The sequence below is a fragment of the Castor canadensis genome, chromosome 9 (assembly GCF_047511655.1).
Source record: "Castor canadensis chromosome 9, mCasCan1.hap1v2, whole genome shotgun sequence".
Lineage (NCBI taxonomy): Eukaryota > Metazoa > Chordata > Mammalia > Rodentia > Castoridae > Castor > Castor canadensis.
Genome location: NC_133394.1, coordinates 35387510 through 35495472, shown reverse-complemented (window position 1 = coordinate 35495472; position 107963 = coordinate 35387510). Strand labels below are relative to the sequence as shown.

The 107963-nt window shown below is 37.6% G+C and overlaps 2 protein-coding genes across 3 annotated transcripts; both read left to right on the top strand.

Annotated features, from left to right (window-relative positions):
• The first annotated feature begins 13259 nt into the window (after positions 1-13259).
• On the top strand, positions 13260-14612 carry LOC141410496 (immediate early response 3-interacting protein 1). Its single transcript, XM_074041443.1, has one exon. The coding sequence runs from the start codon at positions 13343-13345 to the stop codon at positions 13589-13591; it is 249 nt and encodes an 82-aa protein (XP_073897544.1). The 5' UTR covers positions 13260-13342; the 3' UTR covers positions 13592-14612.
• Positions 14613-23346: 8734 nt separating this feature from the next.
• Slc39a8 (solute carrier family 39 member 8) lies at positions 23347-102703 on the top strand. Of its 2 annotated transcripts, none has more exons than XM_074041441.1 (8): positions 23347-23569; positions 53869-54031; positions 62631-62800; positions 65078-65200; positions 65689-65853; positions 98480-98687; positions 98855-99039; positions 101028-102703. In XM_074041441.1, the coding sequence occupies exons 1-8, from the start codon at positions 23351-23353 to the stop codon at positions 101175-101177; spliced, it is 1383 nt and encodes a 460-aa protein (XP_073897542.1). In that variant the 5' UTR covers positions 23347-23350; the 3' UTR covers positions 101178-102703. The 2 variants fall into 2 exon arrangements, with proteins under 2 accessions (XP_073897542.1, XP_073897543.1); XM_074041442.1 differs by lacking the exon at positions 23347-23569 and adding an exon at positions 49550-49662.
• Positions 102704-107963: the final 5260 nt, after the last annotated feature.

Genomic DNA, 107963 nt, shown 5'->3' with positions numbered 1-107963 from the left:
AGGGGGTGGGGGCAGGGGGGGTGAAATGACCCAAGCTTTGTATGCACATATGAATAATAAAAGAAAAAAAAAAAGAAAACTTGGGTATCATAATACATATATCTTAGTTTCCTCCCTCATTTAACATTGTATGCATATTTTCAAATATTTGAATTTTTCTTTTGAAAATGTGATATTTAATAACTACATAGTGACTCATTGTATAAGTACTTTGAGAATGAGTTAGGCTTGTTACTCTATTCTACAGTTATTAAAATATGTATTCTAGAAAGGCAAGAATTTTAGGTTTTTTTGCACATTGACAATCCCTCAATGTGTGGAAGACACTCTGGCAAGTACTCCAAAAACAATTTTTAAGTAAATGAAAGAATCTTATTTGTGAAATTTGTATGACTTCATTAGCTTCTCTTTGGAATCAAACCAGACTTATTTATAATAAAAGTTATTGCCTTCTAACTGTGCATTCTTTGTATAAGGATTTGATTGCTATGTTGGCTTTCTCATATACTAAGTGATGACAATATCTTTTTCAGCTCATTATAGCAGGGTGTGTGCTGTGGTTTGGATATAGTTTTAGTGTGTCACCCAGTGGTTCATGTGTTGGAAGGTTGGTCATCAGTGTGGTGATATGAGAGATGGTGGAACCTTCAAGAAATGGGGCCTAGTAAGAAGTAATTAGGTCATTGGAGGCACTGCTTTCAGAAGGTTGATGTACTTCTTTGGAGACCCTGAGTAGTTCTTGCAAGAAGGTTATTATAAAAGAGTGAACTTGATAACTTCCTTACATTTTGGCTTCCTGTCTCACCATGTGATCTCTGTCTTTTATCTGTGTTCCCTTCATTGATGCCATCTGCCATGATGTGACATCACTAAGGAGAGCTCTTACCAGAGCCAGTGAAATTCTGCTTGAACATTTACCCTCCAAAACTATGAGCTAAATAAATCTCTTTTCTTTATGAAGTACTTGGTCTCAGGTGTTTCATTGTAGTAAGTAACAGAAAATGGACTGAGTGTGCAATTTGAGGATTTTTCAGTTATGGGATGGTTTGGTTCCTGCCCTGCCTTTTCTCTTGAGAACAATGGTACCCTGTTGCTAAGACACTGGTGAGGATTTAAGCATGCGCTTGAGCGAAGCACCACTAGTTAGCTTATGCCAGAAACAACTTTGACTTGGTGGCAGCAGTGTCCTGCTGACAGGGTCCTGCTAGAATGTGCTTTCCTGGAAACTCTTGAGGCTTCATGGATGAGAACCATTTTCTGAGAGCAGTTGGTGAGGTTCTTCAAAGCTATGTCTTTCCCTCCACATGTTGTCTTATGTAGAGGAGACAAACCTCTTCATGTTAGTTGACCTGAAATATCCACAAATCACTCAAGTGCTGGGTGACAGTTGGGAAAGGCAGTTCACTAAGAAATCCTAGTGAACACCTTAGGTTTAGCAAGGAGCAGGGCAACAGGAAGTCTCAAGAGCCCTCAACTTTTACAGCAAGGACCTGGAGTGGATGGAGGATGAGAAGAAAGGGTCCAGTTGGTGTGAGAATTCATTAAGTCAAAGCCTGGAATAGAACAGACCTTACTTAACTTCTCAGCCTTCTTGAAGGGCTAGCCCTAATTGGCTCTCTGTTGTTTCATTGACTAAAGTCACAAATTCAAGCAATCTTATTAAAAAGTCATCTAAGATGTTCATTAATTTATGGGATTGACTTAATTTTTCCATTTGAAAATGCCTGCTTTGCACTATAAACTTTTAAAGTTGCTTTCTAAGTAACAAATTTTTAAAGATCTGAATAGGCATATATCCATGGCTATGGTGATAAATGGTAGCAAAGATTTCTGAATATGGAATTTTTGTCCTATATTTTTATAGAATTTCTATTTATTAACTTTTCTTCTGTGTTTTTTTTTTTTCCCTAAGATAGGATTCTTTTCTGTGTAACCCAGGTTGGCCTCAAACTGGTGATCCTCCTGCATCAGCCCCTAGTGCTAGGAGTAGGGGAAGTACCACTACCATCTAGATTGTGTTTCTATTTTGTTTCATCTCTTCCCACATGATTTAAAATTTTGCTTGTCTGTTTTTTGTTGTTAAAAATATTTACTAACATTATTTAATAATATTTCTCTTACTTGTTATTTGACCAGAATTCATTGAATACCAAAAATAAGAAGTACTTTAGATACAACAAGAAAGAAAAGTCTTAAAAATTATAATCAACAAATATAGAAATAATTAAAATATAGCATGATCATCACTTATTGTATTTATTTACATAATATCTCTGATTCCATATTCCTCATTTTTAAATTGCTTTAATATATAAGAGGATGTTATTTTTCTCATTTAATGCAATTAAGATAATAATCTTAAATGTCAATGAAATTATAAGGTGGGGCTGGTGAGGAGGGATTTTAGTGGAAAGTAAGCTGATTGGACAGTCAGAGGGTTTTTCTCCCAGTTTGTATTTTATCTTTTATTCATTTATATGCCACAGGAGGGCCCTTTGGCTCTTATGCCCCCTAATTTCCAAAGCTGTAAGATAAAAGTTAAACACCTCCTTTCTCTACTACGTAGGAGGAATATGAAGATTAATATCTGGTAATAGGTATGGAAGGTATAATATAAAGTTTAAAGACATCATGGTGTATCTTCGGATAAAATGTTACTGATAATGCAAGCTTGTAAAACACAGAAACTTTTATGTTAGTAACCTTCAAATTCTTGAAAAGTTTTATCAAAATCCTTGTAAGCTTTTGGTATTCATAGAGTCCTTAAATCCCAATAGAAATTCTTATGTGCTATATATAATTAAAAATCTAAAATCAAATTCATGTAATCAATTTATATGGAGGACCTAGTAAGTGCCAGTCTAGAGTGAGATTTAAACCATATAATTTTCCTACTGTTTTGGAAATTATGCTTCTAGTAAGGGAGAAAGGCAATGACTACATTAAGAACGAAACATGTTATATTATTTGATGGAAAGAAAAATCAAGGATATTAAGTTTACCTTGATAAAAGAAGCTTCTGGGAATCTTGACCAAAGTGAGAGCATTAGAGAATGGGAAGGGAGCAAGCCATGATAGCAATTATGCTAATTTTCAGGACATTTGCTCTCAAAAGGAAGCAAAGGAATAGGGTGGTAGTTTCAGAGAGCAGAGAGATGTCAGGCAAAAGGAACATTTAAGGCATAAAAGAATCTATTTTCTGCTCATGCAAATAACTTGGTATGGAGTGGAAAACTGATAATATAGAAGTTTATTAGGGTTGCTACAACAAAGTGCCATAAGCTGAGTGGCTTAGAATAGAGTCACAGACACAATTTTCAGGCTAGGAGCCCATTCTCCCTCTGAAAACTGTCAGGGAATCCTTCCTTGTGTTTTCCTGGTGTCTCATGGGTTGCTGGCAATCTTTGGCCTTCCTTGGCTTGCAGTTGCCTCACTCTAGTTCTGTCCTCATCGTCACATGGTGCTCTCTTTGTGTGTCTCAGGGCTTTCAACTGGCTTTCTTCTTATGACAGCAGTCAACTTGTACTGACATCATTTTGACTAATTCCCTCTGCAATGTGTTATTTCCTAACAAGGTCACATTCTGAGTTATTAAGTGTTAGAACTTCAGCTTATCTTCATCTTCTTATTCTTTAGACCACACTTTAACCTGTAATAGAGTTGATAGCTTGAGAGGGATAAAGGGTGAAAAGAATTTTTGAGAGATAAGAGATAATGCTGTCTGCTCTTGGAAATGATCTACTATGAAGGGGAAAACTGATGACACAGTAAGAGAGGAAGGGATTGATCATTGTGGAAATGAAGACCTTGAGTAGACAAGAGAGGAAAGGGCTCCATTGTCCCAATGAAAGGCTAGTATTGGGGGAAAAAAAAGCATTAGAAAATTCATTTGCCATAACAGGATAGAAAAAAGAGTTTAAGAATTCAGGTAAGAATAAGCTGTAGATTTTATCATAGAAGGAGAAATTTCTTTTCTGAGTATTTCACATTGATGTGCTGTAGAACTATGTTGGACTGCATAGATGATAATGGTGCCATAAGAGTATATCACCTGGAGACTTGTAGCAATTTTAGTTTCAGCATGTACAATGTATAATATTCACAGAACGAAAAACCATCTAATGATGTATGTCTCAGACCATATCCCTGTTGTTAAGTAACACATGACTGTATTTTCTCTGTGAAAAAGGAACAAATGCTCTCGCTTGAAATTCAGATCAATGTCATGATCTTCATGAGTATTGTTTTAGGGCCTTGTGACATGTGTTAGAAAAAGAAGTTCCTGAAAATATATCCCAGAGCTTGGGATGTATGTGCATGCACGAACACACATATGTACACACTTTTGTGCATTTTACATTTACTGAGTATCTACTATGTGCCTTTATGCTAGGTATTTTACATATAATCTATTTTAATTCTCACAGCAGTTGTCAGTGGTATTTCTTGGCAAAGAAACTCTTTTTCTATATACTTATATAAGTATTAAATATGTTCACGTACCAGTCCAGAGTCTAAAAGGCTCTTGTGAACAGGTTCTTTGAAAGTTTTTATGTAGCCATTGCAAAGTTGAGAAGAATAGAGTAAAAATTTTAGTGGAGGGGTTGGAGTGAACAAGTGCTTTTTCATGCATGAGACTCTGGGTTTAATTCCCAGATTTTTTTGAGATATTTGGATATAGATTAAAAATGAATTAAAAACAAAAAGCACAATTATTTTAATGGTTTTAAAGCAACCAAAGGTTAAAAAAAAAAGCAAACAAACATTGTGAACAAGCACACTGAGGCTCATCATACAGACTTCACGGGCTAATACTGCAGTTCTTTATACTTTAACCTAAGCTTGGCAGGAAGCCCAGGAATCAGGTATTTTTTAAAATTGTTGTTTGTTTCTCAAATGTAGATCAATTTATTAATAGGTCACAGTCTTTACTCTGTCAATCAAGGTTTGTACTAAAATAAAATAACACATTTGAAATATGTATTGCTTATGTTTTTTAATTTTGGCCTTTTTTTTGGTATGTGTGGTGCTGGGGATTGAACCTAGGCCTTATGCATGCCAGACAACAATCTAACACTGAGCTACACCCCCAGTTTTTGATCTTTGTTTTATAAAAAAAAAAAAACAATAATTTTCTTTTCCAAATTGTGCTTATCTTTGATTTAAATTCACTCCTAATATTTAAGAATACAGACTAGATGCAAACTATTCTTCTCTGATTAAGGCAATAAATTAATTTCCCAAATGTTCACATACAGAATTGAAATGTCAATAATACTTCAAGCAAAGGTTATTTGAGGAAAATAACATCTGTTGGAAAATGATGGCAATTGGCCAACTATGCACTAATCTGAAAGATATAGTGAGAATACTGTTCACTGTAAGTTTTGACCAGACCTGCCCCTCAGATCAAATTGCTCCAGAGTGATTGTGTCATCATCCTAACTGTGGATTAAAGAGAGTAATTACAGATATCATTTTTGTAGATGGCTTTGGGTTTATAGTCATAAACACTGAATTTTAAAGTGTCAGCAGAGGCATAAAACAGTAAAAAAACAAAAACAAAAACCAGTGATATAAATATTCTTTAATTATCTTAAAACCCAGATCTGATCTGTGGTGGCACCCAATCTCATTCTTTGCTTTTATAGCTGCCTCAGAGGTGAGGCACAGTGTGTGCAGATTGTAACCCTATATACTCCTCTTTCTTTCCTAATCCTTGTCATTCTTATGATCTTTCTTTCCAGCCTTGGCCAAGATGGAGGCCTTACAAACCTTTCTCAATATAAAAAAGCAGAAAGGACATGACAATTATTATCTTCTAGTCTCTGTCCTGAAGTTTCTGGGTGACAAATTTATTTTGACTACCATTTTGTTCTAATATTTTTCTGAGTCTTCTTTAAAAATTCAAATCCTCCAATCACAAAATCATGACGAAAATAGATATAAATTTACATTCTCAATGAAGAAACAACTTGGAAAATTATACTTCCTTTTTTAGATATTGCAGATTAAAGAGTTTTTGAAGATTTTATTTTTGATTAAATACTTAGATTCTATTTAGCTATTTTAGCATTAAGATAGTGATATCTTAGGTCAAAACTCTCCAAAATAATTACTATTCCTGTGTAATATTTGAATGAGATCTCTGCAAAGTGGTAGTTATCCAGCATTTATTGAGTTATTTATTATCTCTTACTCCTTTGGATTTTAAGGTTTTAGTCTAAATTTTCCTTTAACATGTAGGAGGATGCAACTGCAGCTGAAAAGTTTTATGGAGCATAGAAGTTCTGGCCTTGGGGAAAGTTTTTCCCCTGGCAAATATAGGGTTTGCAAATTTAGTTCTTGTTCTTAGAGTGGTGAGGGGAAAGTTCAGATATGTAATAAACTCTCAAGGTGGTTTAAAAATAAAGGTTTAGAACTTACTATTTGACATATGATTGTATTTTTAGAAACTGGGATATGTCAAGGAAATAGAAACTTAATTCAATAAATGAAGCATATTATCAAACTCATACTACCCTCCTTGCTTCTGTTTTCCTCCTTCCCACAAATTCACAAATGATAGATAATAAAACATTGAAAAAGATCCCATTTCAACTCCATATTTTTCATGGAATTAACTTGATTACAACAAGTCATTTTTCTTTTAGATGAGAGAAATCTAGGTAATAAGCAAATGGGACTTTGGAACAAAGCACCTACTTGTTCCTACTTATTATTAAACTTAAAAACAATTACGACGCTTTTAGGTTTTGTTTCTGGTCATACTGGGTTTTGACTCAGAGCCTTGCACTTGCCAGGCAGATGCTCTACCACTTGAATCATCCTCCTCAACACTTTTACCTTTAGTCATTTTTGGAATAGGGTCTCACATTTATGCCAGGACCAAGCCTAGATCTCTATCCTCATGTTTACATATCCCTTGTAGTTGGGATGACAGGTGGGTGCTACCATGCTAAGCTTTTATTGGTTGAGAGGGGGTCATGCAAACTTTTTGCCTGGGCTGGTCTCAAACCACAATTCTCATGATCTCTGTCTCCCAAGTAGGTAGAATTACAGATATGAGCTACCATGCCTGGCCTGGACTTTTTGTTAATATCAAAAATCTTTTTCCTATTTAATTTAGTTCCCAAACTGCAGTGGAAATTGTATTTTTCACTTTGAGAAAGAGAATAAATATATTTGGGTAACAAAATAAGAATTGTACTGTGGGTTTGTAGAAGACACCCAAGGACATCAGTTGTCCACAGACTTTATGAAATATTCATCCACCAGAGCAGGACTTTCTGGAGATGGTGCTTAGAGCATAAAAATCACTGGATGTTAGTAAGTAAGTCCATCATTTCTCCCTGGCATCTGAATTTATGACTGAAGCATGTTCTCTCTGTCTCAAAATCAAGTTGGTTACTTCCTCATAGTTCTTAGGTTTTTAGAATATGTTATTTTTGAACTGTAAGTTTCATCTATATTTAAACCATTATCTTTCCCTATAATATCTATTTTGCATTTAGTTTACTTTTGTGTAAGTCACATAACCCCAATACATTTATCTATATTAAGACTTTCGTACAAGAATGGTTCATTTTTAAATGTAAAATTCGTGTGTGCAAAAATAATTTTCTTCTCCTAACGCCAGCTGAACAAAGACCTCAGAAAAGAATCAGTACTAGAAAACATGAAAGTGTCTATGACAAAAATGACAGATTCCACCCAAGCATTAAAAAAAAAGCAGTATTTTCTACAGTAAGCTTTCTGGGCCTGCAAAGAAGGCTTCTGTATCATTTTTGCTGTAAGTCGTAACCTAGCTATGGGCAAGGTAGAGACAGATTGAGAATTTTTCTCTCCCCAGTTTTGGTTAAAACTATAGACAAATTCATTTTTCTATTTTCCTATATATTATGTCATTTTCTGTTAATGTGGGCAAGCATTGGAACTCAGAGGCAGGCTTATCATCAGAGTTCCAGTAACACTTCTGAACACTCTTGTCTCAACTTTGAAGCAACGAAAACTTTCATTCAGTCCCCAGGTGCGGTCTACTAGGTTGCATTCTCTTAAACCGGGCCACTTTCAGCTATGGGCCCATGGGAAGGAGATGATTTTCTTTCAGAATGTTGCCTGGCCCTACTATTCTTTGGAATCAGGAGAAAAAAGTGGCCTGAAAATGGGTCCTGGAGACAACATTGGGCAGAATTTAATTTAAATCCATCAAAGAAAACTGTCTCTGGAACTCCTAGGAATAACTTTGCCATTCTGTTTTTGTTTGGCAGGGATTTATACTACATTCTTTTTTGGAGGTATATTACTGGAGTCTGAACTCAGGGCCCCCACTTGGTAGGCAGAAGCTCTACTACTTGAATCATGTCCTCAGACTTTTTTTGCTTTAGTTATATTTCTGATAAGGTCTTGCATTTTTGTCTCAGCTGGCCTTGAACCCCAGTCCTCCTTGACCTCTGCCTACTGTATAGCTGGGATTATAGAAATGCATCACCACACTTAGCCTTATCCTGTACTCTCTAATATAACTGAGTTCGTGGTGTCATCTTTTGGCCTTTTTTTGGTGAATTCATTTATGGTTCTGCATACCTCATTTAATATTTCATTGCTCACCATGCCTAATTAAAATCTTTGTAAATAATTTCAGGATAAGTTATTTCTTTTTCTTTTAACAGTACTGGGGTTTGAACTCACGACCTCATGCTTGGTAGGCAGGCACTCTACTACTGAGCCACTCCAGTAGCCCATTTTTGTGATGGGTATTTTTAAGACAGGGTCTCAGGCTGGCTTTGAACTGCAATCCTCTTGATCCGTGCCTGCTGAGTAGCTAGGATTACAGGCCTGAGTCACCAGAATCTGGCTTTTAGGATAATTCTTAAACTTGAATTATAAGATTAGTGTGTAAAGGCTTTTTAGTTCTCTTTTTTTTTCTTTTCTTCTGATGACTCATCAGGCTTTTTGCTCATCTTAAGGTAATTTTGTTATTCCACATTACTTGGAAGTTTGTTATTGCCAGCGAGTCCTAGTTAAAATGTAAATGTCTAAGAATTAACTCCTACACTCACTTGAGACATAAAAGAGAGAGTGAGAAAAAGGGAAAAGGGTGAAAAAGTCTTTAAAAATAAAAACAAAACCAAATAAACAACAAAGAACCCCAACCTGCTATGGAACTTAAGATTTGCTAGTGAAAAATCTTAAAGTTTATCCATATGAACAGGTGACTTTAACATGTTCATTTTGTAATAATATAATTTGGATTCAGCTATCTTTTTATAAACTGGTAAATTTATATTACCATGTTGCACTCTCTCATAGTTTCTTGGTAAAATAAAAATAGGGATTTCTTTAAAAATAGTACCATACTCCCCCTGAAGCTTCCTGGTTGTCAGGTAGCTATGATTTGATGTTCTCATTTCCACAGACTAGTTTCAGTTTCTGGTCAGAAAATCATGACAATTTTTGGTGACCCACATGGAAAGCTGCAACTTCTCCTTATACTTTGCAGGTGATCTTTTATTTTTTTCCCTTCCTAACACCTTATTTTTTTATTGTTTGGTAGCACTTGGGGTTTGAACTTAGGGCCTTACACTTGCTAGGCAGGCTGTCTTACTGCTTGAGCCACTCCACCAGCCCTTCTTAACTTCTTTGGTAAATGGAGAACAAACGCTGGTGTTAGTAGACACTGGCTGTGTAACAGGTTCTTAAAAGCTGCTTTGGTGAAAAACACTGACTCCTTATTTGGGCCCATGAATTAACCAAAAGCAGGAGAAAAGCTTGGCATCCTGCCTCCATTTTGTATTTGTCTTTGTCTCTTCTGCAGAAAGGAGTTCCAGAAAGGACAGGACTGATTGATAACATCTTTATGACAAAGTACTGAAGCTACCACCAAGCAACATTGAGCCAAAGGACCGATCACCCTGAAATGAGGACAGTCACTTGGAGCTGGAGTACCTGCCAGCACTCTGGAGCAGTTCCCTTGGGAACTAGTTTGGTCTTCTCAAGTGATGACAGTGATAACAACTTCTCCAGAATCTAGAGGACCAGAACTGAGATAATGATGAACCAGGCCCCACTCAATCAGTCTGCTCACGTGAACAAATCTATGACATGTGAACAAATCTGTGACTGGGACTATTTAAATATGCACATCTCTCTCCCTCTGCCTATAGTTCTTTGTGTGTTTAAACCTATAGGTCATGTCTGTACCCAAAGATGGCTGCAGATAGATTTGAAGTGCTTACTTTGCCTCTTCCCACAGTGCATCCTAGGCCTCATAAACCTCCTTCTCTGCCCTTGATCATGTCTCTATATTTGTTTTGTAGGGTCTAGTGGCCAAATCTAACATGTAGCTCGAGCCACTCTTTCTATGCTCAACCTTGTTTATCCCTTCATTGGAGTATGTAAGCCATTCTAATGGTGAGGGTTTCTAATTTTCCTAACCCATAAGATTCCAAGTGGGGCCCTGCTACTCTTCTCCTTTCTGTTTGTGCCATTTACACTGATATGTCTTTGCTGTAGGGATATGGTAGAAACTCTATGGACACATTTCCTTCTCTCAACATGGGGAAATGTTTTGAGACCTAGAGCAAGCCTGTAATAAATAAAGCAGGAAGAGAGAGCTTTAGAAGCTCAAGGGGGAATTCATTATCAGGTACTCTGTCAGGCTGGATGTGTATAGGAAATGCTCTTTGCTGTTTGTTGAAGGACTATGTCTTATTAGAAAACTAGTTAAGTTTGAAGGACTTACCAACTAGGTCCAAATCCTGACCTTTTTGATACTTTAGTTTACCATTTTAAAACTCTCTATAAAAGAAATCCCCCCCTGCCAAATTCCCCAGTGCTGGGGATCAAACCCAAGGCCTTGTACATGCCAGGCAAGCGCTCTTCTCTTGAATTAAACCCCTAGCCCAAGAAGTTTCTATTTGTAAAGCTGTCTCCTTCTCTGGTAACTTTCAAAGTAGGGACAGATACTAATTTAAAACTGCATAACAAGTCCTCGTCTTTTGACCTTTTTGTCTTCACTGGCCTTTTACTATGCCTTCTTTTAATGGTGTTTAGATCTAAGTTCTGTATCTTTTAGGAGTAAGTTTTCTACGTAGTTTGACTTGAGTCATACTTTTGGAAATGCAAAGGGAGTTAAGAATTGCTGAGGGTGATGAAAGAGGTGGGCAGAAGATCCATATTCTTTTGGAAGCTGGCAAATGATAACTCTAAATGGAAACTAGAAAAATCTTTGTTTTCAGTCTATATTTTTATGCATGCTCGTGTGCGTGGGTGTATTTTATGTTATGTCTATAAGTGTGCGTGTGTTTGTATATTGTCTACATGGTTGCAGGTTGACTGAGAAATAAATGAGTGCTGATAAATTAAATAACAACAGGAAAACAAATGCTCTTCAAAGTTCACATGACTGGAGAAACTCTTAAGTAGATATTACTTGTTTAATATTGGTGTAATACAAAGAAGTTGTGTGTCTTCTGATATTTGTTGAAAGTACCCATGTATTTAACTTTATAGAGTGCTTGCTTAGGTGAAACTGCCTAACATCCACATGGTATAAAAATGGCTAATGAGCTTTGTATAATGCTTCGAAATTTCCATGAGCAATTCTAACAATTTTTAAGAATGTGTAAATTAGGTAAATGTAACTGGGATAAACATAAGTGACTTCCTTATGGTTTCAAAAATCTTTTCCAATAACCTAAAATCTTAAGGTTATGGTATACTAAATTAAATAATATTTATTAGATGTCTAGGTTATTCTAAATAAGTTAAAATGCAAAAACATTAATTATAAGCTTAAAGTTTATTGACTTTGGTATTTTTGCCTTTATATGTTATAAAGGGAAAAAAAGGCAAAATATATTTGGGTCCATTTCCACATTTAAAAATTGTTCTGAGCTAGAGCTGGGCACTAGTGGCTCACGCCTGTAATCTTAGGCATTTGGGAGGCTGAGATTGGAAAGATTATAGCTTGAGGCCAGCCTAGGCAAACAGTTTATGAGACCTAAATCTCCAAAATAACCAGAACAAAAATGGACTGAAGGTGTGGCTCATGCATTAGATAGAGCACCTGTTTTGCAAGTTTTTTTTTTCTTTTATTATTCATATGTGCATACAAGGCTTGGGTCATTTCTCCCCCCTGCCCCCACCCCCTCCCTTACCACCCACTCCGCGCCCTCCCTCTCCACCCCACCCCCTCAATACCCAGCAGAAACTATTTTGCCTTATTTCTAATTTTGTTGTAGAGAGAGTATAAGCTATAATAGGAAGGAACAAGGGTTTTTGCTGGTTGAGATAAGGATAGCTATACAGGGCATTGACTCACATTGATTTCCTGTGCGTGTGTGTGTTGCCTTCTAGGTTAATTCTTTTTGATCTCACCTTTTCTTTAGTTCCTGGTCCCCTTTTCCTATTGGCCTCAGTTGCTTTTAAGGTATCTGCTTTAGTTTCTCTGCGTTAAGGGCAACAAATGCTAGCTAAGTTTTTAGGTGTCTTACCTATCCTCACCCCTCCCTTGTGTGCTAAAGCTTTTATCATGTGCTCAAAGTCCAATCCCCTTGTTGTGTTTGCCCTTGATCTAATGTCCACATACGAGGGAGAACATACAAATTTTGGTCTTTTGGGCCAGGCTAACCTCACTCAGAATGATGTTCTCCAATTCCATCCATTTAGCAGCGAATGATAACATTTCGTTCTTCTTCATGGCTGCATAAAATTCCATTGTGTATAGATACCACATTTTCTTAATCCATTCGTCAGTGGTGGGGCATCTTGGTTGTTTCCATAACTTGGCTATTGTGAATAGTGCCGCAATAAACATGGGTGTGCAGGTGCCTCTGGAGTAACCTGTGTCACAGTCTTTTGGGTATATCCCCAAGAGTGGTATTGGTGGATCAAATGGTAGATCAATGTCAACTTTTTAAGTAGCCTCTAAATTTTTTTCCAGAATGGTTGTACTAGTTTATATTCCCACCAACAATGTATGAGGGTTCCTTTTTTCCCACATCCTTGCCAACACCTGTTGTTGGTGGTGTTGCTGATGATGGCTATTCTAACAGGGGTGAGGTGGAATCTTAGCGTGGTTTTAATTTGAAGACCCAAATTCAAACCCTAGTTTTACAAAAAAAAAAAAAAAAAAAGAAAGCGCTGGGGTGGTGCATACCTGTAGTATCAATAAGGCAGAAGGGATCTCTTGAGGCCAAAATATGAAGACAAGCTTAGGTAACACAGTGAGACTCTATCTAAAAGAAATTGTGGGGGTGAGCGCCGGCTGTGGCCGCGCCACGTCCGCTGTGGCGGCGGGAGAGGAGCGGCTGGGCCTCCGGGCGGCGTTTGGACAACCATGGCCTTTACACTGTACTCGCTGCTGCAAGCGGCCCTGCTCTGCGTCAACGCTATCGCCGTGCTGCACGAGGAGCGCTTCCTCAAGAACATTGGCTGGGGAACGGACCAGGGAATCGGCGGATTCGGAGAAGAGCCAGGAATTAAATCGCAGCTAATGAACCTTATTCGATCTGTAAGAACCGTGATGAGAGTGCCATTGATAATAGTAAACTCAGTTGCTATTGTATTGCTTTTATTATTTGGCTGAACATCAGTGGAAGAAACAGGAAATCAGAAGATGAGATGCCAGCAGAAGTTATTACTTTGGTCATTGCTAGAACATTCATTTCTTAACAAGCTGATCTTGGACTTGGAAAAAATGTAAAGTTGACAATAAAACCAGAGTTTCTATTCATCTGATTTTTTTTTAATGTTGCACTTGTAGTTTCATTACAAAAAGATCAGATCTTCAGAGGTAGTAGTGCTCCAGGATTGAAATAGTTTGATTGCTGACTGTTAATAGTTCATGCTAGTAAAGATTGTCAGAAAGATACAGGATTTTCACTTTTGTTTTATTAGATATTTTTCTATCTCTCACTGCTCAGGGATGATTTTTTTTTTCAAAGTTTTGAAATTCCTTGTGACTTAGTTACAATGTGAGAGTGCTTATCCCTCCAAATAAAATTTAAAGAATTTTAAAATAATTACTACATGTAAAAGATAAATAGGTAATTTGGATAATTTTGAATTCCTTGGTTAAATATTTAGTCTGGATAATGTCTCTGCTGTGAATAATTCAAACGTATAGATACCATAAGTGGCAATACTCTGATTTCAGGTAGAATTTGATTCTGTAAGTCAGTCACATGATGATTTTGTTTTTGTTGTAAGTTCTTTTATGAATTTATTAATTGGATGATTAGCCCATACTAGTATCTACGTCTTTATTGGTAGAAAAAATCTATGTAGAAATAATCTGTGCCCTTTTTACAATGGTGACTTGTTTTATAAAATCAGCATAAATATTAGCCCACAAGAACAAACTTGAACAGTCACAATTAAACTATACTATATAAGAAGACTCTATTGTGAAGCATTTACCTCTCCCCCAAATTATCACACTTCCATTTCTTGGAGCAGGACACTAAAGGATGTGAGTCTTAATTCTTCATTCTGTCAATAGAACATTCATGTTAGATAAATTGTTTTATGTCTTAGACCACCTTGTAAGGTTGTTTGTTCATTCCATAATACAGTTTTATGTAAAACATTAAAACTTATGTAAATGATTTTTTGTGAAAACTTATGAGTTATAATATTTTAAAGGGGTAGAATAGCATCTTTGTTTATAGGAGAACTTTTGTAAATAAAGTTGGATTTTGAAGTCAAAAAAAAAAAATAAAAATAAAAGAAATTGTGCTATGAGAAAGGACATATTTTAAAAATTATTAGTCTACATGATTATTAAAGATGGAAAAAAGTAAAAATAAGAAGTGAGACAACTTTTTATGTGAGGAAAATGAGATATGTTTTCTAAAGGAAGTTGTAGAATATGAAAATGTCTTGAGGGAAAAAGAAGATAAAATTTTGCTGGGCATGTTGTGTACATCTGTAATCCCAGTACTTAGGAGACTAAGGCTGGAGGATGGTGAGTTTGAGGACAGCCTACATAGTAAGACCTTTTTTTGTCTAAAAAAATGTAAACTTTTGTCCTAATTATGACTGTGATTTCAAATAGGAAAGATAAGTATATTACAGAATCAAGAGTTTGGATGAGTTGTGAAAGGTTTGAGAAAGTTATAAAAGTTTTGGGAAGGAATGGATTAAAAATACCGGGCAAACTATTCACAACTATGGCTGTATAGTGGGAATTGCCTACACCTTAACCCAACAAAGATTATTGGCAGTATTAATGCACATGGAATCTGAAGTAGCCATGGGACAATGGTCAAAACTTCTTATTGCAGAAGCTAGGGTCAATGATCTGTTGAAGCTTTATGTAAAGGATCAATTATGGCAAATAATAGATGAGACTTGTAACCTAAGACACTGAACCTAAAAAGCCCATGTTTCCTAATTAAATAAGTCATTACATTCCATAGTATAGTTAGCCAGCATTGGGAAAATACTAAACCTTATCTGTTTTCTGCCAGTGGAAACTAGATGAGTGATGCTTATAAAACAACATTTATTGGAGTCTCGTTTCCCTTTCTGATTACAAACTAAGAAGTAAAATTTAATTATTCCCCAAAAATCTGTGAAATCCTGATTTCATCTAAGTCTGGTCTTTGATTTCTACCTCTATTACTCACAATATTTGGTACAATTTTGTTGAGAAGGAATTTGGAGAAGTGCTGTGTTATTGTCTGACTTCTATACTGTGACTAACCATTTAATTTTCCAAACTGGAAGCTGGTGTAATACCAAAATAATAGGACAAATCAAATTATTAGTAATGAATAAGAGTTAAAAGAATTTGGACATGGAAGACCAATCTTTCTTACAGTCACTCCACGCATGCAATAGCCATGAAGTCAAATTGGCCAGAATAAAAATTAGAATCAAAGACAATTATTTCAAACATCAAATGAAATATTTCATAAGGTGCAAATGACTGTAGATACAGAGGGAAGACATATTGTCAATCTGATTAAAGAGTGCAAAGGTGCATGTACAGATTTTTTGTTTGGTGAGGAAGTCTATTTTCCTCATCTTCTAGTTTTTCTTCTTTAGGCCACACTGTGTTCTTGATTGACAACTTTAGGTATAATTACTTGCCATATGCTGCAAGTAATTGCATGTTGCAAATGTTACATCAGATGCAAAGGATGGAAAAAGAGGAAACTCAGAACTAGATAATGAGAATTTAAAAATATTAATATACGGTCCAGGTACTTCTTCTGTAATGTTTTTAACAACTATTCCCTTGTTGGGAAGACTACTTTCTGCTACTCAACCTCATCTTTATCAGATTCTAGGATTGAGCCTTCCTAGTTCAGTGGAACTCCAAACATTTGGCCTCTGTATGCACATCCTATGGTACTTGGCCAACAGGGGGAACTATGGAGCTGAAGTTCCCTGAAGAGACTGCATCTGTATTAAAAATCCTGCAGAGTGTTTGACTAGCTAAATACATCATGATTATGGAGAAATGGGATGCTGCTGGTCAAGCAAAATTATTTTGGGCACTCTTAGTCCCCTTAGTACTCATCTAATTTCAATCTAGCATCCTTGTAACTTGGAGGTAAAACTTTCAGAATGTATCTGGAAGCTTAGCAGACCTCTAGAGAGGTCAACCCTAAAGCTAAGCATGATATCAGATAAAACCTGAAACCTGCAGGGTGTGGTGGCTCATGCTTGTAAATGTAGCTAACTCAGGAAGTGGAGATTTGGAGGATCACAGTTCATGGCCAGCCCAGTATAAAATTTGCAAGACTCCATCTCAACCAATAAAACCTGGGCAAGGTGGCACATGCCTGTCATCCCAGCATCATGGGAAGCATTAATAGGAGGATGGTGATCCAAGCAGACCAGGGCATAAATGTGAGACCCTACTTGAAAAATACTTAAAATTCAAACAAAAAGGGCTGAGGGCATGGCCCAAGAGGTAGAGCACTTGCCTAGGAAGGGTGAGGCCTTAAGTTCAAACTCTAGTACCACAGACACACAGAAAATCCTATAGAATCTATGCTTGAGTCTCACCCCCAAGATACCTCACTACCTATATGCAAAATTCCAAAGTCTGAAAAAAAAATCCCATATCTGAAACACTGCTGGTCCTAAGCATTTCAGATAAGGAATACTCAACTTACATTATCCTTGAAACACTGGCTGGTGTTTATGGTGGTAAGATGGAAAAGACAGTTTAGGGCTATGTTCCAGCCTAAACGTGTTTCTTTACCATGTCTCCTAAGCCTTCTTTTCCTTTCTTATGAAATGACTGTATTGGCCACAATGTTATCTGTGGTTCTATCTGTCTCTGATTAGTGCTTTAATTTCCTAGAAAAGAAAAAAAAAAGCCCTCAAGAATTTTGTTAGATATAAAGCAGTCTTTGTTCTAAGATATTATTCTTGCTCTTTTCTCATTGGCAGTTTGCTAGGCTTCTTACACAGGTTGTATTAACCTACCATTTCAGCTTAGGAGAATTCCTATGTTCCGTTGTATAGTTGGTAGAGGGTTCTTTTATGTATCTTATCACATCTGATTTTCACAGTTATTCAATGACATAAATTGAGCAGATATTACTTTAATCCCCATTTTATAGATTAAAAATTACATTCAGAGAGGCCTTGCAGAAATCTGATTCTTACTTACATTGTCTCTGGCAGTGGTGGCTGAACAGACATGTATGATCTAGCTAAAGTCATTATCTTGCTTTCATTTGAGCATTTTAGGTTGCTATATTTTTGGTAATAAAATGACTATTACTTGATATTGATAATACAGGAACTAGGAAGCTTTAAACTCACTGAGGGGGTCCAAAGACGAGCCTAAGGAATCTTTTGGGTGTATCACTAGACATTCGTGATCCAGTGGACCACTGAGGCTTTTGCGATTCTATGGAACCCTGCCTTTTTATGCTTCAGGATCTCTAGATCTAAGAAGTCTCTCATAGTTTTTTGCTCTCGACAGTCTCTCAGGGCTTATTATTTACCATTTCCTTTTGGAATGTGCCTCCACTTCTTGCCTTTCTGTCAAATTTTTACTTATCCTTCAAGCTTAAGCTCAAGGGTTACCTGCTCTGTGAATTAACTGTACAATCTGCAGACATAAGTATTCCCATATCTCTTCACTGCAATTGTGTGTGTATGTGTGTGTGTGTGTGTGTGTGTGTGTGTGTGTGTGTGTTGCTGAGGTTGAGCTCAGGGCACATGTTAAACTCCACTGCAACCTTTAAAATGTCCACTAGTGCAACCATCTCACTTCTCTCTAATGTGTAATCCACGCTTCTTAAAGTTAAAATAGTATCAGTTTTTCGTTTGTTTGGTTTTTTTTTGGTGGTGCTGGGGATTGAACCAAGGTCCTGGTGCACATTAGGCAAGATCTCAACTGCTGAACTTCATCCTCAGCCAAAGATACGTCTTTTCACTCTGCATTCCCAGACAGTATGCATCATGATGTAAACGCTAAATGTACTTATTAATGAGGAAAGTAATTTCACTGAAGTTTATGAAGTTGACACTGTAGGAAAATTTTAGTTTTACTTCCAATGTATTTTGTTTCAAGAACTTTTTCTTTTTCTTACTAGTATTCAATGTTTTATTTTTCACATTCTGAAGCAATTATAACCTTAAAGAAAAATTGGAAGCACAACAAAAATACTTTTTTTCCCCTTTTGGAATCATGTAAGTATAAGCTGATCTGATGCTGGAATAATTATATATGTATTTCTTACATTCTTGGACCTTATCTACTTCCTCGCTTTCAAGCACAAGATAGTCTAGGGTCATTTTGTCTTTGCGTGCGTGGTCCTGCAGTCAGCCTTTCTGTAAGGAGTTCTGATTCCCTTTAGTGGAGAGTGGTATTTACAAGGCAACTTCAGGGCCCTGGTAGGCTCCTTGCTGTGGGCGTGGTTTCCAGGCCTTCTCTGTGGACATAGCTAGGAATTATTCACAACTCTATGTACCTGCTTCTTTGTAGTAGACACTGTTAATTGACACTGATATCTCCAATTTCAACCCAAGATCACCAGGTTCGTTCTAGTTTTCTCCTCCTCCACATTTGCAATTCCCTTCTCTGGCAGTGAGAAAATTGACTACTCTAATCTGTAATGTAGTTACTTGTTTAACAAATTCCCTTATGTATACTTAATCTACTTCTGCTGCATCCCCTTACCCTTGATTCCTTCCTTACCTCCTTGGGTTCTGACGTCCCATAGCAGGCTGCTCCCCTCACGTTCAGAGCCTAATACTTCATGCTACTGTTCTTTAGGGTTGTCTTTCCCCCCTTGTCCAGCTCTGTCATTCTGTGCATGGCCACTGTCAAAAATGGCTGTCTGCATTACATACTCAAGCTCTGAATTTCCATACCGGTTGCCTCTTTTTCTCTTCTGGACCCATGGATGCCTTTCTTTCTGGCTAGGTTCTGGCAGCCCAGACCAGGCCACTGCTTTGCCTGGTGTGCTCTGATCAGCCATACTGAGAAACATGCTCCCCTCATCCACCTTGAGCTTGTAGAGACTATGCTGGGGTACTGTGCATACCTTTTTGACTAGGGATACTTTCTTGGATTTCCCATGTCCTATCCCCAATCTGGACACCTTCATGACCTTGCTTGGGCTGTAATTGCCCACACCTTTTCCCTCCCGCTTGGATGCCCTTCTCCTCTTACCCAAGTTCCAGCTTGGGCCACGGGTGCTCTCTTCCATATAGATACTATTGTGCTATGTTCTACCTAATGATTCTAGGACTAGAAAGCAAAGGAAGAGAAGGGGCAAAAAAAACGAAGGGATATGCCTTCTTTTAGATTTCTTTATTAGTCTTTCCACAATGACATACATGCAGAAAAGTCTTTAAAAAGTGAAATTGCTCCTTGTTTGCCATAGTACCAAAAGGATTTAAACTGAGAAAAATGTGAAGTTATAAAGAAAAAGTAAGATTTGAAGTTTTAACTAACCATCCTTTTAGCTGGAGAATTAAACTTTGATTTCTAAGTGTTTCATATTTTGTTCTGATAGATGAATTCTAAATTAGACATTTAGAAATTAAAAGACAGGAATGGATTCTTGATGCTATGTCCTAATTATCATGTAATAGATGAGGGAACTGAATCCTGGGTAAGTTAAATGATTTTTCCAGGTTTCCCAGGTGGCTGAGTCAGAGAGAGAGAGAGAGAAAGAACATCTTACAAAACTTCTGGACAATGTTCTTGACAAGCTAATCTAATCATTATCATTTAAAAGTGTTTGACTTTTCAGGCAGATTTCTAAGAAAAATATATTTAATGCATTATACCTCTTTTTTTGTTTGTTTGTGTTTTTGTTTTTGGTTGGACTGGGGTTTGAATTCAGGGCTTCACACTTGCAAAGCAGGAGCTCTGCTGCTTGAGCCACACCTTCGGTCCATTTGCTCTGGTTATTTTGGAGATGAGGAGATGGGATCCCCAGAACTATTTGCCTGGGCTGGCCTCAAACTACCATCGTCCCAATCTGAGTCTTCCAAGTAAGTAAGATTACAGGCATGAACCACTAGCATTATTATACTTTTTTTCCAGTATTGGGGTTTGAACTCTGGGCCTTGTGCTTGTTAGGCCAGAACTGTACCACTTGAACCATACTTTCAGATCTTTTTACTTTAGTTTATTTTTTGGATAGGTCTTACAAATTTCTAGGGTCAGCTTTGGAGGGAGATTCTCCTATCTTCATCCCCATGCAGCTGGAATTAAAGACGTGTACCACTATGCCTGCTTTTTCTTCTAGATAGGGTCTGTAAAACTTTTAGCTAGACTAGCCTTTAACAGAGACCCTCCCATATCTCATGCTTCCTAAATTGCTGGGTTTACAGCAACTGCAATCACTGACAGAATGCCATTTTTTGGTCCCCAAGACATACCCTAGTAGTACTTTGGTGTTCATAGTTTATTAAGGTAAGAAATCTAGAAATCAGCCTTACTTATTTGCTAGTTAGTAACTTGTAATTTTCTGAATACTTTCTCTTAATTTCATGCTAACTCTATTTGATAAAGTTGGTAAAAGGTTATTATTTATTTTACTGTTTATTGTTTTATAGGGTTGAAACTTTGCCAAAATGAATGTGTGTAGACATGAATGATTCATAAATAAGTTATATTTTAAAGAAAATACACAATGCAACATTTGTATTATTAGTTACATTTACTGAGCATTCCAATACATAACTTAATCAACAGCTTGTGGAGAAGCTAGAATTGAGTCACTCATTGGGTGTAGATTAACCATTTGAAGCACTCATTAGTTTCCCAACGTCACCTTGAATCAAGGAGGTCAAAAGGAAAAAGAGACAACAAACACTATATTTAAAAAATCCAATAAAGGGCTTCAAGAGTCTCCCAGCCCAGTGAGTAAAGAGCTCACCGGTGACATTAAGTCACTTTTGGCACTTAAGTGAAATATTTGCCTTTTGAGTGTCAATGTATTTTTATAAATTAATGTTACTGAATGTGCAGATTTTAGAAATGAAAGGAACACATTCTCAAGGTGATTTAACCAATCTCCTTTCAAGGCAGGAGTCTTTGTACTAGGTAGTTGTAGGTGGTCCAGGTTGATTTGAAATCATTTTCAGCCACAGAGAAACCATTACCTCTGTATTATGGCTGTGACTATGGTTCTGCAGAAACCTTCCTCATAGTGACTTTGTCTTGATCCCACTGACTTCTGCCCTTTGGACAGAATATAAGTCCTCTTCCACATGACAGCCCTTCAGTTGTGTCCACCTACATCCTCATCCTCCTGGAATATTCTCTCCCTCTCTCTTTCTTCTACAGTTATGTCCCTAAATTCCTCAAGAAGCTCTGATTCTCTTTGTCCTTGTCAGACTTACTGTGTCTTTTTAAACTTGCTATTTTAGGATGCTGTACATTCCCTTGATGAAAACACTTTGATTTTTTCCTTTGGCCATCTAACAGCAAAGCAGGGTTTCACTTTATTTATGACGGTCACATCTACCAGACACAACCTTTGTCCCCAAACACTACATTCATTTTACACAGACTAGTTGACCTCACACCTAAATCAGCTTTCCTTAAACCTTCATCTGAACAAATAAACATTCCTTGTGATCGGCGGATATCCCGAGCGGCGTCAGGAAGGGCCGGTTTGGGTAGTGCTGGCTCAGCTAGCCCGCCATCATGCTACTGATTTGGTTTCCTCTTTCTCCTCTGATTTTAAGAAGTGACACAAAAAAAGCAATTCCTGTTACTCTCTCAGACAATGCAGGGGGCTTTAGACTCCATTCCAGGAAGTGGATCACTGATATCAGAAAACGGGCTAAGGACCCCAATGTGGAGGTGGCTGCCGCCAGGTAACGCTCAGGAGAGAGTCGGGAGTGGGCACCACTGAGCTGAGAAAAGCAGACCATGAGGAAAAGCAGCGGCTCTGCGCCCCGACGTGGACGGGCGCGGGAGTTCATCCTGGGGGACTGTCACCACGTGCTACGGAGGCGGGGACAGGGCCCGCTCCCTCTTATCAGTAAAGGGCTCAGGGCCAGATCCCAGAGGTTCCCAGCGAACCAGAGATAAAGGAGAGACTGAGAGAGATCGAGATAAAGGAAAGGGAGAGAGAGAGAGAGAGAGAGAGAGAGAGAGAGAGAGAGAGAGAGAGAGAGAGAGAGAGAGAGAGAGACTGACTCAGTGACAGGAACAGATAGGAGAGGTGAGAGGCTAGCGAATCCTTCCTATTTATTTGCCAAGCCTAGAAAGCGATCCTAGGAGAGGGAGGGTCCTCTTTAGACGCCCCAACCCCGGACTCCAAAGAGGCCTTTTTCTGCAGCCCGTTGGGGACTCCGCGTCTTAATCCTTCTAAGTTTGCTGCGGAAGGAATAAAGCAGAAAGACAGGAAGAGGAGGTAGGGTTGTACAGTCAGCGTGGTTTTAGTTCTTCCTAAAGAGTGGCGCGGTTTGGGGCTGTATATCCGGGAGGAGCATGTGTCACCACACTGTACGCAAATCCTGGGACCTTTGCAAACCCCGGCTCCCTGGCAGCTGGCCTCATGCCCGGGCCGGGCATTCGAGGTTCTGGCCACGCAGCGCTCCTGGAACTGGCCGGCTGGTGGCCGACTGGCCTTTATCTCTGTCCTCTTTTGTCCCCTTTATCTCAGGCTTTGCAGGAGGCCCGGAGGGGCCACTCTGACTATCCGTTTCGCGGGGCTGCGCTACCACTTCAATGTCCCGAAGGTCTCGGGCTGCCACGCTTCTTAAGGCTGCAGAGGACCAGGGGCGCCCGGCGCCGCGCTAACTCGGACGCGCGCACCTTGGACTCCGACGCCAGTGTCCCCGCGTGGGTCGCTGCGGGCGCCAGCCGGTCGCTCGCCCTTGAGGGGCAGCCGGGGCCACGATGGCTCCCGGCCGGGCGGTGGCGGGGCTCCTGCTGCTGGCGGCCACCGGTCTGGGCGCGGCGGCGGAGGGGCCAGGGCTCGCCTTCAGCGAGGATGTGCTGAGCGTGTTCGGCGAGAATCGGAGCCTGTCGGCCACGCAGCTCGGGGTCCTGCTGGAGCAGCTGGGAGACGCGCCCCACAAGGGCGCCCCGGAGCTCAGCCAGCTGCACTTCAACCAGGTACCACCGCCCGCCTGCCCTGGGCCGCCCTTTCCTACTGGGGGTGGTGACGTGCGTTTTCATTTGGATATGAACTGGGCTTATGCCGAACAAGTGCAGAAGGATTTCCTTACTCTTTTCAAGGATGAGTTGGTAACTGATTGGTGGCACTTGATTTTCCCTAAACCGGGCTAGTTAACCAGGGTTAAAGGACTACTGGGAAGGGATTTGGTAGCCAGGAGTCTCCCTTTTATGACGGCTGAGCTGAGCCGTCAGAGGCTGTGGCTCTACGGTTTTATAGAAAAGTTGATGAAGTAGTCGAGAGCATGCGTTTTAGATAGGAGCGGTGTGGATTTAAAACTTGCCAGAGAGATAGCGGCTTACTTAACTCACTACTAAGATAGCAGAAAGAACATGTCACATGCCACCCTCATTCACAGTTGTCGGGTGGGTAACCACTCCCACTTAAAAAACGAGATATAATGTAGTTTCTAGCTGAGGCATTTAGAACGGAGGGTGCATATTGTACAGATGGGGATACTGAGGACACCTAGAGACCCAGATCACAGTTGGTGGTAGACTGGGTTTGCAGTGTTAGGATCTTGTCATCTGTCAGGTCGAGTGTTTGATTCTAAAATTCATTCAACAGAATAAAAAATTCATACTCAGTATATGTGCACTGTATTACCTAGTCATTTAGTAATACCCTGGGCTTAAGGACAGCCTAAAACTACCTAAAAGGCAACTAAAAATCATACCTGTCCCAGGGCTGGGGATATGATACCGTGACAGAGGGCTTGCCTGGAATGCTGGAGGGCCTGGGTGTCATCTCCCAGCACTGCAGGAGTCCTGGAGCTGGGGAGACTCATCAAACCAATGCTTTGATTTTTCCCCCCTTTCTATACCTGTCTGATTGATGATTGATATTAAATAGCAGAAAGAGGTACTTTCCATATTACTTATCACTTTTGAGCAATGATCGTTTGCTAGGAAAAGTTTTTGTGGCTCAACATATTTGGGAAATTCTGTATTACTATACTCCACTCTTTGAAATGCAGCATTTCTCAATGAATCTGACCTTAAATTACAATTGGGAACTTTAATCAGATACATTCCTCTCTAAGGGCTTTATAGGTAGGTTGGGTTTTTTTTTTTTTGTTATTGTTGTTACTAATAGCTCAATTAAAATGTATAAAACTCAAGAAGTAGAATTTCTGATGGCATGGAGTGTCAGAAGCCATCTTTCTTTGACTTAGAAGAGTTTTGCAGTCATTTTCTGCAGATTTTTTGGTAAACTTGTTGCAGTTCTGGTACCTTGGTTGTTGTTATATTTGGTTTAACGTCTGAGAAATGATATGTTAGAAAGACTGAAATGCCCATATGTTATATTTATATTTTAGAAAGTAAGGTTTATAAATGCCTAAATATTTTGTGGGCTACTCCTATTGTCTTCTTTTCAAGTGTGTGTGTGGGGTGGAGATCTGAGCCAGCTCCACTATTTCTTGGTAGGTGTGGTCATATGCTTGGAAAGGTTAGGGACTTGACTTGAAGCTGCCTATCTATAGCTGACACACGGTTTCGGCTTAAATAGTATCCTTATCTTGCAGTGTCTGGAAGTGCATTTAAAGGGACCAAAGACCCCCAAGCTACCTTTGCAAAGACAGTGGAAAGTGTGTATAAGTTATTTAAGAAAACTGGTTACATTACTAGCAATATGATTCTTAGTTTATTAGCAGGTAGAATAGGATGTCACAAGAGGTAAATTATTTGTAAGTTAACATCTTATTTCTCATTCCCAAGTTTGCATATTAACTACTCTCATTTGACCACTGTGGGCATCAAAAAGAGGCAGGAAGAAGCCCATAATTAGGTTGGAAACAATGGGAGTCCAATGAAAACTCACTACTTAATCAGGCCTGAAAAACAGCCACTTGAAGTTCTAAGAAGTTTTAGTGACCACTGTGGGCATCAAAAAGAGGCAGGAAGAAGCCCATAATTAGGTTGGAAACAATGGGAGTCCAAGGAAAACTCACTACTTAATCAGGCCTGACAAACAGCCACTTGAAGTTCTAAGAAGTTTTAGTGAAAATAATAATCATTGGTTAAATGATGACAACTGACAATGCTAATCTTGAAGAATCCATTAATTTGCTGGTGACTGATACACTTGAGCCAAGGTATTCATGTATGCGCCAGCATAAAACCATCAAATTTGAAATAAAATTTGGGGCCTTTAATGTGTTTGTACTTGAAAGAATGCAACTTCAGTTTCCTTACCTGCCATAGAGTGGAATAAACGATGCATGGTTTGTTGTGAGCAGCTTAATTTTCTGACTTTGAAAAAGACAGAGAATGTTTAATTTATTTCTATGAGCCAGAATTTATTGAATCTTCTTCAAGATTTTCCTACAAAGGGCGTTGTTCTTTTGAAGGAGTGCTCTGGTATATATTTGGTCAGTTTCTCTCAGGTAAATTTTGGAAAAATTTCTTCTTCTTTTTTTTTTTCTTTCAGAATTCCTAGGCAGTCGCTCTACCAGTTGGGCCATAAGTGGTTGGAAAATCAAAGCAACCTGAATCCAAAGTGGAAACAATTAAATAGAATATTTCACTTTATTATTTTGCTTCTTATAGCTACTGAGGGTACTGAAAGTTAGATAGAAGAGGTAACCCTAAAGACAAAGAAAAAGGGAGCCCTTTTTAGCTAAATGGATTTCGGGGGCCGCATGACTGGCCTAGGGATCTGATCTATCTAGGGAAGTGCCTAGAATACAGAAGGGAGCCCCAGATGTCAGATTACCCATGGATGACAAACCCAGGAGAGTTAAGGTACTGTCTTTTGTTTCCTCATCTGTTCCTTGCTCATTCTTTCCTTTTATTTCCTCTCTCAAGCACCTTATCTCTGGGTTCTTTTCTGTGGACACTGGTTAAATAGCCTGATAATAAGGAAAAGATCCTCACTCTCCAAATTACCACACTGAGCTCTGGGAATGCCTCCATTCAAACATTCTGGCTCCCAACAAGATTAGTGAGCTGCTGGAGCAGGTGGTAGGTTGGATTGTGAGGCGACCTTTGTTTTCCATTCTTCTCTCCACCTTACCCTTCATCTTCTCTTTACTAACTTCTTTTGCTATATCTTCAGCCGTCTCCTACATCTTAGTTTTTTCCTTTACATTCCTTTCCTACTCTTACCCTGTTGCCTGCACCCTATTTTTTGACGTTTTTGAATTCATATTCAGTTGTCCTGAAAGTAGTACAGTATTCTTTCTTTCAAAAACCCTCCAAAAACTGTCTTTTCTCTACTGAAATCAAATCTTTAGCTTGGCATTCCAGGCCCTGCTCACCTTGTATTAACCTACCTTTCCAGACGTGGCATCCACTAAGCTAAACTATTCACTCTTCTGTGAATTTCCCATATGCTTTTGCTCAAGCACTTCTTAGTTCATTATCTTCCTTGGACCTGTCCTGCCTCCAGCTAGAACATCCTGCTTTTCCTTGGATCTCTCCTTCAACATCTACATTCAAAAAAAGGCTAGGTTTTGTAAAATCCTAGTTAAATTCTGTCACAAAAACTTTCTAGCCATCATAATCAATACTGATTGACAGAGTTCTCCATTTCCTGAATTTTTGAATTTTGTTTTCTTCGTTTTTTTCAATCCTGTTTGAAACTAACTGACATGCTCTATGCCAGACTGCAGTGCTGTGAGGCTTTAGTATCACTTTCCCTCTTTGTATGACCACAAAGACCAGCATTCAGATCCCATGTCCTGAAATATTTTTATTATGTTACTGTCAATTAACTATTCACCTGTTTGACAAACATTTTGACTGATTACTACACTTTAATTTGACTGCTCTTTTTAAATTACAAAGCTGATTACATCACTCATCTAATTAAAACAATCTAATCCCTTCAAGATAAACTTCAAACACTTCATTTATTTATTTATTTATTGCAGTGTTGGGGATCAAGCCCAGGGCCTCTCACGTGGTGGGCAAGTTCCCTACCACTGAGCTGTATGGTAGTCCCTAAACTTCAAGTGCCTTACAATGGCTGAAGAGCCTTTTAATGAAATAGTTTCTGTATATTTCTTGAGTGTTATTCTTTGCCACCATATGCACCTGCTCAGGTATTAGTTTAAGCATTACTTCTTCTGAGAAGACTTTTTTGTTTTGCCCAGGAGTTCAGTTGGAGTCCCTTCTATGTGATCCTATATTAATTGATGCCTGCATAAACATAATATAATATATGTATCAATTTTATTACTATATATATATAGTTTTATATGTATTACAATTTTCTGTTCATGTGGCTGTGCACCCTACCACTTTCCTCTCCGCCCCAGTAGATTTTAAACAAATAGAAGGGAATGACCTGAATCCTCTATGTAGGGGTTGATATAGAGCCTAGTTCGTAACATGCATTCATTAGGCATTTTTGTTGTTTGATTTTTTTTTTTTCTGACAGGATCTGGTCATGTAGCCCAGACTCTCAGTCCTTCAGCCTCAAACTCTCAATTCTCTAGCCTTATCCTCCCAAGTGATAGAATTAGAGATGTGCTCTACCATGACCAGCTTTCCTTAGAAATTTTTTTATTTAAGAGTAAAGATTGTTTAAGATGAGTAAGATGATTTGGGTACTCACATTTAGAATTTATTAGAAGAGATAGGCCATATACACATGTGACTATAATGTATGATCGAAAGATTTATGTTTGATTAAAGAACTACTAACAAAAGTGGGACACAATCAGACTTGTTTTCAAAAATGAATCTGACAGTGGGGTGTGGATGTATGGAGTGGGTTAAGATGGAAACTAAGCACATGCAGCTGCAGTGAATTGCATGAGATATCATGACCACTTCAATCTGGAGATAGTCAGAAGGTAACATAAAAGCTTTGCCTCTAGAGCCTTTTGGAGGAGCAAGCATGGATGAAGAGTACACAAAAGTCTCAAAGGCCAGCATTGTCTATTCATTCATCCATCTATCCATCTAGTGCTGGGCTTCACGCATAATAGGCAAGCACTTTAGTGCTCTACCACTGAGCTACACCCCCAGCCCTCTACTACAGTTTTGTTTTTTTTTTTTTTTTTTGGTAGTACTGGAGTTTGAACTCAGGACTTCTCATGTGCTAGGCAGATTATCTACCACATTAGCCAACATCTCCAGCCCCTTTTTGCTCTGGTTATTTTTGAGATAGAGTCTTGCTTTTGCTTAGGTTCACCTGGACTGAGGTCCTTGTATTTTTCTGTTTCCTGCCATAGCTGGGATGATCTGTTGAGATACTGTCTAATGAACTGTTTTCCCTTGGGCTGGCCTAGAACCATGATCCTCCTGATCTCAGCTTCCTGTATATCTGGGATGACAGGTGCATGTGTCACTGCACCCAGCTATTGGTTGAGATGAAATCTCATGGACTGGTTTTTTTTTTTTTTCTTTTTTGGTAGGGGGGGGTCTGGGTTGGCTTCAAACCATGATCCTCCAGGATCTCAGCTTCCCAAGTAGGCTTGCTGTTGTGGTGAGCCACTTGTGCTTGGTTTGTAATCTTTTAAATATTGTTAAATGTTTTCTTTCATTATCCTCTAGCCCTGTGATGCTAGAGCTAAAGGCAGTAAGATGACTCCTGTCTCATATCAATGGATGGCCAGGCTAGCAGTATGTAGTAAACAGAGGTGTGTGTGTGTGTGTGTGTGTGTGTGTGTGTGTGTGAGGATTTGGGGGTCGCGACATGTACACTGTGTACATTGCTTGTTGTCATCTGTTACATTTTTTTCCTTAGGTGAGGGCAATGGTAGGCATATGAGGATAAACGTTCTAGGTCACACTGACTGTGGATGGAGGAGATAAAGAACATCTGTTTTTTCTTTTCTTTTTCGGCCTTTCTGTGTTGAGACATGGTAGGAGTAAACCTGCCAGGAATGTCTTCCAACCTGCTTGTTCAGATGAGAAACTGGAATGGTGACACAGGAGAAGGGTGTCAAGTATTGTCCAGGACAAGCCCTCATCTTATCTATTGTATCACTCACACATTAGTTGACTGTGTAGAGTGTGTTGATTGTATCTCAAGTCTTTTTCATTTGACTGTGATGTCAAGATTCACTTTGCTTTGATAGTGTGTGTGACTAGAACCTGTATAGGAAAATGCTTCTTATTATTTCTATATCTAACCCCCAAGTGTGCTTTTTTATTCACTATCTAGGAGTCATGTGGACCCTTTTGTATTTATCATAAGTAATTATAGCTAGGATTTACTAACCTTTTACTATGTGAAACAACTCTTTTCGTCATCTTACCTGTTATATGGACAGTCCTATGATAAAGGTACCATTATTGTCTTCATTTTACAGAAGGAAATGTGGCACAAAGAGGTTAAGTAATTGGACCAATGTCATTGAGTAAGTAGTGAAATCCTGTGCAATCTTAAATACTCGGTTGTAGTATGTATATATTTTTTGGGTTATAGTCTAAAAAAATATACTTTCTCTAGCCAGGTCAACCATTACCTCTTGTTTTGAACTATGGACAGAAGTAACTAATCATCAATCAGTTATATGACTGTTTTGCTTAGTCACATAAAGGGAACAATACTGGTTCTCTAAGGACCATAGTGATGATGACTGGCCTTTGCCCTCAGACTCCTCAGAGATCTTTTTTCTTTTTTTAGTGTAAATAATTTTTTTTATTGTGGTGCTGGGTGGGGGTACATTGTAGCATTTACAGAAGCTCTTACAATGTATCAAATATGTCACACTTGGATTCACAGCCTTCACTGCTCTCCTTTATCTCTTCCCCCTCCATTCCTGAAATGGTTTCAACAGGTGTCAATTTTGCATTTACATACATGTGTACCTACCCCCTTTCCCAGCCATCTTCCCCCTCCCGCTGGTACCAACACACCCTCCTAGGGAGGCAGAACCTGTTCCACCTTCAGAGACCTTTATGTACAATTAGGAAATAAAAAAGCAAGTTTGTGAAAAGTAATGTGATGTAAAGTTATAGTAGTTAAGTAATCAACAAAGCAAGCATATAAGACATATCACAAGGCCATGTATAGCTGTCAAAGAATACTAGGTAAGTCAGGCATGGTGGTGCATGCCTGTAATTCCAGCACCTATAATCCTCAAACCTGTGAGTCTGAGACAGGAGAATCATGTATTTGAGGTCAGCCTGAACTACATAGTAAGATCCCCTCCCCACCAAAAAACCCACCCACCCAACCAAACACAAGAAATACCAGATAGCATGTACTCCTAGTTTAGAAGGGTGAAGTATCCTCTTGGGTTGAGAATGCTTCATGGAAGATTTGCAATTCAGTCAATTCTCCTTATCTAGTTTTGTTTTTAAAATATATATTAACTGAACATCTACTGTACCAAATGTGTCTGCACTTTTAGTCACAGTCTGCATTTCCCATGAGTTTCATGAATTCTCTGTTATAGGATAAAAATTCTTTTATTCTCTTTCATAGGATGCATTTTTCTCAGAGACAACACATTGAGCATAATTCTTTCTTCTCTGGATGGACTTTAAGTATGAGAGAAACCTCCATGTTTCTCTCCCATTCTCCCCCTCCCCTTGCTTCCAGGCAGAACCTGTTCTGCCCTTATCTCTAATTTTGTTGAAGAGCAGACATAAGCAATAATAAGAAAGACAAAGGGTTTTTTGCTAGTTGAGATAAAGATAGTTATATAGGGAGATTCCTCGCATTGCTTTCATGTACATATGTGTTACATTCTAAGTTGATTCTGCTCGAACTGACCTTTTCTCTGGTTCCTGGTCCCCTTCTCCTATTGGCTTCTGTTGCTTTGAAGTTTCTGCATTAGTTACTTTGCATTGAGGACATCAAATACTATCATGTTTTTCTGGGTTTCTTACCTATCCTCATACCTCCCTTGTGTCCTCTCCCCTTGTCATGTGACCAAAGTCCAATCCCTTTGCTGTATTTGCCCTTGATCTAATGTCCGCATATGAGGGAGAACATACAATTTTTGGTCTTCAGAGCCTGGCTAACCTTGCTCAGAATGATTTTCTCCAGTTCCATCCATTTACTTGTGAATGGTAAGATTTCATTCTTCTTCATGGCTGAGTAAAATTCCACTGTGTATAAATACCACATTTTCTTAATCCATTCATCAGTAGTGGGGCATCTTGGCTGTTTCCATAACTTGGTTATTGTGAATAGTGCTGCAATAAACATGGGTGTGCAAGTGCCTCTGGAGTAACCTGAGTCACATTCTTTTGGGTATATCCCCAAGAGTGGGATTGCTGGATCGTATGGCAGATCTATGTTTAGATTTTTAAGAAGTTTCCAAATTTTTTTCCAGAGTGGTTGTACTAGTTTGCATTCCCACCAGCAGTGTACAAGGGTTCCTTTTCCCCCACATCCTCGCCAATACCTGTTGTTGTTGGTGTTTCTAATGATGGCTGTTCTAACAGGGGTGAGGTGGAATCTTAGTGTAGTTTTGACTTGCATTTCCTTTATGGCTAGAGATGGTGAGCATTTTTCATGTGTTTTTTGACCATTTGAATTTCTTCTTTTGAGAAAGTTCTGTTTAGTTCACTTGCCCATTTCTTTATTGGTTCATTAATTTTGGGAGAATTTAGTTTTTTAAGTTCCCTGTATATTCTGGTTATCAGTCCTTAGTCTGATGTGTAGCTGGCAAATATTTTCTCCCACTCTGTGGGTGGTCTCTTCAGTTTAGAGTCCATTTCTTTTGCTGAGCAGAAGCTTTTTAGTTTTATGAAGTCCCATTTGTCTATACTTTCTCTTAGTTGCTGAGCTGCTGGGATTCTATTGAGGAAGTCCTTGCCTATACTTATTAGTTTTAGAGTGTGTCCTGCTCTTTCCTTTACCAACTTTAGAGTTTGGGGTCTGATACTAAGATCCTTGATCCATTTTGAGTTAATACTAGTACAGGGTGATGAACATGGATCTAGTTTTAGTTTTTTGCAGACTGCTAACCAGTTTTCCTAACAGCTTTAGTTGAAGAGGCTGATTTTTCTCCATCGCATATTTTTAGCACCTTTTTCAAAAATAAGTAGGGTATAATTATATGGATTCATATCTGGGTCATCTATTCTATTCCACTGGTCTTCATGTCTGTTTTTGGCCAGTACCATGCTGTTTTTATTGCTGTTGCCTTGTAATATAGTTTGAAATCGGGTATTGTGATACCTCCAGAGTTGTTCTTTTTTGCTGAGTATTGCCTTGGCTATTCTCAGTCTCTTGTGTTTCCAAATGATTTTAAGGTAGATTTTTCAATCTCTGTGATGAATGTCATTGGGGTTTTGATGGGAATTGCATTAAACATGTAGATTGCTTTTGGTAGTATAGCCATTTTTACTATGTTGATTCTACCAATCCATGAGCATGGGAGATCTCTCCATTTTCTATAGTCTTCCTCAATCTCTTTCTTCAGGGGTTTATAGTTTTCCTTATAGAGGTCATTTACATTCTTTGTTAAATTTACTGCTAGGTATTTGATTTTTTTTAAGGCTATTGTAAATGGAGTTGTTTTCATATATTCTTTCTCTGGTTGTTCATTAATAGTGTATAGAAAAGCTAATGATTTTTGTTTGTTGATAGCTGTTGATGGTGTCTAGGAGTTTTTGGGTAGAGTTTTCTGGGTCTTTAAGGTATAGGATCATATCATCTGCAAATAGGGATATTTTGGCAGTTTCTTTACCTATTTGTATTTCTTTTGTTTCTTCTTCTTGCCTAATTGCTCTGGCTAGGAATTCCAGTACTATGTTGAATAGAAGTGGAGATGGTGGGCATCCTTGTCTCGTTCCTGATTTTAGGGGGAATGGTTTCAGTTTTTCACCGTTAAGTATAATGCTGGCTGTAGGTTTGTCATATATAGCTCTTATAATGTTGAGGTACTTTCCTTCAATTCCTAGTTTTCTTAGAGCTTTTATCGAAATGGTTTTGGATCTTGTCGAAGGCTTTTTCTGCATCTATTGAGATGATCAAATGGCTTTTGTCTTTACTTCTATTAATGTGCTATATTACATTTACTAGTAGAAAACTTACAGTCTAGCGCTCATTTTGATTCTAGAAGTGTTCTACCAGGGAACCCTTGTGGAAGATTATCACGTCTGTGAAGTAATTGTGCTTCTGAGTGCTCAACACTGGAGAAGGATAGGTGTTGGGGAATGAGTTGAAGCAAGAGTAGGGCAGCAGAACATTTCAGCAGAATTGCTAGCTCTAACTAGGCATTACCTCTAAGTGTGTGCTTGAACCCTTTCACACAGTCACCAGGAGAGGGAGATGTAAACTTCTTTCTTTACTTAGGGTAGATCTTTATTTCTTTTTTAAGATGGTGGGTGAGAGGTTTATAGATGATGGCCTTTCCTTAGTTCACACTGCATTCTTGTTTCCTTGTTGTACCATCTTGGGAGATTTTGACAGGCAGGGACTTAATTTCCCTATGGTAAAACCCATTGCTTTTTAACTATGACTGCAGTCTTAGTATGTTTTCTTTAAATTCAATGCATTTAAAATCCTCCATGTTTATCCATTTGTTTTGGTGGTAGTATGAGTTGTGGAGAAAAATGGAATTATAAATAGGAATGGAAAATAAGGCCTGGCTGGATGTGTGGCTCAAATGGTAGAGTACCTGCTAGAAAGCACAAAGCCCTGAGTTCAAAGCCAAGTACCATCAAAAAAATAAGGCCTGAAGATGAGAAGGATCGACATTTCTCAGGGAAAAGAAAAGTGACCCCCACATGAAGGCAGCTCAATGTGGTTGGTAACAAGACTTTCCCAGTTACTTGTGTGCAGGGTGCTGTTTCCTCAAGGGATATACACATTCCTAAGTGTGAACTATGAGTATTGAGATCATATACATAGCAACTTATTTTAAAAGTGAACGTTGCCAAACTCTAGACAATCTTAGAAAACAGATATAACTTTAGAGTCCTGTTTCTAATTGAAGCTAATTAATTTATTCCCAAACTATTCCCAGTTGTTTGTTTCCACAGTTAAGTGGATTTGCTGAGTCTTGAAATTTATTTTTATAAATAAATAAAACTACCCTTGCATTACCTTTGTGATGATGGGATTTGAGAGTATAGGAAACTTTCAGAATGCACCTTGTTTAATTTGGTTTCTGTCTCCTTTCAAAGATTCTCTGCTGCTTTTCTTGGCTTGATGTTTAAGGAGAGCAAAAACATGTATCTGTGAAAGTAGATCAAAGGGGTTAAATGAATGGTAGCATTATGGCTTTCAAAGCTAAATATTTAGCACCTTGGCTTTTTAATTTCTTTTAGAAAGAGCCAAATAGTTAGAAAAAAAAATCAAATGAGAATCCAGCTTTGTCATCACTATATTTAGTGAGTTCTTTTGATCTCAACTATATTAGAGAATGCAGCATTAAGGCCTAAAGTGAGACACACCTGGGCTGAAATTTTAATTCTGTCACTTAGTGGCTTGTTAAGTCACAGGCAAGTGATTTACCTCTTCAATCCCTGGTTTTCATATCTGTGAATCAAAATGAATGAACCTTATCCATCAGATGGTTGTTTGACCTAAAATATAAGAACATTTATGGAACATCTGCTACATTTCAGGCGCTTATTTTTCTTTTATATTTTTTTATTAGTATATATTTGTTGTATATGGAGGATTCATTGTGACAGTTTTGAATAGGCTTACATTATACATTGGTTAGATGGCCCCTACCACCTCTCTGCCTCAACTGCCTCCTGCTCCACTTAAAGCAATTGCAAGAGGTTTCATGGTTCTGCTTCCATATTCTCTCACCTTAATCTCTTCCATTTACCCTCCCCCAACATGTAATCCCACCACAGTGCCTGTTTTACAGTCCTGTCTTTCATTATTAATTTCTAAGTTGATGTTCAAAGGGGTTTCATGTTGTATCCCTGTGGTGAGTCTACTTTACTTTGATCAGTTTCACCCTTTCCATTGCTCTTCCTTACCCCTTCCCTCCCATTTCCCATTGAATATATGCCCTTATATCCTCTATCTTCACAGGTATTTTATATTACGATATTGTTGACACTCTATCATTCCCCTTTCCTTTCCCTCTTCCCCTGAGTTACATAGTGTAGTTCCATCATTACAAACATGTTCTAGATATATGTTTGTATATGATTCTGTTTGTTTTTGTGTATATGTTTATCTTTTGGATCTATTTTCTATACATGAGAGAAAACATGTGGCCTTTATCTTTCTGAGCCTGGCTTACTTCACTTAACATGATGTTCTCCAATTGCATCCATGTACCTGATCTATTCATCAGTTGCAGGGCATCTGGGTTGTTTTCATAGCTTGGCTATTGTGAACTGTGCTGAGATAAACATCGGTGTGTCAGGCACTTATATATTTAGTGAGTTATTTATGCTACCAATAAAAATACAAGATTTTTTCCATAAATTATATTACTTCAGATAATAATAAAAAGACAATGCTTATAAAATAGCATCATGCATGACTCAGACTTTGTGCTTAGTACATAGTTATTGTCACCATAATACTGTATTACTTGATATAGTTATGTTATCTTCAACAAAGTTGTCTTTTACTGGAGACCTGAGCACCTTGTGTTAGTCAATCTACAGAAGAAAGCACAGATACAAAAAACAGTAAGGGCCTGGCACTGGTGGCTCACACTTGTAATCCTAGCTACTTAGGAGGCTGGGATCAGGAGGATTTTGTTTCGATGTCAGCCCAGACAAATAGTTTATGAGACCCCCCATCTCCAAAAATAACCAGAGCAAAATGGACTGGAGGTGTGGCTCAAGTGGTAGAACTCCTGCTTTGCAAGCATGAAGGCCTGAATTTAAACCCCATTGTCACTGAAACAAAAACAAAAACAAAAACAAAAAACAACAAAAACTCCCCAAAATAAAAAATAAACAACAACAAAACAAACCCAAAGCCAAAACAAACAAAAAAGTCCAGCAAGGATAAATAAGATAAAATGTTCAGGGAAATATAAATCAGCCTGGCAACTTTAGTTTCAGTCTTAGTTTCCATGGTGATTCTCACCTTGAGAAAGGTTTTGACCATTTCATCTTTATTTTACTTCACTTTTGCCAAACACTGGTAATAAATTCCTGAAAATACAATAAAATGAAATAACTTGAATATTTGGATACACATCGAAATTACTACTTTTCCTATAGACTTCTGAGGCTATATTTAGGAGTTGGCTGTTTCTTTTATTTTTTCTCCAAAATTTACATCACTACTAAGATATGGGTGGTTAGTAGTTCAAATTATACTTCTAGAAATTGATACAATTATGTTTTTACATTTAGATCTAAAATATATATAAACCTTCTAAATATATATAAACCTTTATATGGATTTTGTAAGCCAAAGAATCCAGGACCCAGTCCCTGATCATTTGAATCTTGTTAGCTGGAAGACAAATAAGAGAACAAGAGCCATTCTGGTCTAACTGGGAAGACAAATGAGAGACATGGCTCTTCATGGGCATGGGAAGAGAAAGTTAGCCCAGTTTCAGATGGAAGGGGATAGCAAAATTGCGAGGTTGACTCTAGTGGGGTAACAAGTCCTGCTTCTCATAAATATTGATAACACGTGTTATAAAACATACAGACACTTTTGTTAAAGGATGTGTGCTATGGGTTGTAACAGGTAGTTAGGTTTCTATATGAAATCACTATGCACTACAGTTTTCTTTAGAAGTGCTCTCAGAATCTAGGCATATCCTTTGGTTACTTCAGCTGCACATATAAATATGGACAGCCAGGCACCCACTTTGCTCCTAATCTTAGAATGAGTACCACTGAAATAAATGTTATGGGCAGTGCCTTCACTGTATTGGGGAAGCATAATAGAGTTCCTATTAAGCAGACACTTGGTGTCCACAGTTATATGGTTCCAAGGAGCCCTCCACTGAGGAAAAATCATGCATGCCCAGGATGCATAGAGTTCAGTACTTTAAAATTACTCAAATTTACCTGAACTGTATGTACAGTAGGGCTGAGCATCCATTACTTGAAACCACATGAAGTAGACTACTCTACTGTCACAAAAATTACTGTGTATACTTGAATAGTGCTCACCCCAAACTAGATTCTTTCATGCTCCTTAACGTGAATACTGCAGATGCTTGATTCGTTTTTCTCAGTGCTGCCCAACTTCTGCTAAAGACGTGCTGCTTTCCAAAAAATCTCAAATTTTCACTTTATCACTTATATTAAGCATATTAACTTTTACCTTGCTTCTGGGGCACTATTTGCCCTTTGGAGGCAGATTTTCACAAAATGAAGGGCAAGGAAACCCTCAGCAGATCTCACAATGATTTCAACACAATGGTTGATAACACAGGAATGCTGAGTTTCTCATCAACGGAACTGCGAAATGCATGTGCATGGATATAAAATTCTGGCTTCTGAAATTTCCTTTGATTTAAAAAAATGTATCATTATTATTTTTGACTGCATTTAGTCAAAACCACAGGTAATTAATCCACGGATAAGGCGGGCTTACTCTATTCTCATAGGAACAATAGCTAACGTTTACTAGTGCTTCTCGAATGCCAGGCATTGTGCGTATGTACTGTTTCATTAATTTCCATAATCCCACAGGGACATGAGAGGTTCCCATTTTGAATCCTCAGGTTTTTCCTCTTCATGGATTTTAAGCAGATGCTGTACCGGTGAGGTTCCTCTGCTATGAATCCTGAGTATTCCACAGTTTTTGTACCTCATTTTTTGTGTGTAACTGGAGCGTGGAAATGTATGAATGCCTGTTCTACTTCCTTACCTCACAGTCACTCCTCAACACATTGTGGTTGGGTTTCTCCCACCACTTCCTTGAAATTATTCCACAAGGTCACCCAGAACCTTCTTATTGTTAAACACAATGGGTGCTTCTCATGCCTCACCTCTCTGTAAACTTTGATGGTGTTGATTACATTCGACTTGAAACACATCCTTTCCTTACTGGCAGCTGTGTCTTGCTGTGTTTTGCTTACCTATCTGGCTCCTTCTTTTCAATTTCAATTTCCTTTCCTCATGCTTTAAATATTAATGTGCCTTAGGGATCCATCTCAAGAGCATTTTCTTTCAATATTACGTGTTGTGTACACCCTCAATCATTCCTGTGGTTGCACTTGGCTATCTGTAGATGTTTTCAATTTTGGTTGGCTTGATTCAGATTTCTGTCTTGGGGTTTAGCCAGGGATATCCAGGATGATTGATGTCTAACTCTTACCTCTCTCTTCAGTTTTCAACAGGTCTAAACCTGTTAAAAATAATAAAGCTGCTGCATATTAGAACTCATCAATGCCATCTCTTTCTCCATCAGGACTTTCTGGAAATCCTGTTTTGCCTCTCTCAGTCATAGGCATCAGCACTGGCTCACTGGATGAAACTGAGAAACCAGATATTATTCTCTACTCCTCTCTTCTCTCTTCCTTCCACTCCTCCCATTTCTCTTTCCCATATCAAATGGTCCTAAGTCCCGTTGTATTAACTTCTGAATATAGTTCATTTAATCTCTCTAAACTCCTGTGCCCTCTTGTGTAATGGAGAAATTTGAGTGAAGATGAGATTTAGTTGTTTTGTTCCTGTCATGTTATAAGTGCTCAGTAAATGTCTCTCATGCTGGTGCTGCTGCCCTCTCCATCCAATCTGGCCCCATCACTCACTCTCTCTCTCCCCTCCACATTTTTGCAAAGCTTATAACTCTAATATGCAAATCTGAGCATGTCAGCTTTTTTTCAAATGACCCTTAGGAGAGTTAAAATAAATTCTAAACTTCTTGCCTGGCATTTATGACCCTTCAGCATCAGTCCTCACTCCAATATTTCCTTAACCTTATTTGTGATTTTTCCTTTGTTTGTCATTTTAGATGTTGTTTTCTCTAGCAAGCCTTTGGCAATCTCATGACTTTTAGGGTGGATTGCTCTATGGTCTTCCATTCAGGGATCCTACCTTAGCACCTAGCAGACCATGCTGCATTTATTTATGATATGGTCTGAACCTGGCAGCTGTCTGTAAGATCTGTGACGTAAGAGAACAGGTTTATCCTGATCACCCTCTGTATCTCCTGAACTGCATAGTGTCTAGCATATGGTTGTTATTCAGGAAATACTTGGTGAATGATAAGTAACTTGATAAGTAAATTTCTTGATGAGTAACTTCAATGTTGGTTTTTGTTGCTGTTGTTGTTTTGTTTTGTTTTTGAGGCAGGGTCTTGCTACATAGCTCAGGCTGGCCTCAAACTCATAATCCTCCAGCTTCAGCCTCCTGAGGGCTGAGATCACAGGCGTGCACCACCATGCTTGACTTAACTTCAATCTTTTGAACCATAGGTTTTATACCAAAACAACCTTCTAAATCAGTTCAATTAACCTAAATGGCTCATTTACTTCAAGGTAAGGCAGCAATTCCTTTCTTTGATGCAAATAAAAATTTAAAAATAATATATAAGAAATAGTATGTTAAAATTTCACCCCTATGCTGTCTAAGTAGAAAGAAATAATAAAGTTTTTAGTACTTTTCAGTGCTGGGGATGGAACCCAGCGCCTTGGGTATGCTAAGTATGTGCTGTACTACTGATTTTATCCATAGCTCATGGCTATATTTTTAAGGACAACTTTGAGACATTGGTGTCAGTATTAGCTTATTTATAGTACCAAGGCCATGTCAAGCAGATTCTGGGAAAGTTTCATAGGATGAACAGAAAACCTCATAACTGTAAAATTCATCTCTTCATAGGTCCTGGTAAATGACTCTCAGATTATTGATCTGTATTTCTCAGAATTATATTCAGACACAGTACTAGCTTTTAATTTCTTTTCTGTCATTAGTGAGTGTTTATAAATCAAGTATCTTCATGCTCAAAGCCTTCTTAGAGGTTGAGAAAGACATAATAAGGAAGAAGTCTATCCTCTCTAGATTTCTATGATCTTATTAAAGAGATATCCATTTTCACAAATTATAAACATATAAGGAAGTCACAATAAATGCTAAACAAATAAATACCATGGACATAGGAGTCTGGAAAGGAAGGGGTAAGCATAGCAAGGTAAAGCTGAAGAGGTGGATTCCAAATGGAGCCTCCCAGGACACACAGGTGTTGGATAGTCTGAGATGAGGGGTATCAGAATTCTAGATCATGAGAGTGCAAAGTCACAGTGAAGGTAAAATATAAAGCTTATTAAATAGAGAGCTCATATATGTTGGTAGAGGATAGGAAAAGATTAGAGATAGATAATTGAGGTTCTTAGGTGTTAAGACTTTAGACTTGCAGAGGTGCGTATTTTAAGTGTTTGTTTTGTTGTTATTATGTGGGGGGGACAGTTTGGGTGTATGAGGGACCACGTGATGGTGACATTTTCAGTACAAACAATCTTGTGGAGTTGTAAGATAAACAAGATGAGAAGTGTATTAGATGAGATTACATTAGGATGATTACATTAGGAGTGCCTACTTCCTCTGCTAAGTGGCACATGAGTCTTTGTGTGTCATTCTCTCTCTCTCTGTCTTTTGGTGGTACTGGGGTTTGAACTCAGGTTTGTGCACTTGGACCACATCTCTAGCTATTTCTTCTCTTGTTATTTTGTGATAGGATCTCACTTTTTTTCCTGACCAGCCTCAAACACTATCCACCTATTTATGCTGCTTGCCACAGCTGGAAGGACAGGCATGAGCCACATCTGGCTTTTTTCCACTGAGATGAGGTCTCATAATTTTCTCTGTCTCTCTCTCTCTTTTTTTTTTTTTTTTGGCCTTGGCTGGCCTGGACATGTAATCCTCCCAATCTCAGCCTTTTGCATAGATTGTGATGACAGGGTATATTACTATGCCTAGCTATTGGTTGAGATGAGGGTCTCGTGAAATTCTGCCTGTGCTGGTCTGGAACTGCAATCTGCTTGCTCTCAGCCTCCCAAGAAGCTAGGATAGGTGTGAACCAGCAGTACCTGTCTCTTTGTGTCATTCTTATGTGCGAAGTTCTCTAACTTTTTGGTCCCAGGACTTTCTTGTACTCTGAAATTATGGAGAACATAAAGAGCTCAGTGTATGTGATTTATATCTATTATTATTTACCCTTATGGAAACTAATGTTGAGAAAGTTTTGAAGTATGTATTTAATTTATAAAATAATAATAAACCCATTGCATGACACATTTTTAAGTGAAAAAAAAAGCAGTATCGTCCATGACCAAAAAAACAGTGAGAAGAGTGGCATTGTTTTGTCTTTTGCAGTTCTCTTTATTATGTAGCTGAATACATAGTTCCATTCCCATATGTGCTTCTGCATCCAATCTGTTATGATATATGTCTTGTAGCATCCAGAAACTCCATTGTTCACTCAAAAAGATGAGAGTTAAAACAGGGAAATGCAGTCTTGTTATTATGAAAATAATTTTGACCTTGCATATTCTCTAACAGGGTCTTGGGAACCCCCAGGGTTTCCTGGACCATGCTTTCAGAACCAATACGCTAATGGACTTTCATAGGATTGGCCCTATGATGGACAAGTCCAGTACTTGTATGCAGAGGTGAGATGGCTTTGAAGGATGAGATCGTTCCTCATGGTCTACCCAGCTGTGAGTTGGAGAAGAGGCTTTTCTCAGAAGGACTGAGTGGGAGGCCCTTGGTGCATAGCAAAGAAAAAAGGCCTTTTGACCTTGGCAGTGGATAAGAGAAGGCCCATTGGGCCATTTCACAGGTGATGGGAAGTAGGTGGCCCATGCAGCTGGGGGCAACTCAGGGTTGAAAGGCAGGAACCCTGACCAAGTGGCCTTGAGATACTGAATGTAACATGGAACAGGGCTGGGAAACTTGCCAGTTGCTATGGAAAAAGTCAGAAAACTGTAAATCTTTTTGCAAAGTCATATTGTAGCTTTTAAAATGTCTTTTTTATTTCTTTTCTTTGTCTTTAGTAAAATCTTAAAATTCTAGCTTGGTGGGTGTATGTACCTAGAACAAACAGATTAAAAGAAGAAAACCATAACATAATTTTATTTTTCTAAATGAAACAGGAATACAAGTACATTGTTTAAAACTTTGGCAGACACAGAGAAGCAGAAAGGAAAAAATAAAATCAATCATGATTTTACCACCCAGATATAAACACTGTTAACATTTTGGAGCAGGTGTCATGTCTCCAGATTATATTTAACCCTCTTTATAGTCAGAATTTTGTTCTGTACGTATCATTTCATAATAATCTTTTTTCTCTTGACAATGTGTCCTAAGATAAGGCAACTTTCTTTTTAAAATAATACATTTAAGAATCAAGTTTTTCATCTGTTCAGAGAGAATTTTAAGAGAGCAAGAAATGAGAATGTGTGTGTGTAAGATTGTGTATGTGAACATATGTGAGTGTGTGTTTATGGGAGTATGTATGTGTGTGCATGTGTGAATGTGTGTGTGTGTGTGTGTGTGTGTGTGTGTGTGCTGCAGGTGTGTACCGTAGTGGCTTTCAGAAAACCTGAGGAGAAAATTATAGAATTAATCTCAGGAAAACAGGTTGCGATCACTTGCTTAACCAACTCTTGAATTTACAGACTATCTTTCTAGAATGTTCTTTGCACAAACTTTAGAAAATCCAGTCTTTTTCTTGATAAAATAATAATGCAAAAACTTTGAAGAAACATTTAAGAGAGCTTCAAGAGGAAGTGCACGGAGAGTGATTCAGCTTATATATATATTGAGCAATATTAAAAAGGAGTGAAATTCCAGTTTCTTGCAATTTAGTTCCATAATTGCAGCAATAAAAAGTCTGTAAGTGATTCCCTCAGCCATTCCTACTTTGGGTGCTCCTGTCATGAGTGTGGAGCTTTTTAATCACCAGCTATTGCTAGATATAATGGTGTACTCTTGTAATCCCAGAATTTGAGAGATTGAGGTAGGGGGATTATGAGTTCAAGGCCAGCCTGGGCAGCATAGCAAGATCTTGTTTGAAAACAAAACAAAATAAAACCAAGGGCTTGGAATATAACTCAGTGGTCGAGTTCTCACCTAGCATATGCAGGTACTAGATAGGATCCCCAGAACTGAAAAAAATAATCACCAACTCCATGACATTGTCCAGTGACCTGTGAAGAGTGAATAGTGGGGACTATTCACTTGTTTCTGGTGTCAGAAATGACCTGCCAATTGTTAATCTAAACCATCATTTTTAAACTTGTATATTTACATTGTTCTCTTTGGGTCTATATGAAACACTCTTATGTATTCTTCACTTAATTTCTTTTGCTTTTTCTCAATTTTGTTTAGTAAGTACTGTGAACTTGCACCAGTTTTGCAATTGGTTCCACAAGATATTATTTCCTCATTCATTTTTTTCAACACATGTTGACTGAGCACTATTGTGTGCCAGGTGTAATCTTATGTATCAATATTAGTAAATAGTGAGGTAATAGGAGCTCAAGGATTCTAGAGACCTCTTTCCCATTAAGTAATCATTTTTGATCTTCACCTTTTCCTTCTCTAAATACATTCCCGCTAGTCTCTAGCCCATTGTTTTGATCTCACAGTTGTATAGTTTTGTGATGATAGCTTAGACAAATGGCTCAACAAACTAGCTTCTTGGCTGGAGTGGCAGAAATGCTGTCCTGGGTTCAAAATAGTAATAAGGAAGCAAAGCATTCAGGTGACACACACCCAGGTGTTCACCCAGGGATACAAGAGCACTTCCCAGCAGTGCTGCCTTGCTGGAGGGACTTGGGCCAGGTTCTGGGCAGTCTGCTTTTATTGCTCGAGTATGATTTTTGTGATTACCCTATTTTCCTGTTTGAGGAAAAAGGGCTTATAGAAGGGCAAGAGAAAATAACCACCTTCGATTTCCTTCTTAATTCTCACCATGGTGAGAAACTTGGCTGATGTTTGAATTGGAGTGTTGTTTTTGAGGTCACTCTGAGTAGATTCTAAATACATGAAGAGTAAAAGAATAATTTATCTTTTATGACTTACATGACCAACAGCACAATAAAATATACTCCATGCCATGACCTAATTGATTTTCTCTTTATTATTTGAGTTATTATCAGTGTTTAGTCAAGACATATTAGCTGGAGTATTAGCTTAGAAGTCAGAAGACATGAGACAACACAGGTTTGAGTTTGGTCTTTAACACTTACAATTTGGACAATTTACCTTACTAAGACATAACTTCTTCATACAGAGTTTGCCTAAAAACTGTCAGTAGTTAATATGGGAGTTAGAAAAGGATACATGTTAAGTAACTATAACATGCTGTAGTTTCTTTTATTGTAGCTTCATAGAATTCTTATGTTAACTATTGCTTAGAAAATTCATTTGTCAAGTAATCACATACTCTTTTGCATCCTGATTTCTTCCTTAATTTTTTTTATAAATCATGTCTGTCTCCTCACCCATCAGAATTATGAAATTAACATTCCAGACTGTACATGTCACTCCTCTAGGAAGTCTTTCCTAACCTCTTCCTTTTTATCTCACAATACCTTGTGCAAATCTTTATTAGACTTATCTGCTTTGTATCTGTCTGTTTTCTATGATGAATAAAGAGCTATTGAGGATGGGAACCATGTCTTATTTTCAACCCTTGCCCAGAGAATCAAATTGTTTGGTTAGTCAAGTGCAATCAAACAGTTTGGTTAATGAATAAATGAATGAGAAAGAGGAAGAAGTGGAAACGGCTTTAGTGAAGGCAGAATAGATGAAGACAGGTTCTTATTAGATTTTTTCATTGTGGCATCTCTGCAAAGAACAGCAGACCATCCTTCACTTGGAATTGGGAAGCATGGCTTCCAAGCCTTTCATTGCAGCTCCACACATGCCAAATTCCAGAAGGCAGCTGTAGTTCTTGCTGAGAAAACAAGAGCTATAGCAGTGGTGGCAGAGCAAGGCAGGGTACAGAAGTCACTAAAAGAAAAGAAATTAGAGATCCTTCAGATTTGGATTCTAACCCCACATTGGCCTCTGGCTTCCTTTGGGGCTTTGCAATGAAATTTAATGTTGGTATAGCTCAGTTGCTTTATAACCTAGGGAAATGAATGGGACTCGATGTTCCATTCTAATCTTGATTGTCAATGAGTCTAAATGTATTACATGTTTCTCTCTCTCCCTATCTTTATTTACACAGAGAGAATACAGCCACAGCTTGCAGTGTCCTTGTTGGGAATACGAACTGCTCAATTTACCTCAGAGTCTCAATCCATGAAAAAATCTGAAATTATCTCTGGGGTGACTTTGAAAGGGATGTTATTTCATTTCTGGTGTAGTGTGAAGGCCATGACCTAATGGGCCTATTGTTTGCATTATTTTATGGGTGCCACTTGACAAGATGGCCAATAGAAAAAATGGCTCATGTTTTGAGGAAAAGAAAAAGAAATAGAGAAGCTGTAAAGAGTGGAAAACTTACCCCTCACTACAGCTTATGGATGTAGCATTCATTTGCTAACTTTAAAAAAATGACTTATAAGTAATTACTTTATGTGTCAATCAGAACAATTCATTAGAAGAGCCAAGAGGAAAAAAAACCCCAAAACTTTTAAGTTCTTTTTAGCTTAAGCTGAAAAAAGGAATGTATTCGCCCATGTAACTGAAGAGTAAAGGGACATAATCAGCTTCAGGCACAGCTATATCCAGGAAGTAGGGATGATATTGGAAATCTCTGCTTCGCTGCTTCTTAGTTAGCTTTCTTTTATATGGTGGCAAAAGTGGTTGAAGGAATCCTCAAACTCATAGCATTTTTAAGGGAGAAAGACTTCTGTAGTTCTATCAGCGTGAAGACACGTCTGTGTCATTTGTTCCCTGCTCTGTCCCATCTATTTCACAGAGAAGGGGACTTCCATGGCAGTAGGGTGGACTGTACTGGCTGATGGAATGAATCTCAGGCAGACATAAAGCCATAGATATTCATTACATTTTACTGGCCTAGATTACTCCTTAGGTTTTGAACTATTCTTGCTCCATCTTATTCTCTGGCTCCATTTCCTGCTTATGTGCAAATTATATGTAGATATTCCCAAGGCTTTTCTCTTTCTTCTACATACTTTCTCTCCTGGTCACTTCCTCCATGCCCACTCAGCTAGTATCTCTTTGCAGAAGAGAGACACATCTGTGTCTCTGGCTTTTACCTTTCTCACAGAAGGTTTGCCTTCATCTTCAACTGGTATACTGCAAGCATTGCAACTTCAGATGTCTAAAACCAAGCTCCTCCTGCTAAATGCAGTTTTTTTTTTTTTTGCCTTGCTTCTTTAATCACATCAGGAGCAATGTCTTTTTTCTTCTTTCCCACAGTTCTATCCTCAAAGTCATTTTTTGACTATTTCTTCTGCATATAATTTCTCCCTCATATGAACTCTCATCATCTTTATTATTATCTTTCCATGGATTTGTCACTTTCACTGTGCTTTTATAGATCTTGGTTTGCCTGATTTATTTCTTCCTCAGTTATTCAGGTCTCTTGAGAGAAGGTGCTGTGACTTATCTAGTTTTGTACTATTTCTTTCCTGGTTGTCATCCACCAGCTTCCCCCATCTTTACACTTCTCCCATCAATATAATCACCAGACTTTTATGATTCAATAAATATTTGTGGAATGAAGAAAATAATTAATGCAATGGGTAGTATAATGGCTATTATAATTATACTTGTTACTGCTAAAGAAAATTAGAGCCTGACAGTAGTATTTAATGTAGTAAAAAAGATTTCTATTCAGGAGTGATTGCAATAGGGTGTGTTACTGAGGGTTCTCCAGAGAAATAGGACCCATAGGAGATATGGATATATATATATATTATATATAATATATATATTATATATATATATATATATAATATTTTTATCTATTGAGAGGGAAACAGAAGAACAGAAAGAAAGAGGGAGAAAGGGAGGAAGGGTGGGAGAGAGAGAGAGAAGGAACAAGAGGTGGGGGAGAGAGAGAGAGACAGAGAGAGAGAGAGAGAAAGAGAGAGAGAGAGAAAGAGGGAGAGAGAGAGGAAAAGAAGGAGGAAGAGAAAATCTTTATGAGGCTCATACAATTGTGAGACTAAGTCCAGTGATCTGCCAGCTGTAGATCCAAGAAAGCTTCTGATGTAATTGAGGCCAAAGTCCTGAGAAAGAGGATTTGATGGTGTAAATTCCAGACTAGGGTCAAGAGAAAAAGATAAGACATCCCAGGTCAGGTGGTGAGGCAGGAACACTTGAGAGAATTCTTCCTTTCTCTGCCCTTTTTCTATTCAGGTCTTCAACAGATTGGATAATGCCCAATCATATAAGTGAGGGCCATCTACTTACTGAGCCCACTGAATTCAAATGTTAATCTCAGTCAGCTGCAGTGGCTCATGCCTGTAATCCTAGCTACTTGGGAGGCTGAGATTAGGAGGATTGTTGTTCAAGGCCATTCTGAGCAAATAGCTCACTAGATCCCATTTCCAAAATAACCAGAGCAAAATGGACTGGAGGTGTGGCTCAAATGGTAGAGTGCACAAAGATCTGAGTTCAAACCCCAGTTCCACCAAACCAAAATGAACCAAACCAAACAAATGCTCATCTCATCTGGAAATACCATCATTGGCATACCTAGAAATAATGTTTAATCTGGGGATCCAGTGGCCAGTCAAGTCAACATAAAATTGGCCACTGCAAAAAGCCTCAGTGTATAACTAGGTTCTACTCCACATACAATATTCCAAATACAACATGGATAAGCCAAGGGGAGCAGAGTGGGGTCAGTGGGTAGAAAATCACTCAGAGGAAACAACAAGGGTAGGGGATATTTTGGTTAAATGGACCTAACAAAATTCTTGTTAAAGGCAAGTTGATCAGATGTTGAGGGTAGGAGATGAGGAATTTGACTAGATGTGGAAAGTGACCAGATATTGAAGAGTGGGAAGATTCTCTCTAAACTGACTTAACAGAATTTTTGTTAAAGCAAGGTAGTGCAGGCCCCATATGGATGAATGCCAAGGTAAAGGCCTGGGGTCAGAGAAGATTGACTAAAATTTATTCATACAAAGAGTCTTTGTCAATATCTAAGCTATATAATTTTTTTTCTTATTTTTGTTGGTACTAAGATTTGAACTCAGGACCTCACACTTGCTAGGTAGGTGCTCTAACACTTGAGCCACACCCCCCTGCCTTTTTTTGCAACTTTTTCAGATAGGGTCTCGGTGTTTTTAACCCAAGTGGGTCTAGGATTATAGGCATGAGCCAGTCCTTAGCTATGTAATTTCAAATCTTGCCATACTCCTTGTAACTTCTTATAATTTAACAAGAATTATTACAATAAATATTTTATTATAATTATAATAACAAATAATATGCGGATTTCAATTGTATAAAATGCTGAGGGAAGAAAGTGTCAGTCTGTAAATGTGAAGGAGGTGGTAGAAGTGCACTGAGTTTTATTAAGGCATAGCTCTTTAGTGTGATCACCTCGGATTGTTTTTTGAGGAGCTCTTGGTGGTCTTATCATTTCCACAATGTATTTAAACATTCACTTCATTGGAGGTTAAAGGATGTGCTTGAGAGACTGTGAAACATCCTTGTGAGTGTTGAGTGGTCCGACTGGTTTTGTGCTTTCACCATTCAGACACTGGGCCCTCATCCTGTTTGTCCTTGCTATAGGGAATAGGCCCTTTCTTAGACAACTGGTTTCTTCTGTTTTGGGTTTAACTTTGTAAATCAAAGTATAATAAAAATCAAGACTGAAGCCCAAATAGGCTGCTGTCCAAAATTTCTTATATTCCACTTACTAATAGATGGCAATTTAAAATATATCAGGTGGGTCATTGATTCTGTTTCAGTACACTGTTTATATTCTGTTCTTATTCTCTTATCACAAGTCAAAGCCTTGAATATTTTCACTGCTATATCTCTGTGTGCTTTCTGGTGACTGTGAAGTTGTCACTGTCAACTACTTTATTCCTGGTCACCTGCCAGGCTAAAATTTCTACACAAATGCTGCCCAGATCATGAAGAGCCTAAGCTATCTCATAATGTTAACTATATGTTCACATGACTATATTGTTTGTTTTTTCTAACTGTACACAGGAGAGTGTATTTAACGACACACAATGTGCAATTAAGGCATCTTTAAAGACCATGACCTTGAAACTCTTGGTCTCCATCCACAATAAGTGACCCACTGTGATCCAGTAACCATGTGTGTGGTATGTATTTTGTGTAACTGAAGACTTTAGGCTGATTAAGTAATCCTGTTATGTGTCATAGATATACTTAATGGTTTCTTCTAGTTTGCATTTTACTTCATTAAGAAATACTGACTGTGCTTTGGCAAGTGGACTTCCCAATCTAGTAATGGGTCACAATTTGAATCAGAAATGAGCTCCTTAATCATCGTCTATTTTTAGAAAGTCTTATGATATGAATTCTGAGAAGCCTTTGGAGAATATCTATGGGAAGCTTCCCTTTTACCTCTGGTTTCAGAGTGGGAGGAACTTGAAGTCCAAGTATGTTAAGACATCCTTGCAAGGAAACAGTGCTGCTTTGTATTTGTGCTAACACACCTATCAATTACTGGAAGAAGCTTTCAGTGGCTGGCTGAATCACGTAGACTCTGTAATTTTTGAGCCTAGCAATTATGCTTTTTGGCATCTGCATGGTGATGAATAAACCATATCCACTTTCCCTTCACTGATTGGTATCCAGCTATTTTTTCTGAGTATCACTGTAGTGTCCTGTATTTTCAGCCACAGGGAAGACCGTTAGTAGAGCAGTGAGTTTGGTGTCTCTTAGGGCCGGCACATTGCTGTCGTTATAAATTTGAATGAGAGAGTGGGTTGACTAAGGAACAACTTTAGACACTAAAAGAAAACCCAAATGTGCATTTTCTGTCAGGTCTTAGCTTTTGATAATTATGTGGTGTATTTGGTGCTTCTTCATTTTAAAACAGACAGCAGTGATCTCTCTGTACCAAAATATGACATTTGAAATTTCATTGTATTGTAAAGGGAATTATAGCACCTTATGGCTAACTGATTAGCATCAGCTTTTGAGTTCTTAATATCTTTCATAGTATATTGGTCACTTCAGGCTGCCATAACAAAATGCCATAGTCTGGGTGTCTTAACCAATAAAAATTAATTTTCTTATGGTTCTAGAGACAAAGTTCAAGCTCAAATTTTGAAGGGCACAATTCAGTCTATAACACACAATTAAGGTTTTAGTGGGGTTGACGTGTTGACTGAAGTGTGAAGAAATTTTCCCAATTGCATTTATTAAAGACAGATTCTTATATTTGAGTCAGTGAATATTTCTCACATTCTAAACTATATATAATATATCTATTATATATTCTTCTTAATAATGCAAGTATATAGAAGATAGCTTATAATAAAATGTACATGGGAGTAAAGTGATGCCTTTGAAAAGTGATTTTTACATAGATTTTTTTTTCTAATGCAGAGTCTATTCTTAATTTAAAGTTTATGAATTTTTAAAGACCCTAGTACTATTTTTAAAACTTTACATAATATAGAAAGCTTCACATCACTGGAGAACATATATTTTAGTAAGCAATAGTTTTTGCTTCTGTAATCTTAGGTACTTGGGAGGCTGAGATTTTGAGGATAATGGTTTGAGGCCAACTTAGGCAAGTGGTTCTCAGGACTCCCATCTCCAGAATAACCAGAACAAAATGGACTGGAGGGTGGCTCAAGTAGTAGAACATTTGTTTTGGAAATGTGAAGTCCTGAGTTCAAACCCCAGTCCCACAAAACAAAACCAAAACCAAAACCAAAAAACAGCCTATCACACAAAAAAACAGCAGAAATCTCCAGTTTTTATACATTGGAATTATTGCTCTATAGAAGAGAGATGAATTACTTAACTATGAAACTGTAAGGAAACATGTTTTTTTTTTTATTGTTGTGTTGGGGGTACATTGTGACTTTTTTTTTTTTGAAAGGAAATTTTATTTATTTATTTATTTATTTATTTTTCATTTTTCTTTTATTATTTATATGTGCATACAAGGCTTGGTTCATTTCTCCCCCCTGCCCCCACCCCCTCCCTTACCACCCACTCCGCCCCCTCCCTCTCCCCCAGCCTCAATACCCAGCAGAAACTATTTTGCCCTTATTTCTAATTTTGTTGTAGAGAGAGTATAAGCAATAATAGGAAGGAACAAGGGGTTTTGCTGGTTGAGATAAGGATAGCTATACAGGGCATTGACTCACATTGATTTCCTGTGTGTGGGTGTTACCTTCTAGGTTAATTCTTTTTCATCTAACCTTTTCTCTAGTACCTGTTTCCCTTTTCCTATTGGCCTCAGTTGATTTAAGGTATCTGCTTTAGTTTCTCTGCGTTAAGGGCAACAAATGCTAGCTAGTTTTTTAGGTGTCTTACCTATCCTCACACCTCCCTTGTGTGCTCTCGCTTTTATCATGTGCTCATAGTCCAATCCCATTGTTGTGTTTGCCCTTGATCTAATGTCCACATATGAGGGAGAACATACGATTTTTGGTCTTTTGGGCCAGGCTAACCTCACTCAGAATGATGTTCTCCAATTCCATCCATTTACCAGCGAATGATAACATTTTGTTCTTCTTCATGGCTGCATAAAATTCCATTGTGTATAGATACCACATTTTCTTAATCCATTCGTCAGTGGTGGGGCATCTTGGCTGTTTCCATAACTTGGCTACTGTGAATAGTGCTGCAATAAACATGGATGTGCAGGTGCCTCTGGAGTAACAGTCTTTTGGGTATATCCCCAAGAGTGGTATTGCTGGATCAAATGGTAGATCGATGTCTAGCTTTTTAAGTAGCCTCCAAATTTTTTTCCAGAGTGGTTGTACTAGTCTACATTCCCACCAACAGTGTAAGAGGGTTCCTTTTTCCCCGCATCCTCGCCAACACCTGTTGTTGATGGTGTTGCTGATGATGGCTATTCTAACAGGGGTGAGGTGGAATCTTAGCGTGGTTTTAATTTGCATTTCCTTTATTGCTAGAGATGGTGAGCATTTTTTCATGTGTTTTCTGGCCATTTGAATTTCTTCTTTTGAGAAAGTTCTGTTTAGTTCACTTGCCCATTTCTTTATTGGTTCAGTAGTTTTGGGAGAATTTAGTTTTTTAAGTTCCCTGTATATTCTGGTTATCAGTCCTTTGTCTGATGTATAGTTGGCAAATATTTTCTCCCACTCTGTGGGTGTTCTCTTCAGTTTAGAGACCATTTCTTTTGATGAACAAAAGCTTTTTAGCTTTATGAAGTCCCATTTATCTATGCTATCTCTTAGTTGCTGTGCTGCTGGGGTTTCATTGAGAAAGTTCTTACCTATACCTACTAACTCCAGAGTATTTCCTACTCTTTCCTGTATCAACTTTAGAGTTTGTGGTCTGATATTAAGATCCTTGATCCATTTTGAGTTAATCTTGGTATAGGGTGATATACATGGATCTAGTTTCAGTTTTTTGCAGACTGCTAACCAGTTTTCCCAGCAGTTTTTGTTGAAGAGGCTGCTATTTCTCCATCGTATATTTTTAGCTCCTTTGTCAAAGATAAGTTGCTTATAGTTGTGTGGCTTCATATCTGGATCCTCTATTCTGTTCCACTGGTCTTCATGTCTGTTTTTGTGCCAGTACCATGCTGTTTTTATTGTTATTGCTTTGTAATATAGTTTGAAGTCAGGTATTGTGATACCTCCTGCATTGTTCTTTTGACTGAGTATTTATAAAAGTTCTTACAATATATGTCATAGTTGAATTCAACCCCTCCTTCATTTTCTATTATCCCACCTCCCCCCATTCCTGGAATAGTTCCAACAGGTCTCATTTTCCCAGTTACATTCTTGTGTACCCAGTTTTGCACCATACTCACCCTCCAGAAACAGATGTTTACAAAAAATGCTATTAAGAATCACTCCACTAGCCTGCACAAAATACTCATTCAAACAAACAAACAAAAAAGATAAACAGAGAGGGAAGACAGATTGTAAGATTATCTTCAAGTCCTTTGCTCCAGGACTACTGGTATGCTTTTATTTATTTATTTATATTTATTCATTTTGCAGTGCTAGGGAAACCTGGGATCCTGTACGTCCTGGCCGAGCACTATGCCACTGAGCTACATGCCAGTCCAGCTTTTGTTTGTTTTCAAGTCCTAAACTAAGTTTCATCTTTTTGTCTGCTGTAGGTATGCTGTTGGGCTGTTGATTGAGGAGGCTTTTCCCTATTTTATTTGCTTGTTTCTAGGTTTAAAGAGGTGAGGGCTGCTTCCCCATTGTAGGGGTTCACACAGTTCTGTAGTGGGCTTTGGTATAAAAAGCTAGTGCTGTGACCCAGATAAAATATTTTGTGTCTTTGCTTGAGTGCATTTACCATATTAATGCTGCATTTCTGTGTTTATTCTGTTTCAGTGTTTATCTGCAGAAGAGATCTTTTCCCTTCATGGCTTTTCAAATACTACCCTGATAACCAGCTCGAACTTCTCTGCCATCTGCCCAGCAGTCCTACAGCAGCTGAACTTCCACCCCTGTGAGGCGAGGCTCAAGCACAAATCAAAGCCAAGCCTTTCAGAAGGTACAGGAACATTTTCTGTCTCTTACTTGAAAAGAGCGAGTATGAGGATGTAGTTAATATGCCTCTTTTTCTGCTTTATTGCTTTTAATTAACCTACAAACAATCTCTGTGTAAAATACTTGTATTTTGAAAGTATTAGAGTAAGAATAATTAGAACTCATTTAAGCTTCATAAGTAATGCTTTTCTACTTTTTTACTTATGGACTCAAAAGTCTACTCAGTACCACTTAAAAACTTTATTATTTTTTATTTTTTAATTTTTTTTCATTTTTCTTTTATTATTCATATGTGCATACAAGGCTTGGTTCATTTCTCCCCCCTGCCCCCACCCCCTCCCTTACCACCCACTCCTCCCCCTCCCCCCCCTCAATACCCAGCAGAAACTATTTTGCCCTTATTTCTAATTTTCTTGTAGAGAGAGTATAAGCAATAATAGGAAGGAACAAGGGTTTTTGCTGGTTGAGATAAGGATAGCTATACAGGGCATTGACTCACATTGATTTCCTGTGCGTGGGTGTTACCTTCTAGGCTAATTCTTTTTGATCTAACCTTTTCTCTAGTACCTGTTTCCCTTTTCCTATTGGCTTCAGTTGCTTTAAGGTATCTGCTTTAGTTTCTCTGCATTAAGGGCAACAAATGCTAGCTAGTTTTTTAGGTGTCTTACCTATCCTCACCCCTTCCTTGTGTGCTCTTGCTTTTATCATGAAACTTGCCAGGTACGTGCTTGTAATCCCAGCATTTGGGAGGCTAAGGCAGGAGGATCTCAAGTTTGAGGTAAGCTTGGGGTACATACTGAGACTGTGTCTCAAAAAATCCAAAAATAACAAAAAACTTTATAAAACTAAATTCTTGATTTTAAGTGATATAAATTTTATGCTGCATGTATTGGATTCCATATGAACTATTTGACTTATAATTGATCAGTTAGTTTTTATCAGCTTTTGTTTATCATGTTCTTTTAAAACTTTTCAGTTTATCTGTATTTATTTGTGAAGGGATAAAGGAACTAACACATTTCTAGGTTAAATTTTAAAGGAATGCATTATTAATGTTTTAATATTCATAGATGAAAAATGCTAGCAAATCTTTTAAGGGTCTATAATGTTACTGCCATAAATATTGCATTTTAAAGGAATGATATACTGTAAAGAAAAATTTAAAATAGAAGAGCAGTGCTTGCTTAATATACAGTTCAAGTACTTAAATATGTGGAAGAATACTGTCAACAGGGAAATAATCCAATTGCTTAAGGGTTCTATTTGTTAGTTATATGAAATTTTCCCCTCTTGGTTTTTTGAGACATGGTCTTCTTATGTAACCCAGGCTCTCCTCAAATTCGATATCTTCCTGCTTCAGCCTTTTGAGTGCTGGGATTATAAATGTTTATACCATGCTCAGCTACAGTTTCTTGAAATCCCAAAATTGTTACTTGCCCCACATGGATATCTAGTTTTCATTAATTCATTCCATAAATTTGCTGTGTACTGTCTTCTGTACTGAGGATTCAGTAATGAATAAGAAGAAAATTTCCCTGTCCTCTTAGGGTGTACAGTAGAGAAAAGAAATAGTATATATTTAAACAAACAAGAAAATAAATGCTACAGTTTTAGAGTAATAGATGCTAAGAAATAAAGATGGTAAAGGAGAGAGAGTGGCGGGGATGTGGACAAGATTTTAGATAAACAGAGCGGGGAGATTACGCTGAGCAGAGTCCCATTGGAGGAGAGGCCATGGCAAGATCGTCTGTGGGTAGAGAATTCTTGGTGGAGGAACAGCCAGTGTAGCTTGGGAGCGAGCTAGGCATGCGGAAGGAAACAGGCCTGTGTGTCTGCAGCTAGTGAGCAGAGGGAGTACAAGGAAGTGGAGGCAAGTGGAGGACAGATGTGGAAGGTCTGGTAGTGTGTGGACAATTGATTGGATTCATGCTGAATGCCGGGTTCTAACAGGGAAGTGCCATGATTTTATTTGGATCTGTAAGGGAGCATTCTGCCTGCACCTTGAGGAGTACACGGGGCAAGAGCAGAAGCAAGGAGATTGGTCAGGACGCCACTGCTGGGAATGGATGTGTGCAATGATGGGGACTTGCCCTAAGGTGGGGGAAGCAGAAGTGGGAAGTGGTCAGATTCCGGATGGATTTGGAGATTGTTCTAAGGTTGTTTGCCTCCAAGTCAGATGTGGGAGGGGAAAAGTGAGTCAAAGTTTGAACCAGAGAAACTGAATACCTGGTTGTATCCATTTCTGGGGATGTAGACTGGGGAGGAGCTATTTATTGTTGAGACCAGCGGGTGGAGAGGATATTTTACATAGTAGCGCCGAAGAACTGGCGTAGATACACAAGTGAGGAGGTCCAGTAGGCAGAGACTCACACACACATTTGTAGCTCAGAGGAGAGATTGAGGCTGGAGATTAGTCATCATAGAGATGACATTTGAAGGCACTGAGCTAAACACAAGTTTAGAGAATGTGAAGACAGTAAAATAGAAAAGGCAAGGGAAGACTCAGCAAAATGCCTATTTTATTTATTTTTGGATTACTTGTGTATGTATCTTTTGATCTTTTATATATGAATAATAAGAATAACAATAGTGATGAAAAGAATAACGATATTAACTAAATTGTTGGTAGTATTCACTATGTAGCAGGTACTGTTTCAACTATTGTACGTACATTAACTCATTTAATATTCATACAATTATATGATGCATCCCTTCCTATTTTATAGGCGAAGAAACTGTACAGAGAGTTTAAAGTTAATTGCTGAAAGAAAGTTGTCTGAGCTTCAGAACCTATGTGCCATTTATCCTGTATGCTTATCTATACAAAGAATAAAAGTCATCAAGCACAATTCATCAATATAATTAACAATTTTGTGGATAATTTCAATTTTGAAATAATAGCAATTTTGAACAACTGCTGATTGTTCAAATATTTTTGATAGTGTATGTTTATATTTCTACAAGTTTATTTAACTTTGACACAGTTTATACTTTATATTTGAGAATAAATTCAGAAAATGCTGTAATATACTAACATTTTCTGGTCATACAGATTCTAAAGTCAACCCACCTGGGTGCAATTCTAGCTCTGTCATTTTCCAGCTACATTGGGCACATGACTTTAAACCTCTTTCTGCCTCAGTTTCTTCATTTAAAATAGTTTCTTTCTCATAGTGCTGTTAGGAGGACTAAGTAAGTTAATATTTGTAAAATACTGAGAACATTATCTGGCACCTGGCACACAGGTGCTATATTCAGACTGTTAGGTTAAGTTTGTTGAATAAATACATTATGTCTAGCATGTACTCAATTCCAGTCAGTAAAACTCCAAAAAAGGAAAACCCTTTAGTCATTAATGGTTAATTACTGATATCCAAATGTGGTTTAAATCCCAACTGCCCAGGTTACTTTATTTTAGGATCCAGGTGGTAAGAGCAGGAAAGCAGGAAGCAGGAAATGAGAGAGAATTGTAGGGTCAACACTACAAAGTAATAAAATAGAAAAGTCAACAATTCATAGAAGATCAGAAAGGCAGCAGGTTTTTAGACAGAGGAGCTAACACAGTATAGCACTTCTTACTACTAATCTGTTTAAATTGGCAGTGCATTGCCTATTTGATGTGAAATAATTTTCATTTTAGTGTAGCTATGTGATCTGGAGCATTGTATTTAATGTCTCCATGCCTGTTATCTTGTCTGTAAAATGGCTATGATAATAGTGCCTTTCTTACAGAAATTAATTCAAATGAATTACCATATGTAAGTGCTTACAACAATACCTGGAACAGATTAAGAAGATTATGTCTTTGATCTTCTATACTGGTATTCATAAGTTCATTCCATTCCCTAGCCCTTGTGTACTGTTGTTTTCTCACAAGGAAATATTTAAAAAATAATTAAATCCATTGGGTTCTTGATATAATTGTTCACTTAATAGGGAGTCAAGTCTGAGTTCATCAAAGGGAATAAGAAATTAAAATAAAAGAATTCAAAGGGGTCCTGATACAAAACTTTTCTGAGTACATTTCTGTTGATATTTCAGTGGACTGGTAAAATAGTCTTGTTTCTCAGAGATCTTATATTATGTCTTTTATTTTGTGTTACCAGGATTTGAACTCATGCTTGCTAGGCAGATGCTTTACCACTTGAGACATGGCCCCCAACCCCATTTTGTCATTTTCAGAGTTGCTTTTCAGGTATCTTACAAAATCATATTGAGGAGTGCAATAAACTGATGATTGATTAAATTCTCTAGGAGAGAAATAAATTACACTTTACAATAATTTAATGGTCCAAAATTGCCTAATTTTCCGATGGTTTCACAGAGTACTGTTTAGTTTAGATAACAGATAAGAATCATAGAAGTTGGGCATCAGCAGCCTAATGCCTGTAATCCTAGCTACTCAGGAGGCAGAAATCTGGAGGATTGTGGTTGGAGGCCAACCCAGGTAAAATGAAAGCGAGACGCTATCTCAAAGTGCCCAACACAATAAAGGGCTGGTGGAGTGATCAAGTGGTACAGTGCCTGTCTAGCACATGTAAGGCCCTGAGTTCAAACCACAGTACTGCAGAAAAAGAACCTAGAATTTTACTTGAGTGTTTTTGATGATCGTACTGTCCAATGTAGTAACACAACCAATGATGTAATTCTAAGATCTGGAGAAGGTAAGTGGCTTTGCATGAGAGCAACATCTGAGTAGAGTGGAGAATCCAGATTTCCTAACTTCAAATTTGTTGAACTAAAGGAAGTAAAATTTATATGATAGTCTGTTTACTACATTTTTTGAAATGTTAATAAGCGATATTTATGGAAGGCTTGCTGTATTCTAGGAATAGCATTAATTGGTTTTATTTTATTCTTGCAAAAACTCTATGAGATAGAAGTTACTTTTATCTGCTTCTTGTTGTTTCTTGGTGGTGATACTGGAGTTTGAACTCATGGCCTCACACTTGCTAGGCAGGTGCTCTACCAGTTGAGCCACTCTCCCTGGCATTTATTGCTTTAGTTTATTTTTCAGATAAGATCTCTTATTTTTGCCTGAGACTGGCCTTGGACTTAGATCTTCCTACCTGTGACTCCTGTGTATCTGGGCATAAGTCACTGTGCCCAGTTGTTTATCTGCATTTTAAATATGAGAAAACAAGCTTAGTGAAGTCAAGGAACCAAATTATGATGAGGGAAGAGCTGACTCTCCTACAGAAATCCTCTGGCTCCAGAGTTTGCACTGTACCATTCTGAATGGCTTCTCATGTGACTGGGACTAGGTAGAAATGGAAATGTGGGCAGTTCATAGATTATAAAATAGGGGTAAATTATAGAGTTATGTTTCCTAATCTGCAAGTGGAGGTATTATCTCCTGGGATTGATTAAATTAAATGAGTTAAAATAGGTGAAGTATTTAGGAGGATCTTTAACACACAGAGGGCATTCCATAAATGTTAGCTATTACTACTAATATTTTTTGGAGATCTACTAAACTTCTATACATAAGAAATAGAAGGTACCTTCTCTGAAAGAGATCATAGGAGGAAGTTCTATGTGTACATGGAGGAAAATTTTCAGATCAATTCATTCTCTGATATCCTAGTTTAGTGGGAAAATGGACTTAAAAAATAATATCCTAACAATACAGGAAGGGGAAACCCTATGTGGTGTGCCTAGACTGTGATAACTTATATCCCCACAGTTTTCAAAATGATTCTGACAAATATGAACAAAGGCAAGGAATTGTAGAAGGATTGAATGACCAGATTAATTAATTAATTTATTTTTGGATAGGGTTCTGGACTGCACCATTTAGTAGGGCATTCATGAATTCATTCAGCGAAGACTTGCTGGGCAGTTTTCTAGGCACTGAGGATGAATGAACCATGGCTCCTTTCTTGAGACTCTCCCTATTTATACAATGTAGACAAATACATAAGTTATAAAGTTTCCGTAGCACACAAGTGTTGATAATTGGACTGATAAGCTTCAAAGAAAGTGCTCTAGGAGTCTTTCTGGACAAGAGACAGAGGAAATGTTTGAGTGGACTTGGAGAGCCACCAGATGGAGATCCCTAGGGTAATGCTGTTTGGAAAACTTTGTGTCTGGGTCAAAACCATGTTGAAAAGGTTGGATGGCAGTCAGTTTATGAAGGCTACTTTTGAATAGGAGCATGAGTAGATCATTTTTTGTTTGGTTATAATAGTTTGAGGACCATGTCAACAGAAGGGAGGGAGAGCAGAGAGAAAGCTGTTACCTTCCGTCGGATGAGGAAATGAGTGGTGATGAGAGCCTGAACTTCCATAGGCAATGGGGATTGAGAAGCTGAAAGTGGGAGGCATCTGAAGCAGAAGTGATGGGGTTTGGTACCAATTGTCTATGAAACTGACTGGTGGAGAGTGAAATTGAAATTGATACTGGCTCACCTGCTATGCATGCAGGTAGTAAAGGAGGATCAGAGCAAGATTTCTCAGGAAAAGCTGATGAGGTTAATATGAGCATGTAGCTTTGTCTGTGTTCAGTACTCAAAAATTTCTTTGCTTTTTAATTTTGGTTTTCAACATTTATTTATCTTGTCTACCCAGTAAGATGATAAGTATTTGTTGATTGAATGAATGTGTATAGGCTAATAATGAGATAGAGCATTGTCTGTGTTAAAGACAAATACATGTAGATTCAAGATGGAGGAATGTGTAGGATTGAGAACTGTCTCTAAGTAGAAAGTCTGAAGGGAGTGGGCTGTGTTGTTTTACGTGATAAGGTCGTCAATGGGTATGAAGTGTCTGTTGCATGACTGTGTAGGGCATGGCCAGGATCTGGAGCTGATAGGAGGGTGTCTGGAGAAAAGATGGAGGCATCATTGCCCAGTGTTGTAACGGTTCTTGTGGTTGCACAGTATCCTTTGTTATGTGTCCTTTTCATTTGGTGTGTGGCACTGTGTGTACATGTGGTGCCTGCTTACAAATGCGCAAATGCATACGCAGACACAGACACACACTTCTAAGCTCCCCAAGTAGAACATGGCAAATTCTTTGTTGGCAGGAACCACTGTTTGGTTCATATCTAGGCTCAATGAATATGTGCTAAGTTTTCTTATTCATAGGTAGAATTGCTTGGATGGAAATAATAGTGAATAGTCTTATAAAATGTATAATCCAGAATAAAATTTCAGGGCTGGTGAAGTACCTCAAAGGTAGCAAGTGTGAAGCTCAGAGTTCAAAACCCCACTACCACCACCACCATCAAAAAAAAAAAACAAACCACGATAATAAAATTTCATAGTTTTGTTGAGTTTCTTGGGTCTTTTTTCTCCTCTATAAAAAGTAATGAAGTAATTTGCTGAAGAAAATGTGTGTAAAGGAGCCAGACTGTCTGGGTTTGAAATCCAATTTTCTGTCTGTGTGATGGAGGCTTATTTGAACTCCATATACTTTGGCACCCTGGACTTCATGGAGGGGGTGATAGCAGAACTTACTTCATATGGCTTTGTGTCAGACAGCACATATTGATTGCTTAGCGCAGTGCTTGGAACATGGTGGATGCTCTGATAGTGCCAGTGAGAAAAGTGGCCCAACGTTTGAAAGCGTCTTCTTCAAAAGCTACTCTGTGCATGATGCGTGGGGCCACAGGCAAAGCTTCATGTTGCACAGTTCCTGGAGTGTCATTGTATCTTGGCCTGTGCTGCTATAAGCGACTGTCCTGCTTACATTCCCATTGGTCCTTAAATCAACATCTCCAGTATCAAGTGTGAAAATTGAGGCCCAAAGACAACATTAGCTGTAGAACTTAGGATAGCTTTAGCTCATTTCACTCCAAGTAGCGTTATTGTGTATCTGTTGGGCATTGGAACCTGGTGTCCAGAGATGAGTGTTGCACCACTGCCATCTGTCACCAGCATCTCCTCTGTATAGGACATTGTTGTCTTGATCTGGGCCTGGCAAGGTGAATTGTTGTGATGCAATTTTTCCCTCTCTCCTTCCCCTCCCTTCCTTCCTCCTCCCCCGTGTGCTTACTTCCTGTGTGCTCATGGCACTGGTTGACTCCAGGTCCTGGGGGGCTTCACCGAGGGGACCAAGGTACTGCTGCCTTCTCTGAGTAGTTGCTCTCAGGAGCTTGCAGACAATGATTTTGACAAGCTCAGTGTCAGTAGCGATGGTCACCTTGAAGCTAAGCCAGCCCAACTCAACTCCAGCCCTATCTTCTTCCTATCATCCCATACCTTTTCCCTGAAACTCACATTGCCTCTGTCTTCCGATGGAAAGGCTGGATTTTAAATCAGGCTTTGAGGCACAGATGAAGCTAGGTGACTGGGAGCCTGTGGACCTTGAATGCTTGTCACTGTTCTAGGTTTTCTTCAAATTCCCTGCAAACTATAAAACTCTTTGATCCCATGATGACAATTCAGGAAAGATTAAGGCATAGGCACTATTTCTATTAATGTATGAGGTTTTATTTATGTTCTCAGTTTTCTATATAATTTTCATTGAGAAAATTTTGTTTGGAAGAACCTATTATTTGTGTCATGCTTTTAAAGAAGAATTTTGTTTCAAGCTTAATATGCAGTAAGACCTCATCTGCCTCTTTTTAAATTGTTACTCTGTTTTTTCTTTGACCTACAGTTTGGGGATATGGATTCCTGTCGGTGACAATTATTAATCTGGCATCTCTCCTCGGGTTGGTTTTGACTCCGTTGATAAAGAAGTCTTATTTTCCCAAAATTTTGACATATTTTGTGGGGCTGGCTATTGGGACCCTTTTTTCAAATGCAGTTTTCCAACTTATTCCAGAGGTAAGGATATTGGCTATTTGGTTTTGTGAATACTTGCTTCTTTTAAACGTTTTAGCACTTTGCTTTAACCTCTGTAATTCTCATAGCATTTAATGGTCTGGTTTATAGTGTTTTGGATAGAGAAAGCTGAATCACAGCAAATGTAAGAGCTTGTCTCAAGCTGGAGTGGATGTCAGTGATAAAATTAACATTCTAGGAGGCCAGCCACCAGGACGTGCTCAGACAACTCTGGGCCACTGCCACGGGCCTTAACACTTCATTCTGCTTTGCAATTGGAAAATTTAATTTTTTCTGCATGCTATTTCATTATTTATTTTTTTCTAAAGAGCATGCAATGTCAAATTTATTAAACATATACTGCAAAAATTCCCTCATACACTTACTGCAGCTATGGAATACCACAGGGTGAGTGTGAGTGTGGTTGACAATCAATAGAGGACCAATAAATAAATATCAACTTATTTTTTCCTCTGAAAAAATGTGCTATTGATCTGACATTGACTACAGTGTACTATTCATTTAATCAACAAATAATATGTATGCTTTATTTCAGATCTATATTATGGCCATATAAGAAAAGGAAGTGGAGGAAGGAAAATAAGTGAGAGGAAAAAAAGAGGGACTGTTGAAGATGAGGGAAAGAAAAAGAGGCATTAATAAATGGGAGCCACAAAGGAACAAGGGGGCAGTCTAGTATCTCTTCACATATAATGTATGTACACACAGAGGGAGAGACAAGCCCCACACAGAGAGAAAATAGTATTTTAGAGTGTATCTCCTTTATATGTTTTAGAAAATAATTAAGGTTTCTTTTAGTTTTCAGCCTATATATAAAAATGAGGGTATAGCTTCTTAGACTTTATTATTATCTGATCTAGCAAGAGCCTAAAAGAATAATTACTTCAAACCCTCAATGATAAAGAATAAAAAATTAAAATCCAGGGGAATTATTAAATGACTTCATTATAGTCATACAATTGGCTAGCAACACAGCTGGGGTGACAATACATATTTTCTCATTAAAAATACATTTTGTATAATGTATTTAATATACTACAATGTTGTATATATATGTTCTTGTTATCTTGCCTGCTTTGTGAATCAAATTAAATGAAATGAATTGTGCTGGCGATGTAACTCAGCAGTAGATTGCTTGCCTAGCATGCACAAGACCTTGAGTTTAAGTCCCAGTAGTGCAATGCAATCAATCAATCATCAGTAAGTAAATATAAATAAATACTGTATATGACTTGGAGATTCTACATCTATCATTTTAAGATTTTGTTTTACTAAAAATGTAACAATATAAGAAATCTGTCTTTGTAGTAATAGCTTAAATTTCCGTATGAGTTATTTATATATTTGCAGAACTTCTTTTCCTTTTACTATTTCATTTTATTTTATAACCTCTGTGTTGAGTATAATTTAGGCCTGTAAAAACAGACACAGAGAAATGACTTAAATGAAGATAGGGTCGTGGGGACTCCCCAAAGGCAGACACAGGGCAAGGACTCTGACATCTTCTATTTGACTTCAGAAGAGACTTACAGTACCCTGAATGGTGCAAAGTTCTGGCTTTTCACAACTGCTCCCTCCTCCTAGTTTACTTATTTTAAGCTTATGTTTCTTGTGTGTTTGGAACACCTTAACTCTTTGTAACTTCGAACTTCTACTTTTGTCCTTTGTTTCTCCTCTCTCTCTCCCTCTCTCCATTGTTAAATCTTCCCTTCTTTTTGTTCTTGGGCTTAGTTCTTGATTTTTAGGACTTACCAGGATTCTCTAGGTATACAAAGATCTCTCTCGAGAAAACAGTAACTCAAATGATCTCTCCTATTTGCTTTAAAACTTAGTCCAGAAATCATGGGCAAATACATTCCTTTTAGAGATAGTGGGGAATTAACATTTCCTTTATCTTCATTACCTAGGCCTATTATTATTTCCCAAATATGAGAATCTGTGCTGCTTCTTTACTGCTAAAGGCTTATTCTTTTAAGGAAAATATTGCTGTAAGTGTTACAGAGAGGAAACTAAGATTCTTTGGTGGCGTTTTATGGCACTTCTGCTTACAAGACTTCTATGCCATCCCATACAGTTACTTAAATTTCAGAGTATTTGTTTTGTGATTATTAGGTAAGTTCCCAGTATTAGCTGGATGTAAAAACAGAGTTAGATCTTTGGTGAAAACTGTTACTGAGAAATTCTGGTATCCTCCCCTCCCACCAGATGTTAAGTCAATTACTTGTTTTCTCCTAATTGTTTTTTTCCCCCCTCACTTAGGCATTTGGATTTAATCCCAAAATTGACAACTATGTTGAGAAGGCAGTTGCTGTCTTTGGTGGATTTTACCTACTTTTCTTTGTTGAAAGAACCCTTAAGATGTTATTGAAGACATATGGTCAGGTAAACAGACTTTACTGAAAGCATTTGCTATGTTACCCTTGGAAGCTTCTTAATATAGGTAGGAATTTTATTCTTAGAATTATCTGAATAGTTCAGTTATTAGACTTGTGAATGTGAAAAGAACAAAGTCATTATATTGACAAACATAAGAAGACACATGATTTATATCACAGAATTTGGAACAAGGACCAACAACTGCATGTCAAATAACTGATGTACATAATTCATACTCCATTCAGAGTCATCAAAATAGGGAAGTATGTGTACTGTAACATGAAAATGGAAACAACAGAATCTAATTGATTCTGAACACACTTAAAGAGAATACATTTAAGAAGAAAAAAATCTTCATTACTCTAAAAAGATTATGTTACATAAAAAACAGATATAAAAAATTCTTTTATAAATGAAAAGGAGTAGACCATATTCTTGTCTATATGAGCCATCTTGTAGTCTTCTTACACCCTCTTCAATTTTTTCCCACATAGAATGATCACACCCACTTTGGAAATGATGACTTTGGTCCTCAGGAAAAAACGCATCAACCTAAAACATTACCTGCAATCAACGGTGTGACATGCTATGCAAACCCTGCTGTCACAGAGCCTAATGGACACCTTCATTTTGATAGCGTCAGTGTGATATCTCTCCAGGTATATTGCATTGATTTTGGTTTTGTTTTTCTTTTACTATATTGCATGCTTTATTTTTTTAAACTTGGAACCTCATGCTTGCCAGGCAAGTGCTCTGCCACTTGAACCATTAACCCAGTGCCACCCTTCCTTTTTTTTTAGTTTTTTTTTGGATAAGGGCTCATGTTTTTGCCTGCAGCTGGCCTGGACTGCAATCCTGCTACATATGCCTCTTTTAGCTGGGACAATAAGCATGTCCACCATACCCAGCTTATTGGTTGAGATAGGGTCTTGCTAACATTTTGCCCTAACTAGCCTGGAACTGAAATCCTCCTGATTTCTGCCTTTCAAGTAGCTTGGATTGTAATCACGAACCACTGGACTCTGTCTGCATGCTTTTTACTATATAAAGACTGTGTGAATGCAGTCAAGTTGGTATTTTGTACAGTCATTTATATCAGACTTACTCTTGCATGTGTGAGGTAAGTTTGTTAAGTCTGCAATTTTTTCTACTTTCCCTCTGAATATTGACTCTAAACAAGTGAGTTAAGAAAGAAATTAACAGAAGCTTCATTATTTTGTAAGATTGTTTAACGATACAAGTGTTTCTCAGTTAGTTATAAAATATATGTAGCAAACTTAACTGAGAGCACTTTAAAAAATTTTTATTAGTGTATATTAATTGTACAAAAATGTTTCATTGTGATATTTCCATACATGCATGGTATACTTTGATCATATTTGCCCCAATTAAGAACATTTCTCTTTCAATTATTTCAAGATCCAAAACCAAGGAATTCTTTGGGTGATTCTGAAACTACAAGAAGAAAGATTTGAAGGCTATTAAAGTTGTGTTCATTAATTAACTGGCTTAGAATTTGGATTTGCATCTTTCAAACTATCTTAATGAGTACTATTTCTTGAGCAAGTATTATATGCCAGGTAATATGCTAGGGAATTAATGACTTTATTTGAATTACTTTTTAGAACAACTACTCAAAGTAGGGCTTATTTTCTGCGTTTTAGAACTATTTTGGTTTAGAGTGAGGGAAATCAAACTTGAATTATTTATGAACGAAAGACAATTTATTGGAAGGCTGCTTAGGGTATCAAGTGGGAAAGCCAAGGTACAGAAAGGATAAGAATCCGAGGGCTATGTGACCCATCAGGATTCCTCCCCATCTCCAGGAACCCTAGCATCATTCTTCTCTTTCACTGTGGAATACCTCCTTCCATAAGAGGAACATGTAGCCACTGACAACTCCCAAGATTTATGCTTTTTAATTTCAGCTACTGAAAGGAAATTGGCCTCTCTCATGCCTAAATCCAAAGTTCCTTGTAAGTGTCCCCACTGCCTTGAGTGAAATGATCACTTATATGGCTATATGACTGGGCCCCTTGTTTGACTTTAATGGAGTATGCATGGTGCAGAAGAGCAGTTATTAAAAGGGGTGCTGGGATAATAGTGTCATTGATGTCTACCATAATTCTCATTTGACAGATGGAGAAAGTGGATATTTAGATGTTAATAACCTGTCCAGTGTTCTCAGGTAGTAGATGACAGATGCACAAACTACTAAGTTAAATACAACAGAAAAGTGCACAATTACAATGAAAAGGAAAGCCAACCAAGAAATAAGAGAAAAAAGTGAAAGAGATTATTATGACAAATGCTCTAAGAGAGGTATTAATGACAAATAACCTGAGTTTCCTTCTGGAAAGAAAGCGTGGGTTGGTCATATATTTCTCCCAACAAGATGAAGAAAAGATCTCAAATGTGTTTGAAGAAGCAGTTTTATGTTAGGACTGAGTTCACAGGAAATTATTTTATGCGATGTAATGGGTAATATTTTTAGCCAAAAGTTTGCAAAAAGTATGTAAATGTTCAATAGATAATTTCTTGTAGTAATTACACCTAACATTTATGAATTGCTCAAGAACTATCTCTAGAACATTAAAAGAATTACTTCATTTGATCTTCATAGCCAACAGGACAAATACTATTATAATTAAGAGACTATATATCTTAGAGATGTTAAGTAACCTACTCAAAGACATTCAGTTACTAAGTGGCAAAGTTTGGATTAGTACCAAGACCTTGTGACGCTAAAGCCTATGTTCTTATTTATGTTGTTAGAGTGCCTTCAGTGTGTCATTTTACTAGAAACAACACATTAAGTCTTAATATTTATTTTTGCCAGGGAAGAGAGATAATTTTGCTCAAGAATATTATTTTCTTAGGATAATTTTTTATTTTGTGGTAATACTGGGGTTTGAACTCAGGGCCTTGCACTTGCAAGGCAGGTGCTCTATACCTGAGCCACACCTCCAGCCCTTTGAGGAAAACTTTAATGCAAGTCACAGCACAGACAACCTAGAGAATGAAAGTTAAGGCCTTTCCTTATACTGTGTGTCTAAATTCTAGTTGCTTTATGCAAGCATTGGCAAATACTGGCTCATAATGAAATCCTGGCTGAGCTCTGATGGTGATTCAAGAAGTGTCAATCAACCATGCTCACAATTTATTTTTTTTTCTTTTTTCTTTTATTTTTCATATGTGCATACAAGGCTTGGTTCATTTCTCCCCCTGCCCCCACCCCCTCCCTTACCACCCACTCCACTCCCTCCCTCCCCCCCCCCTCAATACCCAGCAGAAACTATTTTGCCCTTATTTCTAATTTTGTTGTAGAGAGAGTATAAGCAATAACAGGAAGGGACAAGGGTTTTTGCTGGTTGAGATAAGGATAGCTATACAGGGCAATGACTCACACTGATTTCCTGTGTGTGGGTGTTACCTTCTAGGTTAATTCTTTTTGATCTAACCTTTTCTCTAGTACCTGTTCCCCTTTTCCTATTGGCCTCAGTTGCTTTTAAGGTATCTGCTTTAGTTTCTCTGTGTTAAGGGCAACAAATGCTAGCTAGTTTTTAGGTGTCTTACCTATCCTCACCCCTTCCTGTGTGCTCTCGCTTTTATCATGTGCTCATAGTCCAATCCCCTTGTTGTGTTTGCCCTTGATCTACTGTACACATATGAGGGAGAACATTCGATTTTTGGTCTTTTGGGCCAGGCTAACCTCACTCAGAATGATGTTCTCCAATTCCATCCATTTACCAGCGAATGATAACATTTGTTCTTCTTCATTGCTGCATAAAATTCCATTGTGTATAGATACCACATTTTCTTAATCCATTCATCAGTGGTGGGGCATCTTGGCTGTTTTCATAACTTGGCTATTGTGAATAGTGCCGCAATAAACATGGGTGTACAGGTGCCTCTGGAGTAACCTGTGTCACAGTCTTTTGGGTATATCGCCAAGAGTGGTATTGGTGGATCAAATGGTAGATCGATGTCTAGTTTTTTAAGTAGCCTCCAAATATTTTTCCAGAGTGGTTGTACTAGTCTACATTCCCACCAACAGTGTAAGAGGGTTCCTTTTTCCCCGCATCCTCGCCAACACCTGTTGTTGGTGGTGTTGCTGATGATGGCTATTCTAACAGGGGTGAGGTGGAATCTTAGCGTGGTTTTAATTTGCATTTCCTTTATTGCTAGAGATAGTGAGCATTTTTTCATGTGTTTTCTGGCCATTTGAATTTCTTCTTTTGCCATGCTCACAATTTAAACACTGATTAAAAATTCTTCAGATGTGAGATGGCGAAGGTCATACCCTGGTATGAAATTTGGAGCCTCATTCAGAAAAAGGTATTCCTGTATCTCTCAACATTACCATGACAACTTCTGCAAATCTATACTTCTGTGGAGAAGGAGTTTGAACTTGGTTTAAACTTGAACCCATTCTCCTTTGAGATCCCTAAGTCCTGTTACACAAAGAATGAATGATGCAGAGATTAGGATTTAATATATTTAAATATCCTTGACCATGGCAGAACCAGTGTGGTCTCTCTGGAAGACCTGATTTTAGGAAGGTTCCCTTGGATGAACCTATGAGAGTAAACTCAGTGCCAAATGCACTTCAAGTGTCAGTGAGCTGGTCATAATAATTCTGTTTGGACAGGAGGATGACTGACAAAACCTCTAGCACTGTAAGAGGTTAAAATTTTTCTTTTTCTTTCTTTCTTTCTTTCTTTTTTTTTTTTTTTTAACAAACTGAGCTGCTCGAAAGCTTGAATTTAGTTAAAAGATTTAGGCTCCTAGTTTAGGATGAGCTCTGCCAGAAGACATGATTACTGTAAATTTAAACACTGGCAAAGGTCGAGTCATGGACTTGATCTTGTTTTAGATAATCTAGAAGTATCAGTCAAAAGGCTATTTTTATTCTTCTTCTGATGGTACTGACTTTCTTTCACTTTTCCAAGAAATATTTGTTGAGTGACTGCTCCTGTTCTAGGCACAGGGGATTTAGAGGCAAACAAGTTCTCATAAACCTTGTAGTTAATTCAATGGAAATAGTAGAAAAGATTAAAACAAGAAAATATCAGATAGCAATAAATGTTTTGGTGAAAATAAAACATGGTGATATATGAGAGTGACATGGAGGAGCTTCTTTTGACTGAGGGTCAACTGAGTCATCCAGCAGAGAGCTTGACAACTGAGAGAGGAATGGCCATACAAATATCTGAGAAAAAAGTGTTCGGAAGCCTTTTGAAATATTCAAACAGATCCCATATGAGGGAACTGGAAGTTAAATGGTATTGAATTTCTAAGCATTCACACTAGAGAACAGTGGCAGGATTCCTTCAGTATTCTGAATGAAAATGACTGTGGGATTACAAACCTGTGGACTCGACCGGATCGAATGAGGCTAGGATTCTGGAAATACATGTCCAAGAATTAGAGGTCAGCTGAAGAAAGCACAGAATATGCATCCTTGGAGGATAGCTATGCACTAGACCTTGAGATGAACCACAAAAATAGTACAGATTTCTTATGGGGACTATTTTGTTGACATTTCATTGAAGGAATAGTCTCAAGGGAATAAAGATTTAAGCAAACTGACCAATATGCTGCTATTTTCAGTTTTCTTAGGTTGTATAAAAATGCAAATGGAATTTAAGGAAAAAGTGAGGTTCTAGATATTGCTTCAAGAGATGGTAGGAATTGCAATATAACTGACAGTGGTTTTAATAAAAAAATTTCTAACGTAGGTAACCCCATTAAAGTGATTGAATATGACATATAAAATTCATGATTTGTTTGAGTCCAAGTATGGCTTTAAGAATTTTGTTGACAATTTTGGTTACTACTGTTTCAACAGAATAAAGGTGTTCCAAATTGAAAAAAGTAAGAAACTCCTTAAAAATTATGAGTTAAGAAAAGTAGTCTAATTTGGCATTGCTGTTATCAGGAACACATTATATCGCAATCTCTATTTTAATAACATGATTCCTGGTTTTGCTGAAATGTGGGAAGAACAAAAGAAATGTTATAGAATAAGTAAAAGGTATATCTTACAAATGTTTTATTTTATAATTTATCCAAGCAATTTTGACCCATCACAGAATAATCAAGTATGAAAGAATATTTTAATTTAGCATTCTCTGGTATTTTTCTGTATTCAGTCATAAAACCATAGCTTTACACAATTAAAAAATTTTTGTTGTCATGGAAGCATATTTATGACAATAGGATGATAGAAGATATTTGAAAGTTTGTTAGTTTGATTATAACTTTTAAATATTTAACCAAACAATATACGATTCCTTAGACCCTTGCTCCTAACCTAGTGAATGAGAGGCAGAGTTGTCCATGTGACATGTGGGCATGTGTGTGCCGTGCTCAGGTATGTAGGACCATGCACATTTGGGGTAAAGGTGAGGATAAAAGGGGGAATAAGGTGTAGGGAGAGGAAAGGGAGCAATGGATACCATTTCTCTAGTTACTGTGTTATTGCCCTTGGATAACATGTCACCCTGCGAGAATTTGCTATTCTTGTCTCTGATTTTCCTGTGTAGCCTTGTGGAGGAGTCATTTCAGTAGTATGCATGTGGGACTTTTTCTCTGGGCTCCACAGTTTTGGAGGGACTGAATGTATTAGGGTTGATTCCTTAGGAATGTTAGGGTGTGTGTTAGCTCTTCAAGGCCACTAGAGGGACCATTGAGCTCATTGTTCCTGCAGTCTGCAATCTGCATTCATTCTCCCTATGAACTCTTTTGTGCTTTCACTTAAAAATAGATGCTAGAAAGTATAGTTATGATCCACCTGTTTTTTGAATCAAAGACAAATGAATTCGCCATTTTTAGAACTTGACTTCTGTGAATTTTATGTTTAAAACTGAGGTACACTGAGGTAAATTTAGCTACAAAGTAGGTGATGTTAGGGAGACTGTCAATAACTAATATAAAGAGATACTGTACAAATATAAAGAGACTGTTTTGGATGTAATTGGGTCTCCATGAGAGTGTAATACCTTTTAAATTCATGTTAATTCACTCAGCAAGTGTTCATCAGGTATCTGATATGTACTGGGCACTGTTCTAAGTACTGGTAATGTAGCAATGGGAAAGAATAGACAAACTTTCTTCCCTTTCATAACATAATTATAATACATTTTACACAGAAAAAATGGAATTTTTTTTGAAATGGAGTCCAAGGTCTCACTATATAGCCTAGGCTGGACTCAAACTCTTGATCTTCCTGACTCATTCTTCTGAATACTAGACTTACAGGCATGTAAACCATGCCTGATTTGGAAATCTTTTTGTTTGTTTGTTTGTTTGTTTTAAGTATGAGACCAATCAGAAACTGATTGGAAGCTCTATGTGTATACATATGGGGTTTGTCTGTTAGTGTTTTGGGTCACTTGACTTTTCTTCATTTTTGCCTGGAAGTGAGAAGGCTGGAATATATTCCCGTGTTGAGAAGTTGGGAGGAGAAGGGGACTGGGGTACTAAAAATATTTGAGGCCAGGAGTGGGAGCACATATCAGTAATCACAGCTACTCAGGATGGAGAGATTGTGAGGTGTGGGGCCAGCCTGGGAAAAAGTTAGCGTGGTGATGCAAGCCTGTCATCCCAGCTACATGGGGAGTGTAAATAAGAGGGTCATGATCCAGGCCAACCCAGGCAAAACTGCGAGACCCTATTTGAAAAATAACTAAAGCAAAAAGGACTTGGGAGCATGACTCAAGTGGCTCAAGTGGTAGAACACCTGCCTAATAAGCACAACGCCCTAAGTTAGAACCCCAGTACTGCCAAAGTTAACATAAAAATAAAAATATTTAACTAAATACCCATCTTTAGCACCATACTTGACTTCAGCCGTCAGTTTGCTTTGGCCTTGAATGAAGATCTCTCTGGTTCATCTTGCCCAGAGGGTAATTCTCCAGATATTACAGCTTTGACAGAGATCTGACTCTTCTTGTCTTTAGTTTCAGTTTTACCCTTGGCCTTCAGAGGTAACAGGTGCTTCTAATCCCCAAGCCTTTCTGAGGGTCTGGGGCCAGCATCAAAATGCTTCTTGTTGGCTTTTCTAAGTAAGTTAGAACTCATCCTCCTCCTTTCATCTTCCAAAGATAAACAAAACCAAAGAAAACTCAGTACTGTCATGTTTTGTGCCATTATTTCTGTCCTTGTGGCTTTCTGTCTTTTTTATTCCAGTATTCTAGGAAGTTCCAGGCAGGACTTGAGATAAATCTCTCTAGTTGACTGTATTTCACCAAAAGCCTGTTTACTGTTTTAAATCATATAGTTTAAACACCACAAGATTTAATAACAGAAATCAGTTAATTTCCTAGGTATTTATGCTTATAATTGGCTAAAGTTGAAAACTATACAAATACTAAGGTTATGTAAGACATGGTTTTCACTGCTTATGTTTGGTGCTTACAAAACTGGACAACATAGTTTTGTAAGCACCTAGAAGGTCTTGGTTGTTGGTGGAATTTGCTGTCACTGGCTCTGCCTAAGGTCTCCTTTCTACCAGCTACTCCATCAGGCTCTATTCTTGTGTTGCTAAAGTCATGAAAATTGGGACCTGAATCTACTCTGAAGTTAGCCCACACTTTACAGATATTAAGTACCCTTTTTTTCACCTCTATTTAACATCTTTTTGTATCTTCAAGAAAAAAATGGTCTGCATTTTAAAAAAATTACTCCACAAATTTCTCACTCCTTTCCTTTAATTAAGAGGCAGAGATCATTATTTGGAATCTCTGTGAACTTCACTGTCTCTCCTCATTTGTTACTTCTGAAAGTTGTCCTTGTCTCCCCTGTCACCCTCTTTTTTGTGTCAGAACTGGTGTCCTTTCTCATTTTTAAAGCCACTTCTTCCAAATGTTCTCATCTTTTCCACGACCTTTACCAGTTTTCACTTATCTTTTCGGAAATTTCTCCTCCACATGTCTACAAACGTATTCCGTCTTTTCTTCCTTAAAGTATTCTTTTTTTCTTGACTTTGTTTCTTGCCAAGCTTTCTCAAACCTTCTTCCTTACACTGTCCAGCTTCTCCAAAGACTGACATATTCTGGAATAAGACTGTCTGTCCAATGTTGTCTTAAGAACTTTACATATATTAACTCATTTAAACTTCATAGTAGCAATCCTATGAAATAAACGCAGTTACTATTTCCATCTTACAGATGTGGAAATTGAGGCACTGAGATGTTAAGGAACCCACCTCTAGTCACAGAGACATTAATACTTAATTCCAGGCATTGTGTGTCTGAATCTGTGTGGACAACCTTGCCCTGTACTTGCTGCCTATTGCTGACTCGGCTTCATGAATGCCTTCCTCTTCCTCATCATCTCAACAGCTAATCATGTTTAATTTTAAACTCACTACCAAATCCCTGAAATTTCTCTTTGGAATAATACAAGTGATTTTTCCTTTTCTTTTTTGGGGGGGATTTAAACTCATGGCCTTGCACTTGCTAGGCAGGTGCTCTATTGCTTAAGCCATGCTCCCAGCCCTTTTTTGCTTTAGTTATTTTTCAGATAAGGTCTCACAATTTTGCCCAGCTCCAGCCTCCAACTGTGATCCTTCTACTTATGCCTCTTGCATAGCTGGAAATACAGATGTGCATCACCACATCCAGCTTATATTTTGAGATAGGGTCTCACTGGCCTTGAACCATGATCCTCCAGATCTCTACCTCCTGAGTAGATGGAACTGTAGACATGCCACTGCACTCAGCAGAAGCGATTTTCCTAGGCAGCATCATGTATTCTTAATCCTCATCCTCTCTTTCTTTCTGAGTCATTTCTATTTAATACATGCATACTCGAGCACCTCTTATTGACTAAATTTTTGGAGTATAAAGGCAGATTTTTCACTGCCACTCATTCCTTCCCTGTTGAAATTGTCATTAGCTGGCCTCTGCTGACCTGGCACTCCCCTTGTTCTACTTCCATGTTGGCATTTTCTTTCCTTGGCGTAGCAGCTGAATATGGAGGAGAAGGAATGACCTTGAAATTACACTGGCCAGTGTTTACATCTTAACAATAAGTTATAGTGTGTGATTTGGGGAGAATTAATTAACACCTCTAAGCCTTTGATTATCTCTTAAATGAGGAGTAAAATCTTAATTCTATTGAATTTTTTTGTGAAAATTAAATAATTTACTGTGGTCTGGGTGTGGAGGTACACTCCTGTAATCCCAGCACTTGGGAGGCTGAGGGATCATTTGAGTCCAGGAGTTCAAGATCAGTGTGGGCAACATGGCAAGACACTGTCTCAGAAATAAATTTATTATGAGCCAACTATGTAACATTGTGCTGACACCTTGCACATATGATAATTTTCTTTCCTTCTCTTCTTCCAATCACCAGTTTCTTTAAACCCCCTTTCTTACAGTTTGGGTATTTTTCCTAGAAAGTAAAGTTTGATTGTTAAAACTTCTAGTTCATTTAGTAGTAGACATCCTTCTGATGTAAGTGCCTCCCCGGCTGTCTTTGATCTGACAGAGAGGTTAGAGAATTTGGAACATTTACTCTCACTTAATGGAACAGAACTTTAAAGTCTAACTTAATTTGCCACTTGAATAATGATAATATCAGGCTTTGCACCAGATTCTCCACCAGAGTTGTCCAGCTATGCACCCAGTAAGTGCAGTTGTATTTGTCACAATCTGACACATTCAGTTTAGTTTAAAGATCATGAAAATAGTGATGCCTCGATTACGTAGGAAAGATGTGATGGCCATATCAAATTTCTTAAAATTGAATTAAGGGTTAAATCTAGTGCTGTTAATTTTTTACTCTGGATATATTAGATAGTCTATAATATGTTAATTGTAAAGATAACACATTTGTACATGAAAGCAATGCTAGGAATCTCTCTGTATAGCTGTCCTTATCTCAACTAGCAAAAACACTGTTTTTCTTATTATTCCAGGTTCTGCCTGGAAGCGAGGGGGGAGGGGGGAAAAGGGTGGGGATGGAGGCAGGGAGGAGAAATGACCCAAACAACATATGCACATGTGAATAAATGAAGAAAAAAAAAAGAAAAATTTAGTGGTGCAAAATGTAATAATGGTATTTCTAAGATGAAATAGAGAAGCAGCAAGCAAAGTAACATTACCTGAGCTACTATATGTAATCTAAATTAAATCAGAAACAAATGAAAGCCTTGAAATATCAGCAAAACGAACTTGCCCAGAAAGGGAAACCCTCAGTTAAGAACTGCTTTTACTTTTCCATATAAAACCAAGTGCTGGTTATATAAATCTGGCAAAAGCATTTTATTGGATACCTAACGTTAGGAGGAATCAGGATTATCTGCTGTGATTTCTTGCATCAGCTAACCATTTGGTTATCTAGGGAATCCCCATTCTTGTCCTCAGACAGGAAGGCTGGTAACTTCAGCACTACACATGAAATTCATTAAGAAAACACTGGCACTACCAACTCACAGGCAGGCTGGGACAATCAAATAAGAAGATATAGATGAAAGTGCTTTTGAAGGTACAATATCTCTACTATTTGATCCATTTGAAGGACAGACAGTTGCTTACAAGTCTCAGCCAGGGATTTCTTTGATAACCCTATAAAAAGGTACCATTTTAGTTAATCATGTGATAAACATATAAAAGGGTAATATTTTTATGGAGTTTTAAATTTCCATCCTTTTATATGTGCTTTGAGATCCATGCAAACATGATTAAAATGTTATGGAATTTTGAGTTCTGGGTACAAAATGAAGACTTTCAGGTTTTCTTTTTCCCTCTGTGCATATATATATATGTGTATATATATGCATATATGTAATTTTTTGAAGAAATGAATAGCTTGAAGTCAAAAAGAGAAAAAAACCAGAAGTTCAAAGATAAGGTACTTCAAGATAGGTCCTCTCTATTTCCTTAGAAATTGCTAGGGATATCCTAACTTTCTGTCCCACATATTGTTTTCCTAAGAATCTTTAAAATTTTGCCCTCTCAAATGGACAGAAACCTTTGGTAAGTGTTCTCAAGATAAGACTCCAAAACCTTGGTTTGCATTTTGATTTACAAAATGAAGAGAAAGAGAAAACAAGGTCTCTTAGATGTTGACAAGAAAGGAGGAGACTAATTTGGGAAAATGTCCTGATAGTAGTGATTGATTTTGGCAAGAGTTGATCTTCTGGGGTTGAAAGACCAAAACTTAGAGTATGAGCCTGGGCTATAGGAAAAATTATGGTGTCATTAGCAGAACAGAGACAGGGAGGGTGAAAAATGTTGGGGGAGGTGGGAAGAACAGGAAAGATGATTAATTTTCTCTAAATAAACATCTTTATTGAGGTAAAACATACATATAGGAAAGTGCACAAACCATCATTGTAAAGCTTTCTATTTTTTTCCTGTTTTTGGCAGTACTGGATTTGAACTCAGTGCTTCATGGTTGCTAAGCAGGCACTCTACCACTTGAGCTACTCTTCAAGCACTATTTTGCTTTTAGTTATTTTTCATGTAGGGTCTTGTGTTTTTTACCTGGGACTGATCTCAGACCACAACCCTCCTGCCTATGGCTTGACTTGCGGTTGGAATCACAGGTGTGTACTACCATGCTTGGATTGACTGAGATAGGTTCTTACTAACTTTTTGCTCAGGTTGGCCTCCAATCGCTATCCTCCCAATCTTTTTAAATTAAAATTGTTTTTGTTCTTTCATACCAGTATCATTTGTGAGATTTTATTGATGTTGCATTGATTTGTAGGTCAAATAGAGTGGATGACATATTTATATTTCACATTTTTTATATTTATAATTTACTCTTTAAGTATCTAAGTAATCTTTATGACATATTTTGTAAGTTTGCAGGTGTCATATGCTATCTCATTTTCCTACAATACTTTCAATTGATCATTACTGATATGTAGGGCACTGATTTTAGCATATTGATTTGGTATACTACAGTATGTTTGAATTCTCTTAATGTTGGGATTTTCTAGGAAGACACCAAAGAGCAAATGAGCAGTCTTTTATTCTTTTCAGTTATTACAAGTCTTTATTTTTTTTGACTCATTATATTGGCAAGAAATCACAGGATACTGTGAAGTAAAAGTAATGATAGATAGTAATCTGTCTTCTTTCTGACTTTGATGAGAATATTTCTAAGTCAGTGACTTAGTTTAGTTTTATAGACTTTCTTTAGTTTTATCTTTTAAAAAATAACCTTAGTTAGGTTAAGATAGTTTCTGAATGTATAGAACTTACATAGAATTTTTCTCAGTGTTGAATTTTACTACAATTTTTTCTGTACTGTAACTGATTAGATAATATATACTTGATTAATTTTTCTACCTTTAGAATTAATGAGTCTTAAAGTAGGGTGCAAACTAAATGATTAAATAAATAAAATGTTGTTTCCAGATTATAGTATCCTTTGGCCAACATTTTCTCATTTCCCAAACTCTACTTACATCTGCTTTCTATTAACTACCATTCTACTCTCTGTTTCTATAAGTTCAACTTATTGAGATTCTACATATAAGTGAAATCATATAGCATTTGTCTTTCTGTGCCTAGTTTAATGTCTTATGGGTTCATTCATGTTTTCTCACAAATGACCAAAGTTCCTTTTTTTATAGGCTGTTGGAATTCCATTGTGTGTATGTGTGTCCATCACATTTTTCTTATCCATACATTTGTTGATAGACTGAGATGTTGATTTACTTTTTCCTTAGGAAAAAATGTCCTAGTATCAGGTTCATTATAAGAGACTTTGATAATCAAAGTTCTGTGTGTTGGGCAGTGCTACCCTTAGTGAACAAGAAATTAAAAAAAGGAAGATAATAGTCAGGGGCTTGGATAGTGTATCACTCCCCTTTTAGTCATCGTGATCAAAGACCTGACAGAAACCTAAAGGAGAGTAAAAATCTATTTTGGCTAATGTTTCAGAGGTCCAGTATGTGGTTACTTGGCTCCATGCACTTGGGAAGAACTTCATAGTGGCAGGAGCATGTGGTTGAGTAACCGAGGGAAAGAGAAAGATGGGGAGGAGGGATGGGAAGAAAGAGAGAGAAGGAGAGAGAGAGAGAGAGAGAGAGAGAGAGAGAGAGAGAGAGAGAGAGAGAGAGAGAAAGGGACCAGGGACAAGACATCAATGTTCTGCCCCCAGTTACCTACTTTCTCCAGCTAGGTCCCACCTCCAAAAGTTTCCAGAGCCTCCTAAAATAGTGCTTCCACCTGAGGACTAAGCATTGGACAGTGGACGACATTTCATATTCAAACCATAACAGGTGGAATAGGTGTCCTGTTTCTAGCTGTGAGTAGAAGAGACCTGTAGGCTCCCAGTGAATATTAAACCCTTTCGAAAAGATTTATCTTAGCCAGGTGCTGGTGTCTCATACCTATAATCCTAGCTACTTGGGAGGCTGAGCTTGGAAGAATCACAGCTTGAGGCCAGCTTGGGCAAATAGTTCACAAGACTCATATCTCCAAAATAACAAGAGCAAAAAGGACAGGAGGTGTGGCTTAAGTGGTAGAGTGCCTGAAACCTGAGTTCAAACCCCAGTTCCATCACACACACACACACACACACACACACACACACACACGATAAATCTTTACATTGCCTTGACTCAGAGTAATGAAAAAGAACAGTGCATCATCTTCCAAAATATTGAGCTTCCTGAAGATAGCAAACTGGTGTGGAGTGTGGAGGGAAAGTTTTGGAAGAATTTTTAAAAATGTGGAGATTGGGGGAGCTACCATTAATGACTGAAACTCTATGGGCAAGTGTGAATAACTCCTTCCATGGTGTTTTTAAAAAGGTTTTGGTAAAGAATGCATAAATTTTCTATGTTTCGAAGTCAGATTTTGCTACTTTGGGGGCATAACTGTGGTGCTCTGGGAAGTAAGAAGAGGAAAGGCTGAGTATAATAAATACAGGAAAAGACTAGGAAAGTGAATTATTTCAAAGAGTTTTCACTGAAAAGAAGACAAATGAGGACAAACAACAGTTTAAGGGTGAAGCATAATTGGGGTTTTTGTTCATTTGGGGGAGACTTCAGCCAGGGAAGAAGGGCCTAATAGACTGAGAGGTGGAAGATTCAGAAGAGAAGCGAAGTCATGGAAGGAATGTCTGCTGGAGCAAATTCCTAGAGGAGAAATTAAAAGGGAGTTTGAATACAAGTGGGCTTACTCATCTTGAAATGGAGAAGGGTTCTTATTCTAAGATCAGTAGAAGTTAGAATAATGGGGTGGAGCAGAGAGAGGGTGTGTGTTAGATGGCCTCAACCTCAGACAGGTGGGAAATGGTAATAAAGGTGCATGAGGTTGGGGGAAAGTGGAAAAAAGCTTTTGAATAGACTTTATGTTGATGTGTTTAAAAGTTGATTAGATATGAAAAAACATTGAGAAGAGACAGGCAATGTTCTCCATCCCTGAGCCTGTGTCCCCACTTTCAGCAGCCAACATGTTGACCTTTGCATCCTGGTGTCTACAGACTCAGCTACTGTTCTACACAGATGTGAGACACAGAGAGTGGGAGTTCCTATGGTTACAATCCCACACTGTTTTGTACAGGGACTTTGGAGAGTTCTGGGAGCCAGGCAGTCATATGGGAAAGCAGCCTACTCCTTTACGTAAAGGTCCAAAAGCATTGGAGGCTGTCACTGTCCTGGTTGCTGACCCATAATCAGTGTTAGGAGGAGCAATCCACTAATAAGAATGTTAGCTTTATTTTCCCCTTCATTCCTGTCATGTGGCAGGGAATATACTCAATACTTTACAAATATTATTGTACAGCTTAGATGTGTAAGTGCAATTATTTCATGAGATTAATAACATCAGAATTAGGATTCAAACTTGGATTTGTCATGCTTAAAGTTCATTTAACAAAGCGAAGTTGTTTCTTGATTTGCTTGTTTCTCATCAATTAATATGACTGCTTTTAATAAAATCTAGGTATAAATTCATTTTTGTGAGAAAAAATCATTTCCTTGACAAGAACTGTTCTTGTTTATTTGTTTTTTTTTTGTGATATGATCAAAAAATATGATCATATGACCCAAGCTGACCTTGAATTTGTGATTCTCCTGTCTCAGCCTCCTGAGCATTGGTATTAACAGGTGTATGCCATGATGCTGAGCAGATAAGAGCTTTTTGAGCATCTACCATGTACTTGGTGTTCTTCAGAGGTGCTTATAAACTGTGTAGGGTGATAAGAGTTATAGTAGAGGTATGCACAAGTTACTGTGCTAAGAAAGATTTTGCACACACGGGTGAGATGTGATACAAATGGAGTGGTCTTGGATGTTTTCCTAAGAAAATGAAGCTTGCACCCATCCTGAAGGATGTGTAGGACGTTGCTAGATTAGTAAGATTGAGCAAGACAGTAGCCTGGGTGCAAAGGATACTTCTAATTATGATCTTTAAACATTTGGCCTTTCTTAATTTGGAAAAGTTGAGGAAAGTGTCTCTATAGAAAACTGGTTCTTCAATATTCCCCCAGGAAGCTGTTTGATAAGGCACATTAATTTTTGCAGTAGAAGAATGTACAGACCCACCCACTATTGCATATAGTTTAAAGGGGCTCCCAGTTAATTCTCTGTGATGTAAAGAAATATTTGCAATAGAGAACATAAGTGACTAGGGGAAAGTGCAGGGGGGTAGTGTGGTAAGTGCTTTGAGGCTATTATTACATTTAAATTCTAAAAGAGCCCTTTGAAATATAGGTATTAAACCCACTTCCTTACTAGAAAATTAATACTCAGTTCAGTGTGTAACTCACTCACGTTTATACATATACGGCAAAACTAGGTAGAGAGGCACTTCTGAGGTCTTGTACTGAAGCCTGTTTCTTCCCTATACACAATCCTAACTTCTAATGGAAATATTGCTTTAATAGGTTCTAATTTCCAACAATTAACTTACAAATGAATTTTTTCAGTACAATTTATAGTGAATTGAAGATTGCTGGAGCAGTAAAAACTTGTTAATTTTATTTGACCAATCTGATAGCTGATTAATTATGGTTTGCTCCATTTTGTTTATATGTGGGGCTGTGGAGTATCTTGGCAACATCTGTAAAAATTGCTTTTGAAAAAGTTTTTTTTGGCATGATTGTTCCCAAAGTTTTAAATTGTTCTAAAGAAATACCAAGTTATTATGTAACAGACATGCCCCATTAATCTTATCCATAGACTGTGGCAGGTTTCTTAAGGACCTCACAACACTTGTGCTTGCTTCAGAGACCAGTTTGTTTAGTGTAAGTTCTGGAGAACAATATAAGTGCATTTATCTAGACATGTTCTATACTAAATTACTTTTACCAATCAAGCAAGACTTATCCCTATTTAGAAGAATTAGTGAGGTTTTACTCAATTAGGCTTGATGTCAAGTTAATTTTTCCCCCATTAGTATAATGAAGAATTGCTATGTTGCTCTGTCATGCATGCTGAGTGATAAAATATTGAGAATGAATGCCAACACACTTTTCCTTTGAAAAACAAGGAAAAAGAAATAAGAGGTTCAAGTAAATTATTCTGGGCATAAGAAAGAGTTGCTTAATTCTACTGTGCATACAGCCCAGTTGCAGACCAGTGTAAACAATGGAGTATTTAATTACTTAGTTGATTTCTAGTGAGTCTTTAACATTAGCCTTTTCAAGGTTTATTTTTTTTAAAGATTTCATTATAAAGGATGTCCATTTCATAATTATTGGGCTTACTAAGGTAGGCCTCTTTCTTTTCTTTGGCTTCTGCTATTTGTACTTTAAAAAATGTTTATTTTGTGCTATATTCTTTTCATGCTACATTCTGCAGTCTGGGAATACTGAACGAAGATCTGGTGAGTAAGTTTTACTCAATTGATTCCATGGTGGAAAGTGTGCAAAAGCAAGAGGTGCTTTGTGGTTATAATGAATGAATGTCATATCCCTTGAAGAAGCTTTTGGGGAAGTAGAATATATTCTACATTTATTATCCTATGCTATATTTATTCTATATTCAAAATAAAGATCTTACATTAGAGATCACAAAATTAAAGCATCCTGAAAATGAAGTGTTGTCTTGCCAAAATGCTTTTGTGTTGACATTACTATGATATGTAGTAGTCTCAGCAGATTGTCACACCCACTCACCTATAGATATTCATCTGTCTCTGTAATCACATTTACTTAGTTTTGTACCTCAGGCAAACGTCCAGATCAAAATCTTACTTTTATAATGATTAATACTTCCCCAGTAATCTTAATAAATAAAAAAGAACAGAAGGTGTTTGAAGACCAAGTTAGGTGCTCTCTCTCGGTAAATGTATCTTTACGTTAGAGTCAGATTACTAATTGGGTAGTGAAATTTGATTTTAAGCCACGTCTGCTTCTTTAGATAAGGAATTTCAGTCCTTTCTGAGGAGTTAATGGCTCCTCATTTACTTTAACTAAGTGGTGATTTTCTGAGGCCTTTGCCTTTGCCTACCGTGCTTATCAGTAGCCCAGTTTACTCAGAAGCATTGTTAAGTTTTGAGTTCTAATCAATAGCAAGGAGAGACCAATGTATAACCCCAATTCTTTCTGAAGTTGCTGGGATCTTTTTTAAAATTTCTGTTAGCAGGTATGAGAAGATTGAAACTAAAAAAAATAGATTTTATTTTATTGACTCTCCTTCTACTTAGGAATATCAAACATCATAATGGACATGACTTTATTAAAACTGTATAGCAACTCAGTGAAGGTGGATAAAAGTTGGAAACACTTAATACTCAAGAAAGCACCAGTAAGGTCTGGTAGAGTGGCTCAAGAGGTAGAGTGTCTGCCTAGCAAGCATGAGGCCCTGAGTTCAAATCCTATTATCACCAGATAAATAAATTAATAAACAAATAAAGCACAAATAAAGATTACCTTCCAAGGTTCAGTAAACCATTCAGGTCTCTAGTTTGTCCTCCTGTATTGCTAGGTTATAAAATTCATTTTGGAAAAAAGTTAAATTGAAGGATCAAGCAACATTAACAGTTTTCTAAGCTATGAAACAAATGGCCAGATATAATGATTGTGTTGCATTTCACAAGTAGAATCACAAGAATTATTTATTGGATACACATCATTTTTGCAGAAATGTCTCATACTTTCTGTGCATTTTTATAGCTTTTTTTGATTTTGCCCAAAATTTCACAGTCATGCCACTTTTATATTAAAACAGTAATGAGTCTTAAATTGAGTCCCTAAGATACATCAGGCTACTTTTGTGGTAACATTGCATGTTCTGGATGACATCCTGGTTCATACATTGAATCAGCGCAACTAGGAAAGTGGTATTTAGTCATTCATTCATTCATTCACTTATGAAGTACCAGAGTCTGTTCCATGCACCGGGGATACTGTGGCAAAGAGATACTAGATAGGAAATGTTCTTCATTTTGGCCACTAGACCACAGATGGTCCCGCTTACTGGTTCTGTGGTTGCTTCCAGTGGGCACACAGCCTAGCATCACAGGGCTACTCATGCTGTGCAGGCAATAAAATGTGCTGATGTGATGATGTCAGAGCTACTACATTGGTTTGGGTGGCCAGAGTGGATGTCTTTAAGAAGCACACATTTCAACTAAAATCTGAATGATAAGAAGGAGTCAGTTTTTCTATGATAGAGAAGAAGAATGTTTTGGTTGACGCAACAATTAGCAAAAAAATTCTGGGGTAGGAAAGAATTTGGTGGGTTTTAATAAGAGAAAGATAGTCTGTAGAGCTAAGGCACAATGGATATTGCTGTAAAATGACACTGGAGAAAATTCCAGATAGAAATTCTTCTTAAGTAAGCATTACTGTGTGCTAACATTGAAACAGTATTGATACTCAATAGACTATTATTAAACATTACTTTTTATTGAATGTGACAAACTCAGGAAGTGCCAGCCAAAAAGCCAACTGTAGTTTTCCATCCTTGCTTGTAATCTGTAAACAACGGATTATACTGAGTAGATTTGAAAGTGCAAGAATGGTGTTTTTTCACCTCAGTGATTGGAGGTATTATTTTAAGTGTGTCTGAAGTATTATCAAAACTTCGAACACCTCAGAAGATCAGCTTAGTGTATTCTACTCATGACTAGAGGTACTTGAATCACTGGCACTTTCCAGGATGGAGGCCAGCAAGCAGCAATAAAATAGTCTATTATTATAGCAATAAACTACTCGACTCAGAAATGTCCCATCTGAAAAACTCAGTTCTCTTGAGCAGGCTGTTGGCCTTTTACTGCTTGGGCTTCAGTTAAACAGTCTGTGTTCAAGTCCTGGCTTTTCCATTTTCTATCTGTATGGTGCTGGTCAAGTCCTTACTTCTAATATTTTTAAATTTATGTCTTATGTAGTCAGGATGAATGTAGCACTCATCTCAGGTGATTAGGAGAGTACTTTGCAAACGAGAAGCATTTACCAGGTTAGTTGTCACTATGGTTCCTGTTTTTATGCCTCTACCTCTCCCATCTGCTGATCATTCTGAAAAATATGTCTTACAAAGTTAGATGCAAGATGGCTGACAATCAGTCTTCCTCCCCATCACTGGGAAAGTGGGAAGCCCTCTGATATCTGTTGACTGGATTGTGATTTTGGTATTCCACTTCTCTATTCAGTTCAGCAAAACCAATCCTCCTCTTATTTATTTAGAAGAAACATCTATTGAACTAAATGCTAAGTTCTTGGCTTGAAATGAAAAAAAAAATTCTTGTCCCCAAGAGATTTTAATTTGGTTGCACAACTTGTGATAATAACGAATTGGCAAACAACAAACACAGCTCTGTATTTCTGAGTCTTATATTTATAGGGAAATCAAAATAGAATTGAATAATGAACTTTTTAATGCATATTATTTCACATTGCATGGAAAAGTCCAGTGTTTGGTCTTTGGAAGGAGTCACACAAATGTTTCATGGAATAATGATTTGTGAACATGTCACAAGAGAAAGTGTACCTTTACCATGACCACAGATTTATTTATTCAGTTAACAGATATATACTGAGTGCCCTACAGTGCTAGGTACTGCCTGAAGATGAACACTCAGAAAATAAAATTCCACATTTCCTGGAGATCACAGGCTTAGCTTATTAGGCATAGTGGTTCAGGTCCTGTCTCAGGTCTTTTCTAGAGGTTTGACCTTGTCAGTTTACTTGACTTCTCTATGCTTTAGTTTCCTCAGTTGGAAAATGGGGCTAATAACTACATAGGGTTGTTGTGAAGAGTAAATGACTTAAGTGTAACATGCATGGAACAGTACTAGGAACATAGTAAGTGAAAATGATGTATGAAACTATGTTCTTATTGATCTTGTCATTATTACTCTTGTGTGTTCTGCTAGTATATTCTATATCTTTCATGTTTAATTCTCAGTATAAAACAAGTTTCCTTAAACTTTTCAGCAATTCTTCAGAATGGCCCGGTGACATCGTTAGAGGGAATGAGGTTCCTTATCTTGTGTGGCTCCCACCCTTTACTTTCCATCACTCTTCCTTGCTGCATGCAGAGTAGACATGGACTTTTATTTTTCTGAATATTGCAATGTAGACCAGTTTCTGGTTGTCCCTCACAGAGACTGACTTTATTTCTGTCTCTGTGTTGTTCACGTCTCTGCTGGCAGCTTGCCTATTTCCTAATACCCCACTATGGTCCTAATTGCTTGTCCTGTCATGGTAGCTGGAGTTACCACTGGCTCTTGTTCCTCTTCTCATCTATCATTCTTTGCCTCTTATCACTTTTTGCAAGTTTCTTGCCCTAAGAGGCTTGTATTTCTAATCTCCTCTGCACTCCCACTTTTCATTCAGGGCCAGCTAATCAATCATTTGTATTACACTGGGTGAGGTCTTCTATATTTCAGTTCTTCTTGACATAATTCATGTCAAATGGTACATTCACAATGGGCAGCTGCCACGTGGGGGTGGTTCCTCCATGGCACCCTCTCCTACACCTGTTCCTTATCTGAATTATTCTGGAAGCCTTGATGCTGAGCAGTGGAGATATTCTTGTATTTGGGGGAACACTATTTTGCAGAATCCTTAGCAACTGATTTCTCCAGCTTACATTAAAACCTAACCAATTCCTGATGTTTCTTGAAAGTCCCTTTAAGACTTCTCAGTGACAATGAGAGTTGTGTGGGCTGGGAATACATTATACAGATTTTTATAAGAAATGATACTGTTTCCCGAATGTGTCAGAGCATTAATGTCATTCTCATCTGTAGTAACAGTAGGCAACCATCTAGAGTGGTGTAAATAGTCCATTAGGATAACTGTAAATATTTAATTAGTATATACTTTAAATTCCAATTACAAAATCATAGCAGGTTTCTTGAAAGTCCCTCAAATTTCTCTTAAATTATTATTTTTTTCAAGGTAGTAAAATGCTCTGGTCCCAAACTGAAAATGAAAGATAATTATTTCAGTTCCTAAAGAAGCAAAACAACTTTACTCACATTCCACAGAAAGACTGAAGAGAAAGGAAACAACTTTAAAGGTTTCTGGAAATTGTTATTTTCTTGTTAATGGTTATTTTCATTAACAAAGAGAGTTTTGGAAGTAGTTTTGAGATTTTCCTGAAACTAAATGACTGGGGACTTTAATGCATATAGTAGCTATGTGCATAAAGATAAAATTAATTTCTTCTTTCTCATATGAAGTTTTATTTTGGCTATACTAAACTGAGACTGACTTTTTGAAGGTGCAGGAAGCTCCAAGGAATCCCCAGCTATAAAATACAAACACTGAAATCTTTTGAAAATCTAGTTATAAAAACAAAACCCATCAAAATTTTACATTTTTAGAGTAACTTTAACTCTTTATAATACATTCATGCCTATTTAACCCTGTATGTCATACTTTCCATTAAATATATTTAATAGTATTTATGTCTACAAATGTTGTGTTGTGGAATGAGAATTAGACTTTGAGCATCAAGGACATGACTCATTCAAATAAGGATAACTAAACAGAGGCAGGATTATTCACGAAACTTTGGTCAAGGTATAAGTGAATCACATGTGAGAGTATAGTACTCTGAGGGTAGTAATAGTAGAACTGTTAACAGCCTATGCCCCAAAGGCAAGGAGAAAGAAAGAAGTTACTACTATCGAAGGAGCTTGTCTTCTACAGAAAACCACTGTAAATGGAGCAATGATCTTTAACTGGGGGCATAGGTAGTCTACATAGGAGCCAAGAGTGCCTTTCCTTCTAGTTTTATGTTGGAGATCTTTGTCTGGAACCAACTGGAAGCCAGGGACAGGGGAACTATGTAGGTCTGATGGAGCAGAGAACTAGGGAAAGAAAGGCAGAAAGTAGAGTGGTAAATAAACAAAAGCTGTGCTATTCTACCTTGTTTTCCCTTGTGAACCTCTACTCTTGTCCTTCATGAGAGTGAAAAATGCATGTCTCCAGCACAGAAGATGCATAAAATCTCACCAACTACCACATCATCCCCACATGATGTCATTTTAGTAATATTGTAACCTTAAACTTATGTGTTGGCCACACCAGTATTCTTCACACAACACACTGGAAAAAAGGAAGAAAGATGACATTGAGGAACATAAATTATAACTGCTTTCATTTTTATAGCTGATCAAAGAAGCCGAGGCTGGTAATTATCATTTCATTCTTCCAATACACATTCTGTTTCCCTCACTGTCTGGCATCATCTCCTCTGGATGATCCTTTTCCAGTTTGACTGTCCCCAAGACACCCTACAAGAATAGTCTTGATAGTATTGTTTTTATTGGAATGTTATTGTTTTTATCCCTTGTTTAGGACTATTGGGAAAAGAGTACTAAAACTTATCCTACAAATTCCCTGAATTCTAAGAATTATCATTGTGCTTATACTATGGTAGAAAATCAATTCCCCCAGTAGCTAGGTATCACTCTCCTAACTGTATATGATTTACTCATTTACTTGTTACTTGATTTAGGGGCATAAAGAACCTTGATTGGCAAGGGTTAGGCTCTTGCCAAACAATCAGAAAGTGACCATGTTTCCTGGTGGAAGTTTTATACCCTTGGATATTAGATCCTTAAAGTCCATCAAGTTCTAGGTCTTGGGAACAGGAAACAACAATTGTTCAAGTGAGTTGTTGGATGGCTACCTACACCTCTACCTGCAGCTAAGGGTACTCACTCTGTATAGCACATCCTCTAATACTCACCTGTACCTGGAGCTGGGCATTTCCTATAGCAGAGGTGGCATCACATGCTCTGGAATCTATGGACAGAAATCCAACCTTACTTATCTTTTTGTTTTCACTATTGGCTGAGCTCTCACCAGGGAGTCTCTCAGTTCTCTCTCCTTGCGTCTTTGAAACAGCGTATGATGTGATCTGTGAATTCTATGAATTGAGTTCACTGTTTCACTTCCTTTGCTGAAAAAAATGGTTTGGAGGCAGTTTTTACAGGAGGCCTTGGTTATATATCAGACATACTATAAATCCATTGATGGTGGTACTTGAAGCATTAAAGGCAAGAAGGGATGTGTCATATAGGTCTGTCTTACTGAGTCTGAAGAGAATACTCCCTTACACTGGGAAGAATACAGTATAATTATCCTGCTGCCATTTATAGCCGTCTTGGGACTCTTGCCTTTGAACAATATGTTTTTGGGAGATCAGCATCAACCTTGGCTTTTGACAGGCTGGGCCTTTCTTAGTACTGGTAACCAGATCACCTTGGTAGAAGAAGAGAATGCTGAACTCATGAATAGCCTACCTCCCAGCTGCTCTGGCATTTTGCATGTGGACCTATTAAGCAAATATCAAAATGGTTATTGAATGATACTGAATGACATTCACAATCAGGTTTTCTTGTTCACTTTTATTATTGAAGCTATTTTCTATGATAACCTCTTAGGAGATTTAGTGGAATAGAATTAGCCCCACACTCTGTGCCTATTAAAAGAGGACCATACCTATGTTTCTTTCCAGATATCTTTACTACTAATTTTCCAATTTTGTGTCTTGAAAGCCTTTGTCCTACCTTGTGCTAATGTAGCTCTCTCTATATCTCGGGGCCATTTCTTTTGCAGGAAGTGAAAAATCAGTTACTCCATTTAATGTTCTGATCACTTGAAGTATTTCCTTTCATCACTGTATTCATTGTGAATAAGCTTGCATGGCTGGCTGGCACTGGCACACTTACAGATCCATCCAAAATGAACTGGCTATCAAGAATGCCCTGTGACACTATTCACAATAGCCAAGTTATGGAAACAGCCAAGATGCCCCAGCACTGACGAATGGATTAAGAAAATGTGGTATCTATACACAATGGAATTTTATGCAGCCATGAAGAAGAACGAAATGTTATCATTCGCTGGTAAATGGATGGAATTGGAGAACATCATTCTGAGTGAGGTTAGCCTGGCTCAAAAGACCAAAAATCGTATGTTCTCCCTCATATGTGGACATTAGATCAAGGGCAAACACAACAAGGGGATTGGACTATGAGCACATGATAAAAGCGAGAGCACACAAGGGAGGGGTGAGGATAGGTAAGACACCTAAAAAACTAGCTAGCATTTGTTGCCCTTAATGCAGAGAAACTAAAGCAGATACCTTAAAGCAACTGAGGCCAATAGGAAAAGGGGACCAGGAACTAGAGAAAAGGTTAGATCAAAAAGAATTAACCTAGAAGGTAACACCCACGCACAGGAAATCAATGTGAGTCAATGCCCTGTATAGCTATCCTTATCTCAACCAGCAAAACCCCTTGTTCCTTCCTATTATTGCTTATACTCTCTCTACAACAAAATTAGAGATAAGGGCAAAATAGTTTCTGCTGGGTATTGAGGGGGGAGCGGGAGGGGGTGGAGTGGGTGGTAAGGGAGGGGGTGGGGGCAGGGGGGAGAAATGAACCAAGTCTTGTATGCACATATGAATAATAAAAGAAAAATGAAAAAAAAAAAAAAAGAATGCCCTGTGAAACCTTACTGCTGTTTGAGGAAAAAGAGATGGAGCATTAGGGTTTGATATCCTGAAACTCTGAGTCATCTGCTATTGCAATTCACTTGTGCCTTGAAGACCAGTGTGGCCTATTCTTATATGTACACCCAAATAATGGAATGCTGATGTGAACTTCCAGTTTTATGATTTACTATATCAGATAATATCAGGTTCATGTTGGGCAAGTTTCATGGGCAGTACCCATGAATGAACAAGGAAGTGCTTTTGAAAAAATGAATAGCTAATGTGAAAGAGGACATGATTTTACCCTGAATGCCACAGTTTCTTCCAGTTCCACTGGTTCTATGGGATCATGAAAATCAAGTGGAAGAAAAGCTTGCTCCACAGCCTGGACTTCACAGAGACCTTTCATGTTATGGGTTTCACTTGGAAATGCAGTCTATCTTGTGTATAACACACGTTCCATTCCTTCTATAGTTTAAATTTATGAAAAATCCAATAAATATACTCTATTTTGGGATATGTTTCCTATGGTCATTTCCAGCACCAGTGAGTGTATCAGTTATAGTCCCAATAGGAAATAAATGGCACACTCAAATTAGGATAATTTGAGGAGGATTTATTTATAAGGTATGAGTAAGGGGTAAGAGAGCAACAGGGTTAGTGCATGAACTAGGGACCAGTAATGTCAAAGTTGTTACCATTCCCAGACCCAAAAGATGGAGGGCAGGAAGTAAGTAGAAGCCCAATGACAGTTTCTTAGAGGAGCTGTGACCTTCATGTGAGGTCATGAATAGATTGAAGTGAGTCCATAAACAGGAACTGAGGAACAAGTATCCTGAGCTCTCCTCCCTTCCTCCCTCTGAACTCCCACCAGCTCTCCCCAGTGACCAACCTGAAATGCAAACCAGAAAATATAAGTATCTAGGTGGCCTGAGAGAGAGAGAGAGAGAGAAAGAGAAACTCATTTTGGGAGGGAAAGTATTTATCACTGGCTTGAAGCCTAGATGTTCTTTTCTGGACTATGGATGTCAACAAAGTGGGGATTCTTTTACTTCTATTTCTGTCCTCACTTCTTACACAGTTTCTGCCTGCTATAAAATGGAGGCTCAGTGAATAATTAAGTAGTCTAACCCCAACAAATCCTATGTGATTTTTTAGCAAATTGTTTATATTCATAGATTGTCATTTTCTGCATTTCTAAAATTAAGATACCAGTGTTTGTCCTGTTTTACTCTTGAGGATGTTGTAAAGATCAAGAAAAGATGAAGAACTATATTGGGAAGATTGCATTCCAGGCCAGCCCAGGCAAAAAAAAGAAGCAGGACCCTAATTCAAAAATAACCAGAGCAGAAAGGACTGGAGGCATGGCTTAAATGGTAGAGCACCTGTCTCACAAGTGTGAAGCCCTGAGTTCAGTGAGTTCAAATCCCAGTACTGTAAAAAAAGGTGGAGAAGTTAACAATTGGAAATGCTTTGTGTACTGTGGAGTGCTATAGATATTATTACTTTGAACCTTTAAGATTTCTTTACCCCCACAATCCAACAACGATATAATACACATAAACTTATCAACTCAGATTTCATACTTCTCACAGTGGGTTTTACTTTCTGGCTGATTAATCTCCTGACACTTGCATACACACTGAGCTTCGTTTGAGCACATTTGTATCAAGCTTATGAAGCCTTATTAAGTTTTTCCTCTTTTCTTTTTTTTTTTTCGGTGCTGGGGACCGAACTCCTCTTTTCTTTTTAACAAGACTCTGTGCCCACACACTTTTGTAAAGCCCTTTCCTTTGTAAGTTGAATTTTTTTTCTTTGACAAGCAGGGTCAATAGGCTCCTGAATATCTTCAAGGATCATGCATAATAAAAACAAATCTTTTGTCTTGCCCATCTTAGGTAGTTTATAATAATGCTGCACTTTTGTGACATAGCAATGATTCTTCATGGAGCATTACAGATTTATAAATAACATCTTCTTTAACCTCCAGAACAATTCTCTGAGGTTGGCAGTACTATTTTCTCCATTCTATAGGGAAGGAATCTGAAGCTAAAGATGAAATCCTCTTTCTGAGGACACAGAGCTAAAAGTTGAATTCACGTCCACTTGATGCTGAGGCCCAGGCCCTTCTGATTAACAAACTAACTTGCATTATGGTGCTCATTTTCTTAAACCTTCCCCTTTTGAATTCTTTGTTTTCAGTCCTGAAGTTTGAACTCAGAGTCTTTTTTTTTTCTTTTATTATTCATATGTGCATACAAGGCTTGGGTCATTTCTCCCCCCTGCCCCTACCCCCTCCCTTACCACCCACTCCACCCCCTCCCTCTGCCCCCCTCAATACCCAGCAGAAACTATTTTGCCCTTATTTCTAATTTTGTTGTAGAGAGAGTATAAGCAATAATAGGAAGGAACAAGAGTTTTTGCTGGTTGAGCTAAGGATAGCTATACAGGGCATTGACTCACATTGATTTCCTGTGCATGTGTGTTACCTTCTAGGCTAATTCTTTTTGATCTCACCTTTTCTCTAGTTCCTGGTCCCCTTCTCCTATTGGCCTCGGTTGCTTTTAAGGTATCTGCTTTAGTTCCTCTGCGTTAAGGGCAACAAATGCTAGCTAATTTTTTAGGTGTCTTACCTATCCTCACCCCTCCCTTGTGTGCTCGCGCTTTTATCATGTGATCAAAGTCCAATCCCCTTGTTCTGTTTGCCCTTGATCTACTGTCCACATATGAGGGAGAACATACGATTTTTGGTCTTTTGGGCCAGGCTAACCTCACTCAGAATGATTGAACTCAGAGTTTTACACTTGCTAGGCAGGCCCCCTGCTCCTGAAATCTTTTAAAACTAAATTTTTTTGTTCTTATTTATGTTATAGTAATTCCTCTTTTATGGTAATAGATTTCATATGCTTTTCTTCTTTGGTTTATTGTCATTTAACCCTTCACTGAAATGGTTGCTTACTTCTGCCTTCTTACCAATGAAGCATAGAGAAAATTAGCCTAACAACATATCCGTTAATCCTGGCTCATGTCGTCTCCCCCAGTGCAGAATGAGGTCTCGCTGTGCTCATGCTGCTCTCTGGTGTTACTAATAAACAAAAAGGCTCTCTCCAGTGGAATGGTACACTCACCTTTCAGTCCAAACCAAACCCCACAGGCAGCCTGTCTCACCCTCTGCACCTTGTAATGTTAGGATGATAACTTCCATATTCTCACAGATTCACTTTTTCTTCTTGCTGGTTCTCATCCCCATCCCCATCCCCACCCCCATCGCCATCCTCATCCCCATCCCCAACCATGGCTTTATTGTTTTTTTCTTGAGTGTTAAAATGCATAGAGAATGTAAACAAGTATCCAGAACACTCAGTAAAGATAAAAGAAAAAAAAATTACAAAGATCATCCACAGTGTGGATTCCTGTTATGGAATAACAGGAATCACTGTATATATTCTTCTAAATATATTTGCACTTAGATCATCATGGATTTATATTGCTTTTACAAAAAGGTGTTCATTAGGCTTGCTTTTTTATTATTTTTTACCTCAATACTGTGTTTTAGACATCGTTACATGTAGAAAATATAGAAATTCCTATTCTTTATTACCTTTTTTATTGTTGTGCTGGGTGGGACACATTGTGGCATTTACAGAAGTTCTTACAATATATCAAATATGTCATACTTGAACTCACCCCCCAACCATTCTCCTTTATCCCCTCTCCCTCCATTCCTGAAATACCTTTAAAAGTATCATTTTTCCATTTACATACACGTGTACACAGTATCTGCACTATATTCACCCTCCTACACCCTTTCCCTACCTCCTCCACCTCCCACTGGTACCAACATCCACCCTCCCACGCAGGACCTGTTCTACCCTCCTGTTCTCCAATTTTGTAAAGGAAAAAAAATTACATTTCATTTGTTTCCTTAGGACATTTCCATGTACATAGGTATTATAACCCAAATTGGCTCATCTTCTCTATTTTTCTTTCTGCTTTAGTCCTCTTCTTATGGTGGTTTCAACACGTTTGAAGATTCTATATTCATTCTTGTATAGAAACTAAACCATATTCACCTTCTTAACATACTACTCTTCATAGCATTTCATTGTAGGGGTGAACTGTATTTAAGTGATCTGTATCCTACTGAGTAGCCAAGATCTTTTTTCTTTCCTTTCTGCATCTTCCTTCTCCTTAGTGCCCTCTTCCTTCTTCTTTTCCACCATCTCCTTTTGTTCTCCTTGTCTCTGTTCTTTTGTCTTCCTCCTCCTTCTATTTCTTTTCCAGATCCTCCTCCTCATACTCATCCTTGCTTGCCTCCTTCTCTTTTTCTTCTTCATCCTCCAGATCTTCCTCCTCACCCTCCCCTTCATCTTCCTTTTCTTCATCCTTACTCTGCTTTCTCTCTATTCCTGTGTTCCTCCTTCACACTCCAAATGACACTCCTCCCTCTCTTTGTCCTTATCTTCCCTCATGCCTCCTTTTCCTTTCCAACTTCCTCCACCTTGCTTGAACTGTTCTATGGTGAGACTACTTGGTGTTTCTATTTTTAACTTCTTAGGAACTTTTTCTTTTACTTTTGTCACCCATCTACTTTTATAATTTTGATGCATAATATTCTTCCTCTCCCATTCTGATTACTCTTTGCTTTGACTTTCATCCATTAATAATGAAGGTGAGAGATATTAAGAGGCTTGCTGAAAATTGCACAGTAATTCTTGTTAGAACCATCCTAGAATTCACTTTTGACTCAGTCTTCACTAGATTAAGCTGCATTATCATGATAGAAGATAAACAGAGCCTGATAGAGTAAAATCAAATAAGCAAACAAACAAACTAAAATAATAGCTGCAGCAAACAAAATTTAAGAAGAAAGGGAAAGAGAGGAAGGCTCATTAACTTAATTAAAGGAACTTTGGTGTTCTTTCTGCCCAGTTATTTAGCTCCAGGTGAATTATAAAAGAACTCTTTGCAAATGATTGCCTACTTGTCTACTTTGCTTTGCTCTAAAACTATTAAAAATGTATAACGTTTAGCCTTCTCAACAATATAATTTGAGACCTAAGCTTACAGAGCTAATATGAGGCACAATAAATAAAGGCAATATAATCTGTGCTTTGAGGTAAGGGAGTCATGCTTGATGTATTAATTTAATTTCTTTTGCAGAATTAAGGGTACTTGAATACAGACTCTGTATGTGGTATTATCCAGTGAAGACTTGGTCTTGTAGACTTTTCCCTACATCTTCACAAGTAAATAAAGAAATTATAAATATATGATTAAGTAAACCAAGTTGGAAAATGAAAACAATTGTTTTAATACCAAAGAGTCTTATTAACTGTATATGGGCAGTAAGTTTTTATACAGTCCAGGTCACTTTCTTTATGACTTTTCTCATGCCCACCTTTGTTTCTCTCTCAGGAATCACTGCCTCCTGCACCAGGGCATTTTTTGCCCAAGCCACCCAATGGACATGTACAGCATCATGATTGTTTGTTATGCTGCACATTGAAGAACTATCTATAAAGTAAAACGACCACATTTAAAAACAGGATAGAATTCTTTTTATGCAAATGAGATTTGCTTTTTAAAGTAAAGGAGGTTAGAGACTTATTCTAATGTTCTTCCAGTGTGTGGAAGATTTTTTGAGAGGAGCAAGAATTCTCCCATGAACTACTCTCAGATATCCTATTACAAATAAGAACCCCTAGGTGGCCAGGCTCATGCCTGTAATCCTAGTTACTCAGGAGTCAGAGATCAGGAGGATCATGGTTCAAATAGTTCCTTGAGACCCTAACTTGAAAAAAACCCTTCACTAAAAAGGGCTAGTAGAGTGGCTCAAGGTATAAGCCCTGAGTTCAAGCCTCAGTACCATAAAAAAAAAAAGAACTCCCAGCTGACTAATTTATAGTAACAAAACACTATTAGCAAAAAAGTCATTTACTTCCTTTGTGTCACTGAGTAAGCTCACTAGCTTTTCTGTGTTTTAATTTCCTCAACTCTAAAATGATAATAATAGTTGTACTTACTTCATAAAATTGTTTTAAATGAATAAAACATCCAGAATGTTTAAATCAGTATGCAGCACATAAGAAAAGCTGCAAGTCTATGTTCTATGACAGCTACATCAATGATGATGGCAGGATGACTAAAGTGGCCCAATCCTTCCATAGTAATTTAAGAATTTATTTGTTTCAAATGACTTTTGCTGTATCTGTAAGCAGAAAGCATCCCCCAAAGATGCAGATTTGCCAGTAATGGAATTGTAAAAAATGTATTGCAAGATGTAAAGTCAATCCTGAAAGTCTTGGTGCCCAAAGTGTTTTGAGTGATGGAATAAATTAAGACCTCTTAGATGATTGCTCTGGAGGAATCCCTTCTCCACTGGATAGAGACTGTACATTTAAAACAAATCAAACATAGACTTCACATCTTGTTTTTCCAATGTAGACATGCCTCTTAAAGACAGAAGCTGTTTTCTACTTCTGCATTTTCCCCATGGTATTCAGAATGGTGTTTTCCAAATTGCAGTTGCAGTTCTTAGATAGGGGTAGGAGAAGAGAATTAGGAATAAAAACTGCTTTCCTACTTAAAAACGAATTTACATACATTATCTCTTCCTACAACTTCTGGAAAATGTCTTAATTGGCATTTATCATTTGATTTTGTATAATTTGTTTGTTTTGTGGAAGTGGAAATTCCTGCAAAGTATCTGTCATAGGATTCTCTCTTTTTATTATTATCTCAAAATGGAAATAAGTGTTAGTGCAAAGGCAATCTGATCATATGTTATGAAATTTCTTGAGAACAGTTGAAATTTAGAGTTGGTTGTTATAGTTTATACACTGAGTATGGAACCTAGAACAGAGTAGAAACAGTAAGTTTTTGAAAAATAAATGAAACTTTTAGTACATTGACTTCATTTCACAGTTGAAGAAAGTGGGATAATTTGCTCATAGTTCCACAGTGGTATAAAAAGGATTGGAATAAATGTTCCCGATGTCATAATGCTTTAATTATGGATTTCACATTTAAATTATGCTATGGAGAGGATTTTAAGTTTAATCTTTGAATAATTTTACTTTAATGTATGTATATAAATCAAATTCTAAGGCTAATAATATCTGTTACATTGTTCATAGAAGTCAAAAGGACTGATTTAAGGGGAAATTAATTTAAAATACTTCTAAGTGGCTTTTTCAAGGTATGTCAACCTATTCATTTCTTTTCTCTCTACTGTAAAATTTCTCTCTGTTATGTATTGTTAGGGTTTCCCATCCACCCCGAAAGGCTTCCAATTGGAACAATTTGTTTCTCTCATGACATAACCCATCTTCTACTTCTCTGTTTTCTTATACTTTCAAGAAAGGTTGGTTATCATGCTCATTGATTTTTTTTTTGCTATTTTACAGGATGGAAAAAGGGAGTCAAGTTCATGTACCTGTTTGAAGGGGCCCAAACTGTCAGAAATAGGGACAATTGCCTGGATGATAACGCTCAGTGATGCCCTCCACAATTTCATTGATGGCCTGGCGATTGGAGCTTCCTGTACTTTGTCTCTTCTTCAGGGACTCAGTACTTCTATAGCAATCCTGTGTGAAGAGTTTCCTCATGAGTTAGGTGAGAGGCTCTGTTCATATGGGGAAAAGTGATTCAACCTTGGTTTCAGCAAATCTTGCTGATACCGCAAAATGAAGGAATGATTGCTGGACATTTCTGTTTGTCTTTGATCTCATCCCAGAACAGAAAAAATAATGCACAATCCACCTGACATTTTTTTCTTCCAGGAGACTTTGTGATCCTCCTCAATGCAGGGATGAGCACGCGACAAGCCTTGCTATTCAACTTCCTTTCTGCTTGCTCTTGCTACGTTGGGCTAGCATTTGGCATTTTGGTGGGCAACAATTTTGCTCCAAATATTATATTCGCCCTTGCTGGAGGCATGTTTCTCTACATTTCTCTGGCAGATATGGTAAGAAATTTAAATATTTTATTTTGTTTTAATTAAAATTTATTAACGAGCATCTGGATTTGGAGATAAGTGTGACTTGCTTTCCACATTGTGCAAGGCCTTTCTGTCATAACGGAAAATACTCCAATTTCAACAGTTCACACTTCCCTTGAGTAGCTTGTTCCAATTGTAATTTAGAAGTTCTCATTGCTATTTTATCTATGATCTTATGGATAGAAGTGAAATGTTGTGTTTTTGCTGCAGTGGGGATATTTTTCTCGGTGTTCATTTGCTTGTGGTGTGCTAACCCTGTCTTCTGCCAAAGTATGTCCCCATAAAACCGTCTTCCCTTCTTTGGTGATGATGTTACATTTGGAAGAAGAATAACTTGTTAAATAGAATTTTGCTGTTTCAAAGTTCTACACAGTGAAAGCTTTTTGGGTTAAATTAAGACAGGCACACTAAAGTTGTTAAAATTAAGATTTGGCAACATTAATTAGGGTCGGTATGCATTTATAGCTGTATTCTTTGCTTATATCTGTGTTTGCATGCCCACATGAGTTAAGCATATGCTTGATGAACTATCCTGTGCATTCCACATGAGTCATGGACAGCTTTCCAGGAAATGAAAATGTGCTAACGTATGAAAGTCAGGGAAGATTCCTTTTGCATTTAGAACAGAATTACATATATAATTTAATAACTTAACATCCTTCATCTGTATTCTTAGTTCCAAATTATAACAGTCTAGCTCTGTTCATTGTTCTGTGCACTCTTATAAGAGTGAAGATTTCACTGCTTAGAACCACCACTGCATCTGTATTTTTATTCAAAGATTTAATGCTTCACACTAATTTTATTCTAGGCAGTCATGTCTCCTTTCTCTGATGTAAGATCAGAATTTATTAGCATCATTTAGTTTAAAGAAATGATAGCAATAAATGATGCTATATATACTTACAATAGTTTTACTTTTTTTAAAAGAATAGGTTCACAGCTTTCATCCATTTTGTCATAGTAAGAATTTTCTTAAATCAAAACCATGGATTGAGTGTGGATTCTGAAGATCCACCACATGCTGTAGTACATTTGTACATGTAGCAAATCATTGGGATGTGTTTTGAAAATATGGCATTTACGTATACCCTTATGTAGCCTTTTCAGTAGATATTATCTACTGAGAAAAGGTACATTTTAAGTACAATTCCCAAAGATTTTAATTGTATTCACTCCTGTGAGATTGTTGTATTCTTCAATTTTAAAATAATGCATAATTAATTTTAAAAAAATCTTATGATTCTTGAGGGTAGAACAAGCAGAAAGAGACAAATTGAAGAAATGAGGAATTAAATGTATCGCTATTAATAGAAATATTAAATCATCCACTGTTGATATGTTTTCTCTGCCAAACCCAGAAATCTGCCAGGTCTTGGGGACCTTGGACTGAGCAAAGTAGGCACATGGGGCCTTTGTCTAGAAGAAGGGAAACCAGAAACTAAACAAACAAAAAACCATGAAGATAACTAGATAATTACAATTAATTTAAAAATGCTTTGAAATAAAAGGCAAAGCAATATATTGATGGGAGATGACAATAGGGGAAATCTAGTATCAATTAGAAGGGGCTAAGAGAAGGTAATTGGTAAGTGGAAGATGAAGGATTTAGTCCATTGAAAAATTGGAGGGAGATAAGTTCAGAACAAAATCATGACAAGTGTGTGGATTTTGAGAAAGGAGAGCCCATTGCATTGGAGGTCCCAAAAGAATAGTGTATGGGGTGGGGAGTGAAGATGAGAGAGACAGAGAGAGAGAGAGAGAATAAAATGAGACAAACCCCATTCTGCTGGTTGACTCAGTTGGAGTGTCTCACTATTTTTACTCTTGTTGATGCCTGAAAGTGCTAGATATCTCTATTATACAATTTCCATCATCTCTATTAGAACTCTATAAATGACCATTTTATGCTTTACCACAAGATGGCGATAGTTATCTAACAATGTATCTTTTAGTTTCCAGAGATGAATGATATGCTGAGAGAAAAGATAACTGGAAGAAAGAAAGACTTCACCTTCTTCATGATTCAGAATGCTGGAATGTTAACTGGATTCACAGCCATTTTGCTTATTACCTTGTATGCAGGAGAAATTGAATTGGAGTAACAGGAAATGGAAGATGGTGTTATTAGAAGGCATTTCACAAATAAAAAACATCTCCAAAGGGATTTTTTTAAAACCTCTTCCTATTTCATTAAAAGATAATTTTGTTTTCAACTGTAGGTCAAGAAATGTAATTATTGGCTTAGATCTGTAAAATAGGCCATTATTTGTTGTTTAAAATGTTGGTTTGTGGTTCTTTTTCAATGCTTTATGCATATTATAAAATCATCAGGAAGCAAGACACTTACATTCTATAATCATGCAAACACCTCAACCCGGAGAAAAATACAAGATAGGTCATACAAGTTTTTAAAACTTGGTAGGATCAGTTTCAGGTGGTTTCAGAGTAGTTTTCTTTCAATTAATTTGTTCTCATGTTTTCAAGAGCAGGTACATCAAAACATGCAAGAGAATTAAAATATCCACAATACAGATATAAAGAAATCTAAGGTCTTAATGAATCCCAGAAAGAAAGATTGCTCATAGCATTTGCTTGGTTTTATATTTCAGTCAGCAACTTGTAGGATTGTTTTGAAAGCCATTCCAAAGTAATATGAATTAGGAAATCATTAAAGGCTTGCTAGCCATGGGAAGTTTGGGATTAGAGGTTTATCTTTAAGTGTAAACTCTAGCAGACTCCATAAAAAGACCAAGATTTTTGTTTTTAATGACTTATGCTATGACTGCCACCCAAGAAATGGCAGAATAGTACATAAAGCTGGTCACAACTCCGTTTCTGTGTACCATGTGTTTCCTTCGTGATAATGAAGAATATGTTGGTTTGGAGAATGAAATTGAATGTAATTTTAAGGAATTTACCTTCAAAGATGAATATAATTATTTAGCAGAGACTATTTCAATAAGTGCAAAACAACAGCTGAACTGCTCTATGTCAAGGACTGACTGACTAGAAAACATACGTGTCTTATGGGTGATTGAGAATCATTCAGAAAAGACATTTTTTATGTTCTGTGCACTTTTTTTCAATATGGTATACCTTGGGAAAAACCAGCACAACATGGTTATTTTTCTACCTTTTATAAAAGACAGTCTGTTTACTCACTTAGCAGATAATGGAAAATAAGTCTAAAATTGAATATCCTAACCTGAAAGCACACTCCCAAGTAACTTAAAGAAAGATGATTTGACAATGAAGAAAACTATTGATAAGAGCCAATGATTATCTCAGGAATTATGTTTTCTTACAGAACACAAAATGTTTCCTATATCAATAATGCAAATTTGGTGAACATTTAGCATACATGTTACTGTATATTTTAGTTTATGATTGGCAATTTTAAACATTATCCTTTGACCAAATAGTAAACACCTTTGATACCATGTATTGTATTATTCATTATTCATTTAAGATGTATCTTTTTTTTTTTTGAGTGACCACCATGTATATCTGGTATTATGGGGGAGATAGATAAGTAGAAAATTGGTTATGTGTTTATTTCAAAGATTTCTAGCAAATAAATACTATGAAGATTTGTCATTAATTTCAATAAAATCTATTTTTATCATTTCATCTTTTTATATTCAATCTTAACAAATAATCTTTGTCTTTTTAAAGCATAGGTTGTATGTCTTGATTAAGAAACTACTTACAACATTTTATTAAAGTAAGATAGTTTAAAACCCTCTCATGTATGTGGATTATCTAGGTGCTTCTCGTTATTCTCTCCATGTGTTTAGCTTTAGGTTATTTTTTTTAGCTATGAGAACAGAGGTAACATGACTGAAGACTCAAAAGGCACAAAGAAAATTGCCACTTACTGGAGGGTATGGATGAAGGTAGAAGGTACCAAAGGTAAAGCAATGATTACATTAAAATTATCCTAAATAACTTCATTCAAACAAGCATAACCCTGTCAGTCAACTTATCTTATACTGAGGCATTTACTATAACGGCTAAATGTTCTATAACACTTAGACTTTAAAGATGCTACCAGGGCAAACCAGAAACAATGTCAGTGTATTCTATATGAGGTTATGTACTTTTACTTTTCATTGTTAAACTTTAAAGAATGACTGGTAATAGCTGGCATTTATCTAGTTCTGTATCAGACCTCTATCACCACGATAATGTGGTATCATAAGCCGAGGCTCACAGCAGCTGATGCTCACAGCAGCAATTTGTTCCTTTCTCAAGCCACAGATCTTCTAATTGAATAGCTGACCCAGTCTGGGCTCTGCTGCCTGGCTTGGCCTTGGAGTGTGGCTTGGCCCCTGCAGTACGCACCTGGTACTGCAAGGTCTTGTGGGAAAGGGAATGTATGTATAAACCCAATAGACAATGAAGAAGTAGAAACCAGTTCAATCTGCCCTTAGGAGTCTTATTTTACCTAGTAGGAAATATCTAATATATAATAATGCATCAAAAGCCTGTAGGGCCTTGCTCTGTTTGGCATGGTCTTCCTTTAGCTCTAGCTTTGGTTTTTATCAGGAAGTCTAGAAATCATACTGTCTAGACTGTTGTGTTTATTTAAGGTCCCATACAGTACAAGAGGTTCTTAGCCTTAAAATAAACAAATTCTCTAATATCTATGTTACTACAGATGCTTCTTATAACTGATCCTCCCCTTCCACACAGCTGTGGGTTGCAACACCTGTGTTAGGTTGCTTTTCTCTTAGCTTCTTTTCTGTGCTGGGTATACACAAAGCTTTATCTGATGGCCATTTAGCTTCTAACATTGAAGGCCTCTAACTTTTGTATGGCTTCAGAATCAGTGACTTTTCTAGTAAAATTTCAAGTATGCAAAAGCAACTGGATCTAAACACACATTTCCCCTTCCCCCATATTTTAACATTTTCAAAGGCATCTGCTGTCACTGACAGCCAGGTGGCATTGTGAAGGTAGTCCTACTTGTGTGAAAGTGAAAAGCATCTGTTGAAATCTAGTAAGGCTAAGAAAATGCCAGTATCACTGTGTTTAGGATTTGATGGTATAAAATAACAGGTGCCTAAGCATATGAGGTTTTCTTTCTTTCTTATAAAAGAAGTGTGGAAGCTACACTTCTTCATGCCAGTGCAGGGCTGGCATGACAGTTTGTAGCCTTGGGAACCCACAATTCCCATTTGTCTGCTCTGTCATCTTTAGCATGAGACTCCCACTTTCAAGGTTGCTTCATTCTAAAATGCTTGTTAGAGTTCCAGCCTTGAAGTCTAAATTCAACATAGTCAGAAGAAGAAATGGATAGAAAGGCAAAAAGTTCATACCCAGCTTGTCATCTCTTTTTGAGGAACTTTTTCAGATGTAATATCCAACAATCTCTACTTATATTCACTGACCAGAATAAGTCATGTGGACACACCAACTTGCAAGAGAAGCTGGGAAATGTTGTGCCATATACTACTACTAATAGAAGAAGCAAAGAATGGATGTTGGATAATTGGTTATCTCTCAGATCTGGGCATATCTGCATCATTTTCATTTAGGAAGCTCATTACATTGGATGGTTCTGGTGCAGTCAGTTAAGGGAACTGCTTCCTTTAGGGAGTCTCATGATGGATTTATAGCAATTCCTCTTGAGTATTTTAATTATACTAGTCCTTCTGACCAGTCTTACTTTAGAATCAGTATAGTTCTTATGCACTTATACTTGTCTTTATAGCTTCTGTGTCTCAGCTTGCTATGAGTAATATTTTATTAGAATAAACAAAATTAAAATCTTGTAAATAATAAAATAGACCACTCATCAAATCTCAAGGCTGTTGATTTTGGATATATAAAATTGAATCCCAAGGAATAATTTCAGTAGATGGAGCTTGCATGTTTTGAACTTTATATAATGACTTAATTTCTATAGTAGAGATTACAAATGTTTTCCCCACAACTATATAGATCAGTTTGTGGTAAAACATTAGTAAAGCAAGAGATGTAGACGACTTATGACCATGCTTGTGATGACCAAAGGAATGGTTGATCAGGGGGCATAAGAAAATAAAAGATGGATAAAAATGTGATAAAGATGAAAAATTTGTGGTTAAGATAAAAAATTATGAATGGCAGAGGAAAATCTCATAGGAAGAATTCAAATTAGAAATACTTTCTTCTCTCAGAAAGCTGAGGAAGTTTATAAAACATATCTCATTCTGTGTTTTGTGGCCAGTTCCATCAGCCTCCTACCCCCACCAAGGACATTTGATGGGGGAGGCCACTGCTGTTATGACTGACACCGTGGACTCGCTTCTGACTTCTTTCCCTAAAACACAAAAGCTCAGAGGGCTGGCAAGTGGAGGTGAAGTGAGGAGAGACACTGGTGCATTCAGTTTGACCTCAATCCTGGAGTTTATTGGGACAAAGGATAGATGGAAGTTCTCTTGGTCTAGTGATCCAGGTAAGGCTGAGAGATCTAATTAGGAACAATTTAAAAATCATGTAAGAGGAAAACCATTCTGAAGGTTGGTTTTGAGTGGACATCTGGAAAACAAAGGGCTACATAAATGAGATAAATAAGAAAGTGGAATAGTCATTGACAAGGGGCCCTCTGAAGGATCCTGACATAGCCAATGAGAGAAAGGTTAGTTTTAAGCACCTGTCAGTTAAATAGCATGAAGCCATGTTTTGATAGAATTTGTCAAGTAAGAACTTTCCAATCCCCAATCTTTTTTCTCTTTCTAAGCACTTAACCTGGGAGGAGTCAGAAGTCACAGTTAGCACATGGGGTGAGCAGAAGTCTTACCTTTGGATAAGGATTACAATACTGACTGATGTATTGAAATGTATGTTTTCAGTAACTGACCTGAGACCCTGAAACCCTATTTTTGACTTAAAGTGATTATAGGATTTTATACTCTCCCAGACCCCTGAGTCAGAACAGTCCTTATGCCATCCAAGTTTTATCTCCATGTAGGAGAAGGGATATCCAGTCCCTAAACCCGAGAAGGCTCAAAAAGACTGTAAAGGATAAAATCTATCTCTCTCTCCCTCTGTGTGTATGGTTGTTTGTAACTTGGATTTGAATTCAGGGCCTTATACCTTCTAGGCCTGCACTTAACCACGTGAGTCACATCCTTACCCTTTTTTACTTTGGCTGTTTTTCCGATAGCGTCTCTCATTTTTCCCCAGAGCTGGTTTAAGAATGTGATCCTCCTACCTATACCTCTCACAGAGCTGGGGTCATAGGCATGAGTCAACAGCTTGTTTGTTAAGATGAGGTCTTGGTATCTTTTTGCCTGGGCTAGCCTTGAACTTTGATCTTCTTGGTCTCCAACTCCCAAGTATCTAGGATTCTATGCATAAGCAACTGCACCAGGCTTCAAAAGTTGTTTTTATTCACCCACTGAGAACTTCATGTTAATATGCTGATTACATATGCACTTTAAAAATTAGTACTTACAATGACCCTGTGCAATTGGTCTAATTTTTAATACTAAGCTAGGCTGGAGCTGAGAAGTCACAGAGAGACCACATGCTCTGAATGTGTGGCCAGGACACAGTATGACCAGTCCTCCCACCCACACTGCTGACCCTATGCTGCAGCTGTGCACAGCAGGAGAGCCCCCTTCTTCCTGTGATGTCTTCCAGTGCCTGCTGTGAAAAGACTCAACACAGTGCATGGTTACTGTAAGAGATGGATGCTGAGAGGCATTCTGTCCTTATAGCAGAGTGTGTACTGAAGGGTCAATCTGAATCTGAGTGGCAGTAAACTGATAAACAGTACAGAGCGTGAGACCAAAACAACATTACTTTATGATGCTAGGGCTATGCATTTGTTATATTGGAGGCATAAACTTTTCAGCCATACAAAAATAGAGATCCATGTTCTACCCTTTGGTATCTTGACTTTTGACCCCAGAAGACTGAATTGCCTAAACACCAATGAATCTAGCAAAATAGGGAACCTCAATAAGAGGGAAATTGGAGGAAGAATGGAGCTAGAGGATAAGATATCAGTTTCCCTGGCCATCATTTTATGTATCTCTTCAGTGTGCCTGTGTTGCTCAAAAAGACCTTTTCCAAAGGGTCCAGCAATCCCACTACTGGTTATACTAAGGGAAATGAAATTAGTATTCCTAGGAAACACCTGCAAGTGAATATACGATTATTCGCAATAGCCTATATATGGAATCAAGTGAGGTGTCTACTGGTGTATAAAGGGATAAAGAAACTGTGGTATATATATACCACAGTTTCTTTATATATATATTATATATATATATATGTATATATATTCAGTCATAAAAAGAATGAAATCCTGTCATTTGAAGCAACATAGATGGACTTGAGGGCATTATGGTAGGGGAAATGAATCATTGCAGAAAGAGAAGTATTGCACGTTCTTACTAGGAAGCTAAACAGTTGATCTCATAGAGGTAAAGAGTAGAATAGTAATTATCTGAGCCTGAGAAGAGTGTATGAGAGAAGAGTGCATAAAGAGAGGATGGCTAATGGGTGTATGTTCAGTTGAACAGGAGGAGTGATTTTCAACATTCTATAGAATAGTAGGACAAATGTGGCTTCCAACAATTAATTGAATATTTCAGCATAGCTAGTTCAGAGAATTTTGAATGTTCCCAAAACAAATGACAAATGTCTGAGATGATGGGCATAGCAACCAGTCTGGTCTAATCATTACATACTGTGTATGTGTAGTGAAATGTCACACTGCACTCCATAAATACACACAATTACTATGTGTCAATTTAAAAAATAAGAAAAAGTCTGTTTACACTATCTATGGAGTCCCAGTTTGTGGTTCTTACTTCCAGTTTGTCACAAGTTTGTACTTTTATAAATGGAATGTGAAGGAATTACTTGAAAAATGAAATAATAAAAATGAA

Excerpts from the sequence above, each read along its gene's own strand:
- LOC141410496 (XM_074041443.1), top strand. The coding sequence starts at position 13,343 with ATGGCCTTTACACTGTACTCGCTGCTGCAAGCGGCCCTGCTCTGCGTC.
- Slc39a8 (XM_074041441.1), top strand. The coding sequence starts at position 23,351 with ATGGCTCCCGGCCGGGCGGTGGCGGGGCTCCTGCTGCTGGCGGCCACC. Across the intron at positions 54,032-62,630 it reads AAAGCCAAGCCTTTCAGAAG|TTTGGGGATATGGATTCCTG; the intron begins GTACAGGAACAT and ends TTTGACCTACAG. Across the intron at positions 99,040-101,027 it reads ACATTTCTCTGGCAGATATG|TTTCCAGAGATGAATGATAT; the intron begins GTAAGAAATTTA and ends TGTATCTTTTAG.